At 36.8% G+C, this 121896-nt stretch overlaps 18 protein-coding genes, 2 long non-coding RNA genes and 1 pseudogene across 26 annotated transcripts in view; 12 read left to right on the top strand and 9 right to left on the bottom strand.

Annotated features, from left to right (window-relative positions):
* The first annotated feature begins 963 nt into the window (after window positions 1-963).
* Window positions 964-3044, top strand: LOC143450061 (uncharacterized). Of its 2 annotated transcripts, XR_013114635.1 has the most exons (3): window positions 964-1241; window positions 1896-1988; window positions 2873-3044. It is a non-coding gene; the product is annotated as an uncharacterized LOC143450061 (long non-coding RNA). The 2 variants fall into 2 exon arrangements; XR_013114634.1 differs by having other exon boundaries at window positions 964-1988.
* A 67-nt stretch (window positions 3045-3111) lies between these two features.
* Window positions 3112-8027, top strand: LOC143450049 (mannan-binding lectin serine protease 2-like). The gene is made up of 16 exons (XM_076950451.1): window positions 3112-3129; window positions 3648-3834; window positions 3938-4096; window positions 4280-4383; window positions 4525-4617; window positions 4729-4891; window positions 5056-5247; window positions 5389-5506; window positions 5858-5973; window positions 6141-6248; window positions 6419-6512; window positions 6656-6728; window positions 6817-6936; window positions 7140-7236; window positions 7354-7504; window positions 7701-8027. Exons 2-16 carry the CDS (start codon window positions 3756-3758, stop codon window positions 7900-7902), a joined length of 1869 nt encoding a protein of 622 aa, XP_076806566.1. The 5' UTR covers window positions 3112-3129; window positions 3648-3755; the 3' UTR covers window positions 7903-8027.
* A 2490-nt stretch (window positions 8028-10517) lies between these two features.
* Window positions 10518-14891, top strand: LOC143450055 (bile acid-sensitive ion channel-like). Its single transcript, XM_076950461.1, has 11 exons — window positions 10518-10885; window positions 10995-11104; window positions 11790-11880; window positions 12168-12290; window positions 12385-12504; window positions 12633-12782; window positions 12902-13019; window positions 13113-13208; window positions 13409-13512; window positions 13677-13830; window positions 13897-14891. The coding sequence occupies exons 1-11, from the start codon at window positions 10724-10726 to the stop codon at window positions 14058-14060; spliced, it is 1392 nt and encodes a 463-aa protein (XP_076806576.1). The 5' UTR covers window positions 10518-10723; the 3' UTR covers window positions 14061-14891.
* LOC143450062 (uncharacterized) lies at window positions 14615-18353 on the bottom strand. Of its 2 annotated transcripts, none has more exons than XR_013114636.1 (3): window positions 17327-18353; window positions 16344-16486; window positions 14615-14750 (listed from the first exon to the last, which is right to left on the bottom strand). It is a non-coding gene; the product is annotated as an uncharacterized LOC143450062 (long non-coding RNA). The 2 variants fall into 2 exon arrangements; XR_013114637.1 differs by lacking the exon at window positions 17327-18353 and adding an exon at window positions 16702-16801.
* A 2340-nt stretch (window positions 18354-20693) lies between these two features.
* On the top strand, window positions 20694-25380 carry LOC143450054 (bile acid-sensitive ion channel-like). Its single transcript, XM_076950460.1, has 11 exons — window positions 20694-21026; window positions 21145-21254; window positions 21745-21838; window positions 22052-22174; window positions 22337-22456; window positions 22574-22723; window positions 22847-22964; window positions 23056-23151; window positions 23332-23435; window positions 23586-23739; window positions 23805-25380. Exons 1-11 carry the CDS (start codon window positions 20865-20867, stop codon window positions 23975-23977), a joined length of 1404 nt encoding a protein of 467 aa, XP_076806575.1. The 5' UTR covers window positions 20694-20864; the 3' UTR covers window positions 23978-25380.
* A 766-nt stretch (window positions 25381-26146) lies between these two features.
* On the top strand, window positions 26147-31791 carry LOC143450053 (bile acid-sensitive ion channel-like). Of its 2 annotated transcripts, XM_076950458.1 has the most exons (11): window positions 26162-27045; window positions 27172-27281; window positions 27964-28054; window positions 28302-28424; window positions 28529-28648; window positions 28783-28932; window positions 29013-29130; window positions 29222-29317; window positions 29457-29560; window positions 29762-29915; window positions 29983-31791. In XM_076950458.1, the coding sequence occupies exons 1-11, from the start codon at window positions 26884-26886 to the stop codon at window positions 30159-30161; spliced, it is 1407 nt and encodes a 468-aa protein (XP_076806573.1). In that variant the 5' UTR covers window positions 26162-26883; the 3' UTR covers window positions 30162-31791. The 2 variants fall into 2 exon arrangements, with proteins under 2 accessions (XP_076806574.1, XP_076806573.1); XM_076950459.1 differs by lacking the exon at window positions 29983-31791 and having other exon boundaries at window positions 26147-27045; window positions 29759-29894.
* A 1245-nt stretch (window positions 31792-33036) lies between these two features.
* On the top strand, window positions 33037-37470 carry LOC143450052 (bile acid-sensitive ion channel-like). Its single transcript, XM_076950457.1, has 11 exons — window positions 33037-33504; window positions 33661-33770; window positions 34066-34153; window positions 34600-34722; window positions 34916-35035; window positions 35146-35295; window positions 35491-35608; window positions 36158-36253; window positions 36345-36448; window positions 36636-36780; window positions 36859-37470. The coding sequence occupies exons 1-11, from the start codon at window positions 33337-33339 to the stop codon at window positions 37068-37070; spliced, it is 1434 nt and encodes a 477-aa protein (XP_076806572.1). The 5' UTR covers window positions 33037-33336; the 3' UTR covers window positions 37071-37470.
* Window positions 37471-38144: 674 nt separating this feature from the next.
* Window positions 38145-39218, top strand: LOC143448717 (ceramide synthase 6 pseudogene; annotated as a pseudogene).
* Window positions 39219-39924: 706 nt separating this feature from the next.
* LOC143450048 (BICD family-like cargo adapter 1) lies at window positions 39925-53033 on the bottom strand. 4 transcript variants are annotated; one of them, XM_076950447.1, is made up of 14 exons: window positions 52606-53031; window positions 52258-52398; window positions 49273-49377; window positions 49046-49156; window positions 46858-46974; window positions 45808-45954; window positions 45266-45380; window positions 43014-43120; window positions 42432-42557; window positions 41905-42114; window positions 41591-41698; window positions 41344-41448; window positions 40897-41050; window positions 39925-40604 (listed from the first exon to the last, which is right to left on the bottom strand). In XM_076950447.1, the coding sequence occupies exons 1-14, from the start codon at window positions 52870-52872 to the stop codon at window positions 40420-40422; spliced, it is 1998 nt and encodes a 665-aa protein (XP_076806562.1). In that variant the 5' UTR covers window positions 52873-53031; the 3' UTR covers window positions 39925-40419. The 4 variants fall into 4 exon arrangements, with proteins under 4 accessions (XP_076806562.1, XP_076806564.1, XP_076806563.1 ...); XM_076950449.1 differs by having other exon boundaries at window positions 52609-53028; XM_076950448.1 differs by having other exon boundaries at window positions 41591-41695; window positions 52606-53024.
* Window positions 53034-53474: 441 nt separating this feature from the next.
* LOC143450056 (4-hydroxy-2-oxoglutarate aldolase, mitochondrial-like) lies at window positions 53475-55313 on the top strand. Its single transcript, XM_076950462.1, has 6 exons — window positions 53475-53704; window positions 53780-53908; window positions 54295-54422; window positions 54526-54660; window positions 54758-54991; window positions 55061-55313. Exons 1-6 carry the CDS (start codon window positions 53491-53493, stop codon window positions 55208-55210), a joined length of 990 nt encoding a protein of 329 aa, XP_076806577.1. The 5' UTR covers window positions 53475-53490; the 3' UTR covers window positions 55211-55313.
* Window positions 55314-55385: 72 nt separating this feature from the next.
* Window positions 55386-57524, bottom strand: LOC143450057 (ER membrane protein complex subunit 3-like). The gene is made up of 6 exons (XM_076950463.1): window positions 57257-57524; window positions 56990-57122; window positions 56784-56907; window positions 56221-56302; window positions 55981-56143; window positions 55386-55773 (listed from the first exon to the last, which is right to left on the bottom strand). The coding sequence occupies exons 1-6, from the start codon at window positions 57409-57411 to the stop codon at window positions 55642-55644; spliced, it is 789 nt and encodes a 262-aa protein (XP_076806578.1). The 5' UTR covers window positions 57412-57524; the 3' UTR covers window positions 55386-55641.
* Window positions 57461-59873, bottom strand: LOC143450058 (transmembrane protein 127-like). The gene is made up of 3 exons (XM_076950464.1): window positions 59485-59873; window positions 59211-59393; window positions 57461-58448 (listed from the first exon to the last, which is right to left on the bottom strand). Exons 1-3 carry the CDS (start codon window positions 59744-59746, stop codon window positions 58144-58146), a joined length of 750 nt encoding a protein of 249 aa, XP_076806579.1. The 5' UTR covers window positions 59747-59873; the 3' UTR covers window positions 57461-58143.
* A 5295-nt stretch (window positions 59874-65168) lies between these two features.
* Window positions 65169-65960, bottom strand: LOC143450060 (armadillo repeat-containing protein 7-like). The gene has a single exon (XM_076950465.1). It carries the CDS (start codon window positions 65814-65816, stop codon window positions 65214-65216), a length of 603 nt encoding a protein of 200 aa, XP_076806580.1. The 5' UTR covers window positions 65817-65960; the 3' UTR covers window positions 65169-65213.
* LOC143448716 (transmembrane protein 14C-like) lies at window positions 65919-66710 on the bottom strand. Its single transcript, XM_076948563.1, has 4 exons — window positions 66635-66710; window positions 66264-66365; window positions 66066-66153; window positions 65919-65982 (listed from the first exon to the last, which is right to left on the bottom strand). The coding sequence occupies exons 1-4, from the start codon at window positions 66708-66710 to the stop codon at window positions 65919-65921; spliced, it is 330 nt and encodes a 109-aa protein (XP_076804678.1).
* Window positions 66264-81870, bottom strand: LOC143450045 (intermembrane lipid transfer protein VPS13B-like). Its single transcript, XM_076950444.1, has 4 exons — window positions 81714-81870; window positions 81486-81556; window positions 66635-78511; window positions 66264-66365 (listed from the first exon to the last, which is right to left on the bottom strand). Exon 3 carries the CDS (start codon window positions 78496-78498, stop codon window positions 68086-68088), a length of 10413 nt encoding a protein of 3470 aa, XP_076806559.1. The 5' UTR covers window positions 78499-78511; window positions 81486-81556; window positions 81714-81870; the 3' UTR covers window positions 66264-66365; window positions 66635-68085.
* Window positions 81871-85563: 3693 nt separating this feature from the next.
* Window positions 85564-91135, top strand: LOC143450046 (uncharacterized). The gene is made up of 19 exons (XM_076950445.1): window positions 85564-85739; window positions 85897-85972; window positions 86210-86284; window positions 86548-86673; window positions 86824-86952; window positions 87122-87253; window positions 87376-87495; window positions 87607-87729; window positions 87827-87949; window positions 88077-88199; window positions 88348-88470; window positions 88685-88810; window positions 88910-89131; window positions 89228-89323; window positions 89548-89739; window positions 90018-90125; window positions 90256-90361; window positions 90711-90818; window positions 90930-91135. Exons 1-19 carry the CDS (start codon window positions 85614-85616, stop codon window positions 90988-90990), a joined length of 2295 nt encoding a protein of 764 aa, XP_076806560.1. The 5' UTR covers window positions 85564-85613; the 3' UTR covers window positions 90991-91135.
* A 375-nt stretch (window positions 91136-91510) lies between these two features.
* LOC143450194 (uncharacterized) lies at window positions 91511-93019 on the bottom strand. Its single transcript, XM_076950641.1, has 2 exons — window positions 92604-93019; window positions 91511-92246 (listed from the first exon to the last, which is right to left on the bottom strand). The coding sequence occupies exons 1-2, from the start codon at window positions 92789-92791 to the stop codon at window positions 92093-92095; spliced, it is 342 nt and encodes a 113-aa protein (XP_076806756.1). The 5' UTR covers window positions 92792-93019; the 3' UTR covers window positions 91511-92092.
* Window positions 93020-96165: 3146 nt separating this feature from the next.
* On the bottom strand, window positions 96166-97789 carry LOC143450693 (ciliogenesis-associated TTC17-interacting protein-like). Its single transcript, XM_076951341.1, has one exon. It carries the CDS (start codon window positions 97651-97653, stop codon window positions 96547-96549), a length of 1107 nt encoding a protein of 368 aa, XP_076807456.1. The 5' UTR covers window positions 97654-97789; the 3' UTR covers window positions 96166-96546.
* A 4175-nt stretch (window positions 97790-101964) lies between these two features.
* On the top strand, window positions 101965-103852 carry LOC143450685 (uncharacterized). Its single transcript, XM_076951330.1, has 3 exons — window positions 101965-102354; window positions 102486-102696; window positions 102788-103852. Exons 1-3 carry the CDS (start codon window positions 102212-102214, stop codon window positions 102800-102802), a joined length of 369 nt encoding a protein of 122 aa, XP_076807445.1. The 5' UTR covers window positions 101965-102211; the 3' UTR covers window positions 102803-103852.
* A 5876-nt stretch (window positions 103853-109728) lies between these two features.
* On the top strand, window positions 109729-118348 carry LOC143450482 (uncharacterized). Its single transcript, XM_076951047.1, has 28 exons — window positions 109729-110140; window positions 110279-110359; window positions 111090-111220; window positions 111326-111376; window positions 111560-111640; window positions 111768-111842; window positions 112054-112140; window positions 112275-112349; window positions 112433-112516; window positions 113051-113137; window positions 113540-113626; window positions 113693-113779; window positions 113866-113949; window positions 114127-114210; window positions 114440-114523; window positions 114699-114782; window positions 114890-114970; window positions 115044-115124; window positions 115298-115339; window positions 115531-115614; window positions 115695-115778; window positions 115849-115914; window positions 116028-116093; window positions 116317-116400; window positions 116713-116793; window positions 116969-117037; window positions 117270-117371; window positions 117586-118348. Exons 1-28 carry the CDS (start codon window positions 110092-110094, stop codon window positions 117598-117600), a joined length of 2166 nt encoding a protein of 721 aa, XP_076807162.1. The 5' UTR covers window positions 109729-110091; the 3' UTR covers window positions 117601-118348.
* Window positions 118349-120521: 2173 nt separating this feature from the next.
* The window catches only part of LOC143450853 (uncharacterized), a 3439-nt gene continuing 2064 nt past the window's right edge, over window positions 120522-121896 (top strand). The window contains exons 1-2 of the mRNA XM_076951587.1: window positions 120522-120701; window positions 121420-121896. The exon at window positions 121420-121896 is cut by the window's right edge and continues 423 nt beyond it. Of these exons, the coding sequence (XP_076807702.1) occupies window positions 121440-121896 (457 nt within the window). The 5' untranslated portion in view covers window positions 120522-120701; window positions 121420-121439. The remainder of the gene's footprint in view (window positions 120702-121419) is intronic.

The following is a 121896-nucleotide window of genomic DNA, read 5'->3' as shown; positions in this document are numbered from 1 at the left end:
CCTTTTATTACGTTCTCAGGTTGTTTCCAACACCTGTGCTGATAAAAAATCTTTATTGGAAATGCCCGCTTCTTAACTTTATACTGATTATTTACCTACGTGTCATCTATAACTCGAAGTATCTCCCATTGCCAACACATTGTTTTCCTCGCTGCACATGTTCTGAAATGCTGCGTTTTTCTTGTCCAACATTTTCACTCCCATCGCTTCACGTTTTATAAGCTCGCATTTCTACCAGCGAGCAGAGGCAGATAGAGATAATCACCGAAACGAACAGATGAGCTGTCTACGCTAGTCATTGTGATTGCAACTCAATAGACATCTTATAAGCAGTGGTATTACTATGTTCTTGGCTACGTGTAATATTGAGAAAGTGTAAAGCACCTACCATAAAAAACTTTTCTGGTAAACTATTTCTGTTGCAATATTAAAACCTTTCGGCTGACAAGATGTTAGAGTATTCTAACCGCACGCAACAATAGAGTTAGATAATTCAACAGGCAAATTAAGATAAGTTAACATAACATAAGTTAAGATAAGTCAAGCCTCTGCACACCTGGTCGTGACTATAGGCCAGCTCAATGAGGTAAATGTACCACCTGGTTCTTGGTCGACCCGTTGGTCTTTTACCGGTTGGTGCGGCAAGTATGACTTGGTATGCAAGTGTTTCCTGAGGCATTCTGGTGACGTGACCAAATCATCGTAGTTTGGACCACTCAACTCGAAAAAGTAGGGGCTCAACATTTAGAGATTTAGAGATTTCTGTGCTACGCATTTGATCTAGTAGCATTACACCATAAAACTCTTTTTAAAAATCCCATTTGTAACGCCTGCAACAGTGACCGCACTCTTACGGTCATTCGGTCAAGAATTTTAGTTTGTTTTAGCTGTGTTATGTGTATTTAAGTTCTTGATGGTTTTATATACTTGATAGATACCAGTAAAATCAGTGGTGCCCAAAGTTGTAAATGTATGGACCAGTGGTCCACATTTGATTACGCCTTGGCAGATTGCAAACGGTTAATATCAATTTTTTATCTTAAAATTTCTGATTAAAAACCTTGTCTTATCAAATCTTCTATATGTTATTTATTTCTTCTCTTTTTGGTGGTTCAAACGGGAAAACCTGACCGAAGTAATCACCAATCACTTCATGGAATTCGATTCAGATATATCAAGTTTAATTACAAAACTGGACGAAGGCGGCAAAATCAGTGTTTGTGCGGACCGCATTAGATCAGGTCTGAGTTGACTAGTCAAGTAATAGCCAATAGTTTTGATTTCCTGTTGGGGATAATGGCACTGGATCGTTGTAGGATGAAAAAAACGATGAATACACAGCTGAACCAAAACATATGTTTTATTTAGTGTGTTATCTATAACTTTTGGACACAGAGCTTCCTTTTGCAAAGAATAGACCGAACACAGTATAGTAACGTCATGTCATGTGAGTTTGGGTTACTTGAGTGTGAAAGTTTTTGAGTCTGTCTGGCTTCTGTCAGTATACCCGTAGCGTTAACGACAGCCCAACAAATGCATATGGGTCGGTGTAACTAACATACCAGTTGTAGTTGTCAGAATACACGTTTCCAACACAGTATTGTGAATTATTAGCCACAAACAAGCTTCCGATAAACATTTGGGATATTTCAGACGAACGAATTTCCGATCTCGCTCCATGACACTTTCAAAATGTGAAATTTATATTGTTTTCGAGTTGTACAGTACTAGAAAAAAAAACACATAATACACACAATCATGAAAGTGGCAAAACATTGAGCCAATGACGTACACCACGAAACATTACCAACTTTGTTTTTGTCGAACTTAAGAAATGTGCTTTAAATACAAGCAAAAACTTTCAATGACGCAAGACTTGTTGAAATGCCTTGCAGAAAAAGAGTATCGAAGAATGAGGAAGTCGTTCATTTATTGTTATCGAACAACATTGTTAACGAATATAGAAAGTAGAAGCGAGAAGTCATGAGGTAAGCAGGTGTACTTGTGTTGTAAACTGAAATGTACTTTTTATTGTGCATTATTGCATTAATTATCATTGTGTATATAGACACTGCGTTTGCAATTTTCACACAATGCAGCTGTGAATTTTTTAAGGTGTTTTGAGGGACCGAAACTATTTCTTAAATTTCTTCAACGACCGCTTGAAATTTATCCTTTGTAAAAACAGCAAAATACAAGCTGCTAGACTTTGAAAGTAGTTCAGGCTTTTAGTATTTCTTAGCGGTCGCCAATGCCAAACCTTAAAAAACCTGTAGCTGAGTTTCGCAGTCAACGTAATAAGTACAATACGTAGTTACAGTATTATATATATTGCTTCATAATACCGTGTTATTACGATGATAACATCATACCTCTATGGGGACGCGTTTTATATCAACAACAGGGTAATATCCTCACCGGAATGAGTTCAAACTTGTCTAAATAATTATATCAAAGCCTCAAGTTTTCGTATGTTTTCTATTCTAAAGAAATTACGCTTTTGGCTTTATTCCATTCGACGATGGTCTAGGCTTAACTCTAACACTTTTAAAGATATTATACTTCTAATACAAAACGTTATTCCCGTTTTAATCATATTCCTTTGATTAAATTACTAAAACTGTGAGTACCAATGTACATTGATAGCAAACGTTATAACGTGAAAGGGTTCATGAAAGACGAATTTCAACTCGTGCAGAAAAATGAATACGTCATTCGATTAATGTGTTATGTTTTTGAAGTAGTAGGTCGTAAAAGCTTATTGCTAAGTATCTACTCCCATCTCATTTTTCGCTCTTGTGCGTTTCCTATAAATGCATACGTAAACAATATTTGTAGCCATACAAAATAACTTTGAACGTTTGTTTTCAAGAGCATCTTCCTTCCTAATTGCTTTGGCAATTTTTTTTCTGAACGGATTCTGTGATGTTTCTGCACAAGAGGTCATTAACATCGACGGACAAAGACACGGCATGTTTATGAGCGGGGGATTTCCGCATTCTTACAGCGACAACATGGAAGATAACAGTCAGAGAGAACTATAGGGTCCGTCTATATTTCTCAACATTCGGTCTCGAAGATTCGTACGACGAAGAACTTGGTGGTTCCTGCGTTTACGATTACGTTCAGGTATTGTCTATCTTATGCCATCTAAGTATATTTTGTGGCTTCCGCAGTAATTTCTTTAGAACTACCTCCAGAACATTCAAGTGCGACCATGAGATTAAACGTCATAGAATATTTCTCGTCGGTTATAAGCAATATACGCATCGTTTGTGTGAGTTTTGGTAAATACTTTGAAAGGTGGGTATTCAGAAGACAGCTATAACCTTCAAAACATTTTTCTACATTGATAACCCAAAGTTACAGGGAAACAAGGGCTCGGTATAAACTACTTGGCCAATTTAAATAATTTCTAAGATAATCTTAATTGATATCAAGTTTTCTTACGATTAATATCTTTAATAGGTAGCACATACAGCTACACAATTTTAAAGACGGTTAAACATTTCGGCTGCCACAATTACTTTCATGACTATTGAAAATGGTTGCTTACCTTGACCAGCGTCTTATCAGTCGTGGCAATCATTCCTTGTCACAATAATCATGATACCGTATCGTTATATTCGGTCCTGTTTATTGTTAAGATATCGGGAGTGACCCATCAAGACGGCAGGAAATACTGTGGAAACTTTCACCTCTATCCCTATGACGCCCCTTCCAAACACCAAGTTTTCCTATCAACTGACAACACCATGACCGTCCACTTTGTGTCTGATTATTCCAACGAGGACCCAATACCTGTCGGGTTTGAAGCGCACTTTGTCGAAGAAGGTTACTAACTAATAACTATAAATTAATGTTAATAGTTTAATTGTAAGCTTAAAGAAATCCTGATAAAAACTGTGGTTGTTTCATAAGTCTTGCAAAACTTTAGATATCAACGAATGTGTCGATTTGAAAATCGCGGCTACATCTGGTGATGACTGGGATCAAGTATTGTACTGCAACCATTACTGTCATAACACGCCTGGCTCTTATTATTGCACTTGTAGGCCCGGCTTTGAGTTAAATAAAAACAAGCACACCTGCGTGGGTAAGCTTCTAGAAGTGTAAGACGTCACACACGTTCAATAACTTACGGCGTTAAAACGCAATTCTGATTAGCCTATACTGTTGTATAGTATTGGAAATATTTTCAATTCACTGTTAATAAATCGATTTCTACAGCAAAACTTTGCAAAGTTTAAAGACAAAAAGTTATTTTTCTTTCCAAAAGAAATTTGCGAGCCGGAAACTTTTACCGAAACAGAAGGTTTCCTCGCATCCTCCGATTATCCCAAGTCCTACTCAAAGTTATCCGATTGTCGAAGAACAATTCAGGTAAAAACAACGCCCTTATATTCAAGCGAAAGTTTTGCTTTCACATAAGGTTATATTCATTACAAAATTTCGACACACAGTATACAGTACATCTATAAAGACTTACCGACAGTAATTCAATGTTTTGTTTTACCGCCTCAGGCGACGCCCGGGAATGCTGTTGAAGTACGTTTCGAACAAGAGTTTAACATTGAAGAGCATTACGAAGAAGGCTGCGCATATGATTGGCTTACTGTAAGTAACGTATTTTGTACAGCTATAGTTATAACAATTATATTTGCAAATAGCTGAATTTTATTGGACTATGTACACTTGTACAGTAAATCGTTGTTTTTGATGGCGTAGATAAACGGAAACAATGGCTACGAGTCTGGAAAGCTCTGCGGCAACATGGCGCCACAAAATGGAAGCTGGATTGATACAAACTCAAATGAAGTTGCTGTTCTTTTCCACTCGGATCTGACCTTCGAACTAGCGGGATACAAGATTTACTACCATACAAACGGCAGTAAGCATCAGTACAAAAACACAAAATCAGCATACTTTGACATTCTTTGATATTACCGAAAAATTACGGTGTGCAGGAGCTGGACTTTGAAAAAATAGTGTGGTTTAGCGACATGTGACTGGAATTGTTAAAGATTGTTCTAACGTCACGTTGATCTATCTAAGGTGTAAAATGCCACCAAGCAATCCAGCCGCCTCAAAATGGCACTATAGCCTCTGCTGCACCCAACGATGGAATTTATCGGTTTGATGACGTCATTAACTTCGAATGCGACGATGGTTTTCGTTTGATTGGTTCTCAGCAAACAACTTGTCAGCAGGACGGTACCTGGAGCAACAAGCCTCCAATATGTGAAAGTGAGTGGTATAGAAATGTTTCATGCAAATTTTGCAAGTTATTTTCCGAACGGGTACATCTTTCTGATTTTCTCTTTAGCACCATTCAATCTCGTAAAAAGCCACCGCTATTTTGATTGTTAATACAGCATTTGTTTTCAGTAAAATCATGTCCATACCCTGACCATCTTGTCAATATCCAGCGAACCGTCGTAGAATCAAGAGATAACATCCAGTTGGTATATCAGTCCACAGTCACAGTCAGTTGCAAGAATGAATGGTAAGCCGGAACATCACAATCTACTGTAATTTCGCTGTAGCCAGCGTGTATCTAACTTCAGCCTTTTAATAAAGTATACTTCTGTAGCAACTTTTGCTAAGACGACCTTACAATGACATATGTTCAGCTGGCCCGGTAAACCGCCAGCCTATATGACATTGCTCGTAGTGACATTGAGTTAAAACGACATCTTGTTGCTTTTCCTGTTGTAATTAAGTGTCACTTTCATTATAGGCAAATGTGAAATCATACCGTATCACATTTTCAAAAAGCATTTTTCTAAGCTGCAACCATGAAATGGTTAATAAATAAGGCCAGCCTTTCTAAGCATTTTCTTTCCTATTTATCAAGGTATGAAATGGTTTCTGGTGCCGCTGAATGGGTGTGTTCAAAAGATGAGATTTGGATCCCATATTCAAGAGTGATTGCTCCAAATGAAAACAACAATTTACCAGAATGTCGGCCAAGTAAGTATTTTAAAGCGGGCACACGTTCATGTAAGAAAACAATTAAACTTCATCTACTACATCAAAACGACATGTAGCTACAGTAGTAATCACTGAGAGAATAGTTTTCCGAAACAGTAATAAATAGTGCGTTCTCTCCACGATGCTTTTATCACATCACATTGCAGTTTGCGGTATGAAGAATCGAAGAAAAGTTAGTATTCTTGGTCCACATATCATTGGAGGCAAGAAAGCAAAGATCGGAGAATGGCCATGGATGGCATTTCTTGCCCTTCGTACGCAAAAATTAAAACTAAATCTTGTTTGTCGTGATGCTTATGTATAAAATATAACAGAACCAATGTAGTTTAAACTTTAAACGTGATTTACGGAAATTATTGTGTTTTATAACTAAATTGTGATTGATAAATTACCATCAACTTTGCATTATATGATTTTTATGTAGACAGCGATGAGCTCGGCGAAGATACAGATGACGTTTGTGGAGGATCATTGGTGGATGAACAGTACGTGGTGACAGCCGCACATTGTGTTGACGGGTAAGAAATCACTTATTGTCAATGTTTTGCTACTAAATGTTTTTGACTGGTGTAGTTGTTTGTAAAATGCTTTTGGTAACAACAAAATGGTTGTTTACATTATGTTGTTTTCTACTCATGTTGTTTACTGCACATACCTGCAGGAGATATGCAGAAGACATGCAGGTGTATCTAGGGGTCACCAATCGACGAAATCAAAGTAACCCTTATATGCAGGTGTGTAAGTGGTCCGACAAACTTATATTACAAGTTCGTTCTTGTCTAAAATTGCATCGCATTTAAGAAATTTTAAATGCATTTACAGCGATTCAACGTGACCGAAATAGCGATACCCGATGAATTCGCAAACCCTGACCCGATATCTTTGTTAGATCATGACGTGGCTGTTCTAAAGCTCAGTAGAAAGGCTGTCATCGGAAAATACGTAAGACTTCCTTTGAACAATTTCGTAATCAACCTGACACATAACGTCTTGTGCGAAAAATATTTAGGTTGTTTTTTAAAAACAATACTGAAGTGAAACTATATAGAAAGTGTTTAACTGCTAAAATCTTCAGCACATTTAAAAAATGTAAATAAAGTATTTAGATTAAATTTGGATTCTTTTTGGTATTGGGGCTTATTTAGGTACACCCTATTTGCATTCCACGAAATCGAAAGGAAAAGAATTTACAAGAATCAAGTGGACAGAGAGGGGTGGTAACAGGCTGGGGCCGCACAACAGGTATAATGTTATATCAGTTCGGGTTTATATGTTGAGGCTATCGGGCAGGCACATGCACAAAATGTATAAACTTGATAAAAGATAACACATGTTTCATGGAATTTGCTACCTCTTCAGAAAATGGTCGGCTAGCTCAGTGGCTACAAATGGTGCGGGTTCCCTTCGTCAGTCGTGTCGTCTGTCTAGAAGCTTACGAACACCAAAGCCAAAAACTTGAACTTTTTCGATATGTGCAGATTACACAAAATCACTTTTGTGCTGGTTTCGAGTAAGTAAAAGCTACAGGAAAACATTTAGTAGAACTACCTTTCAACAGTATAAACTAGAGTAAATAGAGCTCGGAGTAGACTTTGTTTTGAAAGAGCTAACACTAGTACTCGACGTGTTGCATGTGATGTTGTAAAGCAGAAAGCGGAACTATAGCTCAGTCGATAACTGCTGTAACTAACAATCTGCTCATGCAGGGATAAATCTAAAGATGCCTGCGACGGAGACTCCGGTGGGCCTCTTATGTTCCGTGATGACGACACAAGAAAATGGTATCTCAGTGGTATCGTTTCTTTCGGCACAACCTTCAATAGCTGCCGTGCTTACGTTATTGGTGTTTATACAACGGTTGGCAATTATATCGAGTTTCTCGATAACCACATTATCCTTCCTCCTTAGTGGTGGTCGAAGCCATGCCAGTAGTCTGCTATAAATTTACTGCATGCATTTTCAGCGTTTAAAAAGAAGTCTTAAATTTCTTTTTTGCTCTTTGCTGCTTATCACAATAAAAAAGCAGGCTCGTACTCGCCCACGGCAACGTTGTTTAAGACAACCAAACTATAGACAGGTTGAAGTTTAAACTACATCAAAAACACCTTTTTGTTAAATTCTAACTCAATAAGCAGATTACATTTGAAAGTATCCGAGGCAAGTGGAGTCAATTTGCTAGTCGATATTCATTACTAAGTTATGCAAATAACTTCTTTAAATTTTTATCGTCGCTTGAGGGGTCATGACCCAAATCAAAGAGATCAAGACGCTACTGTCGCAAAACCACATCATAAACCTCCCTTGAATATTGGCTTGCAACGAGATCTAGGTTATGACTGTCTGCAGTCTTAATTTTGAAAAAATCCATGTACTCAGTTTTCTATATCAGCTACCTAAACTTTACAACAAGTTTTGAGCTTAAAATTTTAGGACAAATACTCCAAAATAGCAAAAATTCAAACCCACACCAAATGTACAACTTAGCCTAGACCTGCAACCAGCTATCGCCAAAACAATAACAAACTAGTCAACATCGACGTCACATGCGCATTGGACCGGAAAATTTCTTACTTTTTTAATATGACGCATCGACATCGTAACAATCGCCGTGTTGCCGGCTCAAAATTGTCTTTCTATTGGGAAGAGACCCCTTAAGCAAAAGCGGTGAACACGGTATTGTACCTGTGGACATAACCTGTTTCTTGGAAACTTTTCTAACCTGTTCCGCATTACTTTTTGTCTTGTAAAGTTTTTCATTTGAGTATTAAACGTAAATTTTGCATGGGTACCGTTCCATGGAAACCCGAGGAATAGAATGGAAAGCCAATTAGTTATACAACTTCAAAGTTTAAGAAATTGAATTGGAATAACCGACGTAATTTTAGCGGAATGTCATATGAGCAGATTAATGAGAACAAACTTATTGTCGTTTACGGTTAAGAATTTTTTTCAAATACAATGACGTAAAAGCTGTTAATATGAGTTACCAAAAATCAACCCTAGTAAGATTTATGCTTCAGCGTAGGAGGAAGCCCTCTTCGTAAACCTTATGCCAAGCGTGGCTTTCAGAAGTGACCAGAAATATACTTAGATCTACCACGACTTTGTTGTAATAATTCCCCACACCGTAAACGTTTGATACCACATTTACCACTTGCAAGCCTCACATGCAGGTTTTTGGATTCGTCTGACTCTAATCGATGAAGCTACAACTATTAAGGCGTTGCGTTAATTCCGTTATATCGTCCGCTCGATCAATATCTTTGACAGTGTTTGAATCTCTGGGATTGGAAGAATATCAGAACATCCTCGCTGTAAGTACGATGTGTAACAAAGAAAGGGGAACCGTTGGGATTTCTGGTGGAATCCATTGCTAATCAATCAAACTTTGACTTGCACAAATAGGCAAAAAGACTGAATTCATTAAACTGGAGATAATTTGGCTACAAAGTTAAAGATTACGTTGATGAACCTTGTTCAAGAAATAAAAAAACAATCTGGGGTATTGGTTAAGTTGACTGATTTAATACAACGTCGTGTGGATATGCAATTCCACATGCAGTAGCACAACTGTTAGACGTTAGTCTCGTTTGTTGAATTTCCATCGCACAAGAATTTCAATCCTACGTTGGGACTTTGCAGAGAAACGTAGTTCGACCATTGGACTGTTGTTAGGACATGAGTCATTAAGATACACAGAATTACAACAGGATAATTCAATGTAATTTAAGAACCCACGATACGATGCCAAAATTTTACTGAACATGTCGGATTGTTAAAATGTGGGAAATTTCCAATGCACGAACAGGGATACGGGAACAGAAGTCGTAACAACCAACAAGGATGACGTGATCATAAATACAGAACATGGCGTCTGAGGTCACAGATGTCTGTTACTTTTTGAGTAATGGGTTTTATCCTTCTCCCCAGCCCGACCCTTTTTAACAACGACCCCAATCGAAAAAAACTCGGTTTAAGCATTACAAAGTTACAGTTAACATTTGATTCCGTTTGCAGTGAAAAAAGAATCATCAGTCAGATAAAACGTTCTCCGCAAGTGTTCTGACTGGCGCCAAAACCTTTCAGCACAAAAGCTCTTCTTTGAAAACACCGCCGTGAAGATAGAGCGCATGACTGTAGTAAGTGGTGCAGAGTGAAAAATTCGTGCACTTGCTCAGCTGCAGGGCAAACACAGAGCTGACTTTAAATTGGTGATTGTTTGGAAATTTGATTGGTCGATATCAACCAAATGTTCACTGCATGTAGCAATATGTTATCCGAGAGTGAATTCAACTACCGCTCTGCACAACCTGATGGTGTGCGGGAATAGCCCTAAAGTTTTGCACTTAGAGAAGTTTACTCGAGATGCAAATTACTATGCCTGCTTATTATTTAATAGAAAAGCACAATCGTGTTATCACAGAGACATTAACATTACTCGTAAATCGATACTTTGTGTTTTAAGAAGAAAATTCGTACACATATCGACTCTCTACAGTAAATATGATATAAGACGTCTATGGATTTAAACTCTTCCCTGCAAATTTCTTCACGCTTCATTAAACCTCCAAAAAAGAACAACTTTGATTAACAGCTGGAGCAGTAGCGACTTCAAAGTAGAACATTAGCGCGATACAGGGTTGACTGTACCAGTTTGAAGAACCTACTACTAAAAAGCTTGTACTTGATAAATAATAGATAAGACAGGTAATGTGAAAGAGTGTACAAGATGGCTACCTCAAAAGAAAGTAAAGCTGAGAAAATTCCTCGAGAATTTGCCGAAAATACCAGCATGCACGGCATCCTGCAAATACATAACAGTAAACGTTTGTCTATCAAGGCTTTTTGGTTTATTCTTGTCTTAACTGTGATGGGGATGCTAATCTATCAGGTTGGTGTAACCAGATGTCATGGTTCAACGTAGAGTATAACTAACTAGTGTTATGGAGATTACAATACCCGCGTGAAATGGTCCCTTTTTAAGATGTTTCTTTGCATAGATTGTCGACAGATTTGTGGAATATTTCGCCTATAAGACAACCACACAAATATCGGAACGATATGTACAGAATCTAACGCTTCCAGCCATTACAATTTGCAATTATAACAGGTAAGGTTACTCCATATAGTCGATATATGTGGTTTGCAGTAAGCGGCTTTGCATCATTTCCGGAAATGAGCCTAAGCGTGAGGCGTATAAGCGATAAGTAACAAAACGTGTAAACACTAAGCTAGAAATAAAAAAAAAATGTCAAAGTTATATGGAGTAAGTGGGCATACGTTGGAGAAAATGGCAGCTGTAAAACGTAAACTAATGACGTGAATGGTTGCGCATTCATAAGACGACGTTTGTCCGTCAAAATGTTTTTACCAAGTCAAAAGAAAATCAATATTGTATTGACTTGATTAAAAAGCGCCCTTTGGTTAGAAGGGGCATGAAATGACGTTAAAAATTGCCGTTGTAAAAGCGTCTTTTAAAAGTGTGAAAACGTGCTCTTATCATCAACGGATATTCGACAAAGTGGGCGAAAATACTGCTTACACTATCCTAATATAGTAAACACTGTATATATGTACATAACTACCAAATAACAGTAATTACAGTGCGAAAAGTACCAAACAGATTTGTTATGGTAAAAACAAATGAAATTGCCCTTGATAGCAAATCGCTTTAAAATGCTTTCAAAAAAAAACTTAAACCGCGAATTTTACTCAAGTACATATGGCAGCTGCCCAGAGCTTACGTGATTACATTGACATGGTGAAATCATAGGTAGCCTATTATTTATTTTTAGATATTTTAATCTAACTTCGGAGGCTGAAAAAAATGCTACGCAAGCACTTTCTTTCGCTTTGGACTTCGGCGAAAGAGTGGACAACTTTTCGGTAAGCCCATTGCGCAAGATGCAAAGGAATACAATTATATAGATTTCTACATGGAACGCGACACACATCTACTTGCGACATCTTACTATTTCCAATGTAATTTGGAGCACTTGACGAAATGAATTCATCAAAATGTTCTACAATAAATGTATCAAAGCAATCAGTTTTTTTAACATAATGGTCAGCAGTGGTACGCTAATAAACTTACTCATCAACGCATAGCAAATTTAATGTAAACAAAATTGATTCAAATGACCTTACCAACGGCTGAATTCATTATTTTGCAGTACTTTAACACGTTTGGAAAGGATTTTTCTCTGAGAAACTACATGAAGGAAAAAGGTTGGCAACTGAAGGATGACGTAACACTTATTTATTGCGCTATAAATGAGTTGAGCCTTTGTGATGCGGTAAGACTTCATTTGCTACATCATAAAACTGACGTCATTATTTTACAAAAATAAAAAGACAATTATAATGGATGTGGACTACATGACATTTCAGTCTGATTTTGAACCGGTTTTAACAAACACTTTGGGACTTTGCTGGACTTTAAACATTCCTGAAGTTCAGAAAAGAGACGGATATAAAGACGGAATTCAAATAAGTTTCAACGTTTTGCAGGTTTCACTGGTTTTCGCGCACATTTCATAGAATTGGAGTTAACTTTTTTGCTGAAGAGTTTCAGTGGTATAGTGATTTTTTTTGTGCGAAGAAAATTTAAGGTAGGCCTATTGTTTTTAAATTTGCAGTCTGAATATACGGAAAATCCTTTATACGGGAAATGGGAGGCTGGAATTAAATTCCAGGTCCATTCGCCGGATGTTCCCCCTCAGGTTGATGTCTATGGCCAATCGGTTGGAGTTGGATTATGGGCTTCAACCGCAATTCATAAAACACAAGTATACAATAATTAACTCACAATGGTACTTAAAAAAAAATAAAATGTATCAACAATAAACATGTTAAAAAAAGTCGGATTGAGAGTTTTGTGTGTTAAAACATTGATGGATGTTTTAAGGTTCAAAACATGTATGGTCCATGGGGTCCGTGTGACAGAGACAACGAAAATCTTCAATTCCATTCAACTTACAGCTTACCCGCGTGCATGAGAGAATGTCATGACAAACTTATTATAGGTACATTCTCTTCATATTTGTTTACCTGATAGCGTCTGCCTATGTCACCGGTATTATTAAGATCATTTCACGATTTTTTATATTGTTTAATAGCTAATTGTTCATGCCGCGATCCTTCCATGATACACTACAGTGGAACGAGGGAGTGCACTGTGGGTGAAGTGGTTGATTGCGTTGCTCCTCATAGACGTTAGTTGCCTTTAATAACTGAAATCAGTTATGAAGCAACTACATAATATTATGAACTACAACTACAAATATATCGAATTTTGCCGATGTCTGAAATATGAGTAAAACAGTATAATTTTTGATGAATGTAATGAGTAATGACCAAACGCCGCTGCCATATGAAAACAATTGACATAACAGAAAGTTTTTTTCTGTTAAAGTCGAACTGCAATTTACGTTCGGACCGAACGAGTGTGGATGTCCCCAGCCGTGTGATGAAGTTCGATACGCGAGCTCTTTGTCTTATTCTACCTTCCCCAGCCAGGTTCTTACAAACTATACGGTTTATTTAATGTAAAACTGGAAATGAAAATTTCCACTTAATTATATGACGCCATTATTGTGCGATGTCCACTCGCAAGATGTGTTGCCGTTAAATTTTGCAAACTAACAAAAAACTTTACCGATAAAATTATTCCACCTTAATAGAATGCAGCGGTTGGCATATTACCCATTCTCAACGACCCTGCGATTACTGCTGATTATCTCAAAACGAATTTGGTCGGATTGTCGGTTTTCTATGACACTTTATCTATTACAACATCAGTGGAGAGCAAAGCGGTAACCGAATCGGGATTGATCAGTAAGTGGAGCCGAACCAGTGAAATAGGTGTTCATGAGCGACATTTTCATCTCTTGAAATTTTCAGGTGACATTGGTGGTCAATTCGGTTTATGGATTGGAATCAGCGTGGTGACCTTGTTCGAAATTCTTCGATTATTTTATCGTTTACTCAACTATCATCTATGCACTCCGGATGAAGAGAAAGAACAAACACAGGAGATATCAAACATAGAAAGTCAGCCTGTATGAAAAGTCACAGTACTTTCTGGTTAAACTTGGTATACTAACGTTGTCATGCAACCTTTTAATGTTAATATGAAAGCCTCCAGGCCATTATTTCTTTGCTCATGAGTAGAAGTTATGCAGCACAATGTTGCAAAAATTTTTCGAAAATTAACTGCGATGATACTTGCTTAAAGATACGATAAAACTGTATTCCATGTTATAAAATTTTCTTGTTGCTGCGTACTTTTTACTTGTATCCTTTCTTTGCTAAGTCCGGCCCAAATGTTTTTCTTTTACAATTTCCTGACAAAACCTCAGTTTACTTCAAACAAACCTGAGTTTTAAACTGATCCTTAGCTGATCTGTTTGTGAAACATTTATGATAAACGTAAAAAATACTTCAAAAGTGTTCAAGATATAGCTTCCAAAAATATATCTCCGCCCTACGTTTTTCAATTTGTATGAATTAGTATTCAAATTGCAGACACAGTGTTAATAACTTACCATTTTACTTGGCGGTATCGGTCGATATCTTGTTTATTGTTTGGTGGATGTTTTCCTATAAGAAAGTTCCAGATTTTGTCTTCCCGTCAAAAAACACTACGTTCTTACATGATTTGTACTTCTAAGTTTTAATACGTTGCCATGAGCTGCAACTACTTTCTTTCCAACGTATTATTCTCGGCTTTTGTTGAAACTTTTTTCTTTACGGTCCTGCAAAAAAAAATTGTTTGTTACCTCAAGTCCTATATATTTCATTAAATGCAAGTGTTCAAGTGTTTTGCTACGGGAGCTTAATTGTATGAAGTGTTATTTGCAAATTTCTTGAAATAAAACAGTGTCTTCTTTTTGAAAGCCATTGTGTGCATAATATTATTGCCCCAGATAGCGGAGAGGAGTAGCAAGGTTTCAATGTTGAGAACGTAGCAAAAAGGTGCTATTGTTACCAAGTCTGTCCCTGGTAGAAGTATGTCTTCTTATTGTAGCTTATTGGGTAGCTATTGCCCTATGATGTAGTTATTACATCACAATGTCCGGATGTGATTTTACAGGTGGGCAAATGTTTCGAAGTTTTCGCATTCAATAATTCCAAATTATTGGTTGTGTTACAGCCTAGATTTTTGGTAGTCGATTGCATAAATTGTGATTATTTCACTCGATTTTATCTGAAGCGTTTGTTAAGAACATGTATTTGCACGTGTCCTGGCTGGCCACTTCGCTAATCAAATGTTCAGATAACAAATACAATACCCAGATATAAGAATTAGATTATTGGAGAGTGACTATTTCATCTATCTGTCAGGCAGTCAGGCAGGGAGTTACAACTATTATTTATAGATATAGACAACTGAAAGCAGAAAGCAGACATTCAACGATCGTTTCTGTCCACACGAATTCTGTTTCGATTAATCGGTGATGGGAAAATTTAAGTTTAGTGTTTTTTAAACAACGGTTTTAATTTTATAAACAACATTTAATTTCAAAATTTGCTTTAAAATATGCCAGATAAACTTGGTGCTTTTTAGTCAAGTATGCTGTACCCTATACCCATACATGTATACCAGATCCTACACTAGAATGAACAACTTCGAAGCAGTGTACAGTGTACAAAATGCATGAAGGAAACAATATATTGAAGATGAATCAGACAAAATGCAAAACTTAATGCCTTCTGTGACAATCTGATTGTGATTATTATTATAGTGTAGGTCCAGGGGTTTGCATGATGCAAACCCCTGGACCTACACTAGTCTATTTGATAATAGGCCAAGGTAAACAATTTTCTGAACCAAAATGATTTTTCTACCTTAATTATGGATAATAACTGTGAACCTAAATGCACATCGAAATATCACAAAAAGTATCATACATTTTATGTTGGTTTTAACGATTATCCAAACGTAAAACCCAGCGAGTTGGATAAGTTAAACAAATTGATTAAGTACAATAGTTGGGTATATCTATATCCATAACTGCTTAAACCATTTCATATTAACAAAACCTTTTCTCCAGTATACTGACTTGTAACTATTCTTTGATGCAAGGCCAACTTATTTTTGGACTTGCCCTTCACTTTACGAAAACTAACACGATTCTACCATTATTTACATAAGAAATCATCTTTGAATGAAATAAACAGCTTTAAACAATAACCACACAATCAATCCTTATCATATGGAAAGTGAGTACTAATCCTATATGCATGCATTTTACATTGGTTATGTATCTGTTTATTCTTGTGTAAACTGTCCCAAGACCGGCACAATTCAGTACTATTACAAAAAAGCGAAACTCGACCAAACATACCTAGCTGAAGATTTTTTGTCTGCAAGACTGCTAACAAACTCTTCCAACAAGAGCCGACTCTTCTGCAGGAGGTTTTTCTTCTGCATCAGTTGTAGAATGCACGTATTTGTTATAGGCCTTATTAAGGCATTCATCATGTGAATCTGCAATTCGTACACATTGCTTAATTTCTAAAAAGAACGCATAAACACACAATATTGCATCAGAATGATATAAAACTTTGCAGTCAAAATTTAAACAAATTTAGTATAATTTTAAACTAAAGTCTGCTTCAAATAATTTATCCGAAATGCGACCAAATGTAGAAGAACCTGAAGAAGATTAAATATTTTATGCTGTGCTTGTTTAATAATTTTACCAAAAAATATTCTGTTTTGCCACTGAAGGTATATTGGTTATACTAACATTCTTCTTTTTGTAACATATACATTGATTAATTTGTTAAAGTGGCCTATCACCTAAGTGCAAACAATTTATTATCACAATGAACTTTTAAACAGAAACAAGTTTATCCAAAGAATATATAAAAATAAATAAAAATATCCAAAGAATTATATAAATAATGTAAAGTCATCTACTAAATAGGCTGAGAACCTAACAGCAGACATCCATAACCACATAAAGTAGGACTTGCAAACAAGTAACAACACTGTCAATGGTTGATTTAACAAAGGAAGTCTGATGGGTAAGGAAAATGGTAAGAAAACGGCGGTACTTCTCTGTTAATAGAGTCCATTTTTATTTTATCAATACCACATCTAAATAAAGCAATAATGGGTGAAATTTCAAAATCCTCCAATAGCACAAATTTGCAACTAAAATTGACAGAAGGATAATTTTTCGATTCCTTTAACTTGCCATAAAAAATTACATAACAGCTGAAAACAATTTTGACCGATAACTTCTAGAAAGCAAAGCTTTGAATGATCAATAATAATTAACAAATTGAAATATCTCAGTTAAAAATTGAACTACCGACGTACCTTCTAGCACCCTTCCACCAGAAAACCAATCTTTTCATAGGACCTAAACAGCATAAAGCCACTGACCTTGTTGATGCCAAAATCAGTCAGTAGTGTAGCACCTTGTGGTGTCTTGGGTGGCTTTATACAGTGTACGATGCATTTTAACAAATCTTGCAATTTTTGCAATGAACGACACATATCCGAAATCAGACAAGTATGTACTTGCAATTTTACACTGCTCACAGCTATTTTTGCCTTGATGAGCTTTAATTCACCTGAGGCCTAAGCATACTAAGGTATCACAAACATACTGTAGATATCTCTATTAGTAAGCCTAAGCACGGCATCATTTTTTCAATAGGATGTTTTAGCAAAGTGTTTAAATTCCAGAAAAGTCGCTTAAAAACATTTATGTTAGCAGCATCCTCTTGCATTTTGACTACTCAGTGGAGTATTGGAATAGAAAATATTTTCCTTTACACTTATCTTCGAACGAATTGCGAAACATTGGTAGCAAATGTTTTTAAGTCTTTGGCAATGTTGGAAGCAACGGTTGCAATGCTTTCACAAACTCAGAAATGAATGCCATCAAAACATGACTTTCTTGCAAAGCCCAAGTAGATATAATTTTTGTTACATTTAATAAATTCTGGTAGTTTTTCTCCAATACTGAGGACTCAACACGTACTCATCACCTGCAAACAACTGTTGTGTTGTGCTCCATTGTTCAACTTAATTCCATAACCAGAGGCAAAACTATTGCATGCAGTAGCCTACATTTTAATAAACTACATATAAATGAACATTCCTCAGTTAAAAAAGTTTGAACATCGCTAAATAAACGCCAATCAAAGGTTGATGTCACAACAGTGGGATAGGATCGGCATGTTATGAGGTCGGTAAATACAATATCAGCGCACATAATTGAAACTGTCTAGAATGCATCTAGCCTACATGTAAATGGTAAACATAGCTTCATTTAATTCCAAATTAAGCTGGTTTATCTCAGTACCTAGGTTACCGTATCATCGTCATGTAGCATCTGAAGCTGTTTTATGGTAATAGCAGGCCTTGACTTCAATGCAGCACACTAAACCCAACGCCTAAGCCACCGGTATTATTTACACACAACTACACAAGGATATGATTTCTCATTATCGCTTGGCTTCTAATGTGAATTTCTTTCAATATAACCAGGTCTCACTTCTGCTCCAGGATAAAACCTTCAGCAAACTCAAAAAATACTTTCACCACGTTCAGCCAAATAGCCAACGTACGGTACATCAGTAGGCTCCTGTTTATCTCAACTCAATAAACGTAACAAAATTCAGGGCGCATTTGCCCAGAATTGAAAGTGACCTATGGTGCGAATCAATTAAATTAAGGAAGAGCTACACAGCGTATCAACTGAAAAAAGACATAACAACCAACTAGTTACTAGTCACTAGTCAGACGCCTCTGACAGAAAGCTAGAACATTTCTACATTTTAAGTATCACGTGACATTAAATTGGCTAATCATCTTTTGCAACAAAATTCGCAAAGTTTTCAATAACAGCGCAGCGAAATCTTATAAATGGTATTGTCTTCATTATAGCATAAATTGGTTCGACGTTATTAATTTTACGCCAGTAATTTTCCGTGAAAAGGAAAACAATTCATATATTCACTGTACTTATGGTTTTGCGGCACTCAGAAAGTTAGGACTCCGGATGAAGAGTAAGGAAGGTTGAGTTTCTTTCCAGTATGACAAATGTATGTTTTTGTTTTGATATTACTTGTGTGAAGTATTACACAATAAACATCTTCGCCATAAAGACTGCCTAAACTGGTGGCTATTGTGACAATATGAGCGAGGACGATTGATGGTGGATAACTTGTTTTACTTTTGCTTCGATGATATGAGTTCTCATTTCTCAAACGGCGTGACAATGCTGTTAGTTGCTTAAATTCTGTCTATGCATTTTACTAAATGATAAAATTCCCATTTTATTTATTATCAGACACAAATGCTTTCACCTTCGGGCAGAGCTTACTGAATGTTACATTGCGCTCGGTAACAAGTGAAAGAGTAAAAGGGTAAAAGGAAAGGAAAGATTGCAAACATTACAACAGTATTTATATGTGGCACACCAGTTCAAGCGAGGTAATTTATCTGAACGTCATTAAGGAGAATTTAAGCTTGGTCAGCAACTGAATTGCAAGATCCAAAAATAAAATTTCAGCATTTACAAAACAACCCATGACTCGTGACGTAACCGTCACACCAGTGAGCACAAGCTGTTCTGAGCGTAGCCTACTTGAAAAAAAATCCACCTCTAAACTCTAACTTTTATTGTTGATTTCGTCTGTTCGAAGAACGAGTACGCAAACACACAAATATATTACGAACAAATGCCACGCATATTACTAAAATGAGCGCAGACACAATTTAAAGTGATATGTCCAAAAGACAGAATCATCGCGTGGTGGCATCATGGCTGCCACAGTTTTGTTAAATTCTTTACAAAATTTCAACATAAAATTTCTAAGAATATTCAAAATTAAAACTTAACGTCATCAAATACTTTTCAGCTTGATAGTAGGAGTGATTGAACGCTGGGCTCGCAATAATTCTTCCGGTGCTCGTTACCCAATGGCATTATTGTTGTAGGCCTATTGCCTTTGAGTTAGGCACTACCAAAGCTTGCTCACGTTGCAATTGGCAACTATGTATTCTTATTTGTTTAAGGTTTACCTACTGTACTTTCTGCAGATTGCAGCATACAATATACAGTAGTACACTATGTACAATAGCACATTAAGCAATCAGCATTGATTGCTGTCATAATTCAATTGATATCATTTAGTGTAACGTGTTAATCGCAGTTGTTCATTAACTCACGGTATCTATTATATTTGACAATAACAAGAGTTATAATTACAGAACTTTTATTGCACACTTATTACGCGGATACATGACCAAGTTTAGTACCAGGATTTTGTTACATTCCTGCTAGTGAGTAGTGATCGATATTCGTTACGACAATATCTGATCGTCTAATTTGCAACCACCCAGTCAATTTATCAAGCAACAATCAGTTGATTACACTCTCAAAAGTTTAGCAACCGGTTTGCTGGCTTTTGTAAGTTACGGAGTAGATCAATAGCTCTGTTAAGATCGATTCATTAAAAATACAAATTACTATCCCTACTCATCGTCACGAAATAATAGAAAAACACTTTCGTTATCTCAAAGACGTTAACGTTACGCGTAAAACGGGACGTTGGTGTTTTAATCATAGAAATCGTATAATTATAGGCTATAGCCTACACAAGGACGTAATACAAGACGTCAATGGTTATAAAGGACTTAAAGCAAATGGCTTCACGCTTCAATGACTCCATAAAAAGAGCGACTCTATTTAACAGCTGAACCAGACATGGTTTTTATAGAGCACGACGTGAAAGTAGATCAGCAGCAGTAGGGCAGGTTTCATTGTACCAGTTTGAAAAAACTACTACTAAAAAGCTTGTGCTTGGTAAATAATTAGATAAGACAGGTAAAACTGTACAAAATGGCTACATCAAAAGAAAGTAAATCTAAGAAAATACAGGGCCATTTTGCCGAAACTACCAGCATGCACGGCATCCTGCGAATACATAACAGTAAACGTTTCTACATAAAGGCTTTTTGGTTTATTCTTGTCTTAACTGTGCTTGGAGTGCTAATCTATCAGGTTGGTGTAACCAGATGTAATAATTAATGACTCAGCAAAATACTTTTGGCGTTATGTATGTGTCATGCAAGTTCCTATATCGTGTGAATATCACTCCTTATGCTATTGCGTTGCATAGATTGTCGACAGATTTGTGGAATATTTCGCCTATAAGACAACCACGCAAATATCGGAACGATATGTACAGAATCTAACGCTTCCAGCCATTACAATTTGCAATTATAACAGGTAAGGTTACTCCATATAGTCGATGTAGTTTTTAATAATTGGCACAGCTTAGCATCATTTCCGAAAATAACCTTTAACCAGAGTTGTGTAAACTGAATGTGACGTAGCGTGCACGCATTAAGAGAAAAATTCCAGCTAAGCTTGTTAAAGTTATATGGGGTAAGTGGGCGTACGTTGGAGAAATTGGCGGCTGTAAATGAAATAATGACGTGTATGGTACCTCAATAATATGATGATGCATCAGTGCTTTTCAAACCGGTTATGTTTTTTTTGTGTTGTCTTGTTCTTTATTGCGCTACAGCTATTTCGGTTAGCATCTTAACTTCGCTCCGCATAGCTAATGGCGAGAAATAAAGGACACCATGGTTCTTTCCAAGTCGGAAGGAAATCAATAGCTGTCGATAAGTGTTCACGTTAAATCAATCAATCACAATCAATCAATAAGTGTTCACGTTAAATAGACTAAGTCAAAAGTACTGTTTATTTTTAGGTATTTTAATCTGACTTCAGAGGCTGAGAAAAATGCTACGCAAGCACTTTCCTTGGCTTTGGATTATGGCTTAACACAGCAGGACGACCTTAAAGTAAGCTCGTTTCAGTGAAGGTTGAAACGAACATAGTTTTAGATTATCATATTAAACGACACTCACATTAACTTGTAACAGCCGATAAAAACGATTAATTAACATGTTTCATGACATCTTTTGACCAAAATCGCCTGCAGCGACGTCCCGATTTAATGTTGACGAAATTCATCTTAAGTCACGTTACCAATGGCTGACTTCATTATTTTGCAGTACTTTGATTCGTTTGGTAACGATTTTTCTCTGAGAAACTTTATGACGGTAAAAGGCTGGCAACTGAAGGACAGCAAGACACTTATTTATTGCGCAACAAATGAGTTGAACCTTTGCGATGCGGTAAGACTTCATTTGCTACATCGTAAAACTTGTTGTAATTATTGCACAAAAATAAATGTCAATTATAATGGATGTGAACTAAATATCAATTCATCGCCATGGCTATTTTACAAAAATGGAAAAAAAGCAATTATAATGAACGTGGACTACATGACATTTCAGTCTAATTTTGAACCGGTTTTAACAAAAACTTTGGGACTTTGCTGGACTTTAAAAACTCTTGAGGTCCAGAAAAGAGACGGATACAGATTCGGGGTTCATATGAGTTTCAACGTTATGCAGGTTTGACCAGTTTTCAAACACATTTGTATAAAATGATTTGTGGGAAACGTTTAGTAGAACAGTACATTGTTTTTACCTGTTTGTGGAAATGTTAAACTATTGCTAGTATGCTTGCAGCCTGGGTATACAGAAAATCCTTTATACGGGAATTGGGAGGCTGGAATTAAATTCCAGGTCCATTCGCCGGATGTTCCCCCTCAGGTTGATGTCTATGGCCAATCGGTCGGAGTTGGGTTATGGGCTTCAGCCGCAGTTCATAAGACACAAGTAACTGGTCTACAATGATACTTAAATAGGAAAAATATGAACACTAAACAATTTTAAATATTGTATGTTACACTTAGTCTGTAACAGTAAAGAGTCTGCCACAACATTGATGGATATTTTAAGGTTCAAAACATGTATGCTCCATGGGGTCCGTGTGACAGAGACAACGAAAATCTTCAATTCCATTCAACTTACAGCTTACCCGCGTGCATGAGAGAATGTCATGACAAACTTATTATAGGTACCTTATCTTCATTTTTATTTACCTGATAGCGTCTGTCCATATGCCAAGACAATTCTGAATTTACATCATTGTTTACATTGTTTAATAGCCAACTGTTCATGCCGCGAACCTTCCATGATACACTACAGTGGGACGAGGGAGTGCACTGTGGGTGAAGTGGTTGATTGTGTGGCCCCTAAAAGAAGTAAGTTGTCTTTGGTGACCTTGTTGACTTATTAGACAACCGTTCAGTCTAAGATACACAGCGAATTTCAATGACGTGATGACAGTGAGTGTAAAACTGTGACCTATGATTGGTGTAACGATAAAATGCCGCCACCATACGCATGAAACTCGACTTTTCCAACACTTGTTTTTTTCAAAGTTGAACTGGCGAATTACATTGGACCTGATGAATGTGGATGTTCCCAGCCATGTGATGAAGTTCGATACGCGAGCTCTTTGTCTTATTCTACTTTCCCCAGCCAGGTTCTTACAAACTATACAGTATTTGTTGTAAAACTGAAAAACAAAAATTTCCATTTAATTAATACATCCTGTGTTGTCCTCTCGTATGCTGTCAAAGCGGTGAATTTGCTTCTTTCCAACCAACTTAATAAATAAAATTATTCTATCCAGAATGCAGCAGTTGGCATATTACCCATTCTCAACGACCCTTCGATTACGCCTGATTATCTCGAAACGAATTTGGTCGGCTTGTCGGTTTACTACGACACTTTATCTGTTACAACATCGGTGGAGAGCAAAGCGGTGACCGAATCGGGATTGATCAGTAAGTGAAACCGAATCAATACACAGGTGTTTACAAATCAATTTTTCATCTCCTGAAATTTGCAGGTGACGTAGGCGGACAGTTAGGTCTATGGATTGGTATGAGCGTGGTGACCTTGTTCGAGATCTTTCAGTTTGCTTATCTCTTACTCCGCCATCATCTGAACAAGCCGGATAAAAAGAAAGAACAACAAGAACAAACGCAAGAGATGGAAAACATTGAAACCCAGCGTATATAATGAAGCAGAGTATTTCTACCTGTTCCAGGTGTAACTTGGTATAAATCAACGTTTTTATGCCACTTTATAATGGTGTTAATACGATAGCAACGTTACATTGGATTTAGCTCAATGTCATTATTTATTTTTCTCATCGATACCGTAAATTAACTACTATAATATACTTACTCAAATAAGCGATAAAACTACTTATGTATAACGGTGCACGTTTTTATCCTTGCTGCTTTCTTATTACATTGTCTCCCAACGGCTTGCAGTTGTCTTAATATAGTATGTAACGTTTTCTGCTACACTTCACTAAGCTTGTGGATATTTGATTTTATTAAAGTACGGCCGAAATAGGCAATAATTCTTCCACGTTCTTTTTATTTCCTCCATTGAAGTTTAAATTGATCGTTTGGTCTACTTATAGCTGATCTGTTTGTGATATACTCATGAGAAATGTAAACAATACATTGAAGACGTTCAACAGCTTCCGCACATTCTCGGCCCTTCCCCTTTCTCGCATTGAATGGACATGAACTCGGTGGAAACAGTGTTTTCAATTTCATATCTTCGCCTAGCCTCTAGATATTATGCCGATACTTTTTGTAGCGCTTTGGATAATTCGTCTTAAGGAATACTGTATAGAGACAAAAATCATCTCTACCCACCACTAAAAATTCTGTCGCTTTTTATCTTTGTATCTTTTAATATGTTGCCATGGACGCGAAATACTTCCTTTCCAACGCACCTTTCAAAGCCATTGCCAAAGTATTTCTGTTTAATCCAAAGCGACTTTTTTGTTACCTCAGACGTTATTTGTCAGTTATTGCTAGTCATTAAGTTTGTTGCTGTGGAATGCTAACTCTTAACCGTGTAACTTGTTTGTTGCAAGTTCTTAAGAAAGGTCTCGTCTTCATTCTGTAGTAAAGTGGAAATATTTTGATCATGGGATTACTGCGACTGGATATTGTCTTTTTTCGCTTCCTGTTTTTAAGCAAGGTCTAACAATGCTATCTTTTTTTGTACTTCAGTGTTGTGAAATCGAAAATATACATTATGTAAATTTCTTCGGATGTTAACTGCCGGAAAGACCGAAACTTATTTAAAAGTGAAAAAAAATACGTTTATCAAAAATCTAATGTTTTTTATATCAACTTATATATGCACACTGTATATGTGATATTTTTTATATACAATTGTGTTCCTTGGTGCTTCGGTAAGATAGCAATCCTTCCTAACAGTCGATAGACGATTTTTGTCGATTTAATGAATCAAATTGGTATATAGCGTTTTTACCATGTCAAGTGTTTTTCTTGTCGAATGCTCATGTCTTTTCATCATCGTGCGATAAAATGGAATGTTATTTGCATACCAGTCGTTGGAGAGATATTTTAAGTAAACAGAATTAATCATGAAGAGATTTTCTTCTCAACAGTTCATCGTTTTGATTTCGTCGTAACGCATTACATCAAGATTACGTCACGGGTGAAGTATTTGCATTGCTCTTTCCAAACATGGGTTTTCTTTTGTTCGGCTACTCCCTGATCAGATTAATGCGTAGACCGTAGGTGGTAAATAAGGCAAGGCGATACGATGGCAGTGAATAAGTTTATTAGTAGGTTGCTGGTTACCTCAATGTGGCAAACTTCAAAAGTATGCCGCGTTTCCAATAAATGAAACTGTGTAACCACTGTTAAGTTATTTTATTAAAGTACTGTATAACTTTTTACCTTCATTACAGTGAACAAAAATTCTGGTAGCAATCAGCTGATCAAATGCTATATCTAATTTTCTACATTACAATCACATGCTCCTTTTTGTTGACTCTTGGTGTAGCGTACAACTCGTTTTCGAAACTATGTAGGAATTAAGTATTTTTTGTCTTTAAAATGCAACGTTGAAATTGTTAATAAAATCAACGAAATCATGCCGAGATTTCTGTGTTCGATACACGATGTTCATTTGTAGCAATGTGTTTAGACACGGCACTGACGTTATTTCTTTTCATTTGTTCCAGTGAACAGAGCTAAATTGAGGCAGTGACAAGACCAGAAGTCATGCACAAGGACACACATGCAGACAAGTAGCTAAGTAGCCTATCTATGCATTCGTTACATGCGTAGATGTTTCGTTTGTCTTCCTTTTTAACAAGAGAGTGATTATTTCAAAGTAAGTCACGCGGCCCATAGTTAAAGATAGGCGGTTAGGTAAAGAGAGTTGGTATGCAAAAAGTCGATTTAAGCTATTTCGTGCTGACTTGAAGTTAGTTTTTGATTAGGTGGTAGATTTAGGCTAGGTTTAGGTTAATATTGTATATCGTTGTAACAGTTAAGTTGGAACGTAGTCTACCATTTTTTCGGTGAGATAGTGACGGCCTTTAAAAAATATTCATTTTTTTGGCTTCACCTAGTTAAGGTGAGCTGGAATAAACCAATAGTTTTGCGAAGCAAATAAAAATACTTTATGTAAACAAAAAATATGTTTTGACTGCAGTTGTCGTAGCCTTTGCTACCTCGTGGTATTTAAAATGCATATTACAAGCCTTACTTATTATCACGACGAAAAACATAAGGGAGAAGCGGTTTTATTGTCACATAGTTGTTAAAGTTTTCTCGTGAAGTGGAACGTTTCTGCTATAACCATAGACGTCATATAAATGGGCAAATTGGGCTTTAAGCTGTACGTAATAATACAGGACGTGTTTTGTAATTAATGCCTCCCAGCAAATGGTTTCACGCTTCAGTGACCCCACAAAATGAATGGCTTTACATCTATTCTAGAACAGACGTGGCTTTTTACTTTTTAGAGCACCACAAGAGCAGGGCAGCAGTACGACGGGTTTCACTGCAAAGCATCATTTTAAAAAGCCTGTACACGGTAGATAATTTTAGATAAGACAATTCAAACACTACTAAAATAAGATGGCTACCACAACAGAAAGTAAAGCTGAGAAAATACCGCGCGAATTTGCCGAACAAACTAGTATGAATGGCATCCTGCAAATACATAACAGTAAACATTTATTGGTCAAAGTCTCCTGGCTTATACTTGTCTTAACTGTGATTGGAGTGCTGATCTATCAGGTTGGTACAGTATAGTCAGATATAATGATACAACGAAGAATATCAGTTGCCAGTGTTATATACAAGTTATAGAGGTTATTATACCTATGTATAAGTTCTCCTTAATTAGGAAGTTTCTTTGCACAGGTCGTCGACAGATTTGTGGAATATTTCGCCTATAAGACAACCACACAAATATCGGAACGATATGTACAGAATCTAACGCTTCCAGCCATTACAATTTGCAATTATAACAGGTAAGGTTAGACAATAAAGTCACTAACGTATTTTGAGAGGGGATTTCTTTTCGTTCAGAAACTGCTTGTCAGTCAAAACCTATTGGAAAACATGTAACAGGTGGGCATGCGGTTGTGTACGGCCTTGCAAAAAAAATCGTTGATTACGGTGTTTCCAAAGTTTACACCATTCATTGGCAGCTACTGTTTGTATGAATGAGAAAATACATGTCATTTCGAGGCGTTTTATAGCAGTTTTTGAGGCTTAAAAATCCAAAAATTTTGCCCTTGACACATTTGGATAGTGTGGGCAAACACGGGGATTTTAGACCCAACTTTCAATGCCGCTTTTAGACGTCATCTCACAGCAATCCTAAATACGCGACTGAATATAGTCAATGTGGATTGAAACAAGTGGCTTAACTTTGTTTTCATAAGACAACCTAAAAGACGTATAAGCTATACAGTCGAAGCAACGAAGCGTGTAAGTGTAAAATATTAAGGGAGAAATTCAAACCGAAGTCCTATGGAGAGTTGGAGAAATAGATGGATGTAAATAGACTGGTGACGTGAACAGTTAAGTAATATGTAATACGATGACGCATCGGTGATGGTAAAAGTGGTTTTTTCCTAGTCAAAAAATCAACAGTTGCCCTGTGTTCACGCTAAGATGACCAAAGTCAAAGGCACTGTTTATTTTTAGGTATTTTAATCTTACTTCAGAGGTTGAGAAAAATGCTACTCAACAACTTTCTTTTGCTTTGGATTATGGCCTAGCACCGGACAACCTTACGGTAGGCTCGCTGCATCAACTGCAGCAGTTGGATAGTGACACAATTCTAGATTTCATTTGCGAGACTCACATCAATTTTAGAAGTAGGACTATGTATGTTACAATTTGTAACAACCGACGCAAATGATTAATTACGTCATATGTTCCTTTAAAAGGGCCTGCGGCGACGTGCCGGCATTAATTTTTGGATGTATAACTGAAATTCATCTTCAGTCACGTTACCAATGGCTGACTTCATTATTTTGCAGTACTTTGATTCGCTTGGTAACGATTTTTCTCTGAGAAACTTCATGACGGTAAAAGGCTGGCAACTGAAGGACGGCGAGACACTTATTTATTGCGCAACAAATGAGTTGAACCTTTGCGATGCGGTAAGACTTCATTTGCTACATCATAAAACTTGTTTGTTCGCATTTATTTCACAAAAATAAATGTCGATTGTAATGGATGTGAACTAAATAAGTTATAATTTCAGTTTAATTTTGAACCGGTTTTAACAAATACTTTGGGGCTATGCTGGACTTTAAAATCACCTACAGTCCAGAGAAGAGACGGATACAGAGACGGACTTCATATTAGTTTCGACGTTTTGCAGGTTCGACTTGATTCCACACGCATTATATAGAAATGGAAATAAACGGTTTGGCGGAAACATTTTGCAGTAGGCTTGGCCTGCACTGTCTTTTCCTTATGTGCAGAAAGTTTAAACCATTACGTTTATTCTTTCAGCCTGAATATACAGAAGATCCTTTATACGGGAAATGGGAGGCTGGAATTAAATTCCAAGTCCATTCGCCGGATGTCCCTCCACAGGTTGATGTCTATGGCCAATCGGTTGGAGTTGGACTATGGGCTTCAGCCGCAATTCATAAGACACAAGTAACCGGTCTACAGTTAAACCTACATTCTTGGCTAGTAATTGTGCTTTTGTTTACCAAAGCATTAATGAATATTTTAAGGTTCAAAATATGTATGCTCCGTGGGGTCCGTGTGTTAGAGACAACGAAAATCTTCAATTTCATTCAACTTACAGCTTACCCGCGTGCATGAGAGAATGTCATGACAAACGTATCATGGGTACCTTATCTTCATCTTTATTTACGTGGTAACGTCTGTCCATATGCCAAGATAATTCTGAATTTATATCATTGTTTACATTGTTTAATAGCCAACTGTTCATGCCGAGATCCTTCCATGATACACTACAGTGGGACGAGGGAGTGCACTGTGGGTGAAGTGGTTGATTGTGTTGCGCCTAAACGAAGTAGGTTGTCTTTAATCACCTTAATGACTTAATAGTTACACAACCGCCCAGTCTTAGAAAAACAGCAAATTCGAACTATGTGACTAACTTCCGACACCGAGGTAAGATTTGGTCTTACCGACACATTTTTTTGTCAAAGTTGAACTGGAAGATTATGTTGGACCTGATGAATGTGGATGTTCCCAGCCCTGTGATGAAGTTCGATACTCGAGCACTTTGTCTTATTCTACTTTTCCCAGCCAGGTTCTCGCAAACTATCCACTATATTTAATGTAAAACTGAACAACAAAAATTTCCGTTTAATGGTCGCACCTCTGACGGTGTCACCTCGCGTTCTGTATTAGTCGTAAATTTGTTAAACGTTCAAATTTGCAACAGGCATAAATTTGTTTACCCTTTCAACAAACAAAATATTTCGTAAATAGCATTATTCTATGCTAGTAGATAGCAGCCGTCGGCCTATTACCTATTTTGAACAATTCTGCGATTACGGCTGGTTATCTCAAGACGAATTTGGTCGGATTGTCGGTTTACTACGACACTTTATCTATTACAACATCAGTGGAGAGCAAAGCCGTGACCGCATCAGGCTTAATCAGTAAGTGGAGCCGAAACAATGAAATAGACGTTTATGGAGCAAAATTTTCATCTCCTGAAATTCGCAGGTGACGTAGGTGGACAGTTTGGGTTATGGATCGGAATCAGCGTGGTGACTTTTTTCGAGATCTTTCAGTTTGCATATCTCTTACTTCGCCATCATCTATGCAACCCGGATAAAAAGAAAGAACAACAAGAACAAACGCAAGAGATGGACAACGTAGAAACTGGAGATGTGCGGAAGTGAAGAAGATTGGTATTTGTGAGAAAACGCATAGGCCTACTAGATTCTGATTCGTGGAAATTCAAGTCCGCCTACTTTGTTTAATAAAGCACGTGTCGAGTAACTTAATTATGCTTATGTATTATGTATATATGTTATATATATATATACTTACATATATATGCATAAATTATATATACTTATAACATAATTATGCTTGTCATTTCTTGGTGATTGAAAATCTAAATCTGTTTTTCGCTTATTAAACGAATTTTATAAAAACTTGTTTCAACTTTTTAACTTATTACGGTGAAACATACACAAACAAAACGCTTCCTTTCTGATTTTTAATTTTTGCAAAATAAGGGATTTGGCCCGAATCTGCTTGCAATATTCAGGTTCCGAGAATAGCAAAAATCGTCAATATTCCTGTGTGTTGTATTCGATTCGATACAGTTTGTGTGGCATGACACAGTGCTTCTATAGATTCGATGTGATATATATATCTAGTATCTACGTTTTCAACTTTATAATGATGCTATTACAAATGTAACGTTACTGAATACATGTCATTATTTCTTGTTCCCGTCAGTAACACTTAATAGAATGTAGCATTACATTTTATTTGCCAAATTATGCGATAAAACTGTTGTTTACATTGTAAGGTTTTCTGTTTGGTGCGTACTTGTTAAACTGACGTGTAGCGGGTTAACGGTTCTCGGGTTACACTTTTTCAATTACTTCATCAGTATCAGTAAATACCTTTATTTAGAATAATTAGATAAGTAAGTAATTATGTACTTTTTACTTCATTTGCAAACAAGTAACTGAATAAGAAACTACATGGTAGGTAATGGAATCCATGATTTTGAAGAAGTAACCAGGGAATCGATAACCAATTTTTACACCGGTATTTTAATTTACAGTGTTTCTATACTATACCCTCGCCAAGAAATGGTACTTCATTTATAATGCGTTTATAGGATATTTTTATTTAAACAGATTGATGGTGTTTTCGTCCCGTTAAAGAACCATTATGTTTTGATGTGATTTTTACCTTTTAAAATTATTGCAGTGAACTCGAAATACTTTCTCCCCGGCGCACTTATCACAGCCATTGCCAAAGTATTTTTGTTTTATCCAAAACGACTCATTGTTACCTCAAAATTTTTTATTTCAGTTATTGCAAAGTGTGCCGCTGTGAAATACTAACTGTGTAACATGTTGGTTGCAACTTTTAAAAAATAAGACTCCCTCTTTATCCTTATTTATAAAGTGAAAACTATTCTAGGCGTGGCGTTAATGAGACCGGGTAGGCTACCGCTTTTTTGCTTTATGTTTTAAGCATAGTCTAACAATCCTATCTTTATTTGTACATCAGTGTTTTGAAACCGAAAATATACTTGGTCTAAAATTCTTCGGATGTTAAACGCCCGAAAGGTTGATACCTATAAAGGCAAAAAGAGTTGGATAATTTAATCTTTATCAATGCTGTAATGTTTTTTATATCCACTATACTATCTGCAGTGTACGGTAGGCCTACATCTAACTTTTTTAATGATTAACCGTGCTTTGGTACAGGATGTAGTGTTTGCTACCAGGCGATGAATGTGATAGGTCCATATCATGAATACAGCTTTTTTATCATTTCGAATATGCATCGTTTTGTGGTCAAGTCTTTTCGTCATCGTGAGTAACAAACAGTGATGATAAAAACCAATGTTATTGGCATGTCAATGATAGGGGAGACAATTTAAGTAAACAGAATTGATCAAAAAGAGATTTCGTTCTCAACTGTTCAATATGTCTTGACTTCATCGTAATGTATTAGCCTACATCGAGATTACGTCTTGAGCAAGAAATAAGCTTTGCTTCTGCCAACATAACTTTTTTGTTTAATTACTTTCTGTTTAGATTATTATGTAGGTGGTAAATAAAGCAAGGCAATATGATGGAAGTGAATCACTTTTTAGTAAGCTGCTGTAACATAACGGCGTTAACATAAAAAAGCTCTGTTTTCAATGATTATATCTCCAGCTAACGTTATGGAATTAATATATAATTTTTTACATTGATTAAAGTGAACAAAATGCAGGCTATGCGCTTACAAAAATATTAATAAGTAATTGGTTGAAAAAATATTTTCTTACAACACATTCACAAACTTACTTCTTTAACCCATAAGTTTAGCATTTGTTCCTTCTGGAAAATAGCCTATGTTGGATAGAAAGTATTTTTTTAAACTTATAACTGAAAATATTAATTAAAAACAACAAAATTTTCCCCACGCTTCCATGTTTGATACTTGGCTGTAGCAGTGAGTTTAAACAAGGTATTGACTGTGGTTCGTTTCATTTGTTCTGAAAAATAGTGCCACTGGTGTCATAAAATCTCTGCTTTTTTGATCAAGAAATGCCCCTTCAAATCAACGCCTTTTTTATCAGGATGCGTCGTCCTGACACAGTTGGTTAAAAAAATGAAATTCATGCATAGACTTTCATCCGTCCCAAGATAAATATCCCAGTATCTTATCTTTCTATATCAACATGTAGTCTTATACGTAATGTGTGGATGCTGTTGGAGTGTTGGTGGTGCGGTCTTCTTCTCTAGATAAGCACCAGTAGGCTGTTATAGCTTCATTTGCACTCAGACAGTGCATAAATCATAGATTGCATATAACAATTATGCCGACTGAGTAACAAAAACGAAATTTATGTAACAAGACAAGTTTTGCTGACTTATAACCAAACGAAAATGATTAGCATATTTCATGCGATTATATTTGATTTCTATGCAACCGTCTACTGGAATCACGTGCTTCGAAGCATCACGTAACAATGTTTTCAGAGATATTGTCTTATAAAGTACGTATTAACTTTCACAAACCAAATTTTTCAGTCACGAAGTGATTATTTTATGCGGTAATGGTTAAATGACTAAGCGTTTGTCACATATGGAATAAATCAGCTGACGGCTACTTGTTTTTAGTTTTTCAAGCCTGCTCACGACTTGTTGATCAATAAAACCGACGCCTGCAAGCTGTGAAGACCGGACGTCATTTACACATGCGTATAGTCACGACTGTATAGCTAGCAGGCTGTAGTGCTGTACTAAAACTGTTGAAATGATCTGGCGAAACGCAGTTTGAAAAATATAACGGTGTGTACTGTTGTCAAGGCAACAACTTGGTTTGAGAAAGATGACCCGTTCAAAAAAGCGTAAAAAGAAGCCAATAGACATACGGCGTGAGTTTGCCGAAAATACAAGTTTCCATGGTGTTCACCAGATATATACTACCTGGCGTCGGCCTGTCGTGGTCTTTTGGCTGACTCTTCTAATTGTCGTGCTTGGTTTGCTAATTTATCAGGTTAGTAGCCTACAGTGAAATAGTAAGTCAAATACCAAGTTCACATAGGCAGTGGGATACCGGTTTAAATGTCTAAAAAAAGATGGAATGATTTGATTTGCACTGTTTACAGCGGCTTCTTAAACTCCTACTTTAAGAAATTGTATCTCGCTGCAGGTTACCTTGAGAGTTTTAGATTATGCCACGTACAGAACAACGACCCAAATATCGGAGGAATTCGTTTACAGCCTGCCCTTCCCAGCCATTACAATATGCAACTATAACAGGTAGCACTAGTCGATAACTATACAGCATTTCATCATTTCCGGGAACATTAAAAAGCGTTAAATATAGCGACACTAACGTCTCTGTTCATATACAGTGCAATGCATAATACGTAAAAACTTTTACGAAAATTGCTGATGGAAGAGATACAAAGTCTTCCAAAAGCTTAAAATTAAGATTTGGTAACTTTTATTTGATGATATAATGTTACTAATATTGTTAAAAATAACAAAAAAAAGAATAGTAATAGTTGATAGTGAAGATTATTTCAGTACAATATAAGATTTTTATTCATAGATATTTCAATCTGACGTCAGAGGGGGAAAGAAACGATGCTGACAATCTTTCTTATTCGTTGGACTATGGCAAACCCAGAAACTTAAGTGTAAGTGTCTGTAAGAACTGAACAAGTGAAAGATGTTGCTGTATAATTCAGCCGTTTTTGGACAACATTTAACGTAAACATTTGATTACAATATTTATCCAAACTCTCAAACGGACAAAAGCGCATCCAACTCAATAATAGATTAAGTCTGGGTTAAGTTAGATTTTCGGAAAGACGTTTCCGTATGGAAGTCTGTGCATGCCTTCACGTCACAAACAAGAATGTTTCGATAAAATGAATTTGCAAAAGAAAAGTATGGCTTATGATTTTACAATGGTCAGATGACAGCTATGTTAAATAACGGCCAAAAGTAGGCGATAGGGCATAGGCCTATGAACTGAGTTGTTATGTAAGTGTTTTCAGTGGGTTTTCCCTTCAAAGCCCTCATCAAAAGCTGATGGTGGCCAATAAGCATTGGCCATGATGTGACTCATCTATTGTTGCAGTATTTTGATTCTCTCGGTGAAAGCTTCTCCTTGAGAAAGTTCATGATAGAAAAGGGATGGCCGATGAAAACAAATGTGACTCTATTTCACTGCGATATCAGCTCGTCGATCTCGTGTAACGAAGTAAATCTACGATTTAAGAAAAGTTTTTATTTTCGTTTCTTATTTATACTATTCAAAATTTACTGATTAAGTTATGATAAACATTTCTATGTTAAATGGTGCGGCCTCCAAATTTCTCCAACTCAGACTATGGAGCAGCTTTAGTGAAACCAGCGATATCTTATAAGTACGATAACGTGAATTGACATTTCAGAGCTATTTTGAACCAGTGTTAACACACAACTTGGGGTTATGTTGGACTTTTCACACTGAGCAGTCGCAGAGAATAGCTGGGCATAGCCACGGAATTCATATGAGTCTTAACGTTTTGCAGGTATGCTAGCTTTACATTACTTTAGTTTGACAACAGTAGAAGATTTAAACTAATTTATAGCAGAGTTTTTACTTTTATGAGAAGAAGTTTAAGTTGTGACTTTTTTGCAGTCTGAATTTACGGAAAACCCCATATTTGGCAAGTGGGAAGCCGGAATTAAATTCCAGGTTCATTCGCCGGATGTCCTCCCACAGGTTGATGTCTATGGCCAGTCGGTCGGAGTTGGGTTATGGGCTTCAGCGGCAATCCATAAAATACAAGTATACAGAAGCAAGATAGCTACATTCACAAGCGTACAGCGTCAATATTGTTTAGCTTAAATCATCGTACAACACATGACCTTTTGGCTGTAGAAAGTCATCAACATAAAAGTGAATAAGCCTCTTCTGGATGTCACAAATTAAATTTTGTCAATAATTTGGTCATGTCACTACATTAATCTGTTGAATCGACAGACAGAACACATGTATGCTCCGTGGGGTCAGTGTGAGAGAGAACAGCAAAGCTTAAAATTCCATTCCCAATATAGTCTGGTGGCGTGCATGAGAGAATGCCACGACGAACGTCTAATAGGTATTTTATGTGCCGCTAGAATGTGATTTGCCTATAAATTCATTTGAATCGCTCTGAACTCTCCTATATGAAAACAAACTCTACTTCATTTGGTTCATGGACTCCTTACATTTCCGTTATCCAAGCGTTCCGGGCCGTCCAGCCTATCTGGGGAAGAATTAGCAATTAGCATTTCTGCTATCCAATTGAAACCATATTTGAAGCTCCCAATATTAGAGGCTTCTTGTTAGAGAAATTTATGCCAAGGCGTTGACCTTATAACATCCTGAAGATATTGTAACCAATAACCTATTCACCTGTTGGATAACTTTATTTTGATTGCAACAACAAAAGGTACTCAACTGGTGATGGAATTCTTTAAATCATTTAAATTAATTATTGTATTAACTAAATTAAATAATAAATTTAAATTCTTTAAATTTGGTTTCATAAAAGAATTTCATCACCAGTTGAGCACCTTTTATTGTTGAAATTATGCCTATGCCTGGTGGCAAACACAGCATTTCTACTGTGATTGGTTGATTTTGAACTATGGTCATTATCTTGTAGCAAACTGTACATGCCGTGGTCCGTCGTTGTCTCACTACAATGAAACAAGGGAATGTACCGTGCAAGAGGTGGCTGAATGTGTTGCTCCTACATTGTGTAAGTTACGTTTTGCTTTATACAGATAATTCCGTTTTAGTACGAAGTACTTCACCAAACACGTCAAGTGGGCTTGCTTTTTTTGTTACAGATAATTTGCAGTATAACGTCGGTCCAAAGGAGTGCGGGTGCACTCAACCATGTAATGAGATCCGGTACCTGAGTCTCCTGTCTTATACAACGTTTCCTAGCCAGGTTGTATAAAAACTAGATGACCTACTTGATCCTATAAGCATGAACCAACGCTTAGCTCGTTTGGTGATTCTATTTTGTAAGCATCGGTAGAACTATCTCAATTAAGGTTCAGTTTGCGCTGTTGTTGCTACTGGTATAACTTACATAGGCTATCTTGTAACTGCCGTCCATGCTAACATTTTATCAGAGAGCAGCCGAAGGCATAGAGCCTTTATTCAATGTCTCGTATGATTACCTCAAAACTAATTTGGTTGGATTGTCGGTTTACTTTGACACTTTATCACACACGAAGTCCGTGGAGAGTAAAGCTGTTGAGGAGTCAGCATTGATCAGTATGTCACGCTACAATATTGTCTTATCGACAAGTTATCTATAACTCCGGATATTTCTTTAACTCATCAATTTTATAGGTGACATTGGGGGTCAACTTGGACTATGGGCTGGAATCAGTGTCGTCACTTTGGTGGAAGTTGTTCAGTTTGCTATAAGTATGCTTGATTATCGATGCGAGTCGAAGAAGGATAAGAGAAGACGCAGGCGTAGGGGACAAAAGAAAACAACAACAACAGCAACAGCAACAGCAACAGCAAATGAACCTGTAAACGAAGCTACAGTTGTATAAAAAGAAATTTTTTGACAAACAAAAATTAAAGGTGTAACTTTGGACCGGTGGTGTTAGTTAAACAGAATTTTTTCCAAATCAGGAATTGTTTCGCTAAAATTCCACTTCCTTTGCAAACCATATTTAAACAATATGTCCAAGACATTTGTTATCACTGATCTGTTTCAGCTTGCACTTTTCTGAAAAAACTTTCAAAAGAGCAACTTACCGATTTGCCGTGATCCTGTTACTAACAAGTTCTCGGTCGTATTCATTTTTAAAGTTTTTCGATCCTATAACGACTTACCTCCCATCGTATTCTCTATTTCCCTACCGAGAGAGAGCGCCTTTTCTGTGCACATTTTCTTTATGCTTTTGAACTACCCTTGTAGTATTAAAATACATTTTGCTTTTTCTCAAATACATTTTGAATTACGACAGACAAATGTTTACAGGTGTTGCCTAAGCTTATACTAAGTTAGGCAGCATCTTGCTAATGGTAACACGGCAAGCTTTGAGTTTTGATGAAGGTTACACGTACAAACTTAAGTCTCTTGGTTTGGTTCTCTTGGCGAGCTACTGTTGGATAAGTTAATTGCTGTTTCGGGTATAACAACGGACGCAATAAACAGAGGATTGTAACACAAGATATTCTGCTATGGAGCGCATTTTATATTTGTACAACTTCCGAAATATAGGGCTAGGCCTAATTTGGCGAAATAGGAAATAATGCAACTGAAGCCAATTGATAACGCAGTCGACAAAGAATAACAACATTGTATAGCATTTGGGACCGCCTGTGGCCCGCTACTATCACTACAACATATTGCATCTAGTTCCTTTTTCGACATACTGTTTCACGCAGACTGTATTCAAGTGTCTAAACTACAGTAGCTACAGCGTTTTTCACATGCTGTTCCTCCAGCTCTTAATGTTAATTCTTTAGCTTGCAATATTAGGCTATTATAATTAGGTTACAATGAAAAGAATAATTAAGTGATGTGTTTCTAAGCATAAGTATAAACGAAAAGAAATTGATCATCACTGTTCTGTAATTTGAAGGCAGCGACTGACAGTTTAACGGCAAGATCAAAAATGCAACACATCGAGCTCTATTGGAAAGATTTTTGGGGCTGGTTCTGGAATGATGAATTCTGGCTTCCTAAAGGAATGTCTTTTAAAGATTTCCAAAATAAGCCAGGAGTCTATTATCCAAAGACCAACGATCTAGGAAACATGATCACTGTGGCTATATGTCTCACCTTTGCTCGTCTGTTATACGAGCGCGCCATCTTCAAAGTAGCACCCATGAACTTTAAGCGAGCGCATTTACATAAAAGGCCTGAAGAAAATCTGACACTTGAACACCAGTACAACCTAAACAAGCAGCCGTCGGATGAGAAAGTTTCCACCCTTGCCTTTAAGCTGCATTGGAGCACGCGTAGTGTACAAAGGTGGTTTCGCAAACGTCGGAACGCCAACAAGCCTTCGATTTTGAACAAGCTCACAGAATCTACTTGGCGGTGCATCTTTTACTTGATTGCCTTCAGCTTTGGTGTTGGGATCCTTTTGCAGTCGCCCTGGCTCTGGGATAACCTTCACTGCTTCTCCAACTACCCGTTTCAGAGTCTGTGGCCTTCCGTATTTTACTACTACATATTGGAAGGTGGGTTTTACATTTCACTGGTGTTCACCCTTTTACGCGATGTGAGAAGAAAAGACTTTGTTGAACAGATAGTTCATCACTTGGCGACTTTAGGGCTAATAATATTTTCCTACGTGACAAACCTGGTGCGCATCGGAACACTGGTATTGGCCCTTTGCGACATTTCGGATGTATTTCTGGAGGCTGGTAAGTCTCTGCACTATGTCAAGTTCCAAAAGTCAGCGGATCTGATGTTCGTTCTATTTGCCGTGGTTTTCTTTCTCTCTCGGGTCGTTGCATTCCCGGTCGTTGTAATTCACACGGCCTATGTAAAAAGCATGTGGTTGGCCAAACCCTACCCAGGCTATTATGTCTTCAACGCGCTACTCTTGGTACTTCAAATCCTAAACATTATGTGGGCAGCGACCATCTTCCGCATGGCGATCGACATGAAGAGGAAGGGGAAAGTGGAAAAGGATGGAAGGAGCGGTACCGAGGAGAGCTTGGATGACGAAGACGAATGAAGCTTGATGCAGGCCCCCCAACATTTCTCGACACCTAGGCCGTAGCTACATTGAGGCACTTGCCTATGGTTAGCCATATGTGTAAGAATTCGCTCTATTCAGCGTTTTTGTTCACAATTTACGAACGCGTAAGCATGATATTTTGCTTGGCCGAAAGGTCTGTAACAACGTGACCGCGTTGGTAACTTGTGTACGAGTAGACGAAAATACGCGTACACAAATTGTCAGCACGACTGCAATTTATAAGCGTGTATAGGTGAACCAATAGTGACTTGTTTGGTCAACACAGCTAATTTTTCTTGCACGAGAATTCAGCGTGCATGCAATTTGTGAACGCATATGTAATTTACCAGCGCGTTATTATGACCCTTTCGGCCAGGCAGAAAATCAAACCTACGCGTTTGTAAATAGCGATTATGAACCTACCGGCCGAAGCGAATTCTGACTCATATGGCAAACCATACTTGCTTCTGTGAATGTTTTGGGTTTTTCTGGCAGAAAACTCAATTGCGCTAAACTACATTTAACAATATGCTTAATTGAGGACGTTCTTGACATTATTGTCTATGTAAAAATTTTACCCTGGCTACGGCCTTGGTAACTGTCTGTATGATATTCAAAAAAATTACGTAAGGAAATTCGGTACGAAGCAAAAAAGATTGTTTCAGCAAGTTTCGTTCGAAACAAAGGTTCATAATGTTTCTCATTAGAAGTCATTTTATTGTTTTATTTGATTCAATAGGCATTCTATATCAAAAACAAATGTATCAACAGGAATAAATAAATAGGTAAAGTAGAAGAACTAGATGAATAAAAGCAGGCTTAGAAAGAGGTGGCAAAGAAATTATTGCATACAGGACCAATCAATTGTAACAGACGTGCAGGAACTAGCACGTTAGAAGAAGGGCAAATAATACTGAGTGCAACGATGACAGAAAGCAAACACATCTGCGTAAAACACGATTTGAGCTTTCTTTCTTGTTTTTTCTTCTGGTAGTGGTCGCTGATGGTGTTTTAGTTGCGAGGTTACGGCCACCGTATTAATCTAAGAAAATCTAAACTTCACCCCCTTATTTGCCTAAAACAAATCTGTGACTATGCGGCACTGCATGAAAATACAGACAGTCATCGATTGAACGCCAGTGGCGATGACTCGGCACTAGATCAGAGATTCCTCCAGGGAAGGGACCTCTGATGCTCTTCAACTGGGAGCAGTGGAATCAGAAGAATGAGTGTCCTGATCCGGTGCCTGCTTCCTTCTCAGCCAGGCAGAAAACCTGCTGGGTTTTGTTTGAGCGACGTCACCATTTGCAGCAAGTGGCGTCGATGAACCTAACTGAGGTGACACAGGAACGGAAGTGTCGTTGCCACTTGAAACCGACGACTCTATTTAAATAAGATTATTGAACGATTAGCATAAATAGGAACTTCATAAAAGGGTTAATCTCAATCTTGTGGACTCTTTGGAGGCACTAGTAATTTCAAACAGCAGCTGGTTTTCGAAACAAACACTTCTCTAAATTCTACTTCACTTAACGTGAAGTTCATGTAAAATCTCAGTTTCTTTGGCTTTTAAACTGATTACAACCAGCAACCAGCTTCAAATAATACATTGTTGTGAATTATTTCGATATCGTTACTTCTTTCGGTAACTTTCAGGCAACTATATCAAACGCACCTGATGGATTTCGAGTTCTTCTTGAAAATAAAGACCAAGTTGATTTCTGCTGAGGTGCTTGCTGTGTAGCGTTTTTTATTCGATGGAGAGATTTGGCTTTGGTCTGTTCATTTCTTTCGTTAAGGGCTTTCTGTATCATTTGTTCCATATCGTCCTGCCATGTAAGGAAAGTAGATTGAGGAAAATTAATTACGAACAAACAAGATTATTACAAGACAAAACATTAATTATGATGGTTGTGTGTACCAGGTGTTATTGAGCCGTTTTACAAATGTGACTTGTTGCAAACAGGACACTAAGATTAGTAAAAAACTTTAAAGCTAGCTCTGCATGACCAACTACATAGGTATAAACAACATCCGGCAATGATTTGCTAAAATTCAAAATTTATTTATGATATCATTGATCAGTTTTGGAACAGGGAGACTCTCGCGACTGGATGCTAACCTGCCAAGCTTCTAGTTCTTTTTGCTGTTGCAACTTCTGCTGGATTGCTTCAATTAGTTGACTGTTTACCGACATCAAATCAACTTTAGCACTAGCCAAGTTGACCTTAAATAGAAAATGTCATGTTATTGAAGTTTAAAAATCATAGATTTGGCCTGTGTGTCAAAATGACTCACTGCAGTAATCTTAACTTAAACTTCCAAATGACAAAACCAGCTAACAGGTGCCTGAACACATGAAGTCTTACCTCCAAATGGTTTTTAGCAGCTACGGCTTCGTCTCTTTCAACAATAAGACTTGTTTGTTTTTCTTTTAATTCCCGTATTATATCTCCTGCATTTCCAGGTCTTTCCTGCTTGAACAAATCAAGATAATGTGTTGTCTATTGATTGCGGAATTTAACACACCTAAATACATTACACATATACATGATCTTAAAACTGACGCTATTATTTTAGCAAAGGTAAAAATTAGGGAACTGAAAGTTGCAAAGCAGCTTTCGCAGACCAATATCGCTATCTCTAACAGAAACATGGACCGAACTAAATGTAAATGGATTACTTTAGATTTCAACACATCATGCACTAATGATGAGAGATCTTCCAGTGCGGAGGATAGGTTAATTGCGGATGGAGAATGAGGAACAATCTCATCTTCTTCTGTGGTATTGTCTTCCGCCCGTGTGGCTGTTTCTTGCTTTTTCGAGAAAGCTCGTAGGACCGTGCACGTTGATTGTATTCTCTGGTATACTTCCCACATTTCTTGTTTAAGCTAAACGAATAAATGATTGACTTTGAAATCTAAAATGTAAGAAATATGCTAAAATTTGGCCTTTATACGCAAACTTTATACAGTTTTTAGACTCGTATGCACTCATTATAAACCGTTAGATAGATCTTATACCAACCATGCACATAGTATCATGCAGTAACAAGTGGATAGCCTACTGCTGCACTACGAAAGTAAAGGATATATTTAAACATGACATGAGAAATTAAAAAAATTGCAACTACAACACTACTCCAATTGTCATTCCAGTATGCAAGGAATGTTGTATATTCGGCATGAATTTTGTCAAGTTTTTTAACCTCAAAGAGTTGATGATGGCAATTGCTGATACCAATTTGCAGAGCCTGATAGTAATGAACGATTGGGTCATCCGAAATAACTGTTTTTTTGTTTTCCATGTCAATTTCGGATGGGAATTGGAAGGTCTAGCAGAAAGGGAACTATATAAGCGACATGCTACATTGTGTCACTAGACAGATTTACTATTGGTGGGTGGTGGACTTGAATGGAAAAAATTGAAAGCACTGGGTAATTAATTTGACCAACTTCTACAATTCAACATGACATAAGGACAAAAACAAGGTTTCAGCATATAATTGTCTCTTATTGCTTTAAAACTCCATTGTATTGCCTTAATATTGCATACAAGAAACTAAGCCACATTGCTAAAATCAACATCTTTGTCAGCAATGTGATGCACAACATTGACAGAACGTCTAAAACATTACTTTACCACAGTTTACAACTCCACCAAGTCTACACACCCACCACTGTTCAAATACACTACAAAACTAAGTTAATCAGCACTACATAATGGCTGCATGTACAAGAGCAATCCATCTACACATCAAATTACTCAGTACGCTTGTAACACGAAGTACCTCTTCTACTTTGGTATTGTGATCCAACTCAGAAGTTGGGGAAATATCTAAAATTCCATTACAATCCACACCAGATTGCTCAAGCTCAGCTAGAAGAGATGAATTTCCTACAAAATCAACAAGTAAAATGTGAACAAGGCATGACCAAATCCGCAAGAACAACAGTTTGTACCAAATTTCACTTTTATTAATTTCATATACTGTAGTATATATATTAGAATGGAGTGAAAAATAAACATTTTTGAAAACTAAATAAAAGGGTGACTGAACACCTCACTTTGGTCAAAAAACTACGCCCAAAATGGATTTTGGGTGGTTAACTGCAAAACTGTGGTGACAGACTCAACACAAAGGTCAATACGGGGTCAAATTTGTAAGAAATGCGGTAACTCAAAAACCGCTGACACCAGAAAGGTACTGAACTGGTAGCAAAAGAGTTAAAACTTTAAAAGAGCAATGGTTGTGGTGTAATTTTTATACAGTCAGTAAGGTCTCTGTGACAGAAAATATTGTTTCCCTTGCACAAAAATTCAACTGTGGAAAAGCATTTGAAACTCATGTCCGTGATTTCATGTCTGATATTGACAAGCTGTTTGACATATTTTTTCAAAGATAAACCACAAAGAAGGAACCAAAAAAAATAAAAGAAACTAAGAATGAACGTGTCAGACTTGGGGTTTCATTATGATCAAGATTTTGTAAAGTCCATTTACTAGTGACATTAACTTTCAGAGACGAGTTTCCCAAAAACATACCAGCCATGTTGAACAGCTTGATGATGCAGCACCAAAACATTGTGACAATCAAAGTCCTTCAAGTCAAAGCTCATCTGTCATAGAAAATTCATCATTCATTCGATCCACCGGCAAAAAGAATGAAAACTGCTGAAGAATTACAACGAAACTGGCAGCGTTTAAACAACCTTGCCTCTGACATGTGAGCAGTATCAAATTTCTGATAGAGCTGGAGCAGCCTTGTGCACAGCTACATTAAAAGATTTTGGATTGATTTCAGAATCTGATGCAAATTTTGTTATTGACAGAAGCAAACTTCGAAGAGAAAGAGAAAGGTGCAGAAAAAGAATCAGAAAAGAAGAGGAACATCTTTTTAACTTTGCTGATGCTGTCTATGCGGATGGACGTAAAGGCATGAATCATGATGACAGTTGTGAGTGTAGCTTTGCACATACAAACCTATCTAGAAGAGCACTACATGATTGATGGAAAACAAGGAAAATTTTATTCGTCTCATGTGAGTCCTGAAGCAGGGACTGATCAATAAGTTGCAAATGCAATTTATGAAGCAATTAAAGACATTGAACTGGAATCAAAACTAAGCATCATTGGTTCAGATGGGACAGCAAAAATGACTGATGACGAAATGATTCGTGATTTGGCTGTCACAAAAGTTCTGAGTTTGCGTAGAGCCAATTGTAATGGAACAGAGGCTTCAACGTCTTCTTTTACAGCTGTACGAAAATTTATACTTCCAACCATCAATGGGAAGGCAGATGCTTACTACAAATTGGTAAATTTGCAGGATTGCAACCAACCTCCAGCTATATTGGCAGCATTTTCGATGATGACATAAATGCAATTAAAACACAAAGATTAGTTATGTTGTATCCTTGTCACAACCAAGCTGTGGAAAGGCACATCAAGATAGTAACAGAAGCTTCTGGATCCGTTTCATGTTTTGAAAGAAGAGATGGTAAAATTCGACAAAAGATTAGGTCAAGAAAGTTAATGAAAAAATTCGATACCATTAATCAGTTTGAGAGTTGTTTGTCAATTGGTAACCAATAATATGAGTTTTTAGCATATGTTTCACCATGTGTATGTATATAGCCTGTATTTTGTGACAATTCTTTTGCAATGTGTGAAACCTTTTTTTTAGGTTGAATGAATTTTCACCAAATTTTGCATTACAATCGATTTTTCTTTTATATGTTTGTTTCTGTTAGGAATAGGGGAAAGTATGGAATTAGAGAAGATATAAAAGTATACATTCTGCAATTTCTAAGATTAAAATCAGGTTTCTAATGCCAGCAGTTTTCAGGCTATGACATTTCTGACAAATTTGACCACCTGTTGACTTTTGGGGTGAGGTTGTTACTCCAATTTTGCAGTCAACTACTCAAAACCTATTTGGGGCATAGTTTTATGACCAAAGGCAGATGGTCACCCTTTTTTGATTTTCAAAAATTTTTTCTTCACAACACCCTAATATACATCTTCAAAGTTTAAACTTACCTGTTGATGCAAATGACATCTGGAGAGACAATTCTTCGCGCATTTCATCCACTCTTACTTGTAGTTGAGTGTTGAGGACATGTGCATCATTCAATTCAACCATTACCCTTTTCATCTACAAGTAAAAATCCAAGTTAGTACTAAATCACAAACATGGAAACTAAATTGCAACTTTGGACCTAAATTCCAACAGCTAGTTAGGTTGTAGGGGCTGCTTATTAAGTCCATCAATTAAATGATATATAGATACGTACAAAAAATGTGTTTTTAAAACAAGAACAGAATAATATTGTCCACCAGACTAGGTTCACAATGGCCTGAGTAATTTTATCAAAGCAATAGATTCTCGTATCTTTTCCATTATTAACTAAATGTGATCTTGGTCTTACGCTATCTAGCGATGGTCTTATTGCAATAATTTTGATTTTTTTCAGAGTTGAAATTACTGACTGCTCGTGAAACTATTGATTGTTTGGTGAAATTAAGACAAACACTTACATGTAACAATCTGACAAACACTAAGATATAACAATCTGACAAACCTCACGTTCTTTGTCATGCAGGTGCCGTTCCAAGTTATGAGTTCGCTCATTTGCAGCAGCAAGTGCTTCACGGAGGTGCAAAGTTTCCTCCTTCATCACGTCAAAGTTGTTCTCCAGTTTTGCTCTTGTTTCTGAACCCTGCTCAATCTGAGGACAAAAAATTCAAATGTTCATTGAGAAAACTACACAGTAGACAACTGTTTTCAGTACAGCAACAACCAGAATAGCTTCAAGATGTTACAAGTGCACATATTTCTATTTTGTAAATTAACATGCAAGTTAATTGCCAGATAAAGGTAAAGACTCTCCTGATAAAGATATCACCAACATGATCATTTCTAGCTTACAACATTCGAGTTGTTTATGGCATATTGAACATACAATGTATAGATTAGTAAAATTTTTCAGAAGGGTATTATGGCACTTTCACTTCAGTAACTACTTACAGTAAATACCCAAACTACTTTTACACATCTACCACAAACAATCGAATATCTTCATACTGATCGTACCTCACATTGGCAACTTTCACGAAACATGCAACTTAAAAAGCAACCCATGGGTGCGACGATTTCAACTACAACATTCTGACAGCTGGCTACAGTAGCACTCGAGTAGAAACTAGCTATCACAACTTATATATAATATGAGCTGATGTTTGCTAACGATTAGTGTTAGGATTGCTAATGTGTTCAATCTCACCTGCGCCTCATACTTCGGTTGCATGCAGAGTAAACAAAAAATTTTTATTAAAATTTAACTCTAGGCACATCCACTCGCACTAGCAAACAATACAAGATGTTTGAACACTGCAAACCATAGGACAGGATTTTGATGTCACCGCAAACAATGCAGAGAAGCGTTAAACTTATTTCCCAGATCAAACAGTTGTCAGGTTGAATTTATCAGCCATTGTTTACATATGGTGAAGGTATGCATACCAGTATATGTGGTATATATACTGTAAATACTGAACCCAACTTGATTGATCTTTAATAAGATAACACCAAGAGCAAAGGTCACTTATTGTTTCCCTGGCCGTTGACCTACCTGTTCTTTCAGGGATTCAAGCTGTAATATTTTGACGCTGGTTGAAGAATTCCGATCAATAAATTCTTTTCGAAGTTGCTGGACTTGTGCAGAAAGTTGTTCCTCAGCAGCAGATGACTACAGTCACAGAAAAATATTCAATAAAATTTCCGAATCAAACATTTTCTCCATTTCTAAACATTCAAAGCCACAAACAGTAGCTGAAATGAAAACATGAAAAGCCTTATTGGTTAGTGGATTACAAACGGACTCTGCTACTTACAACCCTCGCACTACTACAGTTTTTCTCAACCCTCTACAAGCTAGCAAACACTTTACCAGAAGAAAGTCACGCTTATCAAGCAACAAAGAAAGAATGATAGTTGTTATCTACATTCTACAATGGATCAAATTGTAACAACGAACACGTGGGTTCATTCAAGTACTTTAGTTTCAATGAATGGAGTTTGCTTACATGGTAATTCTAAGAAAGACGATCTTTCTGTGGCCTATCTACCAGCAGACACGGCTATTGAATAATAAAATCATAACATGACATAATTACATCGAAAAACACTCAACTTCCGTTTCACTGCGTCAGACAAGAGCGTACTATTCACGTATTAGATTAATGGCTGTCACTATTTGACCAGAAAGAAATCGCATTTCTGAGGTTTTATTTACAGTTTTTTGAAACTTAACTTACATTTTGTAACATAGTAACTTAAACCTGATCAAAATCTTCCTTCTAATCTAAATCTAACTTTAATTAAAGCCGAAACAGTTGAAACCGCCTATATTTAACAACGGGCTGTGTGAGCTACTTGCGCTGAAATAGTCACTCCCAAAGTTAATGCGCAGACCAATTTTATCAAGTGATTTCTCTTAAACCAAATGCCGCAAAGCAATGCAATCGATTCTGAAAATAAAACAGTCAGGTTTGAAAGATCAACAAACCAATCAAATGCATCGGATTTCCCTGTACACAATCGATTGCCGTCTTAACTAATGAAGTCATATCAAAGTTGCCACAGTACAGGTTCTGGCAGAGAATAGAAGAGCGCAAAAGGTGTTCAAAAATTCTAAATCAGCATCGAGTTTGATGGGACGTATTAATATTACAAAAACCTTGCTAATATGCGTTATACGAGCCCACTGTATTAACAAACCTATCTTAGCCCGAGTTTCTTCTGTCTGTCTAACGACTTATCCCAGCAACAGCGTTACTTTAATCATCGAAGCGTTAAAAGAGAAATCGAGAAACCAGTACAGTAATGAGAACGTCTGGTCTAGTCGAGACCAATACTCTTTTGACATTACCGAAGCGGAGATTAAGGCCTTTGAAAAGTCTCAAGCGAGCAAGTAAAGTTACAATTTGGTGAAACGTCTTCTGTACAAATATTAGCGGTGATTTATAAACGTGCGTTCTTGTCTAGCGTGGAATTAAAACGTCAGTCTAAGCAAATACAACAGTGAATTCGGCGAGATTACATTAGTATTAAAACTAGAGTAAGCGTATTTGCACAGTAGAATACTTGCATCAACGATATTAACTGTGAAGTTTTCAAAGACTTCAAGATAAGTTATAGCAGAAAGAATGTTACACTTGAGAAGTGCGGCTAGCAACGAAGTTATCCGAATAGGCTGCTAAACCAATAATATTTTGTTAATATTCAATGCATTTTTCATTTCCAGAACGATATGTGACTGCCCATATGCACGAATACGCTGAACGCAGCCAATACAATTTACTGGAAACTGCTCGTTATGTCTTAACAATACGCAGAGAAATTCCACAAACAAAAACCTGGTCATTAATATCGAAATAGAATCAATTTAAACGACTACAATTGTAGCTTTAGCATTTGCACAAAGCCTGAAGACGCCGCCAACGAAAAAGGATCTTTGGAAAATTAACCATTTGGAAAAGCCTGACAACTATAGCTGCGTCACCCACCATACCTCTTCTCTTTACATATACCTTGAGTTAAACACAGACAGCTGGATACGTGCGTAAAAGCTCTGGGGACTGGTTAAACTAAATTATATCAAAGTGCAACCACTAGGTATGAACTGCACGATGTGAAAAGCCCGCTGCAACTTTCAAGACGGATCTTTCGCAATAGAATGTTAAGTTCAAACCGAGCAAAAAGTTGACCATATTATTTTACACAATACCAACTGTTAACATAGCCAATATTTCACTTACTCGATGTAACTGGTGAACTAGTTTTTGATTTTGGTCTGAAAGTTCTTCCAAAGCACGTGACTTTTCACGCTCCACAGCCGCCAGCATCGCTTTTTGTTCTTGAAGCTCTTCCTGAAAGTCAGTGATGCGTAAAATTTAATAACAAAGATAAACTTCTTAAACTTGGTCGGAAGGACTCAAACAAATATGGCGATATAGCAACAGCGCTTGGGTAAAAATAAGTAAACCTGCGTCCGCTTTATGTCGCTGTTAAACTGAACGGCGCTTGCTTCGCTTTCGTTTGTTTTAAATTGAAGTCGACGACGAAGTTCGTATTTTTCTTGTTCCAGCACCTGTTATTTGAAATGCACAAACATTAGCATAGATGTTTGCTGATTGTTAGTTATGTTTCTGCAAAGTGATTTAAACGCAACGGTATAAACATAATCAATAAAAGTTCGCACAAGAACCAAATTTACAAAATACGAATTTAGCAGATAATAAAACGTCTCCATTGCAAATTTTCAAAATAAGCACAACATTTTGAACTGCTAATCGAAAATCGCAAAAGCGTATTTACACAAAATCGCTGTTGTTATAAATATCTCAAAACTAGATGCAGTATCTCTAGGACTGCATTGTATTTTTTGCACAGATTTTACGCTATAGCACTAAGGTCGATATCTGTTGATACGACATAACATAATATAAATATTGTGAAATAAAACCTATCTTTGTTTATTTGAAATAACGAAAAATAGATAAAATTAAGGAACAGTATAACGATGGTTCATAGAGATCAAATGGATACAACAAACCATTCTGTCTTCTGCAAGGTAACGCGACTGTTTTAACCGCCAATATGTTTATTGATTAATTAATAAAGTCAAACATTAAGTTAATGATCGTAGTAACAGGACCAACTGGCCACCATATATTACAAGCAGCTAAAATCCCCCGCGATCATTCGCTCCTAGTTATGAATTATTCAAACATTCTCCACCGTGTGAACTTTCGTCAAATTGTCACGAGTTCAAAGACACGGTATGACGTCATCAATACCATGAAAATTTTATGGGTTTCGTTTCTTTACAAACACCACTGGCAGGGTGTTTATGATCAAACTTTAAACGTTTTTTTTACAAATATTAACTGATGATGTTAAGTACGCTTCCCCAGCTTTGGTGACTTAACAAACACAAACAAACAAACAAACGAGTAACTTAATACAGAAAACAAAAAAGCTTATTCAAAAATAAATTGGTTCTTGAACAATTAGCAATCATTCCCTTATAATTTAAGTTATGTTATAGTTCCCATTGTTAACTATTGCTGATTTTTTTAACATACGCGATGCAGCGGTACAATCGATTAGGTAAGTAGAACGGGGTATTACAATCTGTGTCGAGCACCACGCCACTTGTATCGTATGAACAAAATCGATACGACGATGCACTTAAACGCTTAAATACACAAAAGCGTTTTTATGTAATGAAACAATAATGTATTTGCTGGTCAACCGTGCTAATCATAGCGAACAGAAAAGTGTTTGGTTTGCGATGTACAATAAATACACGTAGGTTTTGGTTAGCAATTAACCCTATTAACGTAATATTGTTCCGGTTATTACATGTTTTAAAAATTAAATCGTCGGTAATTAACAATGAGTGTTCAATTTGCAACGTTTGGACGTTTTATGTGTACGCGAACGTGTCGCTAATACCCGCCCTTTGGAAGCGGTATAGCCACTATTTTGGTCGTAAAAAATCAACGTGACCTCACGTTGTGTGACATGGTCGCTCTCGCACGTGGGTTCATTTTTACAACATTACGGTGAACATGAAAAATACCGCAAGCATTGGACATTGGAGAGACTTAAAATAATGACGTTGCTTTTCACGCTTGTCTTGAAATTGTAGCGATAATGAACTCGATTATCAAGTCATGTAAAAAACATATAAAAGTATTTTAACCGACCAACGGAGTAACTCAAGTAACTTCATCAAGGGGTTATGGTAGCTAATGCGTGATGGGCAATTGCTCGTTAAAAGATTTGCATGCGATTGTGTACCATTTTCAAAACAAAAGAACTTAAAACCAAAAGAGAAAGTCATGATTCGGTTATACTTTGTTTAAGTAAGAAAAGTGATTAATTGACGTCGTTAATTGCATCCAAATCGTCAGTACCACTTAATGACTAACGTATTTTATCACAAGATCTTCGCTTAATTGTCAATGTAACACTATAATTGGATTCTGATTACAACAATTTGCATCGTGTAATGGGGGATAACGTAAACCAAAGTAAATGAAAGGCTAGATACTATGTTCATCTGCTCTATGTCAACAAATTTTACAATGGCGAGCGCAAACACGATCAACGCGTTTCTTCGACCTCTACACAAAGCATAAGTTCTGTTCCTTGCTTATATAAAATTAGATCTGCTATTTTACTGAGGCTAAACGCCTCCGGGCACAATCCTTTCTGCAAAAAGTTAAAACATTTTTTTTCGACGATATCAAAGAGGAAATTTAACTGAATGCGCATTCGGCGTAGCATGCAAGGTTTCTTATGCTTCAACGATTTTTGGGCTCGATTTGACACAATGACACATACAAACAACGGTACTTCAACGTTTCATTATATATATTTATTAAAATAAAAAAATGTGTCTCCATTTAAAAACTACAAGAACAGTCAAGTCAAGACTTACAAGAACAACAAACATTCCATTTTATGTTGTAAGTATTCAATGGATAGATAAATGCATTAGACAAGCAATTCTATACATTCATCACAAAATCATTAAACAAATACCACCAACATTGACATAGAACCAGTGTACCAGTAAGGTAGTAGCTAATGTCAGTATTACCTCAATAATGTATATAACAAAGACTATCATAACAATCTCAATGACTGACTCTACCAAAAGCAACAGTTGACAATACAAACACAATTTTGTGAAAAAAAAACAGAAAACATCCTTTAACATGATGTAGTGTCTCTTTTCAAAATGATTATCCACACTACACAGTGATGATAAAGTCACTGTACAAAATGGAAGCAATTTGTAAAATATGATAAAATCCCAAAGATAAATTGTACAGTGTAATTTCATCTAATTAAGCCTTTGCCAAGACAGTCTGACAATTACAGCACTTCAACTATCACTCACTCTTGTACAAGAATAACATAAGTTGTTGTTATAACAGAGAAATGTTTCATTTACCTCCAACCTCTCTTGGTACTCCTGGTTTAATCGATCATTTTCCTGAACCAATTGCTCATTCTTTTCCAGTAAGGACTTGCCCAATTCAGCAGCAAGAATTAAATCTTTTTCTTTATGCTCAAGCGTTGTGTAAACATCAGCCTAAAGACACAACATGTAACTTGTAATTGCTCTTTTAAAATTAAAATCTAAATTATTAGAAAATTTTGAAATAAAAGCATTTAAACAAAACGATTATAAAATTATGCATGAAGACTATTTTTTACAGAATATTTTTTTTAATACAGTAAGTCAGTAGGAATAGAGTTAAATGCATTAGATTAAACAGTTAAATGGACCAAAACAAACAACCTCGGTGAGTTCCATTTGAGATTCTGGCCTAGAATCTGCTTCCATATCACTGTGCTCATGCCCAGCAATGAGCATAGATTGAGTTCTGCAAGATTTTTCCAAGTCACTATCTCTGGATGCAAGGAAATGATTATAGCTGTCGCTTATGAAAGGAAAGAAGCTGTCCTCCATAGGTCCAGCCTTTAAAGGCGGATCTTCCAAAGAATTATCCATGTCTAAGGCATCCATTTGGGAGTTTAACATAGATACTTCTGCAACTTTCATGCCAGATGCATCACACGACTGGCAAGGAAACCTAGAATCTACAAGATGTGTATGAAATTTACTAGTCCAAAATGTGAAAATCAAGAGTTAAGATTGGAAACCAAACACGCACGTACACAAGAAGCACGCTCAATTGCCGCAGTTGCCAGACATACTACTGAAGGTCTGACAAACCTCCACTATTGACGCTACTTGTTACTGCACGCCAACCGCCAAGGCGGTATCGTCGTGTACCTTATATGAGAGAAGTCAAGAAAAACGCTAGTTTTTTGTTTTGCCGCTCTCCGTTGCGCTTCACTGCATTACGGTTTCATCGGCAACATTTAAGGTACGCACATCCATCTAAAAATTGTGTTTTGAAATCTTTAATATACAACTGTAATATGTTTTGCATTTTTGAAAACGTTGCTCCAGGACTTTATCTCAAAGATAAGTATTTGCAGTGGTAAGGGACTGAAACCTTGCAATGGCCACAGCAAGACATCAAGACATTTATTGAATTTTGCAAGGATCGTTAAGATGGGAAATCCCCTTTTATGAGATGTCTTTGTAAAAACCAAGCATGAATGAAAGGCTTCTTTATGATCTTTTACAGTGGGGTTATATCGCAATAATCGCATGGGAATGCGTTTTAAAAGCATGTTTTTAAATACGAATCTACGACTTTGCGTCTTGAGATATGCTGGCAGACATTTCTCATCTTCATCCAGTCGATTATCAAAACTAGGCGGAATATATCCACCGATTCCTACACCATTTTCATCAAGTGGTTCTGTAGCTTATGATAAACTGAAAGAAAATTTGAATGTTTGGAACAACCATGACTTTGCAGGTGAATACCTAAGTATGAGAAAGCTTTTAAACTTACAGTTGTTTGATGCTGACTTACCTGTTTTGTTATTTTAAGGTTACATTGTTCAGGGCTCTAATGGTGAATATCCATACCTAACAAATTCTGAGCGTGTTGAGGTGGTGTACAAGGTGAAAGAAAGTATTGCAGAGCACAAGATGTTGATAGCTGGATCAGGCTGTGAATGTGTGTGACTCTTAAATGTTTTCTATATTAATTTTCTCTTTTATCTTTATTTATTTTATCACTATTTGTTTGTATATTAAACTTGTATTAAATTTTTGGATCCTTTATGCTTGTGCACTCTTACATTAAGGCCTGAATCGGAAAAGTTACAAGTTAAATGAGAAAAAGTCAAAACATAATAATTCCCTAATACTCAATCCTGATATGAGAATGTAAAAAGACCCAATTTTTTTTACCATACATTGTGGCAGACAGAAATTATAAGTAGTATCAGTACCTTAAAAAACAATTGAATGTGTTATTTTGTTCATATGCATCTCTGCTACGGAGTTGATTATGTATGTTTCATTTTTTGAAATTAATCTTGCTATTTTTGACCATTATAGCAACTTCTGCTACAATAGAAATGTCAAATGCAATGGCCAAAGCTGGTGCAGATGCTGTACTTGTTGTAACACCATCATTTTACAAGAATCAAATGTTGTCCAACGCATTGTATGAGCATTATATTGCAGTAAGTTTGTCTTTCAAGTCACTTTCAGATTGCATCAGCTTCTTTGGTGTTGTAATATTTTTTCATTATCTCTGTTTACTGTTAATTTTTAATGGTTCAATAGGTTGCGGATAAATGCAATGTGCCTGTAATCCTGTACAACGTTCCAGGCAACACTGGTATAAATATTCCTATTGACACAGTAGCTGATCTTTCAAGTCATCCAAACATAATTGGCATTAAAGACAGTGGGGGAGATGTAAGTGTTTTTTTATGTTGATACAGCCTTTGATATACTTAAACTCACCCACTAAGAGTGCGTACTGGTCTGGTGTATTAATCCTATGTTTTATTAGATCAGCAGAATCGGATTAATTGTACATGAAACAAAGTCATCTGAATCTTTTCAAGTGCTGGCAGGTTCAGCTGGATTTCTTTTAGCCAGTTATGCGGTCGGTGCAGTTGGCGGTGTGTGTGCACTTGCTAATGTTTTGGGAAATGAAGTTTGTGAACTTCATCAGTTGTGTTTGGCTGGAAGATGGAAGGAAGCAAAAGCACTGCAACACAGACTCATAGCACCAAATGCAGCTGTATGGCTAATACCAGCAGGCTTAAATGTTCATGGTGTAATTACTTGTAACATTTGTTTTATGTTTAAGGTCACCGCTAAATATGGCGTTCCTGGGCTGAAGGCAGCCATGGATTGGTTTGGTCTGTATGGAGGTCAACCGAGGTTACCTTTGCAACCTCTTAATGAGTTGGACAAAAGGAGCGTGAGAAAAAGTTTTGAAGAAAATGGGTTTTTGTGAATGCTGTGTTTGTATTGACTTGACTTGAACTGAAACAGCCTCCATCCAATTTTAATTATGCTCTTGGAGGACTGTAGTGCAATATGTTTCATGAGTAGCTATACTTGCCTTGAAGTTTTCATTCTTGGGTTGACATAACAACTAAAGTTCCTAAAATACATATCGCACTTTACAATAAAGGTCCATACTTTATTCTGCTTTTTCAATGCAAGATCAAGTTTTAACAAAATGTGGCCAAACATTACATTAGCAGTAGAAAACAGTTTTGGGGAAAAATAATTTCCTTCCCATCAAACAGCACAAACATCGTATGGCAAGTAGGAAAAGTGAGTGTTGATTTCGTGAAATGCATTTTATAAGCACTAAGTACATTTCTTTTAAGTATCCAGTGCTACCGAGGCAAAACCAACAAATTCATTGCACAAAATATGTTAACTTGCATTTGCAGCTATCCTCTCCCTGGTATAAATATCTTCTAACACAACAGGAGTGGTGCAGACCACGTCCTCGATACCGTGCAGTGCATTTACGTAATTTGTAGTCATGAGTTGTTCCCATTCATTCTACCAAGGAAATACAAATCATACATCATCAAAAACGTAAATACTGGTAGTAAAACACATTGCATAGTGCACACAAGTGGTCGATTTATGTGTGTATTTATCATACTCACATCGGTTTATTGCCTATTTCCTGCTATAGTAACTAGTAAATTTCACCACTGATGACAGACACATCACATAAACATACAAAGCAAGCAGACCAACAACCTTGAATGCCTTTTGTGGGTCCTGTTGCATTGCCATCGCAGCCCCAGACATTTGTTCCTGCATCAGTCTGGTTTGGTCTGCTGCATTGTTTTCGCCCAGTATAAGCGAGTACATGCTCCTCAGACCGAAGACGTTCAAGAAATACCATGATGCAGATGATACCCTTGTTTATATACAATAAACAGTATGAGTTTTATGTTTAGCAATTCATACTGGATGTTTTTGTTCTCGATAAAATACCATGAGGCATCCAACGATTCCAGTTCGATTCCTCTTTGGAGCATTGGCTTGAATCGAATTGTCAACGGAAAGGGAACTTTGGCTAAAATGTTTTGAAAGTAATTTACATTCAGCAAGAAATTTTCTGAATATTAACCATTATATTGCAAAAAATATTGCATGAAAGTTTAATGTCTATAAACCCAAAGTTAGAGCTGGACATAATTGACAATTTCAACTGCAATGCGAAAATATTAAATAATTCTGATTACATTTTTCCAGGAGCTATAAAAGTCGTTTTCTGTAGAGCTAGTAGGTGGTAAGTTTAACCGTGGTGAAGTTAACTATCGTTGTTATAATCGCAGTTTCTGGCAAGGCAACGTTAGTAAACATTGTTGTTATAACTTGTATCTTAATAAAAAGTCGTTGAAAAATATTTTACAAAGTTGTAAATACTACTTATTCAATTCCGTACCAAGGATTGCTGGCGCATAACCATAATTCACAATTCTGTAAGTTTTTGAATAATGCCCAGCTCTACCCAAAGTAAAATAACCGCTTAATACTACTAGCTGCTTACGTACTTGTTACGAAACCAGAAAATGTCCACTGGATCCATCCACCAATCACTATCATGGGCAACACATTTAGAACATTTCCTTTCATCATGTCAGTCATCATACTTGGATCAGTCATAGGATTTTTTGCCTTTAAAAACGAAGCAGAAGATTGGAGAATATAAAACATTGGAGTGGTCTGTTGCATTTATTAATAGGATGCTGTTTCTTACCTGTCCAGGCTTGTTTTTTCCCTTGATTATTATGCTGTCTTCAGCTAAAAAGTATTGTTTTCTCTTTTCAAACGCTTGTTGAGGTATAAACTGTCCGTTCTCTCTTAGTTTGGCACTACGAATCATTGCTTGGCTGGAAATAAAAAAAATTACAAATACTGAAAATATGACCTCCAAATTCAGCATTTACTACTAATGCAAACAACAACCCACAAACTTCTGTGCAGAATTTACCACAAATATGTAAAAAGCATAGAAACAGCTTACCTATTTTTTACTTGTTCTAGAGTGACTGTTTTTTCTGATGTCAACAATAAGGAGAGGTAATGTCGTATAATCCCAAAAATGAATGTAATGAAGACAATGGGAAGAACCACCCACATTCGAATACTGGAATCAAGCAATAGCTCTGGTTCAGACATTTTTGCTATAATGCAATTATATCACCTAAAGTCCTAGAATTGACTGATCCTAGAAATAATTTCACTTATTATTTGCAAGCAAAGAACAAATGTTAATGTTGAAAGAACTAAAAAAGAAACCAGACAGCATGGCATAAGAAATCTTCGCAAAGTCAAAACAATGCAAGCATTGTTGGGGTAACACAACAAATATGTGGAATTATTTGAAAGACATGAAAAAGTAATTTATATGACCACATAAATAATTATTCACAGTTTCTTAACATGAATCACCGCATATATGTGTGCATCAGGATAGTAAAATGACTCATGTAACATAACACAAAACATACTATTTACTTTGTTATAAATATGGCAATATAATTCTATTGCACAACAGATATCAATCATGATATATTGTTATACTCATCGCAAAAAAACAACATACATTCCAATATGCCTACTTATTTGAAGGTTGCTTTTTATATGATTTTCTTCTATCCGAGCATGAAAAAACTGCGATAATACTTGAACAGGTTTCAAGAAAGGAAAATGTGCTTGATAATGACGTAAGTAGTAAAAAGTATCTAATAATGGTCAGAAATGCAACAGCAGGAACCATAAACATGGCGGCACTAACCATTTATCAGAGCTTGGATGAAGAGAAGAATTTCACAGAAAAAGAGCAGAATAAGCTAAAAATGTGCACATCTACTGACAACAGTCTCAAAGATATTTATGCAACGCAAACACTCAAGGTACGTAAGGAGGAGGCCCTCCGGCAGCAGCAAGGTTTCCCCAAGGACTCTCACTTTCATCGTCCGACTGTTCATCCATTAACCTTTCAGCTTGTTCCTCTTCATCTGTTGGATATTGCCGCATCAGGTTCGAAGCCGTTGCCAGAATCGCAATTCCTCCTGCAGCCGTCACTAGGTAGACTCCAGTGGCAAAGGAAACAAGAACTTTACTTCCCTCGTATTTTCTATTGTTGTATTGTAAGTCATAGATTTCCTGTGACGCCCAGTAGGAAAATCCCACGATTGTGGCACAAAGCAAGGCTGGGTATAAATAAAAGATTGAATGGATCAGAATCTGACCAAGCCACTGAACACCATTTTTTCATAAACTACATATTATGTAGATAGATAAAATTTATCACATCCATTCTAAAACACCATGAACCCGACATATTTCAATGCATGGTGATGAAATATATAACATAAAACATTATTAAGTCCATAAATCTACATATTGCTTTCATACAGGGAATATCCTTAACTTTTTAGTAGGTGCCACTGCGCTTAAATACAGTTCTCTTTGTGTGAAACCTCAAAACAGGTAACTCAACCATGCCAGATACATCTTCCAACTGTGGGCAACCCGCAGAGAAACGATTAACAATGGCAACATCCAGACTACAATCATGTGCATAACACAAAACATACTATTTACTTTGTTATAAATATGGCAATATAATTCTATTGCACAACAAATATCAATCATGATATATTGTTATCCTCATCGAAAAAAAACAACATACGTTCCAATATGCCTACTTATTTGAAGGTTGCTTTTCATATGATTTTCTTCTATCCGAGCATGAAAAAACTGCGATAATACTTGAACGGGTTTCAAGAAAGAAAAATGTTTCGCAGTGGCACTGCGTGTGCAAATATTAAATGAAGCAACTGGTTTTTGAGGTGACAACAAAAACTTTTGTCACATCAAAAACTGGGTACCCAGTGGGCATTAATTCAGCTGAATTTCGGGCACCATGACACCCTATAAAATTGCACGTTGGTATCACTCAGTATACGTACCTGTGAAGATATAACCCAAAGAGTATCTTTTAAGCATCTTCCACAGCGGTTTTGTTCGAGGGGCAATGATATCAAGAACAAATGAAAATAAAGAAAAACAAATGGCAAGAATGCAGAAGATAATAATTACTTGAACCAAAGTAACAGTTTTCGAATTGACGCAATACTCAAACTGATTGTGGCCTGAAATAGACAAAAAACACAGCTGGTAATTATGTTAAGCAACACTTTCCACACATGTCACACTCTTTAATCGACTAAAACGTTCAGTTACCTTCTGAAATATCAATTGTGAAACTTCCTGATGTAAAAGTATCAAAGAAGGTGTTGACACCAAGGTAGGGTTTACCACATTTTCCTCCTTCCAGTTGAAACCAAACTGGTTCAACTAAACTTGCACACAAGACAACTATAGTTGCAGTCCCAAGCATTGCCGAAAGAATGTTTTTCTCCTTGAATTTCCGATATTGCGGAGAATACGCATATCGAGATGATCTTTCATCCGAGGATGACCCATTTCTTCTGAACAAAGACATTTTATGATCTTCTTTTTTCTCCTGAAAAAACTTAGGAGCAAAACTAACCAACACTTTTTCACATATATATTAGATTTAGGTAGCTTTGAATCTGAGTAATAACAACTACGAAATATCAAAACATAAAACAGTTTTCAAACAGGAAAGCGTTCAATCCGTTCAACCAAAAAAAGCTCGCTAACCATGACTGTTTGTAGTCCAGGTTCATCAAAATACCTTGCTTATATTACTGACCTTTACAGCTTACAGTAAAGCATTTCATTTAAGGAAGCTTCGCTTCTATTAACAAATAATTGTTTTATTTCTCCAAAATACAAATGCCGGGCGATTGAAAAATTTTAACTATGCAATGGAAGAGGCATTCGCAGAAACTTATTTTATAAACCCTATGGTAGAGTGACAAAGTTTTGTGTCAATCAAAAACGTATATAAGTGAATGTTGTTTCATTGGTACCTCTGTGAAAGTTTTGTTCAGCCAGAAATGAACATTTAATTGCAAACAGCAATATTGTGCACATATTTATTATATTTCACAAAAAGCTAACTGTGATTGGCAGTTTGGTTAAGACATAAAATCGGAACACAAGAATAATATTTTTTGCTTATGTAAATATATATACTGTAAAAATATAAATTTCAGCAAATTAGCCTATTCTTTCATAATTTTAAAGTGAACAGTGCATGATTATGATTTAGCCATAGAACGCTTTTTCTCTTCCTGTGTACAACTATAGCCTATATTTATTCTTATAAAATTGTTTGATTATGGTAGTTTTTATGGTATGGTATTATGGTAGGCTTTTAACCATTGTTGCAAGGTGGATTTCTTCCTCAAAAACAGAAAATTTTCCAACATGGCTAATTTTTTTATATACAGTTAAGTAAGTTAAGTTATTTCACTGTTAAGTAGGTCACACAGCCTATAGTTAAAAATACGCCGCTAGGTTAGGAGATTAGGTATGAAAAGTCGATTGAAGTTATTTAGGGCTTAATTGAAGTTAAATTTAGATTAGAAGGAAGATTTTGGTTAAGTTTACATTGACATCCTATTACTAGGTTAGGTTAACATGACAGCCTATTCTCAGTGTAAAGTTTGGCTGCTGCATGCACAAGATTCATCAACATTCACGCCAATTTTTATCTTAAACCCATCTCATGATAATAAGCAAAGAAGTGCGGTTTCACTGCATGCAAATATTTACTATAGCCCACTTTCCAGACGGGCAGATTACTACTTGCAGTAGGTTGGGAATTATTAATAACAATTCTAGACATCAAGGAAATGTGGGTCTAGTGTACAAAGGCATCCTGTGGTTGTGCACTTGCATACTAGACCCGGAAATGTGTTGTTGCTGACAACCAACTTGTTAGACTAACCAAACAAATTTGCAAACCACAGCCTCTAAGTCCTGGTGTAGCAGCCTAGTTAATGAACAAGAGCCTATACCAATAGCCCTAAAAACGAACACACTTTCTTATATCAACGTTACCATGTCCATAGCCTAGTTTTATGCTGATATGTACCAGTACGACCAGGCCCAGACGGCGGTATAGGCCTAGGCTTATAGTCTCAAACAAAGGAACAACACCCCGCCCCTCTCCAGCACTGCTTCTGCTTTCTCACGGACGAAAGTGACTATTTCACCGAAAGTAGGTCACGCAAGCCGTTGTTAAACATGAAGATAGGCAGTTAGGTTAGGAATTAAAGAGTACGCAAAGCAAAAAGTAAGCAAAAAGTTGATTTTAGTTATTTAGGGTTTAATTGAAGTTAAGATTTAGAGAGTGGAGAGAGAAAGCAACTGTAAATTTTGTTTAAATTTTTTTTAATTTGTGTAATTTAGCTATTATTTGTATGGCGAAAAAAATCTCTTTCCCACAGACAATGACAAAAGATAAACAATAAGGTACGACCCTGCGTTCCTGCCTCTCTAAATTACTAAATACAGCTACGTGACGTCACCAATAAAGAGTTAGATTTCTATACCATAGAAATGTAACAAGTCATTAGACCAGTGGTTCCCAAACTTTTTCAGCCTGTGGCACACTAGAAAAATTATAAAACGCTCGCGGCACACTTAGAAGAGAAGAAAAGTTGCTTTAAAAAACATTATTTTCACGTGTAAATGCGATGGATGTGCTTATTTATCAGCTACTGAAGCAGTTAGAGCGCTTTTAAGTCGCATATGCTTGTCTGCATGCATTATTTTAAATATTTATAGAGTTTCTTTCCAAAATTCGAAATAGAATCGCGGCACACAGTTTAGGAATCACTGCATTAGACAATAAGATTATTATGCCTGGTGGCAACCATACTATAATGAGTCGTTAATATTAGGTATGTAATGAAAAAGTGGTGTATGGTACCTTAACCTGTAAGGTTTGCCCACTTCCTTACAAAGTCTGTTTACTTGTGTATATCTTAACAGTGAACTTTGATAGACTTCAGCAATAATGACACTGGAATGACAACTGTATAATCTGATTATATTGAAGCTTCATTGAACGAATAAATCAAAATAGAACGTTGTTACAGCAACAGCATAAAGACATGTTGCGGCGTTGAACATACGACTGTTAAGTGATGACTCGTAATGCACGCACAGTAACAGAGAAGCAATCGATTACGTCACAAAGTGTTATGCTTCGCTGATTCGCTAGACGAGAATTCTATGTCGTACACAAGTTTATATTACATTAATTGATATATTTATCACAGGTATTAGCATAACGTCTAGTTGTCATCTGTTAGTATATACATGATGAAGCAAGCTTTTGCTTGTTTAGGAGAATTAAAAATAAAAGTGAACCCTAAAAAGTGTCAACTTTTATTTTATTTTTATATTTTACTATATACTGGGTTAAAATGGTTCAGTCATTATCAGCTTTGTATCTAGTTGTTAGTATTCTAATGGCTATAGCAATTAGCAACCACGTAACGTCACCGATGGCAGGGTGCTACCCAAAAACAACAGACTGTAATTGGTGACGTCACGAGATCTTTTTAGCATGTTCTCAATTAAAACTGCTACTGTATTGATAACCGAAGTATTGCAATCACTACCTACTACCTTGTCATTTTCAACAGCGAATGTATTATATAAGTACGAGTCACGTTTTTACGCAACATGATTCACAAAAACTTTGATCTACCCTAATGCCTCGTATGAATGCCATCTGTGCGTCATCTTTGTGGCTCATTTTTTTGTAAACTATAGAAAATAATAGTTTGTGCTCGCTTAATACAGTATAGTTGCCTCTACTTAAGCAAATACTCATAGCCTACTTTTCCACCAAATATTTTCACATTTACAGAAGATAGTTTCCGTAGTAATTTCAATAACTTACTGTGTATGTACAAAGTTTAACAGTTTCTTTATTCCTATTGTACATTCTTTATTATAGCATACGTTTGATAGTTTGAGCAGTGCATGGGCATGGGCATGTTGTCACTTGTTATAGCATGTTGTCACACTTCTTATTAATACTTTTGCATAAAATAGGTCAATATGACCATTAACGTTACGCAGAATGTCTATGTCATATGAAAAAACTAACGATGAAAAAACTACACGAATAACTGATGCACAAGCAGTTGTTATGTGGACATACATATGTCCAAGACCATGTTGAAGGTGTCATTGATCCAAGGTGTCCAAATACAGTAGCCTACATCAAGAAGGGATACAGTTCGTACACTACATAGTACACAAGAATGATTAATTAACTATTTATTACGAAAAACAACAATTTACAAAACTGAAACAAGTTTGTCATTGGGCTGCTGTTAACTAATTAGCACCTTGTTCACAGACAAAGGAGTGTTTTAGATTTTAGCAAAAATAAGAAATAAATCAATATTGGAAAAATTACGGATCATTGTAAGAAAAACCTTATAAGCTATAATCCACAATTTCGAATAAAATTGATTAGCAAAACCACTATATGGACGAAAAATCGATTAGAATTTGGTTTATACCTCCTTTCTCACATTGTAGCTAAATACGAGCTATAAAATAATAGTCCAGACGGGTTGCCAGTCAAAGCAAAGGCGTCACCTACTGACGGAAAATAGACCAACCTTGCAAAGAAGAAATAAAACGACCACAGCGCAATTGCTGAGTACAAAAGAAAATATAAAAACTCCGCGCAACGTAAAGGGATTTTCCTTCTTGATGAAGGTTTGGTGCGTCAAAAATGGCTGATGTAAGCGGTATGACAAGAGAAAATTAAACAGCATTACATGGACTACTGTTGTTCTACTTTCTGTAAAGTGAAAGAAAACCGTTTCAAGTGGCACAAAAAAGGCCGCCAGAAGCCTCATAAAAATTGCGGTTTTTTTTGGAGCAAATTGACACACAAGAAGAGGCGACCACAAAGCTGTCAACTTTTCTTTACGATAGCTCCTAAAATTTGTAAGAAAAAGTCGAAAATGATACGTACTAATTAGTGACTAATTCACAAGAAAAAGTTTCATGTTTTTTTTAAAGCGTATGAAATTTTGAGATTAGACAGGTTTGTGCTTAAGCAGTTTGCAATTTTGAGGCACTAGTTATGCTTAGCCTAACATGCTGAATTTATTAATGTATAAAGAAAGTAAGAAAGCATCAAAAATAAAACGTAAAACTGAATCTTCCCTTGGAGTTAGGCCTGCGTTAATTTGGTAATTTTTATTCTTCTGCTTGTTAAACGTTGCACACGTACAGTAACAAAGTATTAAAATCACTACAGAAAGTATTCAAAGTTATTGGACTGATATGTTTATTTGCATATATGGATATGACCCGTCTATTAGTGTGGGTGTGAATAAACATGGCTAGCTATTATTCTTAGCATATGCTTATATTTTCACAAAAAATGAAGGTAAACATAAGACTTACTGATAAAACGTAAAGTTTATTAGACAATTTAGTAATGTACTTTAGCCTACCGCTGATAAACTGCTTCACGCTAGTTACAGTTATATTTATAACTTACTAACCCATACCTCTTAATACGCCAATCCTTCAAAATTAAAAAAACAACTTAATGTAAACATCTGCAAGGATCGTAATGACCTAAGGCGGCTGTGCACGGTATTTGCTTACGTGCCTAAAATCGGTGACTAACGTCACATAATTTCATTCAATATTTTGTTTCAAAGTAATGAATCGAATCAATCGTTTCATTCATGGTTGTGTCAGTTCTCACAAGAACAATTATAGTTTCCCCTATTTCTTGTATGTAGCTTTTTGAAAGTTATTTTGCAAATACCAGATTATCATTCTGGTGGAGGACGACGTCAAGCCGAAAAAAGTTTATGATTTTTTCTGCAAATAAATTGGTTATGAGTTATGACTATGAGCCTTTCTGCTTTAGTTGTACTCCATTATCAGCAACTAGTTAGCACTTGATCAACTTTACCTAAACTATAAAAAACAATAGAGCAACTTATACGTTTTATTAACCCCGAATTGCGAATAGAAATAACTCATTTCTTAGGAACAGGAATGTAGAGATATTGGCCACTGGTCCCTTGGGTAGCAAGTGCCCGTTCTTCGGCGGAGCAATAATCCTCCAAAAAGATGACGGCAAGATTTCTATATCTGGCGTTTTGCATCGTCGCAAAATTTTGCATACATTCGACTACCGCCGTTGTGACGATGCGCGACCGCGAATTTGGTATAACCAACTGCATCAGTAAAGTGATGGCAGACAAAACGGTTTCTTCGACCGAACTCGATAGACATCTTATAGCATTTTCGATCGAGGCAGGGTGGTCTAGAATAAGTTGACGATTTTCAGGTTCCGGGGCTAAATTGCATAAACCTCCAATGCCGTGCTCTACTATGCTTCCATTAACATCTTCATCGATATCAATGCAGTCTATGAACAAATCAATAACGCGCAAATCGCGCAAGTACTGGTAATTAATGGGATCATAAGCAAAGTTGGCCAAGTTCGCTAAAACTTGTTCCTTAGCAGAGTTATCTTGCGTCTCTTGAAATTCAGTGACAAGAGCTTGCAAATAATCAGAACGGTTCAGGTCTTTTGACGTAGTTTTTCTCTTCAGTCGCTCAAACGATGAAAACATGCTTGATGTTGGCCAAAATTATACACAATGATATCGGTGCTTGCGTTAGTCAAAAAAAAACAATAAACACGATTAATGTTGCAGGAATTTCATTAACAGAGACTAATCATTCTTTCCTGGAGGTGCAGTTTGTAAAGTGTAGATACAACGACCAACCATAGCAACACTAAAAAATAAGCGTCTTATAGAAACCTGAACAAAGCAAAGAAACACCACAACTAGCTTGTAACCGAAATTTATATTACTAACCTCAACAAAGCAACTAATCCAGCAGGCATGAACTTTCCAGAATTGTAGAACCTAAATCCCATAAGACCACCGAGAGAAAGTGAAATACCTGGTAAAGTATGCATTATAAACCACTAAGTTAAAATAACTCACTATGAATTTTAACTAAATCAACTCACAAGCAACCTTTCCAAAGTTTAACATAATTAGTTAACCCACCCAAGGTAAGCCACTGATCGGTTGGGTCCACTGAGGTACGATATGCACCGAAGCCAGCCAAGCCTCCAAATAAAAGTCCAGCAGCTAGGGAAGGTGTACTCCCTGCAAAAACATGTCATTATATGATATTGCATATGGTCTCAAGAAATGTTTTCGCAGCCTTTGATACCCAATCGATAGCCATCCGTCCATAGGATTGTAACTGTGCACTACCTGCTGAACAGGCTATTAGTTAACTATAAGAATTGGCAATCGGAGTTGTCCAACAAAGATTTCCAAGTTATAGGAAATCAACTGTATAACTAGTCGTGTGACAGTTAACAGATGTATGCTGATGTTCTTTATAATAGGAAATATAAACTAGCACTCACCAGCCTTGAGGTAACCAACAATGCCACCAGCAGCAACTGTAGCAGCGTACAAGGTTGAAATCCAGTCAATCCCCATAACAATCAATAATAACCTACTGTTTCTGCATAGAGACAAAAAATAATATAGTTTCATGTAGAAACAAATACACTATTTAAGCTATTCCGAGTGTATACATACTACACCATGAATTAACATTGCATATAACCTTGACACATAGAGTAGAAAGTAAAAAATCTGTTTCAGAAATAGGTATTCAAAACCACGTTTAAATAAAATACTATTAAATAAATTGGTTCCTTCCAGCAAGCAACCAAAATACCACTTAAAACACACTATCCAGAAATAGTTAGCTTTAATATACATCTCTGTTCACAGCAAATAGTCTTCACTTCGACAAGTTACAAAAGAAAACATTTCGGAAGCTAACTTGATCTCTTCTACTAACATATAATATTGATGCAAATTACAACAATATGGTAATTTGCTTCGGCAATTACAATTTGGTTCAAAAATTTATATGTAAAGTTCTCCAAGGACCTGATAAGTTAGTAATGGACCATTATAGCTTAAAATAAACTGAAATTTCTCTTTCACCCACAAGGTGGTAAAACGTACACAAAAAAAATCACAATACTGTGATACCCAAGTGCTTTTACATACAACAAAAACTTTTTTACGATAAGTAAATGACACACAAGTACACAAAGAAGATAATTGTGGTACAACACCAATTTTATATAAGCATGCCATGTATTAGCAGTACTCTTCTAATTTCAGGAATATCTTTCCAAAACATTTATGCTGGTTTCAACATAAACCCTCCTTTTGGCTCAGAGGTTGTTTTATAGGTTAGTGTACTACATAGAATGTTCTGCCAAATATTAGAAGACAGTTTCTGTTAGGCAATTAGACATAATTGCAAATCAGAAGACACGGCAAGGCACCAAATGTCAAAGCAATATGAGGTGGCATAAATTATTATACAAGCAAAAACACCTACAAACATGAAATCAAGATAGAGTAATAGTAATAAATCACTGCATGTCACTCAGCAAGATGATAACTACTGCAAATATTATCAGTCTGTGTTATTTCAACTATACGAGGAACACGTTTCTGTGCCATAACAAGCACGCTGCAAAAGCTAGTTACGCAAGCAGAGAAAGCTTAGAACATTACGATTACAATCTGCTCCTAGAACTGGCAACAGTATATGCAATGGTAACGATGAAGTTTTTAATATTTTGCACGAATGATTTAATGAAAAGTATCTCCATCCTTAAACAAATCACAAAAAACATGCTATGTGATCATTAATCACACTCATTCAGTGTACTGACCGAGACATTGTTCCATTCTTTCTATCGAGATGATAGATCAGATTCTATTACTTAAATTTCTTGGCAATGGGCACAATACCAACATTTCCTTTGTCTGCCAAGCAAACGCTTCACCATTCAAACCTATTTCTTTTAGATTTGGCTACAACAAATGTGTTCTGGAAGAGTTTTGCCTCCAACGCACTTTGAACTTTCACAGTACACTTCACAACGTCCATCACGTCAACACATTCCAAGGTTTTGTCTCTGGCATTGACACCAAGGTAGTCAGCTACTTTCTCAGCATAAACAGAGCTTTTATCAACAGGTAGTGTTTTATCCTGACATATGGTTATCGTGAGGTCTTCGGACAAATTTAAATCAATGTCTGCAATTTGTAACGTAGTTTCTAAGCTATCATCATCGACTCGAATTATGTGCAAGTCTGTTGATGTTAGAACCAAATCAGCAGCAAACTCCACTCCATTAGGTATGACCATATGGCAGTTGTTCAATGCAAACAACGGGGTAACCATTATTATAGGGCTTGTTAGGACTTTATTTTTGTACTTGGTCAGCGAATTATGATAATTATTAGAAGCATGTGATAGATTTTTGTAGCGAACAGATTTTCTTTCCTCCAAACCAGCTTTGCGCAAGATGGTTTCGCCAGTTTTGGAGACAATACTAGCAGCACCACCAATAGGTTTTGTGACCACACCGACCAAAGCTTTTGTTACCCCAGATATGTAACCTTGTCTTTGTGAGACTGGTGGGTTGCTTATATTGAGAGTTCCAACATCCCCTGATGCTGATGGCAGAGCAAGTAGATTTGGCTCTTCGTATGAAGTTGGGTCCAAATTTCGTGAGATTCCTGATGCTATGTTTGTTACTGAACGTAATGCACCAGATGAAAAGTGTCGCAGTAGGGAAGAAAACCCTCTTGTAAAACCACCTATAAAGGCAGTGGGTCCATTCATCAGGCCCTCATATGGTAGAACAACAAAATCACTAAGCCCCTGCACAAAACTTCGAATAGTACTGGCTGGATTGCCCAACAAGTCGAGGGAACCTATCACCCAACCGGCACCAAAAACAGCATCAGCGAAGTAATGCCGAGACATTTCCTGGGCAAGCTCGTTTACTGTTGTGTCCACATCTTTACAAGAGAATTTAGACAAACTCACTGCACCTCTATGCACTGAAACTTGCAATTTCACAGATGCACGAATAGTAAGCACCAACGTGATGGGATTGATGCTAAGAGACTGAAATCGTAACGGATTAGACAGTGCCTGTGCTTCACTTAATACATTATGCGGAATTAAATCATGAGACCTTTTGTTCTCTATTGGGATGTAAGCAGACTCTAGATAGGACTGCAGCAACCTTGACAGAGCTTGGGCAAACCCACCATCAATTTGAAGTTCCAATGGTTCAATCCCCATCTCCACTGTATTAAGCTGAAAACTCTTGGTAAAGATTGCCGATATAGACACACATTTGTTTCCAGAATTGCATGATGTCAACAATACAGGGAATTCTGTATTTGCAAAAAGTTGGTTATCTATTTGTAAATCTGATAAGGTAAGATCAGCAGCCCACTCAAACGTATTGGTTTTGCGTGACAACTGAATAGATATTCTGTTCATTGATACGTGCAAAACATCATAGCTCAACAACGGCCGAGTACAGTCATCTAAAAGCACAATTTTTAACTCTCTGATGTTCATTGTACAGCAATATTTTTGTGTTTGTTGATGTGCAGCTTCTTTGTGACCGTTTTTGTCTTCCTGGAACCATACATGCACACTGCCTTCTTCAAAAGTTTCACGAATAGCAATCAATCTAGCATCAAATAGTAGCAGCTCATCCTCATAAGGTTTAGGTCCGGCTGTGATGAGAAACTCTGTCCATTGGGTGCTACCTTCTTCGCAAATCTCCATTTTAATTGACCTATACATACGCATGCATCTCGGAAACGCCTCAGAATCCATGAAACTCTCGTACTTAACACATTGATTTGGTGAAATGATAACGCAGAGTGGTTCACCAGACTTGTCAGAAACCTCTCGAATATAGAAAGTAGTGGAACATTGGTTGTGTAATATGTACTTTTCTTTCTTAATGTCATGGAGCATGAGATAAAGCATGTTTTTAGACTCGTGCTGCGTTAGGATTTTTTGCTTAGCAAGCACATAATCTGGCGGTTTGCAAAATTCCACAAGTTTTCTTGCAAATTGATCCTTAACAGAAACAACAGCAGTCAAGCCAGCTGTCTCAATGCAAACAGACCTGTTGACAAACATAGATAGCACTGACGTGCTAGGAACATCTTGACCTACACAAAGAAAGGAAGAAGAGGTTTCATCTACTGATGACAACACACTGCCATCTGTATCTTCCGCTTGGCTGTTTCCATTATCTTTGCTGCTTGCATCTGCCAATTTTTCAACTTCTAATCCCCAGTGAAGAAGAGGTACGGGTGTGGATGAAGGAGCTTCACAGACAAAATCACGACTTTGTAAGTGTTTGTAGTCATGACTGACGCAGGGCTTTATGCAGGTGTTCTGAGCTTCCTTTAACATATTTACAAACCACCATCTCGGATGCAAAGACAGAACTCGAATACCGTGACAAAATTGTGATCTTAGGAGCAAATCTAGAATCGCTTTCTTGGTTTTTAATAATACAATTCGAGATCCATTTAATGGAACATAAGACAGATTCAACTTGTCAGTTCTTGATGGGTGATCCAGTTCCGGATTTTTAACTAATGTAAGCCAGTCACTTGGTGAGCTGTCACTGGTTCGAATCTGAAACCTACCCTCAAAATGATGAAGAACTGAAACCTGGTGTGGTTGCATGATGCTGATATTGTCATCAGGAGAAATAAAACAGAGGGCCAGATCTGTTTTGTTTGAAACAAGGCACCACGGTACTACTTCAACCAGCAGGGAATGATGATGTAGGGAGAGTCTTGCCTGAATGTTTCCATCACCAGGCGCCCAGTCCTCTTCTGTATCTTTATCAGAATCGTCATAAGGATAACCTTTTGCAAGATCAGGAAATGGTTGAGAGAGTCTTGAACTCTTCGTCATTGTCTTTGTGAGGGAAAAGTGTATGGGCACCGTGGCATCAAACGGAGATTCATTTTCATTCAATTGGACAGTGAGATGGTGAGTAAGGTAAGGAGATAACTGATCGAGCACGACTGCATTCCCACGACCTTGGAGTCGAGTCACTGCCACTTTTTTCTGGCATCTAGTCTCAATATGAAGAACAGCTGGATTAGGCAGATATGAGCGCACAAAAAACAGTGGCAAAATGGCAATAATATCGGCCAAACTTTCTTGATAGTAACAAATCTGAGCATGCAAGATAACTCCATCACTAGAGGAAAATTCAAAAAGCATGCTTTTATCAGGCATGTTGACCAGGTCTGGAATCTCTATGTGACTACACAGATCAGACGGTGCCATGGGAATGCCAACCTTTAGATAGGAAACACTTGTCACGGTGTAAAACGAATGACCCACCTCTGAATCGGATAGAATATATTCTGATGCCTCCTTGCTGTCAGTTGCGATCATTTCTATCTGAATATCATAAGGCATATAATTAACCAACTTTGTACGTCCAGTGAATGCTACTAAAGTGTTCCATTTGGGAGTGCAGTCAACAGACACAATGACTGAACACAACTTACTGATTGGACACAAAAACCTACATGTGCAACCTGGATAGAAGTTGTCTGACCAATTCCAATCTGGCAAACCTTCTACAGAAATGTGTAATTTGGGATCAGTTTTGCTACATCTCCAAGAGTAAGAAGTTTTGCTCTTTGGTTTTAAACTGAGACACTCATCAGTCAGTGCTTGCCCATAGAGCAATGTCTTACCGGTTTGATTTTCAAGGGAAAGTTTCAGGAAATTTTCCTCAGCATGACTGCCGTCATCCGTAAAGCTTGAAATGAGATGTTGCACTGAATGAATACAGCACTGACTCACACGTAGCTCAGTAATATCATTCAAATTGCAGTCAACGCTCAGAAGGTCGTCCTTCTGCATGAGAGAAAAACTGATAGGAGTTGGCTGAAGTGCTGGTAACCAGGTGAGATTATGTGCTTCTACAATATCAGCAGCTACAGTGAGGTTTGTGTCAACAGTATATTGCTTCGTTGTGTCCAGCCAATATTGTACAAAAGTATTCACATCACTTAAATTTACACAAAGAAGTTCAGTTCCCTGCTTAGCAACAGCAGTTGCATTGACCCTCGGTAAAACAAGAGTCACAGTGATGGTAGGAACAATTCGGGAATCAAAAACGCTCTCTACTTCCATGCTGGCAGCCAAGGATAGCGGAGACACGTGGCATACGTCTGTGTTGTGAACGGTCACACGCCACTTTGCGGAACTAACAACTTTATGAAATGGAGTCTCATCATCAAATAGGGTGAAGTTGACATGTCTGGTTTCTGAAAGATAAAATATCTTCTGGCACTCATATAAGCCACTCGACTCACTAAAGCTTTCAAGCATGCATTTTATCTCTGAATGGTCGCCCAAAATTTCATTAAATGGAATTGGAGTTATACAAACTTGCTTTACAGCATGAGGCTTGTCATAGCACCAGGCCATTGAACTATCTGGTAGCGATGAGGAAAATACAATTTGATTTGACAACGGTTCTTGGTTATTGTTTGCAGTGACATAAGCAAAGCCACCTTTTCTAAGATCATCAGCATATGCTAAATGAAGATGAGATGAAGGGGTCACCATTTCCAAGTTACTAGAATTGTTATTCGAGTCTTTGTTATTTGCTTTTGAAAGTCTGTTCATCCACTCCTGAATACTCATCAGCACACAATTAACAGAATGCATTATGTCTGTGTAGACCATGATCTTAATGGCAGATGCTTTGATTGTTGTTTTATGAAGACAAAGGTCACCTTGCGAAAGAGTTGAAGACTCAAGTCCAACATTTAGGGTAATAGGATGCAAAATTGGAACAAAATCAGCTGAAGATTTAAGACGTAATGAAATGTTGTTCAGCGCCACGTCACAGGAAATAGATTTATCTTTCACTTGCAATTCACACCGACCACTGGACATTGCACACCGCATAGCAATATTACTGCACTGAAGTTCACCTAATACTTGACTGCAGTTAAGTACGAGAAAAGAAAGCTTTTGCATGCTATCGCCTTGCTCTTTTGTTACCACTGGGTCAAACTCATGACTTGGTAAATTAATGTTTTGCGCACCAGTGATTATTTCTTCAAAAATATTCACTGCATTTTCGTTGAGGATTACTTTGATTGGTCTCCCTATAGTTGCTGTTAAGCTGGCCTTTTTAGTGAGAAAATGGTTGACTGTCATGGTACAGAGAGAAGTAGGCACACCTGTACGGGGGTTACAATCACCATGCTGAGTGTCGAAAAATTTATTTGGAAAATTTCCATGATCATGTATAGTGAATGAAGGTTCTTTTACGCCTTCAGCAACATTGATTGAAGCATTATGGAACTGTACTTCAAGTTTCTGCTGGTGCTTTGAAACGTGTGCCACAAAAGAGGGCTCATTGATGATAATACTACTTAGTGGTTTTACCATGTCATTATCACAGAATTGATAGACGAGGATCTTCACATTTTGACCGGTTACAAGCAAATCACCCATAAGCTTTGCATTTGTAGATAAAATTGGTTTTTCGGAGGTCTTATCACTGACAGACAGTTCACAAACACTAAAGCCGCTATCTTGCTGTGGAAGCTTACCAATAGTTAATGTTTCCTTGGCTGGAGTCGACACCGGACTGACTTTCGAAAATTCAAGATCTTTTAAAGACCAAATATTAGCAGCATCCAGTAGCAGCTGAAATTGAGCAATTGTAAAGTGAAAAATAATGTCTGTAGTGACATTGAGTTCAAGGGATGGCGCACAGATAGGAATGCGACGATTTAAGCTGTTCCAATGCAGTATAGATGGAGCAATGGTTGATTGAACATCAAGTTGCTCAATGATTGGGTGAAAAGCTGGTTCTGGCATGGCTAAAACTTCACATTGCATATTCCATTGCAGTGCAGGATTTTCACAGGGCGCTGGTCTCTTCAGATATGCCACTATGTCGCCACGATTTGCAGAGCCTACACTAATATCCTGGATATTAATTTCAAACTGTTTATCTTGTAAGGAGCTTCCAACACACTGAAGCAAACCAGCGGCATTTGCTCTACGATAAATGCTTGGAGCAAGGACAAGCCTGGTTAGGGGGTTTTGAGGTTGAGGATTCACTTCAAACGAGCTGAAACAGGCCATCAACACATCGTCATGGGACTTTGAGAATCTCTGCTTTGTACAAGGCAGAAAAAGTCTACCTCCTCCAAGATTAAAGTAAAGTACAGGTAGATCAAATGGCCTGGATGTGGCCGTGGTTTCTCCAGATACATGTGAAAAGCTTTGTATCAGTGGCATAAAGACTTGAAGTACACCAATAGCAACTTTGGGATTGATGACTAGATCGCAGGCTTGTATGGAGCATATCAATTCACTTATGTTTCTCTTGACCTTTGCAATAGAGTCACTGTTTGTTGTAACAACAGATGAATTGCCAGTTTCTATACTTTCTTGGGATTCTTCATGGACATGTCGCTGATAGTCTGATGTCAGTGCTTGGGTAAAGGTTACATCGAAAAATTTCCCATGTTTCGTGCTTACTTCCGGTGCGTGCGGTGGCTTGTTCTTTGGTGCGTCATACTTTTGTATGAATGATGGCAAAACCTCAAACATTGGCGAAAGCATTAGGCCGGATAAGACAGTTTTTCTCCACATTTTTTCTTCTTTTTCCCAGTAAGTCAAAGAGCATCGAGTACAAGAGCTCATCAGTTTTAAATAAACTGGTTGACTGTCCAAAGACAAGCTTATGTCTTCAATAGAAAAAGCAAGTTTTGATGGGGTGGATGTGGGTGAACTTGGGTATACATCCAGGGAAAATCTAGGTAGAGTGCACTGAAGCCAAAGAGTAAACCACATGCCTTTAGGAAGCGCAACACTTTCAAGTGCACTTTGGTTTGACTTGGTGTCATCCTGGATATTTGGATTATGGACTTCTTGAGGATGTGATAATTTTCTGGGTACTTTCCTCATATATTCTTTTGAAAGTGGTACCACTGGCAAGATATTGGTTGGTGTTATGCAATTTTCCAAAATGTTGTTTCCTACATTCTCAAACTTATGGAGTAACTTCACCAAGAATTCCGTTTGATGCTTAGATATTTTAAGACTCACTGGCTCAATGTCAAGATGCATAGAAATATTTAACTTTAAATCTTTGCTTGCAGGTTGTTTTAAAACAAGTGTACATGTTGCAGTACCTGGAGTGGCAATATAGAGGATTCTGTACATGTCGCTTGTTGTGAGGCCTGTATATATACTTGCATGCTCTAAAACAAAATTGAGAGTAGCAAAATCTGTAAACTTATTGACTTGAACTCCCTTCTGCAGCAGCTCAGGCATAATTTTAACTGTTTTAAATCCAGATGTAAATGCTTTAATTTCAGGAAATGACAAGCAAAGAATGTCACCTTCCTTGGCTTTAAGAGTACACTGTCTCACAATCTGCGTGTACAATAAGCTTCGATAATCCAACGGCAAAACAGATAGTTGATTTAGTGACACAAACAAGTGAACACCAGAGCACTTACACTGTACGGCATACTTGGATTTCAAGTTTGTAAAAATGGTAGCAGTGTTTTCAGTGGTACTATTTGAAGAATTTTTCTGCATCGGCGTCATTAAAAAAGGCAGAAGTTGCTTCAAAGTTATTTCAGGAAAGCGTGAAAGGGTGTTCAGGATTGTTGAGTCTAAAATTACAAACAATTGATGGAAGTTAACCAATACACATCCATCTCCTTTGTTTTCATTTGGAATCTGGAAATAAAAACTTAGCCAGTGGGAGTCCTCTTTCCACTCTAAACTTCTTTCAGCAGATTTGTTTGCATGTGATATCACATTCTGTTGACTTGTTAGGTTGTCTTTTAAATATACTTTTTCATAGATATGACTGCATTGAACTAATGGAACTATTTCATCTTCAGAAAGTGACCAGTGAACATCAAATGATTTAAGGGCTCCACATAGGGAACTTGTTGCAAAAGTTTTAGTAACTTCTGCAACAACACTCCGCAGGGCAACTTTGAGACTGGGTGAATCTCTCGTCAGAAATTTCTCTCGAAGCAGACTGACATCAAGGACTTCATATACAATGCTGTCATGTTTAAGAAGATTTAACCAGCTATCTAACACATGAGTAAACATTTCTAGTTGGAAGGGCATGGCGTCTAGTTTTAGAGAATGAACCAAAGATTTTGTCTGGCTCTTAATCATAGTCAGTCTTTTATGCCAATAAGAAGTTGCAAGGAGAGCGTGGTGCTCCAGGATTATGTCCTTTACTCGGGCGACCGACTTCACATTGGGAGGGGGATGAAAGGTATCCTCATGCAAAACATTGCACAACCACACAAATATGTCGATAGATTTCACCTCAAGTGTGTACTTAACATTACATTTTTCCATTAACTTGGGCAACGGAGACACAAAGCATGAGAGATATGCAGCGAAATGATCTGCATACATTGGTTGGTTGGAACTGATTCGAACAGATGGAAGGCTTACAACCAAAGCAGGTAACATAGCCTTTTTCTTCTCACTGTGGGCTTTTATATGAGTGGAAAAACCCCTGCTCAAAAGGTCAACGCAGTTAAACGTTTTTTCCTTGTATGTGTTCGGTTGTAGCGACAGAGCCTGGAATGTAAAATGCAAGTTTTTCAGCAAAAAGGTTGCACTCCTGTTTGGAACAAAATTAACATCTTTTAGCACTTCTGGAGGGTGAATGGTGGGTCTCTCAGCAAGGGGATAGGGTTTAAGAGCATGATCTTTTGCCCAAGCTAAAAGAATATCAACACACATCAATGTGTGACTACTAAGTGTGAAGTGGCATGATTCACCACCAACAATAAATCTCTTCCATGATCGTTCGTGAAAGTTTCTCCATTCATCGGTGTTAGTTAAGTCAGCATTTCTCAAATAACCATTAAACTCAACTTCTTCTCGTTCTGTTTCTTGCCTTTTATCTTCAGCAATATATAAATACTGTGAACAGAATGCATACGTGTCATGGCGGCCCTTCTCAGAAAAGAATTCTTCCCTTGTCAAGACGTATTCAAACGGTGCATCATTATTTTCAGGAGATCGGAAATCAAACAGAGAATTGGCAGCGAACCCCACAGGTGACCCTACACATGAAGCTAACAGCAGACTCTCATCACCTCTATGATTAGGAATGACTTTACCATTGACCTTGGCAGGTGTGCCGCCTTCAAATGTAATTGAACCTGAACAGAGAAATACCTCACATGAAAAAAAATCAAGACCTCTGCTGACCAATTCTATTGATAGGCTTTCTCCACTCATTTTAATCAGTGCTTTCATTGAGGCATTTTGTGTTCTATGGAACAGTTTTGCTGTTTCGGCTTTTGATGGCTTGAATTGTATTACCAGAGTTTTTACATAAATACTAAAAGCAAATATTGGATTTTTGACAACATTTTCATCAACATCATAAGACATAACCGGTGGAACATAGGACCATGCCCATGACACCCAACCTTGAGAATCGTCAGGTTTAACATCTTCCTGGTGACCAATTTCTTCTGGTGTTGCACAGTCTATTGTGCCATAGTAAATGTGCAAACAAAGCTCTAAAAGATGCAAAACAGCAGGTAGTTGCTTCTCACTGATGTTCAGCTCATAGCGTTCAACCATCAAATTAACTTTTGTCGCCGACGGTTTTCTTGATGTGTGAGTGGGGTACATGGCGTGAATACGAAATACAAAATGACAACGAAATATAAGCGGATCTTCGAAGGAGTCAACCAAACCACTTGCACCACGTTTGTCCAGACATACAGTGGTGTCCTTTAACTCACACACATGACGAAGTGTCGGACTGCTTTCTGTCAATTCAATGAAAGCAGGAGTCCAAGTTCCATCGACAGCTTGATACGCAGTAGACTGGACATTGACGGACAAAACAATATCATCCTCAACATATTTTAATGTTAAATTGTTAATCTGAATTGTGAGGTTATTTTTAATCTTAGTTATCAAGGAATCAACGTACGAAGGTTGTTTTTTGGTGACATCTTGATTTTCCTGAATCGGGCTTTTCTTCTTTTGAGGTTTGTGACAGTGCAGTTTCACGACACATTCTACTGTGTCCAAGGTGACTACCACAGATTCAGAAGCAAGTTTGCTCCAGGGAACGTGAATTCTAAGCTCATTTGCTTGGCAACTAACAAAGCTAAATGGAGCACCTCCAAGTTCTTCATCTAGTGCATCCAGATTAAATTGAAGATTGTGCAAAACTGCATCACCTCCCCATAGGGATAACTGGAGATTTTTTGATTCAAGATCCTTGATATATTTTGATAAATAAGTCAGCAGGAATGGTGATAGATAGGATTCCAGACGGAGCATATTCATTCAGATTAAGTTCCTGCAAATAAAAATAATTAATAAAGATAAACATTTCCCAATTATTATTATTAAAGCATTAAATAACTGGTATTGACGTAAGGTATATATATCGGTTATGATACCATTTTAAGTTTTTATATTGTATTATATGCCCAAGATAAAATAAACTAATGTATTTTTTCATGAGATAAAAACCCCATTATAATACACCCTGCAATCTGCACGCACTGTTTTGCAAACAATACTTAACACAACTATTGGCTCTATAATCTCCACCCACTTTTACTGCATTCAGTCATTGCCTATGCTCTATACGTCACGGCATTGATCTTTTCTCATACAGTGACATCAGAAACAGACATGAGCTCAGCACAATGTGGCAAGGTTAGTTGTGAAGTATGTCACAAGCGTTTGTTGGTTATCACAACAAACGGGTAATAAAGTAGGACACGGGTTTCAAAGTGATTACGATAACAGACAACTTTTGTTAACCATTCTTGCTTTGCTTGCACGCGAGACATTGCTATTGTTTACTATGACATTTAAGTACATACATGCAATGCACCAAAACACGAGACGTCAGTGATGGAAGGTCAGTGTGTGACCCTCACTCAACTTTTTGTTGGCAAATTTTATGAAAACATTGTGGTTATTATATCTCAATAAATAGTGTGAGTGTGGTCAAATATCCCAACTAGGTGCACTTGTTTGGAAACTTTCCAATTATAAGTTTGCTTGTGCATCAACTTGCAATAAGTCACACTTGGGCGGAAGATGGTACCTACCTACACTTAGTAATAATAACAGTTTTAAATAACAGCAACTACTTTTCGTGTAATTAGCAATTTGCACTGCGATGCAATTTCCCCTGCAAAGCTTCGTTGCCACCTCTCGTCTATTTATAGACTTAACATCATTGAATACACGCTTCACTGCAGCATATACACCACTTGCTTTCTTTTCCCAGTTCTATCCCCGAGGGACCTCTGATATTTTGTAGACAGGAAAAAATAAAAATCACGCTGCACTAATCAGGTTAACTTTCTTCAGCGAGATTTTGTTTTGCTGCATAAACAAGTTTACTCGGTGTCTACCTAGAAAGTCTACCTTTTGTGTAAAATGCTTCCATGCATGTTATAATTAGCTGCAATACTTCGGCAATTCCCTTTACTTTCAGAAATTTATCAACAGCATTTTTCATGTCCTCATCGGTCCATTGTGTTAAGTTTTTTTTTTAGTAGAACCCTCCGGTATATTTCAATTTAAACATTCAGCACTAAATTCTGAAATTGCTAATCTCGATTAAGCCGTAATTATACTCCAATAACTTTTCTCTTTTTGCGATCACCACGATTATGATATCATCTTTTCCATTCCAATCGGGAGAGCTTTTATTACTCTCCATGCTGAAAGTGTAAATGATAAGGCTGAGTGCTTTTGAAGTTATAGCCCTTTGAAGGTAGGGTTGCCATACGTCAGGATTATCCCAGACATGTCAAGGAATTTTTAGCGTTCAAATCTGCATCAGGGAGAATTGCCAAAATGTGCTTAGAAGTCAGGGACTTTTTAAAATTGTATTTTAGTCTATGTTTTTCTAGGTTGCCACCTTTATTCCAACTTTTTCTAGGTCGCAAACATTCTCAGCTCGTCAAAACTGTCTGCTATAAATCTGTCTGCAACTCGTTTATGACGTAAGTTGTTTACTACATTTTAATATAAAATTTAAGAAAGAAATAAGATTACCATTGAGACAATGAAAGGAATTTTAACACTTCAGTACAAAGCATGTCTTGTGGGGAATTTTATGTGTTTTTTAGTCCAACAAGAGCTTGTTGAAAAAAATCAGATCTTCGGAAAAGTATGATTGGTATGAGGGAGAGTGGAGTATTGTTTATAAACTGCTACAGTATACGTTCATTACTTGTAATTACCTTGGAGCGTAGTTTGTAGAAAGTCTGTGCTAATTTTCGTTTTCATAAATGTTACTGTTCAGAAGAAAACTTGTATTCATGTATTGCAATGCAATATTTCATTGCTGTTTTTGTATTGTTTCATGTGTATCCTTCTTTCACAAAAAAGCAATGGCGGCGATGTACTTTGGTAATATTCGAAAATTGGTCAATTGTCAGGGACTGCACATTATCAAATACCATAACCCTACTATAAGGCAATAAGCGCTTTAATGCCAGTAGTAGAATTGTTGTGCCTTTTAGCGACAAGTACAATGTAGCTTTTCATCCACAATTTGAAAGTAGCGACCCACTTTTCATGTCTTAAATGGTTAAAGGCTTTGCCATCCTTTTTCCTAGTTTAGTAAGTCCACTTTATTAGGTCTTTGCAGTGGACATGGGTGGAAATAAACTGCTTTATGAAACATATTTAACATATAAAATACAGATTGATGATACGTTTTAAAAGACACCAATGAAAAAAAGGAAAAATCTTCAGTCACGCGAAGAGTCGTCTCAAGACCACGCAGGTGGCCTGCGTTTTTTAATGGGCAAACTGCAAAATATGTACCAAATTCAAACGCACGTTATTGCTTCTGACTCTGCGGAAGATTTAAAAATGTTTTACTTGCGATCGAAGACTAAGACCCTCCATTAGTAAAAGACATAAAAACTTTTTCGAATTTACCAGCGTAGAACGTGCCACAACAAAGTTCAGACAGCCAACATGAAACATGTTATTGGCCTAAAATCAATAGCCTGACAAAATATGGTCAGATGAGAAGGTCAGACTACATGCAATGAGCTAATCTTTAGCATATGGTTAGATGAAAGATAGGTCAATAAAAGGACATAAAAGATGATAATTATTTTTTGTTTGTTTTTTATAATAACTGGTTTGCATTTTTTGGGGAAAAATCTGTGTGCGCCTGATTTAGGACGTTTGTCCATATATATGATATACATTTGTACATGCTAAATCTAGTACAAAATCAAATTTAAAGTATAGCAAGTTTTATTTGAATAAATATCATATATACTTACAATTTTCCATTATGGATTATCAGTTAATTTGACAATAGACTTGTTTATCATAATTTCCTTTTGAACGTTGCCTGCAAAGAAAATAAACTGCATGTCAGATTGTTGGTAATTGTTTAGCAAAGTTTAACCAGAGGTAGTAGGATATTATAATACAAAAAGTAATTACATTTATTTCATTTTAATCGCCAATGTATTAAACGGTAGTTAACACAAAACGAACACACTTACCAATTAGGCTAACAGTCTTTAAAGGTCAGTTAACAATTCCATTAAATTCAGATGCAAGATTACATTAAAATCTTTATAAGTGGCTGAATACAGTCAATAAACTATGAATAACTGGCCAAATAATAATAACTTAGTTTTGTATAACACCACAAAATCAGAGTCTGCAAGAATTACATAATCATTGTTTCTGTTGGATATATATCATCACCACAGCTATATATAACATGCAGGTTAAGCCAGTAACACGAAAACCAACATGGGCAAACCCAAATGCAACATTACTCGTAAATTTATTAACTTATGTGAAAAGTGACAACCTAATTTGTATGAGAAATCAAGACAGCATTCTTGAAAACACTTTTTGCAAAATTGAGGTTAACAACTACAACAGAACCTTTCCGAGTTTAGGCTGCCACTTTTTGGGTGGCAAATTTTTCAATCAATGGAAATATATATACTTAACAATAGATATTGTCAACCCTTTTGATTCTTTTTTGAATTACAAGCGTTCTGGGCATTGGACTGGAAAGATTTTGCTCAGATGAGTAGCATATAAATTACTTTACCTGATAAAGGAAAAAATTTGAAAATACGCTGCTTAGTTCGTATTTCACAGTGGTTTGAATCTAAAGCACTGGGCTTGTCTGATATGACGTCTAGATACATCGTAAGTGAAGAATGCAATGTAAAATGCGTAAGAGTTTGTGTGCAATCTGCGGTGCGTTACACAGGCTAATTTTGTACGGCACGTCAAAAATCAACTAGGAGTAAATACAAATGGAATTATTATATTCAAACGACAAAATTTGATTTTAAATTTATTTTTTGTTGATTGCATAAAAGAATTCATATGCAACTCACCTAAGTGAAATCTTTACAATCCAATGGCCAGAACGGTTGTAATTTAGGAAAGTATCAAAGTGGGTCAACATTTTCCCTTGCTTAGTATAGGCGATCGAAAATATCTTGCCATCGAGACAGTAACTCGGAAAGGGTCTATTGCCATTATTAAGTACCGGTAGGCCTATAGGCGATTGAAGAAATTTTGCCACCCAGAAAAAATGGCGGCCATAACTCAGAAATGGTCTAGGTCTATTAAACTGGATGAAACTTTTTCTAGTCCAGTATGGAAGGGCAGAACCACCTTAAAGTTACCACATGACTGCACTATGATGTTATTGTACTGTTGGTTAAAAAAGTTTTTGGTAATGTCACAAAAAATACCAACCTATGTCATCAACTTCCAAGGGAAAATACCCATAAAAAGTCGAAAAATGCGTAATCTAAGCCTTTAATAAAGTATTTTAACGAAAGTAAACCTACAGGTTTATGACGTATAAATGGCGTCACAACTCTAATCTGCCAAAAACTGAACACACTACCCTAACTGTAACTCTCCTAGAAGTCAAAATGGGGCTGATATGTAACCACTGCATGTAGTCGTCACAAAACTGAAGGGAAATCCCAATAAAGTGGCTTTAAGAAAATGCCACATACAAAATGATAAACCAAACAACAACTATAGTGGATGGTCTTAATAAATAAACAGCGTAAAAATTCAAAACAAACGGAAATGTAGAGAAAAAATCCTCGGTTCAATTTTAAAGAAACCAGATTTGTTTCCATAGGTCAAGTTTTAAAGGAGTTGTGCTTCAAAAACCGTAGTGGGGTTGGTTTTGCACTTTCATACTCCGTACGCACTTCATATCCCTACTGGAAAGTTTGTTTTCAGTGCGCCGGATAAATGTGCCAAACAATGTAATGCAAAGATTTGCGCCATCTCAATGTAATACTTATAATATAGAATATAAAGCAAAAAGACAATTCTGCCCTGGAAAATTGGCGCAGAATCCAACTTTCTACGCCGGAATTGTCCATTTTTTTCATACAAATTTTCCAGTACGGCTCCGCACATTGTAAGTGGCGTTGAAGCTGCTCGAATACGTTCCAACTTCCACGTAGGAAGTAACCGTCTGGTAAAGTGCTATATTTTAATGCCTGGTAACTGATAATCCTGTATATTCGTATATTCCGCTGTTTTTCGTTAAATGTCACATAGAATATTCTTTAGCAAGTTAGTAAGGCCTAACGTTTGTTTAGGTTTAGGAGAGTTTTGTCTTTTACAACGGTCGAAGGAAAACATACAAAAGCTACCGAGGGCAAATGATTCAGGTTGTAGGGTATAATTCAGGAATGTTATGAGCCCCGACTCCCGGAAAAAGTATAGCACGCAGTAGGCAAACCTTCAAAAATCTCTAACATGTTTGTCACATAAGTTACATTGCACCAAGAGATGTAAATCTTAAACACTGTTTAAAATGCATGGAGCGCGTACCTAGTATGGAAGTGCACAACCGACCTGGACCCGGTTTTCGGAGCGCAACTCCTCTAAACCTTGACCGATGGGAAACAAATTTGTAACGTTGGAATTGGGAAGAATTTTCCTCGTCGAAGCTGAAATTCATTTTGGAAAATACCCAATACAACGTCAGTACACCTACCAAGTGTACAACTTGCCCTAAGTTTAAGGCGTAGTATCTCACCACGAGATACCACAACTTTAACCGAACAGCAACAGAGAGTTGGGTAATTTTTTCCTCTACATCTCCGTATGTTTTGATTGTTTTTGCTTGAAATCCATTGAGATATGCCAATATGGATAAACGTTGTCGTCCGGTTTATGCTTTTATATATTGGTTTTTCCTTTCATTTTTTCTAACGATTTTATTGACTTCGTGAAGTGGGTACATTTCAGTCCAGTCAGGGGTACATTTCAGTTAGGGTGGAGTGTTTTCGCCAGTGTAGTATTATAGAAGTTCGAAAAACGCGTTTTTCCGACTCTTTATGGGAATTTTCCTCGGAGGTTGATGACGTAAAATGGTGATTAACCAGACCAGTGTACAGACTAATAAGGAACAAAAAAGACGATAACACATGGACTTAACATTGATCATATGTAAAGTTCACATAAATAAGTTAGTCAAGTCTGAATTATAAACTATAAGCCATCATGCTCAAGTCTTTGATGTTTGTTGTGTTACTTCGTTCTGGTTTGCTCTGTCATAAGCCGTCGTGGTAACAATGTATATTTGTTAATTACATTTAACAATGTAGGCCTACTTTGTACATTTGCTGTTAAATGGGACATGTCTCTATTTACAATATTGTATCAAGGTTGTTATGCAGTTTTCGTTCAATATTTCGCTTTACTACGTCAGATGTATTTTTTATGTTTTTGTATGATTTTTTGTTGGTTTAGTAATGTTTTATAATAGTTTTCTATTCACTTTTACGCAGGACCGGCCTTAGGCCAATGAGAGTAATAAAACTGCTTTGGGCCGCGCACTACTTAGCACCCAAACAAAAATTTAGCTTTGATTTAGCGTAAATCACAATGTTATTTCACAATTTGTTTTCGGAAAAGGATGTTTTGATGAAATTACTTAATAAGGCAAAGCTTTGATGAAATCTGATTTGCAAAGAGTTAATTTTTAGTTTACGTTATTATTATTATTTATTAAATAGAGTTTCTTAAAATCGGCAAAGGGTCCCATCATCAATTCTTGCATTCGCCCTCGCACTTGCCGGCCGGCCCTGCTTTTACGCAAATGTTTTTTGCACAAACTATAACTTCTAAGGGGGGGCAACAAATTTTTCGCGTTAATAAACTGATACAGATTGCTCCGAATTGTTTATTATTGAGTTGTTTTCACTTTTTGATGCAATTAAAAGATTGACTTGGAGATAACCAAACACCACTCGGTTCCGCTTTGTCTGCAACCACAGCAATTAATCAGCATTTCACGCTCCAGTAACCAGGCACGTCAGACTATACATGGCCAGACGTCGCGGTACGATTCCAGTGCTAGTCAGAACAAGCTACAGCCAGCTGTAGCAGTCATGATTATCAAAGTAGCTTTGGTTGTCCTTGTCTTGATCGCCAGTGATCCAGCATCAGCTCAATATGAAGAGGAACCTCCTCTTGATGATGCTGTCCTCATTGTTGATGACGATGAAGACGAAACGGTGAGTTGTTTTGGATTTAATAAGTTTCAGTCAGGAATTCAGGCATTGTCATTCGAAGATAACTTTTTGTGATCATCCAGGAATGAAAACAGTTTTACTTCGCTTTAAATTGTTCGTGTTACGGTAAGCTTGGTGAAACTTTGCTGTAATATTTTAGTATTTTGTCGATGAAGACTATGCTGTAGGAGAAGATGTCGTAGAAGAAGACGTCGTAGAAGAAGACGGATACGATGGTAAGTTGCCGAATTGTATCCAAAATTTTCAACTTCTGTCGACTTTAAAACATTTGCAAATGTGAAATTTCCAGCCAGGCGAAATTTTGAATCGGTTTTCGCTTTTAGAAAAAATATGTTTACAGCTTCTGTGCAATTCGTACAAAAATCAACGTCAGCAAAATTACTTCGCGTTTACCCAAACTGCAATTAATTGCCCTCAATACGTCAGAAGAAATAGGTTGTTTTTCTTTGCAGATTACGATGACGACACCAATGTTTTGACATGCTTGAGTGGGTACGAATATGACGATGACACTCAGGAATGCGTTGGTAAGTAGGGACCAATAACTGGTGAACATACTATAGTTGATTTCTTAAACAAAACCAATTTGTTTTGGTGTTTCATATTATTATTGTGGTTGATAATTGTTAAGAAAAGTATATCAACAACTGTCGTCTATGAGCAAATGACAGCAAAGTGCTGAACTTTGAAGTTCTTGACAGATTTTGTATTTGAGCCACATCGTTTTGTGCTGGTTCGAGATTTATTGCCTTGTAGTTCATTTTAACATTTATCGACATTTATCGTGCAGATTCTGACGAATGTTCGCTTGATGACGGCATTTGCGGAGATGGCGGCTCCTGTAGAAATCTCGAAGGAACGTTCGCCTGTGTATGTGATAACGGTTATGCTCTCGCCCACTCTGGCCTCTGCGAAGGTGACTTAAATATTTTGCCAAAGATAGCAGCACTACCTGATGCGAACTTCTTAAAACAGAGGAAGAAATGACCATTAATTACGTCATGTGTGATGGTAGTGTTTGTAACCTTTTGCATTACGTTACGTCACAAGCTCTCTTCTGACGTAGATGTAAACGAATGCGACTTTCCTGAGTATGAACCGTGTGGCAACAGCGACATTGAGTGTTTCAACACACCAGGCTCGTACACCTGCAAATGTGGACCTGGGTACGTTTGGTCCAATGGACATTGTCAGGGTGAGTTTCGAAGAAGTACAGTGCTTTTAATTACTTCTTATTGGACAAAGTACATTAGTTTCGTTTGCACTTGAAAAGTGTTAATTAAAAGCACTGATTTTTTACGTTGTTAACTCTTTGAGTATTTGTTAATAAGTTACAAATTTTGGAGTATTTTATTTTTTCTAAGATGTCGATGAATGCCAGTTTTCAGACGACTGTCAGCGACTGTTTGGTAACCTTTGCGTAAACAACGTGGGAAGTTTCACTTGCAGTTGCAGAAAAGGATTTACCCTTTCGCCGTCGCAGAATGCTTGCTTCGGTATATTTGTTATGACATATTAAGGTTTTTAACGCATTGCCATGTTCAAGTGTGTCGTATTGGTAAGTTTGGTGAACAACATATTATCCAACTTTAGTCATCTTTGTGAGTAATCTATTTAGATGTTGACGAATGTGAAGACGGAGCAGTATGTGCGTCACCTGGCGTATGCAAAAACACGGTTGGAAATTACACTTGCGGTTGTAAAGATGGTTTCATAAGAGACGGGGACCTTTGTGTTGGTGAGTGTGGTTCAATGAACGTCAGATCAACACGTTTGAACATAGACCTGGGTGGTTAAGTTGCCAAAGTTTTCATTTTGTGTTTTAAATCATTGCTGACTTCGTATCTAGATGAAGACGAATGCCTTCTTCAAACGCACAATTGTGACGTTGAAGCCACGTGTACGAATACCATTGGATCTTACACGTGTGGTTGTCCTTCTGGATTTGTTGGTGACGGATTTTCTTGCCAAGGTTATTACTTTATTATTAATATCGTGGTTGCCAATAATCATTAATCTTGCTAACGATTGAGCAATTATGTCGTGAAAATATAATATTTCTATGGCAGATATCGACGAATGTGAAGAAAGTCCAGAGGTTTGTCAGCGCGAATGTGAAAATATCCCGGGAAGTTTCAGATGCGCTTGTCCGCTTGGATACCATGCGCATGAAAATGACACCGACTGCATTGGTTCGGAAGTTTTACTTTGCCCTGTCTTTGACTAAATCTTGGCAACCATTTTATCTTAAAGCCTAAATTCCTTTCTGATAATCCATTTTTTTCATCCAGAAGTTTGATTGAAACGTTTCGTTTTTAGATTATGACGAATGTTTGAATAGCAATGGAGATTGTGACCAACAATGCGAGAACTACGAAGGCGGATATTATTGCACCTGCGATTATGGATTTGTCTTGCATGTTGACGATGTGTCATGCATAGGTGAGATAGCCTACGCCCTACACTATCTTGCAGTCTTAGAGCTGAGTGGCTCCTTAAAACGTTTCCCAAATAAAACGTAAAATGACTAAACGCAACATGGTCGTCCGGCAGCTTAGGCCTTTTTTTCTATTTGTTTGATTTCTCGCAGACGTCGACGAGTGCAATGTACAAAATGGGGGGTGCTCGCACGACTGTGTGAACCAACCCGGAAATTATACGTGTAGCTGCCCTGAAACGATGGTGATTGGTGAAGATGGTGTCACGTGTGAAGGTATGAGTAATCGGAAATCACTTACAGGATTTTTTGCGAAAACCTTTAACAATAATAATCTTAACCAAAGGTTTGCTGATTGCTTTACAAAAACAAACAGTCAATCTATTTTCTAAACCTTGTAATAAGAAATTTTGGGCGTAATTTTGTAACTGACCACGATAACAATGGTTTGAATTTACTTCGAATCTTTTTTAAAGATACTCTTTCCCAGAGATACCATCTTGCCAAGTGAAAAACGGAGGTTGCGATCAGATTTGTGAGGTTAATCAGGATGAGAAGATCCTCTGCAGTTGTAACTCGGGATGGACACTGAATAAAGACGGAAGACAATGTGACGGTGAGAGCGAAGTAAAATTTTCATCTTGAGTTGACTTCTTTCTCAGTTAACATCCGTGCTCTGAGAATTACTTTGTTGACTGATCGCATTTCGGCTCAGACGTCGACGAGTGCTCGCTAGCTTCTGGGGGAAATTGCGAACAGATTTGCGTCAACACTCCTGGATCTTGGACATGCGAGTGTGGGGAAGGATACAGAAGGCGACACGACAGCTTATACACTTGTCAGCCTGTTTGCCTGGACGACTGCTTAAACAATGGAATTTGTGTGGCTCCGAACAAGTGTGTCTGCCCGCTAGGCTATCCGGGACCAGACTGTACAGGTGATAAAATTTTGTATTCAAAATAAACAACCTTGGGATGTCTCTGTGAATAGGCTTAAACATATCATCGAAATAACATTTTATACATTTTTACAGCTTTATGCAACCCACCTTGTGCGCACGGGGGTACCTGTAAACGATTTAATCTTTGTCTCTGCCCCGATGGCTGGAGTGGACCTGACTGTCGACAAGGTGCGAGCTTGTAATGATAAAATAAAAAGAAGGTCATGACTTCGAAACAATTGCCTTTCCTTTAGGGAAACGGATTCCTGGTTTGGTGCGACTATGATTGGTGATATTGATGCCACAAACACAATGTCGATCTAAATCATATCGCTTAAAAGTTCTTACGTAAATCCGTCCAAGACGTTTTAGCACTAATGAGTTTTTTTGCGATAATATGATTTATTTTTCAGCTCGTTGCCTTCCTGAGTGCGCCAACGGAGGACGCTGTGTTGCCCCTAATAAGTGCGAATGCTCACATCTATTTACTGGAAGCTTCTGCCAGCATCCTGTTTGTAAACCGTCCTGCCAGAACGGCGGTAACTGCTTCGGGGCGAATAAGTGTGTCTGCACCGAAGGCTGGGTTGGTGCGAGATGTCAGATACGTGAGTAATAATTACTTATATCATAAAACTATGACATAACTTTTCTTGTACTTCCTGAACAGTTACACCTATGGAGTTACGTGCGGTTGCGGTTACAGTTAAGCTTTAGGCAGATTTAACAAAGACCACATTATTTTTCAAGCAACATCTTTATTAGTTCGTTGGCATTAAGTCAATTTTATTGAGTTATTAATCGTTATTTTAAAGTAGGAACCTTTGTGATTTGCTAAAGCAAATACGTATATGCCAAATCGTGCTAATAACCTGGTGTGACGTAGGTACTCTCCCTTATACATGCGACCCACCTTGCCAAAACAAAGGACAATGTGTTAGCGGGAATCGTTGCAAGTGCACCGACACGTTTACTGGAGGTCGATGCGAAACAGGTTGATGGATTTAGACAAGCCAGGACGTTTTTACTTTTCCCCAAATGTTCAAGTGTTTTTATTTATTCGTTGTTGACAGTATGAAGTTTTGTTGGAAATTCTCTAAAACTTTGAATTTTGTTTTCTTCAGAATTCGTGCGGAAATGTCGTCCGCCCTGTCGCAACGGTGGAAAATGTCTGCAGAGAAACCGATGTCAGTGCCCGGAAGGAACTCAAGGCTTCCGGTGTCAGATAATGTGAGTACTGACGTCATAATACTTATATTATACTTGTAAATGGGGGATTTAGTAGAACAAACAAAAAAACGGGTAGCTGTGATGTGGTGTAATAAATACGACCTCTTGATAACTAGTTGTCTTAAACTGGGTCTACGCAAAAATGTCTTTAATTTCTTTAATTTCTAACGATCGTAAAACTTGCTCAGTAAAGTTTTCTGTTTGGATCCGACTTTATTTGATCGTTAGAAGATGTTTAACAATATCACAATGTATAACAACCCAACGACTGCAGAAACTGGCATGAAAATAGGTTTTCTGGACTGGTTCTTGTCTTCACAAAATACAATCGTTTGCATTTTTCCTTTAGAACCTGTCCGCGAGTCGCTGTTCGAATACCGTCCCATAGATTCATCAGACGAGGATACCGAGAGAGTTATCTAGTGCCCTGCGGTCAAAATCTGTGCACTAGATGGAGGTAGGACGCCTTTCTTTTCGATTATGTTCTCATCATGCCTTGAAAAGAAAAGTAGTACGAATATATAGGCGGGTGTGACGTCAAGCATACGTCATTTTTACTTTATTTCAGGATCAACCAACGCAGAACCCGAGTCCGGTCACATAAGATCGAATACCGCATCCAGTGTTGATGTCTCTGTCGTGCAAACCACTGCGGCAATAACGATGATCGCTGGTATATCAAGGTCAACACGCGAGTCGAGATATTGAAACAATTTTTGTGCAAAATATTAAATAAAAAACACGTGTAATAAAGTAACGACATTCCGGTTAAAAGTCTTGTTTCATCATGAAGTCAGATTAAGTTAAAAATACAATTTAATGTTAAAGGATGTAATCGTTGTCAAACGCATGCAACCCCGAAATGAAAAAGACATTACATATGATCGTTCGTTAATTTTCAGAACGTTCGTTGGAGCTCAAAGAATCCAAAATATGGAAAAATTGTAAAATACTGGCAAGATCATACGAGCATATAGGTTACATGCCAAGGCCAGGTCAGTAGCTGTCGATTCGGTTCTGATCAGAGTCCAAAAATGTTGTAGAAATGACAGCGACAGCAAAATATCAGTTTATTGATTGAAGGCAGTGCACTGTATTATATATTCTATACAGTGCACTGTATAGCAACAGCTGCTGACCTTGTCCAAGTCCAGACCGACTGCAGAAAAGTAAAATAAAATTTCAAATGGAATAAAGTTGTTTGAAAATTTGAAAACTGCATACACGCTTACACCAGGATAATCTCACGACAAGCTAATAACGAGACACAACATCAAAAAAGATATTTATTTCTCGATGTATAGCTTCATTGATTTGGATAACTTCGGATAGTTTTTATTAATTTCGATAAGGGTGTTAAAACGTTCAGGAAATTGTTAAAATTGAGCGTTCACTCTTTTTTACAGGCTGGGCTTATACACAACCAGATTGATTAAAACTGAGATTGACCAGATTGAGTTAAATTTTTGAAAAAAAAATTCAAGTAAGTACAAATAAATCATATAAAGATATAAAATCATAGCATAGTATAAAGACATAGTAAGACAGACAGTAAGACATAGTAAGCTTATATGAATTCGTAAAGCACAATCACCGAAAAATTACAAAAGTCTGCTTATTATGTAACTTGGTCTTCTGAAGGCGATGAGATTGCATCATGTGTTCTACTCGCGTTTGTCTGGTTCAGGGATACATTCTTCTTTTGGGTACACGCGACCGGTACCGAAATCTTTACGGTACACTTCTTTGTGTTTCTAGCGACGTCTCCCTCAAAAGTAAGTGAAGTTCGCGAATGTAATTTACTGCATTGATCACCACTTCTGTGTCTGAAGTCGCCGTCTGCTGGCAAGAGGGAATTATACTTCGCAGCTTTGAGCAAAGATCACTGAAATATTTAAAAATATGAACTTCAAAATATGTCCCAAAACCAAAGGTGATTTCCAGATTTGGTGTTATTTTTGGCTATTTTAATCCTTGCCTATAACGCTTATAGTTTTTTTCAGAACTGTCACTTTATCCGAAGGACATTTTCCCGTAACACATAATGCCGAATGACACAATAGCCTGACTGCTTATTCAACTTCAAGTCAGCATGAGCATTGCATAATTTCAGTAATCTTTGGGGGTCCACGATGTTCGACATTTAGTGATTGGGAAATTGTCAATTACGGAAATTTGCTTTCGAGAAAGCGTTATAGACCCAGCTTACATGCATAAGATACGAGCTATTCTTAGTTCTTACCTTAATTCTGCAGTTTCCTCCATCGTCGATGGCGCAAGGGAACTCCCATTTAATCTGGGAACGGGAATGTGACAATTCTTGATGACGTAAGACTTACTGGCCGCTATCATATCTTTTGGTGAGTTGCTGACTTCAGTCAAAGCATTTTTGTTGAAGGCGATCTTGAATACTTTGCTGGCTTTCTCCATGGTAAACGATGATCAAGAATACGGGAATCTTGTTTTGAAAGAAATTATTGCAATTTTTTCTGATCGCGAATAGACATTAAAGCAGTGCTCATGCAAGAGTAGTTTAGACACTGATGTGATCTAGTCAAAGTGACTGGAATTTATTTAGCGCTAAGTTTCCGTTTTCAGTCGTCAAATCTGTTGCTCATTTAGCGACCATTTGGTTTTCATGGTCTTTGTTCTCACACATGTTTTGCGTTTCCCTAATGGCGACCTATCTAATGACAACCTTTTGTTCTTCACCGCCGCATTAAATAAATGGCTAAAGGATTTCCTGCCAAATTTAAATTGTCGCCAATCTTTTGTCGAACGATTGCCGCATGCAGCCAGGTATGATGTCATATGTTATTGACACTCTGTCCGAATTATCTAGTCGCACTTCTGTGATAGGCCTTTAGTGTAAACTGAGATTAGGCACAAGTTTCAAAATAACGTGCCATATTTTTAATTTGTGGTTAACTGCAGTAAAAATTTACTGTTAGGCCTACTTACAAATACAAAGACTTACAAATTACACTTTTGTACTTGTTTAATCCTATAAGGCGAAAACAAAACAAAAACATCACAAAAACAAGACACATTGCAAACACAAAATATTGATGCTGGTGATTGAAATAAAAGTCAAATTTCTTCATAACGCTTTAAGCTGTTCGTGTCCTGCAGTGAGATGGATAATTTGATCCGTTAAATAACTTTTGGAAATTCCCACAGCTTGCAGGGGGAATCCAAAGGTGCTCAGGACCCAGATTACTTCATTGATTGTACAGTTTAGCTTTACAAGGAAATATTTTAGTATGACGTTTGCTATCGTACACGTGTTGTATATCCAATGAGAGCGACAGAAGTAAAACCAGAATGGGTAGACAAATTACAACGACATAAAGTAGATCTAGCGGATCAGTCAACTCAATTATTTACAACCCCATGTAAACATCAGTGACACACCGCTCCCTAAAATATGATAAATGTACCGTCGTTTATCGGCCGAATTACAAGGTTCTAGCAACGTTTCTTCCCGGGCATAATTAAGACAGTCGATCTTGTTACTATCAACACACAACAGGCCTAATAGTCTTATAACCACCAGTTAAGGTTTCTCTTATAGCTGCTTCTGTCCCAACGTTTAATCTTGTACAGCGTTTAAGTCTTTACTTTGTTGTAGTTTCAAGGAATTTGAATTTTTGAGTTTTGTGTTTCACAGTTTTAATTTTTATAATTGTTAAGAAAAATTCGTATTTTGTCTGATTTTCGTGTATTATACGCTACTTTTTGATTTTGCCTAGCAGTTGACTTGTTTTTTTTATTGGTATTTCTTTACTTACAAAACTTATTTTCGTTAAATGTACAGTTCTGTCAATTATTTGCTGTCTATTTTGTGAGATCTACTTATTATTACTATTGCAGACTATACTATACTGTACTTCCACATCCACTTAGATTAGAGGGGTTTATAATAAAGCTTATAGAAGCAAATTGGATCATCACTCTGTGATTTTGCAACTTTGTCAGCACTTGGCAATCTCTTGTGCAATTCGTGTCAGCCATTAATGTCAGGTTATTACATGGAGGAAATGTTGCGTAAAATCACTTTTCATTGCCTTGAGTTTGGAACCAATTTTCCTTGGTAATCATTGACTTCAATAATTAATCAGCAATATTGTCCTTTGACGGGGTAATCAACTGTTCCGGGTTCTAAATACAATACAATAAAGTATTTGATCACATTTTTCTCTTTTGAATTCCTGAAACGTATTGAAACTTAAACAGTAAACAGCGTAACAAATATTTATTTGTAAAATATGGTAGCGCGTGTACATTGAAGCCAGCACCTTATGCTAATTATTTCACAGCAAATTATGTCTAATTTTCCGAATGAAAAAAACTTTCGTATACAGAGGAAGCACATCTTGAAATAAAATGATTAAGTCTTAAAACTGCGTCCATTATGTCATCAAACTTTGATTTAGAAACGTCATCACACATCATTTCTTATTAACGCGGGAAGTAATAATATTTTACGATGTGAATGTTGCAGAACTGAAACGCCTTGAGACTATACATGCACCTTATCTTATGGCTGGCTGATGTAAAACGCACATTACAGTATTTCTATTGTTTTATTCGTTATAATTATTACGCAGCGCGTGAGTTTTTAGCTTTAGAAGTATCTTAACCAATTTAAATTAAAACGTAGTCGCGAAAAGTGTTTATAGAAATGATATAACGCCCCTGCAAAGTTTGGTAATTTGTGCATCTCATAATTGTAAAAGTATGTGAAAGTGTTTATTTCATTGCTGTTTATTTTCAAAAAGGGAACAAGAGAAACAATAGGGCAGCTGCTGTATTTGTGTTGTTATTTGTGCTACCTGTTTAAACAAGTTGTACAAAGTTAATAAAATATTTCACCTTCTAAAATTCCTGTCAACTTTCTTGCACGTGCGACCTTTTCGTGGACCTCAATCAAAGGCGGTTTGTACAAACAATGATGAGTTACGATAAATAATTATGCCAATATTGTTGACAGGTTGTTTTGTGTCAAAAGTTCGTTTTTACCAAAGAAAACGACTTTGCATATAGATGAGATCTGGCACCAACGCAAATGTTGGCTTTAAAATAAAATAGTCAAGTATAAGAACGTTGTGCTTGTGGTATAGCTAGTTGTGATTTTAAAGGGCAAAAAGCAGTGACATGAAAATGTTTAAAACTAAAATTTATTACTTTTCCTATACGCCTACAACTTACCGACACGACTAACAATGCAAGTAAAATATTTGCCTTAAAATAACGAGGCTGTAAATAAATACTAGTACCGCCCGGCGTCGTCCGAAATGAGTTAAGTGGATAATTACAATCTTCCTGAGGCCAACGGTTACCTTTCATAGGTGGAATCGAGTTTGAACTTCGATGAACCCGTCTCTTGTGCCGAGTAAGAATTTGTTCCCGTGACCTCGTGTCCGTGTAATCCAACCCCACGTCCACCAGACTACACGAGATTACACGTGATTAACGATTTTTCTTGTAACGAGATTAAAAGAGCAGCAAAGGTTAGAAGGGTTAAAACTTTTACCGCCTCATGTAAGGCAACTTGCCTTTCACAGCAAGTCATAATCATGCGATTTAGAGTATGCTTTTGTTTGTGTTTAAAACCTAAACAAAACTGTTGCAACCACCTTTGAAATAATAATTAGAAATGCTTTCGTTTCTCGAACGTTTGAACGACTCTTAACATTATAGTGATTGCTTATCCGTCCCAATTTTTTGGTTAAACACTGCACATATTAGCCATATCTGATTCTGAACACAGTGCACAAGTTATTTCGAAATTTCGAACGCAGTTGAGATCATGAACGTGTTCGCGCACAACAGAATATTCTTACGTTAAAATGAACTTGAACAAAACCACCACAAAATATAACTTTTGTACGATATAATAAACACAAAACAACTGTGTAAAATATATCTCTATGAAATCGTTTCTGAATCCGCTTTTTAAAACTTTAGGGTTAACACATACCCACAAGTTTACTGTGAAATGTTCTGACCAAAAAGATATGATTTCAAAACATACCATATTCTAGTAATATCAAATACCAAAACACCAAATACCAAAATGTAGTAAACTATCACTTATCAAAGAATAAATGAACGCGCGCACATTTCAAATTTTAAATGGACCGTCCATAGAGTATCAACTTAGTAAACTTCAAACAACATTTTCATTGGTTGGATAAGGGTTCAGTTTCTGCCTCGTTCGCAGAGTGTTTGTAGGGAGATGCTTCGGGAAGCGAGTTGGAGAAAGTGGAGAAAAAGTCCGCGGCGAATCCGACAACGTCCCGAGGCCGACGAAGAAGCAAGAACTGGAAGAAATCCGCCAGAAGTGCCGTGGCTTCGGGGTGCTCGCGGAGGTATCTTTCGTGTCCGGCAACCAGTTCCTCTTTCCTTTGAAGAAATCTGGAGTTCATTTCCATATCCTGCTCCCAAACCAACGGCTGTTTTCCGAAGATCGGTTTCTCTTCACTTTCTTCGCGTTCAACCATGCGTGGCACCTTCTCCAACGTCACGATGGCCGGCGAACCCACTTGAACTCTCATAGTCAGGTGACCATCTTCCATGAAATAAGACTGCCACGTGTACGGAAGGTCGGCGTTGGATACCACACAGCGTTCTATGCCGCTTACAGTGAGTTCCTTCTTCCCGACTTGCTGTTTCCTTTCTGGTAGCGGCTTGTACGTCATCGGGACTATGTGTCCTGATTCTGAGTCGAGAGTTACAAAATCCATCTCTTCATGGATTCCACATCGCACCAGCAATCTCTGCAAAAGCAAGTTAGATCCTTCGGTGATAAAACCAATAAGGTGTTCTTTGGGAAAGCGATGAGTGGATTTTCGGATCTCGTCACCTTGCGTAACCTGTCTCTTTACAGTTAATTGTCCAGTTTCACGATCGATGTCCATCTCTGTACGTTTTTCAAGTTCGTGTCCCGGTACTCTGACGTATTCATAATGCTCCTGGTAGACCAACGAAAGATCTTTAGAGTTAAGATAAGTCTGCAGGCTTGTGCCCATTGGAATATCCTCAACTTTTCCTTGGCTACTCGCATGGACTAGAAAGCAAATCTCTCCCGATTTAGTCGCTTTTTCGACACTTGCCACAAACTCTCCAATTGATTTGCCGTCCTCCGATACGGTGACCAAGTCGTCCTTAAAAATGCACATTAAGAGTTCTTCCTGGTCAATATTTTGCAAAAAGTTTATTGCTGACTCTCCTGCTTTTACAACGTCATCGTCATCAGAACGGGTTGATTCAACTTTTGTTTCCTCCATAATTTCGTTAAATGCTGTATTGTAATTTCAAATAGCCTAATCGTTTTGCAGTTACCACCAAAAATTGTGTTGCTCCTAATTACATCACCAAGTTTTCAAACAAGTTATGTGTCCTACCTGCGCAACACAAAAAGGAAGTGGTAGGCTATTGTCGTTGGCTCGTTGCTATAGCCTAGTAAGGTTACGGTCAGTTATAGGCTAGTTATGGTCTTCTATTTAACTACAGAAAAGACGGTTAAAATGAAGTCATAGTATACTTAGCAACATGTAGCCTAGCCAAGTCCGCATCAACACTTTCTAACTAAACTTTACAGGTCTTTAAAAATTTTTAACCAGTTAAAATTTCAAACAAAACATCTCTTGTCCATCCGTAGACTATTTTTCAACTTCAAAGTACCGGTACTTCATGTGGATCAAAGTCAGCTTAATAACTTAGAAGCTTTAAATTTAACTTTTGTTTCTGCTTAAGAATACAAAATATTTGGCATAATCGTCTAACAGGCATAAACATTGGTTAAACATAGTTAAACAAATTTAAGATTGTCATAAACTTGGAAAAAATTGAATGAATGTTTGGAAAATGGCGAATTGCGTTACTCATAGCAACAAAAAGTTACATCATATAACTAAATATAACGTGAATATAAAAATGAATAAATAAAGGAAAAACTACAAGAAAATTATACCACGTGGTGTTTCCAGTTTATTAAAAAAACTTACGCCATCTTGTTTTTATGTCTTATTAGGTTATGTTTGTTATATTTTATTAAGGATTATTTGAACCTGCAGTACTGTACTACATTATAATTTTTCATAATTATGATTATGTCTTTTTAGCATAGACATCTTACAATTTTGGGTCATCTGTCAAGGTATTTTTTATTTGGAAGACACAACATTTTGCCATTTCAAAATACAGTATATTAAAACGTCCAGTTATGATCCACAATTCAAAATTACTTTAAAAAAGTGGCACATCTGTTTAAACTTTGTTACAACCAGTGGTGATAATAATCATTTTATTACAAATAAAGCTTTGTTGTTTTTTGATGCATGACAAAACATTTGTCTGGAACCTCGCAAACGAGATCGGACGTCAAGATGAAAAATACATGTCGTCCTATTATGCTTGTGTATTTTGAATCCCTATTTGTTTAAGACTGCCCCCTTACATTTATGTTTTTTATCCAGAAATTTATTGAAAATTTTTTCTATTCCGACTTGTGATTAGTTGATAAGTTCTACCTGTAAACAACAGTTATAATTGCCATGATACAGTTCAAAATTGCAGTGTCGTAAAATAAGGTAACTACTTTGGCCTACTAATGGTATCCAAGTACGCCTGTTGCTGATGAAATAGTTGCAGCGGCCTACATTTTACTCAGCTAAGAAAATGTAGCCGGTTCGAAATATGTAACTAACTGAGACGCTCGGCTTAACGTCCTACTAAACTGTCAAATTGTAATTTAGAACTGATAATGCAGTTTATTCTGATTCAGTCTTCCGGGCATGTGATTAATTAAGTCCTTCCTTCGAGGTCTAGGCCTAATGAGCTTAAAAAACTTAGGCGCCGCTTTGTAAATTGGTCTGTAGGAAGTGCGCTAAGAAATCCCTTTTGCTCTAATCACTCTGAAAGGGCTGGGAAAAGCAGAGTTTATTAAAACTTAGCATGTGTCGTGCCACCCGCTGGGTCGTGAAAAATTCAATCTTTCCGACTTCATTATAATTCTAAACGGTTTACGTCAAGCCTCTGCAGAGAATAATCTCTGAATTTTATGGATATGATTTTTTTTATTAATTCTTAATAAACGAAGGCAGCGGGACACTTATTCCCTTGCGCGTGTCCCAATGAATCATATGCAACGTTTTTAAGACTTGTTGGTCGTTTTAGATTTGACTTGATTCTTGGTGTCTTTTACTAACTTATAAACGTTTTGCTATGACAGACTTTATGTATCACAACTATGTGTTAAACGTCTATATCTAGTTATCAAACTCTGGCATAATTTAAATATTTATAACTAGCCGGTCATTGCGAATAGAAAATAATGCAAATCTTGACTTGCATAAAAATCGTGTCGTAGACACTTTAATTGCTAGAAAAATACCTCTATAGGTTTTAAGAAATGCGTCATTGGTAAAGACAATAAAACCTTGTTAGTGATGCCCAGAACTTTCACACGATCCCAACGGTTTTGTTCGCTTGTTTGCTTATGAGAACCGGGTCAGAATCAATAAAACTGTAAAACCTGACAATGTCACCTTTTAGCTTGCACCGCGGGATCACCTTTTTCGAGCAACAAGTTAATACAAATAGAAACGTCATAAAACTGTTGCTTGACAACCCCCCGTCCCTCCAGCAGGAATCATAAATTTGAGGAAGACGTGTTTATTTTATTTCTTTATTGTTATTATCAGCGCGTTGCCGATATTAAAATCGCGGACTCCTATTGTCTTCCGACCCCGTGAGCCAGATCCGATCCGTTTTGAGCGATTTTTAATATTTCTTCATTTTGTTTTTATTACCATAAACCCATTAATCGCTACCATGATCTGGAACGGCGCCAACTTTACATCTTGGCTGGACATCAAACGGTCCATAACGCTCTGCCGCACACCATTGAACTCGAACAATTGCAAAGACGTAATAATGACATTTGCACGCGTCATAAAGCAACGATGAAGATATTTTTATGAGTAATTAAATTACAGTCATAGTCGTCAATTTGCAATGAGAATTTAAATTTACGTAGGTCGGTGAACAAAAAAGCGCAAATCATTGACCCGTAAAATTTCGTGCTGATAATTATTAGTGTTAAACCATTGTGCTGAAGATAAAATTGTTACATCACAAAGTTATACAATTTCTTTCAGACAAACCACATAGTCCTGGGCACTTTGTTTAGGTTCGGTTTTCCCATTCGACGTTACACTTTTAAAGACGACTTTTTAAAACCTCTTTGGCAATCGTCGAAGCGTTTCTGTGACTTTAACATTTACAACTTTCAAAATAGGAAAAACAACCGGTGTTTATTGGAAATAGTCACGTTAAGTTCCTTGTAATGCTTCGTACAAGCAGAGAAAGGCGCCACGAAGTTTGCATTGTTTAGTTACATTGGTAAACTCTTTCGTTGTCTTTTCATTGTCCATGGCTTTTAGCGAACCTTGTGGGCGCCCGGCGGTCTGGACCCGACCGAAGCAGAGATTCAATAAATCAAAGAAAATGGAAAGAAAAATACGCGTCGAAGTGCGAGCAGTGTGGAGTAAGTTGTCATTTACGTTGCACTATTCACACAAACTATTATGAGGGGTCGGTAAGTCACTCGTGTTAATATAAACAATAAGGTGTTTACCAAATAAATGCGCACCCGCTGCCAATATAATCAATTCCACCACGCGTATGAAGACGTTATATGGCGAATTCAGTTTGTGAAAGTTGCTGAGTACGTTTACAGTGTAAGTGTAAGCCTAAGGACAAAAGAAGACGATATAGGATTATAGGGAGTCTATAACATACAAGAAAATTATATAAGAATGTTTTCTATATAAGTTTTCTTTATAAGAAAGTCCTTATATAACCTTTCAGTTTAGTTCCATTTGAATTAGTCAATGTGTATGCGCCAACCTTTAAAACACTAAGGTCCATCAAGATGCGGATAATGAATGCCGCACGTTGAGCTGCATATTCAGTTTCTTTTCAATTGTTGAAATTAGATCGGATTTGCAAGCAATCTCAAATCGTAGATCTTATTTACGTGCGACCTTCCCGTTGTTTGCATTAACTACTGCAGCAAGACTGGCTGCAATTTACTTGCGGTAACGATTTTATGTAACAGGGCATCATCTTTAACGCTACCTAATTGCAGATCCCTGTTTTCTAATCGTCCATCTAAGTGAATTCTAATTACCTTGGACCAATGTAATTATCCAGGAACAAGCAGATTAAATACGTGTATGAAGAAATGTGGTTACGATCACAAATAATAACAATTTCTCCGCAAACTAATCATCATGTCAGGACTATGTTGTTACGACGTCACACTTACACCTATTTACCGGCAACCTATTTGACCTGCTTTATTTGTTAGATACATTTAAACTTAATTGAAAGGACGCTTTCAATTATTATAATCAGCCTAAAAAAACTTTTACGCGTTCGGAAAAGTGTTCGAAAGCCTCATGTGATGGAATTAATTGCCACTGATTAAATTAATACATAAAGCGGAAAATCCTTCGAAAGTTTTTTGTCCTCAGTTCATAAGGTCGTCTACCTTGAGCGTGTGAATGTTGCAAACAACAGGATGCTTTTGACTGTTTTTTATTGATTTAGAAGTTAGTCTTTATTTTTGAGACCAGGATGTTAATGTCATGTCGGTGTGAACGAGAGAGCTAACAGGGAAGACTTGACGGAAGCGAAAGTGAAAAAGAAAAAGTGAGAAAAAAGCGACCGAGTATATATACCTCCGGACACGCTTTGTTCTTCGTCATTTAAAAAAGTACAGTCCAGCGTTGGTTGCAGACGAGTTGTATTTGTGAGATTGTTGTATCTATAGCCGCGATGGTCAAAGTTGTAAAGTCGCTGTCGACAGTGGCGAGGTGTGCCCCATACTTGACCACCAACAAGACCTATCGACCTGGGTTGCCATCCCAGGCCACATTGAAGGAAAGTGAAAGCTTCAGTTCGGAAAAAGACGAGCTCAAGTAAGACTTATCTTCTACTGTAAACCGTTAGAAATATTTTAATGGTGGAACTTACACACACCTAGACCATGTTGTTTCAATAGTGATAGCATTAAAGAAAATATTAGGCAGTTTTGTTTTGTGATATTCAGATATTTGTATCGAAAACTGAGCGACATCATCCCAACAACTCAGCAAAAACCGACGTCGAACATCGAAATAGTGCTCGGCGCTGTTCAGTACATCAGGCACTTGCACGCCGAACTTGAGAAGGAAGCCGGCAATAAGGAGGTTTCTAAAACAACTGACGAAAGCATGAAACGCTCGCCACTAACTTCGGTCGTCGACAACATACCGCAAGATGTAAGTCGTGATCGCTTTTCCTAACAACTAATTGTTTGTTATCGTTACGTGGTGTTATTTGTTGACTGATTTTTCTGACGTCATGTTTCAGGCAAACTCGTCGTGAAGGTCACGGTCGTGACCATGACAAGAGGTGAGGAAGATCTTCGTCCAAGGCTAGAGGAGTAAGCGCTACAGGAGCAGGAAGATTGATGTAGGAAGGAGACTTCAAACCGGCACCAACATCCCATGGATTCCGAATTCTTGGTGAATAAATTTAGCAATGAACAATGCAAATCTGATTTCTTCGTTTTTTTTTCTTCTTTTTTCGCCTCGTAAAATCGATCAAAGATTGATTTGAGCGACTATTTACAATAAATTTTACACCGTATAAAATAAAATATTTATAAAAAGCTTTCATGATAACAAATTGGTAACAGTGCTAATGTTTTGGAAAGTGATGGCAGTTTTTCGCAAAACGTTGACCAAAGTAAGATGCGGTAAGCGTTGATATTCCTAAAAGCGAACCTTACTTAACTTTTCTTAACAACCTGTTTCCAATCATAACTTGCCAACTGTGAGCGGAAATTTTGTCATGAAACATAAACGTATAAGACGGCAAACGACAATGGTACATAATATGTCCGGTGGTTAGATTTATTACTTCGTGTAACGCTTTCAATCAGAAAACTACAATTGATTCGTCTACTATAGAGTCATAGTCTTTACCAGCCCGTATATGTAGAAGCTATGGTAGAGGCAGGACGTGCTTAAACATCAAAGCTGTTACGTCTAGGCCAGGGCTTCTTAACTTGGGTTGAAGAAGTTGCTTTAAGAGGTTCATAAAACAAAATCCAATGAAGACGAAAGTCCATATATATTTGTCTGTCCATAATGTTGTAATTTCACTTGATCAAACATGCACCTCAACTAGTTTGGACAATTGCAAGACCGCCATCGTGATGTAATAATACAAAATGGCTACATTAGCAAACGTGTTAAAATAAACGGGAAGAGATCGTACTGTTTTCTGCTAGCTCTATTGCTTCTTTTTCTTTTCTGATTTACTTGTGGTTTTTTCTTTTGTTCTATGGCTTAGCCAGTTGTGCATTGGGTATATCTTGTTTTGTTTGCTGTCTTTTTGATTACCACGACGCTGATAAAAACATAACTCCGACTCTTCCAATGTCTTTCTTGCAAAGTGGCCCATAGCTTTTAAAGAATGTTATAGCCGTATAGGCCTATAGGGGCTCGTGACCTAAAAAAGGTTCAGAAACAGGGATCTTGACCAAGTACGACAAATAATACGCGTATGTTTTAGTTTCAAACAACAACGATGGCAAGATGCAACACAGTGACAATGACGTTGGAAAAGAATTTGCAGCATAAAGCATAGTTTGTACAAGGCAAGCATCTATCTTTGATCGTTGCTATTGAGAATGTTTAAGTCTAACTTAATTCATGGCAATATACCAGGGGTGGCCAAACTGCGGCTCTTTAATGAACTTGCATTGATGAATTAGAAATGCATTTTCCCGGTGTAAAAGAGTTGTTATATCAGATTAAGAAACAATGCGTTCAATCACACGTAGTAACAATGGACTGATTGTTAGTAATGGTCGAAGCACACTCCGAAAATCACATTATTGTGCAGAAGTGTGCTAACTTGCACACTGTAGTTAAGTAAACTGTCAGATTGAAGCTGTAAGTCAGGGCCGACCTAGTTTCAAGTCTTGGTTACGGTAATACTAATAATTGCAAAAAGAATTTAGCCAAGAAATGTCGTTGAGGAATAATTGCAGAAAAAGTAAGTATGAGGAGAATGGGAAATGAAATGGAACTGTTGAAACTGCAGGAAGATCTCGCTTTGAAAATGGGCCATACATCTCTGAATCCATAAATCAAATCACATAATTCACAGTTGAGTCCTGGAAAAAAGTCCCAGAGGCAAAATACCCGAACCTAAAGAAAACAGCTATCGGCTGATTTCTATTTTCAGCACAACATACTGTTGTGAGTCATTTTATTCCGTGATAAAATCTGTAAAGTCAAAAAACCGCTCAGTTTTGACAAATCAAAACTAGAAGGAACTGCTTCGAACTGCTTTAACATCATATCAGCCTAATTTCAAACATCTTGTGGCCCAGGTGGAGACTGATAGTATCACCACGTTGCACTAATATTAATCACTAGCTACACTTCGTTGTGAGTGAATAAATTTGTATTTTTATTGTGTTCGTGTTGTGGCTTTTTTAAAACTGGATTTTGTTATATGCGGCTCGAGCATGAAGCAGGTCTGGCCACCTCTGCAATATACTGTCGTTGCCAGTTCAAACCGTTTTCTTTGATCATTTCCAAAATGGCCATTTTGATTTCTTGATGCTACTAGTCCGAACACCAAACATCAAAGAACCTGAAACGATTGAGTTACAAAAATATAAGTTCCATTAACGTTAATACACTCTGCGTGTATATATATACTGGGTTAGTCATGAACACTTGCATTGGAATTAAAACTAAAGATACTGCGCTATACAGTAGAATACGGTCACGTACCGTGTAAAGTAAATCTTTAATGCATTGTAGTGTGTTTTCATACACTAATTTTTACAAACATGTGTCGGCCATACTTGAATAATATTTTTCATTGTCAGCTGGCCGGATATCGCATCCTCTGCGTGAACTGTCTTCTATTTGTGCATAATAAGAACACCCCTTGTTTAGATTTGACTTAACTCCGAAAAGGATATGACGTTTCGCGGCAAAAATGGATAAGCAGATTTCGCTTGCACCTTTACCACAGGTTAACATTCTTTGCGTCTACTGAAAGAAATCATGTATTTACCTCGCGTTTATGTTTGTTTATTTCGAGTTTGCTACCTAAACCTATACATCTTTATTTTCCCCACTTGAATCATTGGTTTTCTTGTCTTTAAATGTCCAAAAATGTTAACACCAATATGCAACAATGTCAAAACCATGATATCGTTTTACGACTTGACACTTTATTTGGCAACTAGCTTAAAGCAGAGCCACGTTGTATGTATGCACAAGACCGTTTAAAATAAACTTTTGCAGTCTCAAACGGCTTAAACACAAAACTGGTAAAGGTGGTCAGGCAAGCTATCGCCCGTGCTTCATTTCTTCTGCCATGTCCAAGCTTGGCTCAATTGCTAAGCGAAGCGGAACATCTTACGTCATACTCGTATTTGGCGCTTTGAAATTGTTTTTGTTTGATTTAAATTCATGAGCAAATGTTAACATCGACTTGCAGTCCTTACAATATTTTCCAACGTATCGCAATACACTTTTCAGCCTGGTTTGACAACTATAACCTATAACTATACCTCGTTTGACAACCACACCTTGTTGAGCTAACTTACAACAACTATAGGCCTACTTATACTGTAACATCTTTCATAAAAACATGTCAGCTTTGCTGTACAGCAACTAAATGTCCTGCAGTTTTCTTGTGTTCAGACGCGGAACTGAAAGTGTTGGTCACATGATTAACATGGTTTACAACCAGATTAGCTACATTTGGTTTTATTTTTCTGGTTGTTGATGTTCAAAACTAAACCCTGGACTTTTACGTCATGTATTCATGTGTTTTATATTTAGAATAAGAAACGCATGTTTTGAAGTTTCTCGGCAATTCAATTCATGCAACACTGCAATATTTAAATAGTTTGTTTTTGAAATCAAACACGAAGTCAGATTGGCGGGAAAATAACAAAAAGCGTTACTGATCCATTTAATCTTTCTTAAACTAAAAGCTGTTACTTATTACAATAATAGCGATTGTCACTTTAATAAGAAGCTTAAACATATTGAATTATAAGATGTCGATTGCTCATTGCACAATTTTGTTCACTTCTAACGACTTTGAAAACAAATTTGCTAAAAAAAGCACGTTTTGTGCGGAAAAGGTTTTTAAACAGTCAAGTTAAATCTTGTTAAATTATATCTAAACGATATACATGCAATTGTTGAAATGTTATCGTAATTTTCTACTTTCTTCTACAAACTACTTGGCAAAGAAAACAAACTTGCATAAGATGCTCGTAAGTGAACTTTGATTTCAGTAACATGCGTTTTATCTATTCCGAAAAGTATAATTTATTAACAGTTTGTTGTCAACTGGCAACTAGCTGCGAAGTCGATGTTGAAAATTTCTTACTTTGGTGTAAAACCAATGCGTCTTTAGTCTTACAGCATTATTAAACGCAAGTTTCTGGATTTTGATGCTTCGGGATAAACTTTGAAAAACTTGAAAAATATGAAATAAATAACTTTTTGGTCATATCTTTCCTCAGCGTATTTGGAATTGCTTTGATGTGGGGAGGGGGGAAAGCTTTTAAAAGCTTGACATGGCCCAACGGCCCCTCCAATACGAAAGTATTTTTTCTATTCTATGTTGATTACAGTATCTGTTTTAGGTCCAGGTCACAAAAATACTGTATCTGCGAACAAACAGTGTTCGAAATTTGATATATTGTATTAGATTGCTTTTTAATCAAATTCATTTTTTACTGCTTAATTAAACATGGACCTTGCATCATCATTACCTTTTCAACCATCAACTAACACGTCGAAAACATCACACAACACGTGCAGATAAGTGTCCTGGCCTCCAAGTGTACCTTGAGTCTGTGATATATGAGATTGTTTTATAGAGGTAACCAATGTGGGCTTTGAAGTAAATGTCTAACAACCGATATATTGGATTCCAAGTAATTAATACACACAAGAAAGCGAAGGGGCGTTCTTCCCAGTGAACACTTGCTGCAAGTCGAAATCTCAAACAGTTAATATGATCAAGCAGCAAAGTAACAACTTTTGTGTATTGTAAAACACGTTTAATTGACACAAACTGACAACCAAACATTTTTAGTAAGTCAGGAACAAACAAGAGAGCAACAATTACACATCGAAAAACGCGGTTGAAGATATCTGTCCTTAACAGAAGCTAAATCCGATTGGCTGTCTTCTCTTCTCTTCAGCGTGAAGTCACATTCTTTTGACGTCATACTTAGTCACAGCGTCACAGTGTGTTTGGAGTGGCCTGACGCCAACCGCCACAAGTTTGTAATGAACTTAGAGCTACAACTACGATGCGTAGAGCAAAGTAGATAACACTGTTTAATTCAAAATGTTTTTGTCCGCATCTTCGCATAGCTTTGTTCACTGCATCCATACTGGGAACAGATATTTCCTGCTACTTGCACTTACTAATAATAAACAGCCTTTCACAAGGCAGCTGAAACTTGATTGGCGAAGAGCTGTTTGTCATGGAGAATGTGCTGGCAGAAAAGATGCCAGCTTCCATTTACGGGTTTTAGTTGGATTAGGAAGTTTTATTAAGCTCTATATGAAGCTTTCTCTCATAGTTCTATCAAGCAACGATTTGGACGAGTTTTTCATTTTATGTTTATGGCCTATTTGCTATTTCATTTTTTTCTACTTTCTTGCGTGTATCCTTCGCTTTCAAATAAAACACTATTATAAAATGAGTTGGAAGTTACCATAATTTGTACTCACACATACTCGACTATAGACCTAATTGGTATCATACATATATATACATATATCTGCACAAAACTAACTCTCACAAAACTATTTAAAATATTTAATAAGTTATTTTTATGATTTTAATGCATTTTTTTCAAACGCAATGATAGTTTCAGTAGAAACCACAAGGAACAGCATTTATGCTAAAAGTTCCTTTCTTGATTCGCAACACTTGAAAATGGTTAGGAATGTTGTTGAAGATCTTTTATTTTACAAAATCTATAGTAAGGATTCTGTTGCAGTTTTATTGTCTAAGTTGAGAACGCTAATTTCACCGGAAACCAAACAATTATTCACAAAGAAACAAGGAACCAAAAACAAGTTAAAAAAACACGTTTGATTACTGATTATGTAAGCAGAGCTGTGGTAAAAGTGTGTCATCTGCATTTCTACGTCCTGTTTGTTGGTTCAATTTTAAAACACATTTTTTATAATTCTTTCAGCTTTAAAACGTATTAAGTTCAAATTGACAACGAAAGTTTAACATCGACGCCCATACAACGTTACAAGTCTGTAGAGTGTGACGCTCAATGGTTTATGGTTCAAACAAGTGACCAGTGACCATGGACGAATGACAAAGAGGCTTCGCGTTTTCATTTCGGGCTAAACAGCAACAAACAGCCACTATTTTTGTGCGGCGCTACCACTTCTAGTTATTGACTGTTATTACGGTTCGTCGTGTCATTTTTGTTCTTCTTTCAATCCGACTGATGTCGGGCAGGAGTCGAGCAGTGACCGAGTCGCGCTGTCATTCAGAATTCGAAAATCTTTTGCTTCTTCGGGGAAACGATGGATGGGAAAGACAGCTGCGACTTAGGCTGCGGTTGCTAAACTTGCAGACCGCAGATATTTTCTCTATACGCATTTGACCCACTACACTTTGCTTGTACCCCGTTATAAACTGTCAGGTGGTTTTCATCAGAGTGAATCAGTGAAGTTAGATGATCTGAGCTAAGTACATTGTGTCTTCTTGATAAGAGCGCGAGTTACAGATTAGCACCTATAGTGGGAAAAATTACATGTGCAGTAAACGAATGCATATTTGCATATTCGTACGTAATATGCAGTCTCACATATAATACTTACAGTACAGCTTCTGTACAAAAACAGTTTATTTTCATTCAGCAGATCGACCAGTACTTAGCACCCAAATGCTAAAATCGAGCACAAAATACTTCCAGGACCTTTACGCAAATCACATTTCCATATCAATGAGAAATCTTTGTTCAATCAAAAACGCTAAAACGAGCTACAAAGATCAAAATCAGGGCGCCATTGTCTTTCTCTAAGTTCTGCGTTGGGAAGAAAAGCCGACAAAGAATGGTTGTTCGACGAAACCAAAAACTAGACTTCTACAATGATCTTCATGGAGATGACGATGTTAGGCTACTGTTGTGCGTGCAGAAAAGAATGCAATGATTGACAAAGAGCGCAGGAAGTAAATCGATCGGTGAGTGGAACAGACACTCACTCACTAGGAGAGTAGAGAAATGACCCGGAAGCTTTTCGACGCTTAACTTTGTGGGCTTGTCTTGTGCAGTTTTAACTTGACCGTTTTACTCATTTGCAAACGAGTTTGTCGCAAGCGTAGAGACAGAAACTGGTCAAGGACGCATGATAGCTGACGTGGATTTTTCCAAAGTTTCGTAGAAAACTGGAAACTTCAGTTTGTTTACCCGCCTTGAACCTTTCTCGTCATTTCTAGACCAGTGACTTCGCTAAGGGGAGTACAAATATAACAACTTATATAAGAATTTGTTTTGTTTGAAGAAGTATCAGGAGAACAAGCTAACACACAGCATCATACTGGCAAAAGGTTCAAGGACAAATTCTTTGAAGCCAGAAATGGAACATCTTTATATGCCCAACCCGAACGACGGCAAAGTAAAACAAGGTTAGATACCAATCTGAAACACGTGAAACGTGAGTTAGCCATAGCCAATTTGAGATAACTAAGACATGCGTAACAGCCTGTTAATAGGAGTTTTACAAGGCCGGTTAGGAAGGTTTAAAATCGGTTTTCTTTTCTCAGAAATTAACCGCCTCTGGAGCCGCACACTTGTACAAGGAATATGCCTCGGTGTGTTGTACATCTCAATTCTTGTTTTTGCACGTAAGTATGAGAAATGGGTCTCGTACAAACGCACTGATTAAGTTAATTGATTCATTACTAAGCACACATGATGTTTTGTTTATGCTAAACAAAGTGTCGAATCCCTTGACTTAAATTGATGGCCAAGTGTAAAACACGTTGACCTCAGATGAAGAATGGTTGTCGTTAAACAAACCAGAGCAAAATGCTTTCAATAATGTTTAGTGATTATAAGCAGTGATAGTCGAAAATTTATTTTCAAGATTATCGTTTAAAAAAATGTAGACCACGTAGATAATTAACTTACATCAAGTTTAAAATATTGACATTTTTTGATCAAAAATAGACAAAAACGCCCGTGCTCACTCACCATTCCAAAGAGACATTTTTTTCAAAAAACTTGCAAACATTCTGCACATGTTTTTGTCTCACCAATAATGAGGAAACAATTCAATTCAAATTGTAGCAATGCTAGCAAGCCAATGAGTTCTAATACAGGCACGGGTAGGTGCGTCAGGAAAAGAAAATGTCATCTTAACTTCCAAAATTGAGAAGTATTGATTGTTGAAATTCTTATTAAAGGCTAGAAGCCACGCCAGATTCCAATTAAGTCGACGGTATTTCAATGTGTTTGAAGATAAGCCCATGCATACAGCCACAAGTCACCTAACTAGCCGAGATAAAAGATATTACCTTGGCACTAAAGTTCAATTCTGAGGTTATTCAATGAGTTTCTTTGTTACTCCGGTAGTGATCTACTTCCTTAATGTCCCCGTGTCGCCCTACCAGTCCGGTCAAAGTGTAAACCCGGCCATGCAGAGAATGTACGACAAGTCAAACGGCGACATCGATGATTTGGAAGAACGTCTCGCCAATTACCAGGTAATTTCACCAAGTTTTGTGGCGCTTTAAGCAAAGTTGAACTTTAATGGTAAAAAGCTGTTCAACTTTTACCTTCGTTTTCCATTTAGTTTGGTTCCTTTGCAGGCAGCCATCGTTGAAATGAACAAAACCATTGGAATCTTGAAATTGAAAAAAGTAAATACTTTATTATTACACATACAGTTACTAACTTAATGACAAAATAAACATTAACCGCATAGACAGTTTCCAACTCGTATGAAACCGATTCTTAGTAACTTTTATATAACGCATCATAGCAGTTTAGTTTCCGTGAAACTTAATTTGATTATAAAGTTGCGTTGTGCTTGTATGCAACAGGACGAACAAGACCGCCAGCATAAGGATGAACTCAATTCACTTTCAGAGCGAATGAAAAAGAGGTTCGACGCATTTGAGAGCGTGAGTATCTTCACTATCACGTTGTGTTCATTGAAGTCGTATTGACGGAAACGTACGAAAAACATTCGTTTCATGGTTGTCAAAATGGAATCCAGTACCTAATGTAATTTAAGCTTTTTACCCTTAGGTGCTAGATGACCGAATGACATTAACTAAAAATGAATTATCTAAATCAGTCAACGACACCAAGAAAGAACTTGAGGTAAGACAAACAGTATTTATACACACACTTTCATGTGTTCCCAGAACACATTTGGTTTGTGATTTGTGTAACAGGAAATAGTAACACCAGTGTGTGCTGACAACTGCTACGGTAGTTGAACATACAGCTGTGAAAAGTCTTTAAGAAAAGAACTAAGCCTATTTCACAGCTATTGAGATATGGGAATTCACTATCATTTTGTGTTTTACAGCGTGAAGTGCTTGGAATAAACAAAGAATTGCAGACATTGCGTTCCTTCATTTCATTTACCGAGAGCCAGCTGGCGAGCAGCTTAAAGGTTACTGGAACAGTTCAATATTTTACTAAAGCAGGAAAAATCAAAATACAAACCTCAACTCCTTTGGGATAACGTAATTCTAATGCTAATTAACTGTACAAGAAAGCAATCACAACTTTGTTCGAAATGTGCAGAATGTCAATGATAAGGCTGAAGCAGAAAAGATAGATATGATGACCTACACAAACGATTCATTGTCTTTACTTAAGGTAAAACAAGGGCGTCGTGGTTTTCTGCTTCTTTATAACACAATGGTGACAGCAAACGTCTGATTATGTTCAATTATTTACAGTCACAAATGAATGAAATCAACAGCAGACTGGACCACCATGACATACGAGCCAACGATACTGACGCACAACTTGGACCTCTGCTGGTAATACTGTACTTAATTTGCTGAAGCAGAAAGCAATCTTTTTTATTGGAATCACCATTGCGTGCAAGTTTGATTGATTAGGTCTGGATTGCTCTCGCCAATGACGTAATTACAAACGTAAACAAAAGGAAGTATCTGCACGCAATAGGCGTTTTCGCCCTGCCGCCTGTCATATTGAATTTGATTTAACAATCTGGCTCTCGACGAAGTATGAAAATATAACATGACATTGAAACAATTGATAAATTAATTATTTTTAAACGTGTTCCGAAGTAGTATGTCATATGCTGCACCTCAATATCCCAGACTGCGCTGGCACCGCCATTTCATATAATACTTTCCGAAGCTGCATATCAAGTAAAAAAAATTGCAATTCGTCTTTTGAACGTTTTGCAACAGACAAAAAATGGTAAAATTTTGCAACTTCTCTTTGTTAAAGGTAAACGAAAGCCGAATCCAGTTAACTGCTTTCAATATGATACGTAACCATGTTAAAAATGTTCCTGACAAATGGCAAAATTTAATATGTTTCAGGGAAATTTGGATGACACGAGACAGGAGATTTCAAACACGAACAGAAACTTGAAAAGGTTGTCGGACAATGCGCTACCTCGTATTCAGGTGATAGAATGTTTACAACTTACAAGACTAAAACTTTTAGTAGTTAGGTGCAATAAAATACAATAAATCCCCCCCATCCAAATTGTCGCCTCTGTTGTTTACGCTTTTGATTCTGCAAAGTTTAGTTTCTTGATTTCATCAAAATACCACTTACGAAAGGGTGGCCTCTAATAACACGGTCACGTAGCTGAATAACGCATTAACATAACATTTACATGTCAACATTTACCAGCATTGCAAGTTTGCAGCTAAGTTTAAAATGGTGTTATCCCGATATGTGTCTATGAGAAAAAAGTTACGTTTCTCGATTAAATTTACAGGCAGCAGTTTCATCGCTCTCAAAATCTTTCTTTTACGTATTTTTGTGCAGGAAACTATTTTTCAAGTTTTCATTCATTGCAGAATGTTCAAAATTTGATCGGAAGGCAAGCCAACAGACTGGAAAGTGAAATCCAGGCGTTGAAAAACGAAGCAAACAACAACAGCACGGTAAGAACGAAGTTGACGAGTTTGTCTACTGTACCTTTCAAACATAACCTTATTCGTCTTTTGCAGCGGATTTCTGAGATTCTTAAGCTAACCGCAATGGCGTTGAAAAACAACTTGTCCACGACTGAGGACATAATACGTCGAGAAATTCAGGTTGTTGGAACCTAGACCTTCGTATTTTGTGGTGGCAATTTAAAAAGCAATTGCTTTATTTTGATCGGTTCGTGTTACTTTTCCAGAATAATTTTGCTACAAAAGACGCACTAGATGATTTTGAAAGGCATTTACATCAACGTGTGTCTGGAATGGAGGAAAGTATAACGGTACAACTGATATTGATGAGGAAATGATTAAAAATTTTAAACCAACGATTAAAACAAACCCCGAAGCTAAAACTATTATTATTATATTCCGTGTTTACTGAACGGCGTCAATATAAAGATTCATCAAATAGTGTAATTTTTACACCTGGTAATGTTATCATTTTCAACTAAATTTAGAGCGGAAGGGACATGCTACAACTCCAAGTATCTCAAAACGAAGAATTGATTCTTAACGCAACTAATGAAATTCAAAATATTATGGTAAAATAACAAACGTGCTATGTCTAATAGTAATTAAGAGTTTATTTCTGTAATTGCCTGCATGCTTTAGATAATAATAATAGAAAGCAACTATTACTTTAGCTTCAAATTATCAGAAATTTTTATCTACTAATGAAAACATCTTTTCTACAAAACATTACAAATGCAATTTCAATGTTATTGGCATAGAATAGACTATGTTTACAGTTCTATTAAAATGAATATTCAGGTTGGTATGAAAGAGCTTGGAGGAAAAGTTGTGCGTTTGGACAATCAGTTAACAACGATAAACACAACGCTATTGGAGCTTCAAGTCAGTAAGAATAGAATTAATTCCATTGATTCATAAAATGGAAAAAAGTTATGATAAATTTCATATAATTTTTCTTATTATAAATGCTACATAATTATTATATCAATTGAACATTTCAACATGCAATTTGTTTCTTTTGAAATTGTCTTGTAAAAGATTCTTGTCATTAATGTAGGATAATACCTTGGATAAAAGAACAGGGATATATATCGCGGGAAACATAACCGAACTTCACGCTCAAAGGATAAACACAAACTCGGTAATTAACCTCAGATTCGAAACGATATCAATTACCTTATAGGGTCAAAGCAAAAAATCAGCATAGTTTAAGATAAGCATTAAAATGTTACGTTTCAACCAATGTAGGATTACGAACTGTTGAGACTTCGCACGGTTTTGAACCAAGCTTCTCTACAAACTCTTGCTTACCAACTTGATACATTGGAGGTAAAATTAACTTAACAAACCTTAAATAGCTAATACGATTTATTATTTTTTATTGACCTTTTCCCTTTTGCAGCAAAGAAACTTGCCAGAGCAGATAAAGGCGATTTCAGAAAAGTTCTACAATCTGCAAGAAGAAGTGGCAAACCAGACTTCAGTAAGCTGGCGTATATTTTTAAACATTTAATTGCTTAAAGTCTCCACATAAATTTGCAAACGTTGGGAAGTAAAGGAAATAGTGAATCATAATATTTCACAAGAACGTTTTTTAAAAATATCAGACAAATTGTTTTAAAGTTTTTACTCTGTAATAAGTTTTATTTTGTAAAGATTGTTTCGGAATTGATCAACTCAACTCTGGATAATATAAAGGTATAGTGCTTTCAGGGATCAAATACTTACATGTTATACTTTTACTTATACAAATAATTATACTTATCTCGGTTTTATTAAAAACTTGTAATGTGGCATTGTAGAAAAATAGTTCTACATAATAAAATCGTGTCATTGTAAAATAAGCAACCGTACTTCCTTGAATAATGTCGCTAATCTGCTTTTCTCAGAATAATTCAGTCCCAAGAGAGGATGTGACCAAGCTTGGATCAAGAATCTCTGATCTTCATCAACACTTGGCAACGAACGTTTCAGTAAAATTCTCGTTTAAAAATGATACATGAATAGATTTCATAATTGAATGATTAATTTTAACGTTATTTAACTTCTTCAGGAAGATTATGAAGTTTTACGATTACGAAGCTTTTCACATGAAGCCCGGCTCGCAACTCTGAACTATATAATAACGTCATTAAAAGTAAGTAAATCGAAGATTACTTATTTCAGTTGAAATACATTAGTTTGAGACCAGCTTTAAACATATGTAGGTTGACGAAAACCTCTTGAAATCCAACTTCGATGACTTGAGGGAGAGGGTACTTGCTGATAAAACAGTAAGTAAAGAGTAAATTAAAGACCGTTGTTTCTTGCAACACTCTTATAATTCAGCTCTGGAATATACGAACGGTATATTTTGTTAATGATTACATTGTCTTTTGTTTTGAAGTCATTGGAAATGGAGATGCTGAAAAGCAATATATCAGACTTGAAATTTAGTTTGAATTTTTTTAAGGTGACTAATATTTTTATGTCATCCATAATTTACCAATAAAAAAACAGTTTGTAAAAGTACAGTTAGATTAACCAAGCAAGAAAAAATGAATTTTTAAGAATTAGTAAAAATAAAATACAAAAAATAAACCGAGCTATACTGAGTTAACTAATTTTTTTTATACATTATTGTATCATCTAAAAAGCAACAATTTCTGACGCTATCTTTTTTATTTTTGTATTAGGAAGATTATGTTGAAAAAAGTGAGCTAGACTTTATTAGATCAAGCTGGATGGAAAAGCACAATCAACTTAGAGAAAACGTTACGGTGAGCTATATGCAAATAACTTTGTTTGCTTGTAATATGACGTCATCTAATACTGTGGCTGGACTTTCACTTGACAAGCTATTTTAGCTCAGTACAAACCTGTTTCAAATAATTTGCCAGGGTCTTGAGCCTAACCAATCATAAATTCATGTGATAAAGCAAGACTTAAACACAATAAAAGGCTTTGTAGATTATAGGCAAAATAGGTTTCTTACTTTCGTTTGAATCAAATAATAAATTAGACGTCTTGAAATATATAAAGCAGTTAATATACGTAAATTGTCAAATACAGTCAACTTTTTAAATTTTCAGAATCACGTCCTCGACCAGATAAATGAATTGACTTCAACTTTGGAGTCTTTACGTGAAGACACGTCAAGCAATGAAACTGAGGTAAGATTTTTTAAATCTAAATGACATGTACAATAACATAATATGTTAGTAACATCGCCCAAGTAAAAGTGATTTATAGGGGAAAGTACATGGCACTTTACGTTTCTACGCATAAACCATATAAAAGAATACCATAATGTTCCACGGTTGCCTTATAAACTTCTTTGCTTATCAGAAAATAAAGCAAGCAGCGACAGAATCTGCAACATCAATAAATCAAAGGCTATCTCGTCTTGAACATGAGGTACACATGAATAGTACCAGTAATCTTTTTATAGGAAAAAGACTTGTGAATGAACTCAACTTTTTAAAACATTTCCAAAAACCTGATCCATTGCTAGTTTATCGTTTGAGATCCAGATTCAGTACTCGTTGAATTAGCATTTATAATGCATGTTAAGAAAAGCGTTGCTCCTTAATTTCTTAAGGCGGCACATCATGTCTCCGTATACCTTACCGAATCTATCCTAATTCAGGAAAAGGAAATTGAGAAGATTTCACACGGTGATTGGGACGATGAAAGTTTTCAAACTGAACCTATACCGCCTGAACCGGTACCACCTGCATATGTTCGAAGGGTAAGAACTAAGAACCATTTACAATGATGTATAAACTACAGTAAATAGTGATCGCTTCAAGTGTTTATAAAGAGATATAAATTTATACAAAATATCAACAATAAAGATAATTTTTATCAACCATAATTACAACGCAGTAGCTTAATCGAGACCTCTGTAGATTTGTCACCACAAACTAAATCAATCGCATTTGCTTTGAGTTTATTTGTTACAGGGTGATGGAAAGTAACAAAGCAACATATTACAACATTAAGTGCCGTCTTCCACAATATTTGGATGTATGATTAGTTGTTAGGGTGGGACGATTCCACATCTTCTACCGTTTCTCATGCCAATATGAAATTGCAATTCCGATTGTAATCAAATCCCTTAGACCATGCAATGCTTGCATGGTCTGGAAAAAGCTTTCCATCAAACGAGACGACCGCCTAGCAATATGCTTTTTTGCGCACCTGGTTAGGCTGCTAATCGAAGCATTTATAGAAAATCGTGAAAATCGTAATATAGTTTCTCAAAATGTCACCAATGTTCATCAGACCAACTCATATGAAGAGAAATGAAAACTTCAACGTTTTAAAAAATGCTATTTCACAAGAATAGTTCAACTTTTATCACTGTGCCTCGCCGTTGATTACTTCCCGTCCTCTTTTTCATCTGTTAATGGTGTATTGTGCGCGGAGGAGTTAAGTTGTTTTTAGAATATTTTTCTTAATCAAATATATCCCGCAGTGTATCCCGCAAATATATACTCTGTTACTGACGTTTTCATTATCCAGACCTATTTCCTATAAATATCATTGTCGGAGTTCCCTACCAATCAAACTGCTCAAGCCTTAAAATTTTTCCATCTCCGCCATGTACTTTGAGAATTGATCGCTTGTAGTCCGAGCTATATGTAATCTCGTATTGTGATAATTAATTGAATGAAACAAGTTCAAGATTGTAGCTAGTTATGTGAATAAAATATTTTACCTGCAACTGTGAAGGCAATGACTAGTTTTTGTAATATCTCAAAACAACTTCAGCAAAACGTTGTTCATCTTGATTGCTGAAAGAAAACTTTGCATAACCGAAATACGGTATACAAAATTGCGAACGTTGCATTCCGTCTATACGGTAATCGTTTACCAGATAATGAATCCTTCCCACTACTATCTCATAATACTGCATGCGTAGGCATAGTTATTGAAAACTATAGTGCCTGGTTTATCTGTTGCTTAACGTAAGATTGCAAAAAAACTGCACAGTAAATACAACTGTCTTTTATAACAACACAAAAATAAAAACGGAATATCTCGATAGTTTTTTACTTTTAACTTCCAAGAGCTATCGCTCGTTGTCGTGCAAATTGACGTGTTTCGGTCGCCCGCACTAGATGTCAGGCAGGAGTCGAGCAACCGCTAGTGTAAGATCGTGCTTTAATTTTAAACAAGCAAATAGTGCTGCTGTTCTGGGGAAGTTCGCTAAACGAAGCAATCAGATATGACGTGGTCTGCGGTTCGCAAGTTCTTGCTTCACTTACAAGCTAAGAGTTTTCCATCAGCAATTTGTACCGAGTAAACTGTAAAGGGTCAGACTGTTCTTGTCAAAAACTTTTCGGCAAAGAATATGGAAATAAGGAATGTTTGATAGGGTGGTCGGGTAATTCAACCCAGACCGATACGAAAATTTAACCAACAAACGACTAAACCCAGGACATTGCGACCCTGAAACTGTTCAACCCACAAGCATCGGTTGAATTGTCCTTGAAACCGTTGGATAGGTGACAGGATGTCGGAAATCTGTTCGCCATTAAAATTGTGTCAATATTCTGAGGAATGAAAATGGCGAAATATCTAGAGCCAATAAAAGTAGCTTAAGATAAATAATAATTAAAACTTAATTGAATCTACAACATTGGAAAACGGCTATTTCGCCCATTGCCATATTTATTTAGAAAAAAGTTACGAAATTATTGTCGGCCTGTTTAGCTGAACACACAATCACATTCTATCATTTTCAATGCTGACTAATTTATTATATAATACCCATAATAATTTAATTCTTTCTCCCAATTTCGTCTGACCGTTCTTGGCAAGGGTATGCGTTACCTAAGAAGTATGAAGATTTGCATATTTCAGAATATACAAGACATACTTTTCGATCACCAATATATGAAAGAAGAATTTTACGTAAACGGGAAACTATCATCGAATGTCTACTTTATATGTATGTAAATTATTATTAAATTATTATTAATTATTAGATTATTTTATATGTACATACATTTATATGTATATAAATGTATTATATAGGCAACTCTAAAAACGCAAATTCGAAAAACACCAACTGTTATTCGGTATGCGAAATAAAGCATTAGGCGATTAGGGTAAACATACAGGCTATGTTATTTTTTCGTTTCAGGTTCCGATTTGGACAAGTCAAGTCGGGCCCAGACACCCAAAAAGCTGACCCATTCTTGCATTGCATGCTAAAAATAAGACAATTTTTAAACATTTTTGGCAAACTTGGGCAGTAACGCAATATATTACACATATTATACGTTTTGGTATGATGTAATAACAAGCAGTTGGAGTTCTAGCGTCGCGCGCCTATAAAAGCAATTATAAGCCTAAACAATCCTTTCAGTTATTTGATCAAGATTATTAGGTTACAAACGTGGTTGCAATGTTTACAAACTTTTAATGTTTAATATTAAGAAAATTGTCAGTCGAAGACAACAAATAGTACGGAAGCAAAAAATGGTGTCAGTTATCCTTACTAGCCTAATGCTGTTTCAACAGGTTTTCGTAGAAACAAAAGTCTTTTAGCTGGGCGTAGCTTTAAATACTACCACACTATTATTAGTGGAGTGCAGCCTATTACCTATTATTATCATTATCTTTTAGTAATACTGCTGATTAGCTGTAGTACTATAGGTATGCTATCAAAGTACATTACCGGTACTTCCATTGCGCATTTGTGCTATTGCTTCAGTACATACCTTATAAACTCAGCATCAGCTGTTACAACTGACAATTACATTTTATGACATTTCCATTATTTTTGTTTTGTCTATTATGACGCACTAATAGTTTTCCATTGTTCAGTTTGTAAAACTGGAATTAAAAACATAACCTTGGAAACAATATAAATCTTGTTTCCAAGGAATAAAGATTGTAAACATTTGAGCACTTGCAAAGAATTTTGTGTGAAAAGTGTGTAAAGAAACTTTTTATAAGTCCGGTAGAAGATAACTATTTCAACAGCGGAAATACCGGTAGTAAGTAGACCAAAAATACCGGTATATGCAAATATCTTCAACAAGCAAGCAACTTCGTTGAAATCCAGGTAAGGTAGGCTACTCAGTAAATCTCCTACTACAGATTAACCACTCAAAGGCAATTCAATTTTAACATCATTCAAGACTGAGGAATTGCTTTGGAAGAGTTACCTGTGTGTATGAAGATAGTTTAATATATAACAGCCTACCAGTGTACAGCATTCTACTTGTATGAGCATTTAGGAAACCTACTGTATGAGGCCCATTTTATTAGAGGCTATCACTACTTCACCGGAAAAAGTCGTACCTTCAAAGCTATTTTTCAGGATTTCTTGTTATCCTAACTTAATTTTTTTAACGTAGTAACTTAAACCTAAGATAAATCTTCCTTTTAATCTAAATTTGACTTCAATTAAACCCTAAATAACTTAAGTCGACTTTTTGGATGTACCCATTCTCTTAACCTTACCCTCTATGGTTAACTATGGACTGCGTGACCTACTTACGGTGAAATAGCCACTATGTTTATTATAACTATGAGCATGGTAGGTGTGTCCTAGCCACCTTAAAGACGACTAAATTTAGTCCAATTACGCTACAATATACGTAATGTTATGAATATAACAAATACCAGATATCTAAATTAAAACTAGTTTTTATCAAGTACAAAACCCTAGTCAAATGTACTGTAGACTGTACACTGTAGGCTATAATTGTACTGTTATACACTAACACCTCGATGAATTTTGCTACATTGATCAGATAACGATATAAACCTTTTCTCAGTTTCTAGAACTCATCAGATCATGATCACCGAAAGACAACCACTAGGGGCGCTGGACACTAACTCCAAGCGGGTCCAACCTTCCAGAGCTGCTAAGACCGGGCACAAGTGGTTATCCCAACGGCATCTGAGCCAAAACAAAGAAAATTGTATGGCATTCTGCAATGGAAGATGTAATTCTTTTCCACAATTTCCATCCTCTGGAAAATCTAGCATGGACGTGGCCGATTACAACGAAAATAACGATTCTTGCTATTACAGTCAAACTTCAGTAACAAGCGACATTTCCTGCAAGTCATTTATCCAGGCAAGTGCAAAGGACAAATGCGATAATTACATTAAGCAAACAATATGCCCGTCAAATCAGCAGGAACGTGTTCCACTTAAAACTCTTTCGTTAAACGTCGCTCCATCGATATCAACCACTCCTCCGGACAAGCCAAAATTCTTCTTGCCGATCACGCACAGCGATGACATCA

This window comes from Clavelina lepadiformis, chromosome 3 (assembly GCF_947623445.1).
Source record: "Clavelina lepadiformis chromosome 3, kaClaLepa1.1, whole genome shotgun sequence".
Classification (NCBI taxonomy): Eukaryota; Metazoa; Chordata; class Ascidiacea; order Aplousobranchia; family Clavelinidae; genus Clavelina; species Clavelina lepadiformis.
The sequence above is the reverse complement of the archived record's forward strand: the minus strand, read 5'-3'. Positions and strand labels throughout refer to the sequence as shown.

Excerpts from the sequence above, each read along its gene's own strand:
- LOC143450482 (XM_076951047.1), top strand. The coding sequence starts at position 110,092 with ATGGAACATCTTTATATGCCCAACCCGAACGACGGCAAAGTAAAACAA. Across the intron at positions 110,360-111,089 it reads CTCAATTCTTGTTTTTGCAC|TGATCTACTTCCTTAATGTC; the intron begins GTAAGTATGAGA and ends TTACTCCGGTAG. Across the intron at positions 115,915-116,027 it reads GGGTACTTGCTGATAAAACA|TCATTGGAAATGGAGATGCT; the intron begins GTAAGTAAAGAG and ends TTTGTTTTGAAG.
- LOC143450194 (XM_076950641.1), bottom strand. The coding sequence starts at position 92,791 with ATGGAGAAAGCCAGCAAAGTATTCAAGATCGCCTTCAACAAAAATGCT. Across the intron at positions 92,247-92,603 it reads GAGGAAACTGCAGAATTAAG|TGATCTTTGCTCAAAGCTGC; the intron begins GTAAGAACTAAG and ends TAAATATTTCAG.
- LOC143450049 (XM_076950451.1), top strand. The coding sequence starts at position 3,756 with ATGACCGTCCACTTTGTGTCTGATTATTCCAACGAGGACCCAATACCT. Across the intron at positions 4,384-4,524 it reads ATTGTCGAAGAACAATTCAG|GCGACGCCCGGGAATGCTGT; the intron begins GTAAAAACAACG and ends TTACCGCCTCAG. Across the intron at positions 4,892-5,055 it reads TTACTACCATACAAACGGCA|GTGTAAAATGCCACCAAGCA; the intron begins GTAAGCATCAGT and ends GATCTATCTAAG.
- LOC143450048 (XM_076950447.1), bottom strand. The coding sequence starts at position 52,872 with ATGAAAGTTGCAGAAGTATCTATGTTAAACTCCCAAATGGATGCCTTA. Across the intron at positions 49,378-52,257 it reads AGTACCAAGAGAGGTTGGAG|GTGCTGGAACAAGAAAAATA; the intron begins GTAAATGAAACA and ends TTCAAATAACAG. Across the intron at positions 45,955-46,857 it reads TTGAATCCCTGAAAGAACAG|ATTGAGCAGGGTTCAGAAAC; the intron begins GTAGGTCAACGG and ends TTTTGTCCTCAG.
- LOC143448716 (XM_076948563.1), bottom strand. The coding sequence starts at position 66,710 with ATGGGGATTGACTGGATTTCAACCTTGTACGCTGCTACAGTTGCTGCT. Across the intron at positions 66,366-66,634 it reads TGTTGGTTACCTCAAGGCTG|GGAGTACACCTTCCCTAGCT; the intron begins GTGAGTGCTAGT and ends ATGTTTTTGCAG. Across the intron at positions 65,983-66,065 it reads GGATTAGTTGCTTTGTTGAG|TGTTGCTATGGTTGGTCGTT; the intron begins GTTAGTAATATA and ends CTTATTTTTTAG.
- LOC143450057 (XM_076950463.1), bottom strand. The coding sequence starts at position 57,411 with ATGTCTGAACCAGAGCTATTGCTTGATTCCAGTATTCGAATGTGGGTG. Across the intron at positions 56,908-56,989 it reads GAAAAAACAAGCCTGGACAG|GCAAAAAATCCTATGACTGA; the intron begins GTAAGAAACAGC and ends TCGTTTTTAAAG. Across the intron at positions 56,144-56,220 it reads GAATCGTTGGATGCCTCATG|GGTATCATCTGCATCATGGT; the intron begins GTATTTTATCGA and ends TATATAAACAAG.
- LOC143450056 (XM_076950462.1), top strand. The coding sequence starts at position 53,491 with ATGGGAATGCGTTTTAAAAGCATGTTTTTAAATACGAATCTACGACTT. Across the intron at positions 53,909-54,294 it reads AGCTGGATCAGGCTGTGAAT|CAACTTCTGCTACAATAGAA; the intron begins GTGTGTGACTCT and ends TGACCATTATAG. Across the intron at positions 54,661-54,757 it reads TTAAAGACAGTGGGGGAGAT|ATCAGCAGAATCGGATTAAT; the intron begins GTAAGTGTTTTT and ends ATGTTTTATTAG.
- LOC143450055 (XM_076950461.1), top strand. The coding sequence starts at position 10,724 with ATGGCTACCTCAAAAGAAAGTAAAGCTGAGAAAATTCCTCGAGAATTT. Across the intron at positions 11,105-11,789 it reads ACAATTTGCAATTATAACAG|ATATTTTAATCTAACTTCGG; the intron begins GTAAGGTTACTC and ends ATTTATTTTTAG. Across the intron at positions 13,513-13,676 it reads ATTCTACCTTCCCCAGCCAG|AATGCAGCGGTTGGCATATT; the intron begins GTTCTTACAAAC and ends CCACCTTAATAG.
- LOC143450046 (XM_076950445.1), top strand. The coding sequence starts at position 85,614 with ATGATTATCAAAGTAGCTTTGGTTGTCCTTGTCTTGATCGCCAGTGAT. Across the intron at positions 85,973-86,209 it reads AGAAGAAGACGGATACGATG|ATTACGATGACGACACCAAT; the intron begins GTAAGTTGCCGA and ends TTTTCTTTGCAG. Across the intron at positions 86,674-86,823 it reads CCACTCTGGCCTCTGCGAAG|ATGTAAACGAATGCGACTTT; the intron begins GTGACTTAAATA and ends CTTCTGACGTAG.
- LOC143450053 (XM_076950458.1), top strand. The coding sequence starts at position 26,884 with ATGGCTACCACAACAGAAAGTAAAGCTGAGAAAATACCGCGCGAATTT. Across the intron at positions 28,933-29,012 it reads CCGCAATTCATAAGACACAA|GTTCAAAATATGTATGCTCC; the intron begins GTAACCGGTCTA and ends GAATATTTTAAG. Across the intron at positions 29,318-29,456 it reads TTGTGTTGCGCCTAAACGAA|TTGAACTGGAAGATTATGTT; the intron begins GTAGGTTGTCTT and ends TTTTTGTCAAAG.
- LOC143450060 (XM_076950465.1), bottom strand. The coding sequence starts at position 65,816 with ATGTTTTCATCGTTTGAGCGACTGAAGAGAAAAACTACGTCAAAAGAC.
- LOC143450058 (XM_076950464.1), bottom strand. The coding sequence starts at position 59,746 with ATGTCTTTGTTCAGAAGAAATGGGTCATCCTCGGATGAAAGATCATCT. Across the intron at positions 59,394-59,484 it reads CACAATTGATATTTCAGAAG|GCCACAATCAGTTTGAGTAT; the intron begins GTAACTGAACGT and ends TGTCTATTTCAG. Across the intron at positions 58,449-59,210 it reads TTTGGGTTATATCTTCACAG|CCTTGCTTTGTGCCACAATC; the intron begins GTACGTATACTG and ends ATTTATACCCAG.
- LOC143450052 (XM_076950457.1), top strand. The coding sequence starts at position 33,337 with ATGACCCGTTCAAAAAAGCGTAAAAAGAAGCCAATAGACATACGGCGT. Across the intron at positions 33,505-33,660 it reads TTGGTTTGCTAATTTATCAG|GTTACCTTGAGAGTTTTAGA; the intron begins GTTAGTAGCCTA and ends ATCTCGCTGCAG. Across the intron at positions 36,449-36,635 it reads ATACAACGTTTCCTAGCCAG|AGAGCAGCCGAAGGCATAGA; the intron begins GTTGTATAAAAA and ends ACATTTTATCAG.
- LOC143450054 (XM_076950460.1), top strand. The coding sequence starts at position 20,865 with ATGGCTACATCAAAAGAAAGTAAATCTAAGAAAATACAGGGCCATTTT. Across the intron at positions 22,724-22,846 it reads CCGCAGTTCATAAGACACAA|GTTCAAAACATGTATGCTCC; the intron begins GTAACTGGTCTA and ends GGATATTTTAAG. Across the intron at positions 23,152-23,331 it reads TTGTGTGGCCCCTAAAAGAA|TTGAACTGGCGAATTACATT; the intron begins GTAAGTTGTCTT and ends TTTTTTTCAAAG.
- LOC143450685 (XM_076951330.1), top strand. The coding sequence starts at position 102,212 with ATGGTCAAAGTTGTAAAGTCGCTGTCGACAGTGGCGAGGTGTGCCCCA. Across the intron at positions 102,355-102,485 it reads TCGGAAAAAGACGAGCTCAA|ATATTTGTATCGAAAACTGA; the intron begins GTAAGACTTATC and ends TGTGATATTCAG.
- LOC143450693 (XM_076951341.1), bottom strand. The coding sequence starts at position 97,653 with ATGGAGGAAACAAAAGTTGAATCAACCCGTTCTGATGACGATGACGTT.
- LOC143450045 (XM_076950444.1), bottom strand. The coding sequence starts at position 78,498 with ATGAATATGCTCCGTCTGGAATCCTATCTATCACCATTCCTGCTGACT.